Source organism: Mchenga conophoros, linkage group LG16 (genome assembly GCF_057382185.1).
Source record: "Mchenga conophoros isolate Kocher_MC1m ecotype Shallow Benthic linkage group LG16, M_conophoros_male_GT1.1, whole genome shotgun sequence".
Classification (NCBI taxonomy): Eukaryota; Metazoa; Chordata; class Actinopteri; order Cichliformes; family Cichlidae; genus Mchenga; species Mchenga conophoros.
Genome location: NC_140541.1, coordinates 9,718,721 through 9,822,704, shown reverse-complemented (window position 1 = coordinate 9,822,704; position 103,984 = coordinate 9,718,721). Strand labels below are relative to the sequence as shown.

At 42.0% G+C, this 103,984-nt stretch overlaps 6 protein-coding genes across 6 annotated transcripts; 1 reads left to right on the top strand and 5 right to left on the bottom strand.

Moving 5' to 3' along the window:
• Positions 1–7,107: 7,107 nt before the first annotated feature.
• On the top strand, positions 7,108–8,169 carry LOC146556277 (olfactory receptor 13C2-like). The gene has a single exon (XM_085249676.1). The coding sequence runs from the start codon at positions 7,219–7,221 to the stop codon at positions 8,167–8,169; it is 951 nt and encodes a 316-aa protein (XP_085105802.1). The 5' UTR covers positions 7,108–7,218.
• Positions 8,170–23,101: 14,932 nt separating this feature from the next.
• Positions 23,102–30,500, bottom strand: LOC146556276 (olfactory receptor 6N2-like). The gene is made up of 2 exons (XM_085249675.1): positions 29,577–30,500; positions 23,102–23,395 (listed from the first exon to the last, which is right to left on the bottom strand). The coding sequence occupies exons 1-2, from the start codon at positions 30,498–30,500 to the stop codon at positions 23,102–23,104; spliced, it is 1,218 nt and encodes a 405-aa protein (XP_085105801.1).
• Positions 30,501–41,448: 10,948 nt separating this feature from the next.
• LOC146556275 (olfactory receptor 6N2-like) lies at positions 41,449–42,372 on the bottom strand. The gene has a single exon (XM_085249098.1). It carries the CDS (start codon positions 42,367–42,369, stop codon positions 41,449–41,451), a length of 921 nt encoding a protein of 306 aa, XP_085105224.1. The 5' UTR covers positions 42,370–42,372.
• Positions 42,373–52,400: 10,028 nt separating this feature from the next.
• On the bottom strand, positions 52,401–53,413 carry LOC146556274 (olfactory receptor 6N2-like). Its single transcript, XM_085249589.1, has one exon. It carries the CDS (start codon positions 53,411–53,413, stop codon positions 52,454–52,456), a length of 960 nt encoding a protein of 319 aa, XP_085105715.1. The 3' UTR covers positions 52,401–52,453.
• Positions 53,414–63,264: 9,851 nt separating this feature from the next.
• LOC146556273 (olfactory receptor 6N2-like) lies at positions 63,265–64,454 on the bottom strand. Its single transcript, XM_085249508.1, has one exon. The coding sequence runs from the start codon at positions 64,452–64,454 to the stop codon at positions 63,495–63,497; it is 960 nt and encodes a 319-aa protein (XP_085105634.1). The 3' UTR covers positions 63,265–63,494.
• A 9,675-nt stretch (positions 64,455–74,129) lies between these two features.
• LOC146556272 (olfactory receptor 6N2-like) lies at positions 74,130–75,455 on the bottom strand. Its single transcript, XM_085249416.1, has one exon. It carries the CDS (start codon positions 75,453–75,455, stop codon positions 74,496–74,498), a length of 960 nt encoding a protein of 319 aa, XP_085105542.1. The 3' UTR covers positions 74,130–74,495.
• Between the last annotated feature and the right edge of the window lie 28,529 nt (positions 75,456–103,984).

Sequence of the window (103,984 nt, the reverse complement as noted above, 5' to 3'; positions counted from 1 at the left end):
AGGGCCCGACACGATCATCCTCTCCTACGTGGCCAAGGAGAACAAGAACGTGCTGCTCCTCACCACAGCTCCTCGTTACCACCATCGCTCCGGCCCCGAGCCCCGGCCTAGCCGCCGCATCAGCAACAGCAGCAACAGCAGCGGCAGCAACAGAAGCGGCGCGAAACCGCCCTTGGTGCTGCATTACAACCGCACCAAGGGAGGAGTGGACAACCTGGACAAGGTCGTGAGCACGTACAGCTGCAGGAGAAAGACCCGCAGGTGGCCCATGGCCCTTTTCCACAACATGGTCGACGTGGCGGCCTACAACGCGTTCGTGCTGTGGAGGGAAATTCACCCCGACTGGATGCCGGGCAAGCTCAACAGACGACGGCTCTTCCTCGAGCGACTGGGCAAAGCGCTCGCGCGCCCCATGCTCGAAGCCAGGGCGGCTTTAGCGCGAGGACCGGGAGGAGGAGGAGGAGGAGGAAGAGGAGGCAGAGTCGCGGCCCGAGGCGCTACCGCCGAGGCAGCCTCTAACAACGCTACGCCACGCGACTCCTCTCCGGTCAAGAGGCGAAGGTGCCGCGTGTGTCCCAGGAGCAAAGACGTCAAGACCAAGATCCTGTGCCGCGAGTGCCGAGCGCACGTGTGTACAAACTGCGCCGTCACGTACTGTCCCAACTGCGCCGCTTCTTCTTCTTCTTCTTCCCGCGACGCCGCTCCCCGGACGCCACCGACGCCGTGATAACACAAGCGCCCCAACGGTGGTCCCCTAGCGACCCCCCCCACCCCACCCCACCCTATCATCATCATCATCATCATCATCCTGATCATCATCATCATCATCATAACACAATATATGCCCCCCCCCGGGGGGGGGGGTCCTAGTGACCCCAAACCTATCATCATCATCATCATCATCATCACATATGCCCCCCCCCCCCGGGGGGGTCCTAGTGACCCCAAACCTATCATCATCATCACCATCACCATCATCATCACCATCATCATCATCATCATCACATATGCCCCGAGGGGGTCCTAGCGACCCCCACCCTAATCATCATAAAACACACATATCCCCCCCCCAGGGGGTTACCAAGACCCCCCATCGCCACCACCACCATCATCAGGATCATCATCATCATCATCATCACACACACACACACACACACACACACACACACACACCTCGGGGGGTCACTACGACCCACGCCCCGAGAACAGGCGGGCGCACAAGGGTTAATACATTCTTCATAAGGCAGATTATATGGTAGCAATAAAAGAATCTCTGAATCCCAACATTACAAAGGTTCAACAATCTCACCAGCAGCACATCTTAACATAAACACCATTCCTTTGCCACAAAAAAGTCTTGGGTTGCTTTTGCACTCTGCTGTAGGTGATGTGTGAAGTTTTAAGGTAACACTAAAGTACTTCTAGAAAGAAACTGTATTAATACCAAAATAAAGCCAATTTCAGGAAAAAACAATGGTGAAAACACACTGTATTACAAGCATGTTGTTAGCTAGAAATTCTACACCCATGTGCTACTCTTATGTTTTATTAATTTGTCACTCTACAGTCTGATAACATGGGAAAAGAATACTTACATATACAAGGGGAAGGTTTCATTTAACAGCAGGATCCAAATCTGCATTATTATCAACAGCTATGTTTCTTTTTTTCTTTCTCTTTTTTTTTCTTTTTTTTTTCCTGTCCCGTTTGGTTCTTTTGCCATCAGAATTATTGTCTAAAGGCAAAGAAAGATGCCCAACGGATTTACTTTACCAAATGGACCATCCCAGCCTTGCCGTAATGGTCCATTTGATTCACCTTTTATTGTTTATTTTATTTTATTTTACTTGTTAAGTATGGGACAGACTTGACCGGGGAAAAGAAAAGGGACAATGAAAGAGGGAAAGAAAAACAGCAGGGAAGAGGGACGGGGATAAAGGGCAAAAAACAATAAAATAAGCAGACAAAAAATACATAGATCAATCACCTGGATCACCTGTTGAGAAAGAAAAAAGAGAAAATAAGCAGAAGAAAAAAAAAGAGCAACATAATAAACAACATCACGATGATCTATGGGAATGTAACAGTAAATACTAAATATTAAACATTATTGTGCAGCACGTAAGATCGACAGCGCACAGTGTGCTTTGAAGTAGGAGCCAAAAAGGGTGTAGTTTGTATGTGTGATCACCCGTGTGTACACTTGTGAGCATGAGCGCGGTTGTTTTTAAAAGGTTCCTTCATGTAATGATCTGCTAGAGGGTGTGGGGAGCCACAGCCCCATCCTCCAGGGCATGAAGCAGGTATGGAGGAGATCAAGACTCCAGACATCCAGAGGCCCCCAGAACACAAGAGACCAAGGAAGACCAACAGAGGGGCAGCCGCGCCACTGTCCCAGAAAGAGCTGAGGAGAGTCCCGGATGAGGGTCACTCAGTATCCGCGGAGCAGAGGCCAGGGGGGATTGCAGTGACGTGCCCGTGAGCTCCGCCGGCAGCCAGCTGCATGTGCTACTCTTATATTTTTTATTATGTTTGACTAATTTGTCACTCTACAGTCTGATAACATGGCAAAAGAATACTTACATATACAAGGGGAAGGTTTCATTTAACAGCAGGACCCAAATCTGCATTATTATCAACAGCTATGTTTCTTTTCCTATCAGTGCCCACTTGAAGAGCTGCCTTCATTTTCTTTTTGTCTTTACTTTTTTCTATTGCAGATGATTTTGAAAAGTCTGTCAACATGTAGCTATAAATGTGACTGTTAGTGTAGAAGTCCTCACCAATTTATAAAAGAGGAGTTCATCACATCAATAAAATGTTGATTCTCACACAAAGTGAGAGATTGTTAAATAAATAAGTAAAAGTAAAATTGTTAAGTACAAAGAGATATAAATCAATATTTATAACTGAAGAATGCAATGGTTTTTAGATTTCATTGGACTGTCTTGAACAAAGTGGACATTGGCTGGGTGGCCAAGCCAGGAATGCATAGATAATCAAGCGTCTAAAACACTGTGCTGCCGAGCAGAATTTCAACAAGTTAGCATCTTGTCAGGACCATACTGTTTGTTAGTTAGAAGCATACCACTGCAACAGGCCAGACTTAGACAGTGAAGTATTAGCCGAACCTGAAGCAGCTAACTTCAGTTTGGTTTCACCTCTAGGTTCAATTGAGGAACCATCCTGCATTGTCTGAAATGTCCAACTCAGGATGCAGCTAGGATAGATGTTTTCACTGTGAAAGAGAGGACATTTTTACCCATTTGTGAACATTTTCATCATGCATTCTAGATTAATTTAGTTACTGGTCTATTAAAAAACAAATTATCATGGTCCAGGTGAGTGCTGGGTTTTTACACAATGCTGGGATCCCCCTTCGGCAGAGACTCCAATCAGCCTTCACACCTGACTGCAATCAAGTCACCGGTATTTAAGTCCAGCATTCACAACAGACCTCTGCCAGATCTATACCTAACTCATTTTAGTGCTAGGCCGTCAAGCTCTCGTTAAATCCTTTAATGTTTTGTGGTTTTGCTCATGCAGTTGGATAGTGTAGTGGTAAGATTACACACCTTCGGAAAGGGAATCGCATGTTCGATTTCCACCCAGTATAAGGGTCCTGGCTAGACCTCCCATGCTAAAACCAAGCCCTGGAATGGCACGGCTACGTCTGCAGCTCAGACACAAATATTTTACTACATGTTGTACTTTTTATGTGACAAATAAAATTTGAATTTGATTTTTGATTTCATAGTATTTTCTCTTTGCCGTAGTTACCCACTTGGTCATCATGCTTTACAGCTATACTCACAACAATACTGAACAATACTCACCTCTGTTTGGACGCTGGTTTTCTGCTATCAGGTCAGACTCCCTTCATTGTGGCGCTCCACCTGCCTGCCTCCCTGCCAGCCTGTTGGATCACGTACATTCTGGACTCTCTCTGGATCACTGCTCACCCAGACCCCTTGGACTCCCTCCTCCCATAACGTCTTCACCTGCAACTCGTAAGCCATTACAACATCGTTTAACCAACTGGCCGTGATTCACTGGATTTCCACCCAGGATCCGTTCATGGACTTTTTGAATCTAGCCAAAGTTCATAGTTTAGGTTTCACGTTTCATAGTTTTGTCTCATAGTTCATAGTTCTCAACCTCACAGTTCATAGTTCATAGCCTTCAGAATTTCTTGCAAAATTACTATTCATTGTTATCAAATTAGTCACTGTAAATAAATGTATCCACGTCAATCTTTCCTCCGTCTGTGTCTGCACTTGAGTTCACACACAAAGCCTGGCCTTTTCGTCGTAACACACTCCATGTTTTCAAGCTTACACTCTTGTGCTTTTTTTTTTTGAGGTAGTTCTGGCATAGCTTGGACTTGGACTGTTTCGGGTCATTATCTTGCTATAGGATGAATCCCTGACCAACTTGGTGCATACCAGAGGGGATTGCATTGTGCTGCAGAATGCTGTGGTAGCCGTTTTGGTTCAGGGTGCCTTTCACTCTCTATAAGTCACCAACCACGAATAAAACAGCTCCAAATCATCACACTTCCTCCTCTATGTTTGGCAGTTGATGGTACACACTCTGGAACCATCCTTTCACTGACCCAATGGCATACAAAGACTTTGCATAATGAACAGAAGATTTAAAATTTTGATTACTCAGTCCAAAATACATTCTTCCAGCCTTCAGTTGTCACCACAAGGATATACAGCAATGACATCGGAATTTTGTTCGGACTGGATAAGTGTAGTTGGATGATAATGAAGCGAGGGAACGTAGTCAGAACTGAGGGGATGGAACTACCAGAAGGCAACATTGCAAACACTGAAGACAGCTACAAGTACCTGGAGATCCCACAGGCAAATGGGAACCATGAAGAGGCTAGAAAAGCTGCAACCACCAAGTACATGCAGAGGGTCAGGCAAGTCCTGAGGAGTCAGTTGAATGGTAAGAACAAGATCTGGGCTATCAACACCTATGCCCTGCCCTTGATCAGGTACCCTGCTGGCATAATAAGTTGGCCAAAGGTGGAGATAGAAGCCAGTGACATCATGACAAGGAGACTCTGACCATGCATGGAGGGTTTCACCCCAAATCCAGCACCCTGAGGCTGTATGCTAAGCGAAAGGAAGGAGGTTGGGGACTGGTGTGTCAGCACAACAGTCCAGGATGAGGCAGCAAACATTGAAGAATACATCAGGAAGATGGCCCCAACCAACCACATGCTCAGTGAATACCTCGGGCAGCAGAAACCTGAGAAAGAGGAGGCACCATCATAGAGGGACAATAGGATAGAGGAAGTGGCTGACATCCAGAAATCCAACCAGTGGCTGGACAAAGCTGGACTAAAAGACAGCACAGAGGCACTAATCATAGCAGCACAGGAACAAGCTCTGAGCACAAGACTGATAGAGGCTGGGGTCTATCACACCGGGAAAGACCCCATGTGCAGGCTGTGTAAAGATGCCCCTAAGCAATCCAGCACATAACAGCAATGTGTACGATGCTAGCAGGCAGGGCATACGTGGAACACCATAACCAAGTGGTTGGCATGGTATACAGAAACATCTGTGCCGAATATGGCCTTGAAGTCCCAAGGTCAAAATGGGAGATGCCCCCTGGGGTGGTGGAGAACGACCGAGCTAAGTTCCTGTGGGACTTCAACATACAGACGGACAAAATGGTGGTGGCTAACCAGCCGGACATAGTGGTAGTTGTCAGGTTTATATTGTTGATTGTCATTTATGCTTAGAAATATTTAACCATATATGCTTAGAGGTGAGGGGATTGTGTAGTGATAGGATGTGTGATCCTTAGTAGTCTGCAAAGACTTTGTGTGCATTCCAGAGTGTTCTGGCATGCACACTCACATCTTAGGGTCATGGGAAGAGGTCGTCTCTTCTCTTGCTGATATATGGTATAGCAAACTCATTTATATCTGTTTTAGTATAAGTGTCTTTTGTTTAGCTGGACTGCTGGACTTATAGACCAGCAAGTTTAGGGAAGTCGTTTATGGGGTCACATTCTGCCCCCCCCCCCACGCACACACACATACATACCTACACACACACACACACACACACACACACACACACACAGACGGTACTCTTTGTTCACATGTGAACCTATGTTAATGAGCCTATGCATATTCACGTAACCTTAATAAAAGAGCAGTGTTACGAGGGAGCAGAAAAGAGCAACTGGGGTCAAGCGAAGGAACAGCGTTTGTCCAGTTGGTCTTCCTCGTATACGAGAAACATAAAGGACTTTGCCTGCTTGTGTCTTGCTTTACCGTGTAGTAGAATCATCTGAACATTCCAGCAAATAGGTTTATGCTACAAACCTATCACTGGTAGACAAGTAGAAGAAAACGGCCGTAGTGATCGATGTAGCAGTTCCAAATGACGGCAACATCATGAAGAAGGAACACAAGGAACTTGAGAATTACTAAGGGCTCAGAGTAGAGCTGGAGAAGATGTGGAGGGTGAAGGTAACAGTGTGTGTATATATATATATATATATATATATATATATATATATATGCTTTATTTATAGGCTATAAATAAAACAATGTATGAAAAGTTGGACATTTGTAATGCATTTGTAATGCATAAGCTTGTCCTTGTTTTTTTAAAGTTTTTTTAATTATTATTATTTTATGATGATTATTATTATTATTTAGTATGGTAGTTATCCAAGTTTTATTTTACACTGAAAATGTAAACAATGCATAAGACCACACCACCTAAAATGGAAACCAAATAAAAACTCCTGATGAAATAAGATATGAACCCGAGTGCAAAAAAGCCAGGATACATTTAACAATAAAATCTTGCTACCTTATTAAAATTCTATACTAGATTAATAGAAGTTGGCTGATCATTGTCATTGTTAGCTGCAACTTATGATCCATTAGCTGTAACTACTAAATCCTCAAGTAAAAGAGGCTGAACAATGATGTAACCGACTTTCACAGTTCAGCTCCCTCAAGGTTGAAGCAAACCAATAAAACTCTTCTTCAGTCCACATACATATGATTCACTATAAGCATTTGATTGATGAGTGTACTTGTATTTGAAGTTCTGATATCTTTAAAAGAATAATACCTAACACAGGTTGCATTTTAGTGCAATTTTGATTTTATGTCGTCATATAAACTGGTTATGCTGCTATATTTGTTTTGTAGTATTTTTATTTTTTTAATTCATGGATGAGGAGTTAAATACCACATATGTAACTCTAGATGGATACATTGAGGTTAACAAGTACAGATATGTTTATTTTTGTATTATCTTTACATTATACATTATAATAATATGCAGTAATTCTACCATCGTGTATGTGATCTGGATTCATAAAAACCTTCATGAGCCTATGTACATTTTCATTGCAGCTTTGCTACTTAACTGTCTCCTTTACAGCACAAATATTTACCCAAAACTTCTGATTGACTTTTTATCTGAAAAACAAGTCATAACATATTCAGCCTGTCTCTTTCAGTTTTTTATGTTTTACACTTTAGGCAGTTCAGAGTTCTTTCTCTTGGCAGCCATGGCTTATGACAGATATGTGGCTATTTGTAAACCTCTTGAATATCCAACTATCATGAACAAAACCACTGTGATCATTTTCCTGGTCGTATCTTGGCTTATACCTGCTGTTCATATTGCAATCCAAGCAATAGCGAGTGCTGAAGCAACATTGTGTAACTTTAATTTAAAGGGAATATTTTGTAACAATGCAGTTTACACTCTTCACTGTCAAAGATCAAGATTAATTACCGTCTTTGGTGTGGTTGCATTACTAGATCTTGTAATACTTCCTATGATCTTCATAGTTTTCACATACACAACAATATTTATTGTTTCTTATCAAAGTTGTAAAGAAATTAGGAAGAAAGCTGCAGAGACCTGTTTACCCCATCTGTTAGTTTTAATCAGTATTTCCTGTTTAAGTATCTATGATGTAGGCATAGCTCGAGTGGAATCAGATTTTCCAAAAGTTGCTCGATTACTAATGACATTACAATTATTGCTCTATCATCCATTGTTTAATCCATTCATTTATGGGCTCAAAATGAAGGAAATTTCTAAACAGTTAAAAAGATTATTTTGTCATGCCACAATCATTACGTGTATTAATGCTAATGTGCCTTAATTGTTATGTAATCAGTTTGCTGAAGTTACTCAAAACGTTTTTCATTCAACATAATCAAAAAGTAAAACATAAAAATGTCATTTTTACTCATTTAATTATTCATAAATTATTGCTATTCTTTTTCGCAGGTATAGTTCATATCGATAATAGGACAAACTTCCTCAACAAGTTTTTCTTTAGTTTCTTATAATTACAAGTCTAACAGAGTAATCAATCTTTTTAAAGAAAACATATTTAAGCAAAATAAATGACATTAGTTTTAATTCATTTCACACATTTATTTTTTTAAGTTGTATGTTGCAGTGCTCCGTACAATGCTCATCTAACCAGGATGTAATATCGACAGTTTCAGAGCTACAGAGTTTTGGTTACAACCTAGGTGCTTTGGAGAAGCCATTAATGAAAAATGTATGCAGTTGTTTTAACATAAACATATTCATTCTGCCATAGGTAAAATGATAGGTAATTAAATCAATTTTCAAATTAATGTCTTTAAACTTTTATATTTCTTCATTTTTACATTATTGCTAATTCTTATTTACGATATGCTAGTGGAACATGGGTGGGTTCAGAATCTTCCCCATAATATCAAATATGGTATCAAGAATTTCCCTGGTTAATATGTATCAAGTTTGAAATTGTAGTATTATAACAACCCAATTAGTCATCATAGCTGTTATTTTATCAGACCGATTACCTTACCGTAATTATCTTAGAGATTCATATGATATTTTAATGTGTAGAGAGAGATAATGAAAATTAATTTTTCCTTAGTGTATTGATCACCTGTTCTGACAATAACACATATATAACAGGCTTATTTGAACCATAGTGGGACAGACACTCATCACAGCAAGACCACCCTAGAACATAATAATCTGCAAAACATATCCCTCTTTGGGTATGACTGTTATTGCTTTACTGCTTTCAAGGAGTAGATGCTGTGTATGTTCTGTCACGGTTCTGGGTCAGTTTGACCCAGTATTTTGAGTTGTTATGTTTTTGGTGTGTTTTTGCATTTTGGATTCTTTTCTTATTATGATGATAATGATGATTATGACTCTATGTTTCGGTTATTCTTGTTTAGGGATTAGTTCGTAGGTTTTTGTGTTCTCATGTTTATTGCAGGTTTAGTTCAGTGTCTAGTCTGTCTCTCTGTGTCGTGTCTGCGTGTTTGTTTAGTGGTGTTTTGTTTCCTGTTTTACTCTGAAGGTTCATGTTCCCGTCTTATGTCAGTGTTTCTAGCTTTGTTCCTCCTGTCTCATTAGGTCTTATTCCTCCCAGCTGTGTTCCCCTTCTGTCTCTAATTCCTTGATGACTGCCTCAGTGTATTTAAGCCCAGTGTGTCTTTGTGTCAGTGTCAGATCGTCTGTTATCCTCACCTCGTATTTTCGTAGTTTCCCTTATTGTGACACTGTGTTTCATAGCCTGCTTAGTTACTCTGTGTTTATAGTTTTTTCCATAGTTCCTTCACAGAGTGTCTTAGCCTTTTTAGTTTACACAGTGTTCTCTGTCTTCTTAGTTTTCCCAGTTTCAGTGTTCCCTAGTGTTTTTGTTATGCCTTCAGCCACAATAAAGGCTTGCCTTATTTTGGAAACCTAGTTCTGTCTCCACCATGTCTGCTCTTGGGTCTACCTCATTCTTCACACCGGCGCGCCCCGCCGTGACATGTTCCAAGGAAGAACCGAGGTATAAACCATCAACACTTTATATGGAAATGATAAGTTGTGCTACAAGTTATGAGAGTTGTGTGTCTGTGTACCTGACTGTATAAGGGAAGCCCAGCTCTGCTTCCGCTTTAGAGACGCTGGCTTGACTTTGGCTGACTGGACTCTCTCTCTTGCTGCAAAGTGAATAAAACTCACTTCAAAGACACTCATCAAGTGTTTGTATTTTATTTTTAAAAAACTTCCACGACAAGATATAGGTGAATATTCATATCTGTGCATTCCCAGGTGCTGCCAGCTAAATCTAAGTTTTATCACTCCCACTTTTCCATTCAAGCAATCTCCACCACCAGCATCTTGGCTCCGAGGGGTCCTGCTGAAAAATATCTGAATATAATAACCTTTTTGTGTTGACTGTCAAGTTTACTTTATTTATATAGCACAATAATTAACAGAAGTTGACCAAAAGAAAAAAGAACACTTACATTTACATTCCAAGTCTTAAAGAAACCCAGTTCCTAAATATATGGCAAGCTGACTTGTCTGTTTTATTGTGTTAACTATTTCTTGTGGAAGTGATTTAGTTGTCATTAAAATGTGCTCAGAATTTTCAAATTGATGATGATTTATTTGATAAATCAAGACACACGGCTCTCTGCCATATAAGTTAAAAGTATCAAAATCAGTACTCATACTCAGTATCAGTAATGCTGAACCTGTATTTACTTTGCAGTGTTGCAGACCACTAGGAGCCAAGCTTCTCATTTGACTGTCATGAAACGTCTGTGTGCTGGCAGGAGAGGACCCAAACACAAACTCATGGAAAACGGGACTTAACTCAAAATACAGCTTTATTACTGAACGGGGAAAAGGCGATACAAGACAATGCTAAACTAAACTGGGAAATTCTAATGCTAATCTAATCTAATTACTCAGGGAAACACGGGGAGAGACACGCAGCCATGAGGGAGGACCAAACTGAGAGAGACGTTGACCTAAATACACAGAGGGATGACAGGGACGTGAGGACACGCACTGCCAATACGAATAACCATAACGAGACAGGGGAAGCTAGACTAAACGGAATGAACATGAAAACATGGGACCTTTACAATAAAAAAGGAAACATGATGTGTAAGTGGAGGAGAAGCAGGCTAGATGGAGCACGGGAAAACGAGGGAGAGCACAGACATGGCGGGCTCTGGAAACATGATGGATTAAAACACAAGGATGGGAAACAAGGCACAAGGACTCACACAACTAAATAAACACAGATGCACAAGGGGAGACAGAGGGCAAAGACACAAGGGGAAATCTAATAAACCTGTCATGATTTGGCTGTGTGGCAGGCAGGAATGGACCCAAACGCAAACTCAGGGGGACAGAACTTAAACTCAAAAGCACAGCTTTATTGCTGGGAAAACAGATCATACCAACAATACAAAACTAAACTAAACTGGGAAAAACTAATTATAATGTGCACCAGGAGATACAGGGAGAATCACACAGCTATGAGGGAGAACGCAACACAGAACTGAGGGAGACGCGGACATAAATACACAGAGGGTCAACGAGGAAAGTAGTAGCACATGGGGAACACAGCTGACACTGATAATCATAGCAAGACATGGCAGGAGTAACACAACACTGACTCATGCTGACGGGAGACTGTCAAAGTAAAACAGGAAGTACACAGGGGTGCAGACAGGGGGGCAGGAGAGAACACGGAGAGAGCACAGACATAACGGGCTGGGGAAAACATGGGATAAAACATAAGGAGGAGAAACAAGGCATCGGGACTCACAGATGCGTGGACACACATGGAGTAAGGTCACGAGGGGAAATCTCATAAACAAAACTGAACAACCTAGGAATCACAGAATAAATAAAGAACAGAATACAAAAACACAAAAAAACTAAGAACGCTGGGTCAAAAGGACACAGGACCATGACAAAACCATAGTGAACAGAATAACCTAGGAACCAAATAATACAGAATGATCAAAAATATATGAAAACTAAAAAAAACTGGATCAAAAGACCCAGGACCATGACATTAACCCTCTGGGGTCCAGGGTATAATTGGCCACTTTTCACTACTTTTGATTTCATCTCAATATTTCTATGGCATTATTTTAGTGCCTCTATTCTGAGCGCACCTAAAAAAAAATTGCAAGCGCAAATGTTGCATGTTGAGGAGAAAATTATTTTGCCAAACAAAATTCATTTCTGTGTACAAGAAATATATTTTAGTGTTTGCGATTGTCATTACACACAATAACAGCATTTTGTCCAAAACTCAAATGAGGCAGTGGCAGAGGAATGCAGAATGGCGGAGTTTAAAATATTAGTCTTTCTGGATCATGAAATAAACTGATGTTGCCGTATAAACTTCAAATATCTGCTCAGTTTATCAAGACATCACATATTTGCCAGAGTGCTCTAACTTTTTCGGAGATGCCTGCTACCCACCAGCTGACCCCAAAGCTGGACTGGAATCGGGCATACTGGGAATTTGCCCGTTGGGCCAATGGTAATTTTATGTTTTTATGTTTGTTTGTTTGTTTGTTTTTGTAATGGTATAAACAATGAAAGGTGGTGGATTTGCCAATTGGTCATGATGGACTCTGGGCTGGACCAATTACAATACATCCGTATTGAGATGAAAAGGAACGCAATTTGTCCTGTACTTCTGCTAGAATGAAAAACAGAAAAGCTGGAGTTATTCTGTGTCTTTACGCTGCACAGCTGCCTCTTCTTCTTTCATTCTCCCCCCTCCTACTCCTGTTGCTACTTCAATCATGAAACTAGTCAATGATCAGCTGATCAGCTTTTTTCTTTTGTTTGTTTATCGCCCACTTTGCACCAGAAAGAGGAAACCAGCGGATGTCGCGCTAAACAACAGCAGCACATTTAAGCAGCTGTTGTTAGAATTAATTTAATATTACTTTCTAGTATCAGCTGATGTTTACTGGAGCCACAGCTGTAAAAGCTGCTTGTCATGATATGGGTTTGGATATCTGGTGAGAGGGAAACACGAAGGTGAAATCAAGTGATGTCCTCAGTGGTCATCTGATGTAAACTGTTTAGAACTCATACATATATACCAACAAGACAGTGTACATCACTGTCACAAAAGCGTTTGTTTTCATCCAAAGGCTTTATGGTTTTTCCTATAATACCTTGTGGCCACTCTCTAGTCAAAATGCCCAGACCGATTTTTTGTCCCAGTCAAGCTGACCAGGTGGTCAAGGTGCGGACTCACAGTCTCTTGCTTCTACAGCCGAACATAGCAGGTGGGCTAAAACTTTGTTATCGGTAAGCTGAAGAAATTAATCTCTAACGAGTTAAAATACCATCAGACTTTATGCTGCTTCCTGCTTAATTTTTTGATGTCAATCAGTTGTTTTACAATACAGTGGAACCTGGACTTACGAATACCCCATTTAACGGAAAATTCAAGTTACGACGGCACTTAACAGCAAAATGCCCGTGTAACGAAAACCGCTGGCTCTGATTGGCTGATCCTAGAATGCCTACAATGCCCACAATGCCTTCCAAATCATGTGACAACCCCCTTGGCTTTCGTACTTGCGCTTCGCTGTTCCACTTGAACGACGTATTGTTGTTGCAGTTAGCAGTTAGCAGTTAGCAATTAGCCTATAGCCTATCGTTCACTCAAAAAGCGCGATGGGTGCTTCGACTAATTTCGTAAGTCGGGGTTCAACTGTACTCAGTATTGAATACTTGGAGGTAATTTTTAGTGTATTTCCTCTTGTACTAGTAGGCCTATGATACAAGCGGGATTAAGCACATCTATTCTAATACTCCAATTCGTGGACTGAGTCCTTGTGTTTACATGTTATTGAAATTATTTGCACTTTGTTCGGTTTCTGATAAGCGTTTGTGTATTGCTCCAACAATGACTTTATATCTGATGGATCTAATGAATGTTTACCATGAAAAGTGAATTATATGGTGACTATAATTCCTGAATGTTTGAAGCCTTGTAGATAATCTTTAACATTGCTGCAGGTTACAACTAAATTTTGAAGACTGATACTTTCAACTTTGAAACTTGATATCTTAATGTTGTTCAACATGACTGAACTGATAATGATTGAATTGATGATAGCTGATCGGAATAGTAGTTACTGCAGTGTGACACTACTTTAGTTTAATTTGTGAGAGTTATTCCTAAATTGTTCGTGACATATATTGGACCATTGTTTATAGGTCAGGTTTTTATATGGGACAAATCCAAAGACCAGGTCAGCGATTCCAGAACCCAGAGTGTTCCGGTGTTCACTGGACGGCGAGACAACCCAAGATCCTAGGAGATGATATACATACACACGCACAATCATTTGCACATTGATCGACTACAATCCTCTACTGTACAAGTAGTACGGTAGGACAAACAATCACACACACACACTCCTCATCGGATGGACTCTATTGCAATACACCCGTTTGTCATGGGCCCCACCGTTACCATTTGGACTTAAAAAAGACTAATTCTTTACTTGTGCACAATTTTATTTTATTCTATTTTTTTGCTACTTTGGGGGAATTTTTTATTTTTGAAGATCTGTTAAAACCTGTTGTAATTCTGTGTTGTTAAAAAAATAGTTGCTGGTCCGTTTGTGTATCCACCATGCTTCATCTGTGTGTTCTCCCTGCTGTCATCCGTCGTCATTCTCCACTGATCATCCTCCTTCATGATTGTAGAGTACACCCAGCACAGACACACGCACACACAGGCAGGTATAGCCAACTTCCACGTTTATTGATATATTTGTATTTTGACAGCTGACTCAGTCGCACCGTCTGACAGCTCGAGCCCAGCTGATCTCCCCTGGCCGCTCCTCCTCGTCTCACTATAAACACAGCGGAGGAGACCATCATCAGTCCATAAACAATATCAGCTGTTCTTACCGGCCTCGCGGCGCCGCCCCGTTGAGCCTTCCGCTCCACTCCTCCCCTGCAGCTGCGCCCGGGGCCACGCCTCCGCCACAATGATCATGTCCTGGTTTGTGTTCACTAGTTTAGTTGTTCTCAGTTTAGATAGCCTTCTGTTCCTTTTGCCGTTTGCCCATTTTTATTTTATGTTTAATAAACCACCTTCACACCTTTAGTGCCTGCGTTTGGATCCTCCTTTTCTTTCTTCCACACGGCTCACTCAACTCGCCGTGACAGTACGGACCAGCCAGATATGGATCCAGCGGCATTCAACCCACCCAGCGAGCTTCAGGAGGCCGTTATCGACTCCGCTTCAAGGTTAATCAATCTGTGGGTAGAGCATGAGGAAGGAGCGTTTCTCTATGCTGTGGAAGACAAGCTGCAACAACTTATTTCCGGTTACCCCTGGTTATTGGGCTCACTGCACCCGATCGTACAGAATTTTGTTCTTCACAAGCTTCACCTTCACCCTCCCGCCGCTACCGCTCGCCCACTCGCTTCGATGGAGGACGTGCCGTCCGACCCGCCGGACAAGGAGTTTCCCGGCCCGTCGGAGCCGTCTCCAAGGAGGAAGCGACGTTTGCGCCGCCGGCGCGGCACTCCACGGCCAGATGGTTTTGCTGGGTAATACAGACGTTTTGTCCAGGGATATTCAGCCATTGTCAAGCCGTTGCATGATCTCACTGCTGGTTATTCACCTTCCCAGAGGAAACTGAGACGAACTGTAAAGCCAGAGAATTACCTCAACCCCAAAGAGCCATTTGGAAGACAATGGACGCAAATGTGTCAACAAGCTTTTGAGTCCATTATTGACAAACTTACTTCTGCCCCAGTTCTGGCATTTGCTGATCCCAGAAAACCATACACACTCCACACTGATGCCAGTGCCACAGGTCTTGGTGCGGTGCTGTATCAAGAGCAGGATGGAAAAAACAGAGTTGTAGCATATGCCAGCAGAGGTCTTTCCCGGAGTGAGTCAAAGTATCCCGCCCACAAATTGGAGTTTCTTGCTTTGAAATGGGCGGTGACTGAAAAATTCCATGACTATCTTTATGGTGCTCAGTTTACAGTTGTGACAGACAGCAACCCATTAACATACCTCTTATCATCAGCAAAACTTGACGCTACCGGTTACAGGTGGCTTTCAGCTTTGTCCACTTTCACCTTCAAATTAATCTACAGAGCAGGAAAGCAGAACTTGGATGCTGATGGTTTGTCTCGCCGACCTCATGGTGAACTGTCTGATGATCCTCTGTCACAGAAAGAACGTGAGCGAATCTGGAGATTTGCATGGCAACATCTCAATGAACCAGATTATGTCTCTATTGACCACCATACCGTCAAAGCAGTTTGTGACCGTCATCTGGTGTACAGTTCAAGCACTGATCCTGATCTTGCTCTGGTGTTATCCATGTCTGTCAATGTCAACAGTCTGCCTGACAGTTTCACGGACGACATCCAGTTCACCTCCATGGTACTCCCCCGAATCTCAACAGCTGACCTTGCAGCCAAACAACGCCTCAACCCTGTCATTCGGCATGTCATAGCTCAGGTTGAGCGAGGAGAGTCACCACCGCCATTCCTGAGGGAAGAACTTCCCGATTTACCTCTATTACTGCGAGAAGTAAATAAACTGGAGCTCTATAACACCCTTCTCGTCAGGAATAGACAAGTGGGAAGTGACTTCACATACCAGCTAGTGCTACCCGAGGAATATCGACCAGTTGTACTACACCACCTACATGATCAAATGGGTCACATGGGAATTGACAGAACACTAGACTTGGTCCGTTCCCGGTTTTATTGGCCTAAGATGACGAGTGATGTGGTCCATAAAATAAGACACTGCAAAAGATGCGTGAGACGCAAATCTCCATCTGAACGAGCCGCACCTCTGGTCAATATCAGAACCTCTCAACCCATGGAACTGGTGTGTATGGATTTTCTCTCTGTGGAACCAGATCGTGGAGTCAAAGACATACTTGTCATAACTGAACATTTCACAAAATATGCCATTGCTGTGCCAACACCAAACCAGAAAGCCAGGACTGTTGCCAAATGTTTATGGGACAACTTTCTTGTGCATTATGGTATCCCAGAACGCTTGCACAGTGACCAAGGCCCTGACTTTGAATCCAGAATCATCCGAGAGCTTTGTGAAATGGCTGGGATCCACAAAATAAGAACCACTCCATACCATCCAAGAAGCAATCCTGTTGAACGGTTTAACCGAACATTACTGGATATGATAGGAACACTCACAGCTCAACAGAAATCTCTTTGGAAAGATTTCGTAAAACCCCTGGTGCATGCATGCAATTGCACAAGAAATGATGTTACAGGTTTCTCACCATATGAGCTTATGTTTGGCCGCCAACCTCGCTTACCGGTGGACTTGGCCTTTGGACTACCCCTTGCCAAAGAAGGATCAACATCCCACACACAATATGCGGAAAAACTAAAGTCCCACCTAGAAGAAAGTTACAAGCTGGCCATCGAAAACTCAGAAAAGGTGATGAAACGTAACAAAAACAGATTTGATAAAAATGTCACTGCGTCACAGCTGAATGTTGGAGACAGAGTTCTTGTGAGGAAAGTGCGGCTAAGAGGCAAACACAAGCTTGCAGATAAATGGGAGTCATCTGTGTACATTGTAGTGAAGAAAGCCGGCACTCTTCCTGTGTATACAGTTCGACCCGAAGGCCAAGACAAGCCCCTGAGAACTTTACATCGAGACCTCCTACTGCCCTGTGGGTATTTACCACCTTCTGAAAAGGAAATGGTTACTAAGCAGAAGAGAAAAATGCCTGTCTTACCCCTGTCTCCTGTACGTGCTGATGCTAATGGCAATGATGAAGAGGAACTCATCTCATACCTACCTGTTCCTTTCTCTGCTGAACCTGTCACCTTCACAACAACCATTGACTTACCCAATACTCTGCAACCTGTTCCACTTATCAACCAGCCCGATGTCCCTGTAGTATTGGCTACAGAGGTAGAGAACGCTATTCTCTCAGAGGAACCTGTACCTGTTGAAGAGGAACAAGTTATTGCTAACGGAACTTTGGAAGCTGGCTTTGAGCCAGTTGATCTTGCAGAAACTTCTCATGATGAAGAAAGTCTGTCTTCTGATTCAGAAGCATCCAGAAATAACTTGTCACAACACTCACCTACTGAATCAGAGCCTCTGATTCCTGAGGCAGAACCACCCTTGAGGCATTCAACCCGCCCCAGGAATCCTCCTGATCGGCTGCAGTACATCAAGCCTGGTAAGCCTCTGTTAAAGAGCGTTCAGACCTTTCTGCATGGGTTAAGTTCTGTCTTCTCCTCGCTCTTCAAGACGATGAAGAAGAGGAGACGATGCCTTCACACCTCAGCAACCAGTCATTCGCTGCCAGCCTAGTCCATGTACGAGGATGTCCATGAGATTAGGGGGGGGAGAGTGTAACCACGGTAACTTCTGACCCCACTTCTGCCAGTCCCTTTATTGTGGCGGGAATAAACCCTGTATAAGTTCCGGGTAAATCAGCTGCATGTTCCCTGCTCTTCTAGCTGCTGTTGTCCCTGTGGTTGGCGTACTTGTCAGATATCGACAAATTTTACACTACAGACCAGTTGACAGCGTGCAATAACCCGGCCGATTCATTCATCTTTACACTACCTCACAATCGACTCAACGGTGAGTTATTTGTTTGTTTTGTTTTGTCACAATTAATGAAAATGCAGAGCCGCGATCGCACATCCTAAAACGCCGGTAAGCTAATGCTAGGCTAGCGACAGTAAATCAAATCAAATCAAATCAAATCACTTTTATTGTCACATCACATGTGCAGGCACACTGGCACAGCACATGCGAGTGAAATTCTTGTGTGTGAGCCCCACAAGCAACAGAGATGTGCAAACACAACAACACAAACGAGCAAAATACAAGAATGGCCAACCTGAAACTAATAAATATATGTACAATATATAATAGTGTATGCATTTCTGGATGTGTATACTAAATATTTTCCTACGTGTGTGTGTGTGTGTGGTGTGTGTGTGTGTGTATGCACATTTTTACAAATTAAATAGTTAAAAAAAATTAAAAAAAAAAAAATAAATAATAATAATAATAATAATAATAATAATAATAATAATAATAATAATAATAAAATATATAAAATATACAGAGTTGAATATGTGCAAAACAAGTGGCATTTATATACAGTGTGGAGTGCATAATGTTAAAGTTCCAGTAGTGAAGCTGAGGTGTCTATGACGTGTTCAGCAGTCTGATGGCCTGATGGAAAAAGCTGTCTCTCAGTCTGCTGGTACGGGACCGGATGCTGCAGAACCTCCTTCCTGATGGAAGTAGTCTGAACAGTTTATGGCTGGGGTGACTGGAGTCCTTGATGATCCTCCCCGCTTTCCTCAGGCACCGCTTCCTGTAGATGTCTTGGAGGGAGGGAAGCTCACCTCCAATTATCCGTTCAGAGCACCGCACTACTCGCTGGAGAGCTTTGCGGTTGTAGGCGGTGCTGTTGCCATACCAGGTGGTGATGCATCCAGTGAGGATGCTCTCAATGGCACAGTGATAGAAGGTCCTGAGGATGCGGGGGCTCATGCCGAATCTTTTCAGTCTCCTGAGGAAGAAGAGGCGCTGCTGCGCCTTCTTCACTGTTTTGTTTGTGTGTACTGACCACGTAAGATCCTCAGCCAGATGTACTCCAAGGAACCGGAAGCTGCTCACTCTCTCCACAGCAGCGCCGTTGATGGTGATGGGGGTGTGTACTTCTCTGCACCTCCGGAAGTCCACTATCAACTCCTTTGTCTTTGCGACGTTGAGGGTGAGATGGTTGTCTTGACACCAGTGGGTCAGGGCGCTGACCTCCTCCCTGTAAGCTGTCTCATCACTGTTGGTGATAAGACCCACCACTGTAGTGTCGTCCGCAAACTTCACAATGATGTTGGAGCTGTTAGTGGCTGTGCAGTCGTAGGTGTAGAGTGAGTACAGGAGAGGGCTCAGTACACACCCCTGTGGAGCACCAGTGTTCAGTGTGATGGGGGATGAGGTGATGCTGCCCAGTCTGACCACTTGGCGTCTGTCAGACAGGAAGCTAAGGATCCAGCTGCAGAGGGAGCTGCTCAGTCCTAGATCCTGCAGTTTTCTGTCCAGCTTCGAGGGAACGATGGTATTGAATGCTGAGCTGTAATCTACAAACAGCATCCTCACATACGTGTCTCTCTTCTCCAGGTGTGACAGGGCAGTGTGTAGTGTCAGGGCTATGGCATCATCAGTGGACCTGTTGTGGCGGTATGCAAACTGTAGAGGGTCCAGTGAGTCGGGTAGTGCAGAGCAGATGAAGTCCCTGACCAGCTTCTCGAAGCATTTGCTTACGATGGGGGTCAGGGCTACAGGTCGCCAGTCGTTCAATGAGGAGATGGTGGAGGATTTGGGTACAGGGACGATGGTGGCCATTTTGAAGCAGGCTGGGACTACAGACAGAGAGAGGGAAAGGTTGAAGATGTGTGTGAACACTCCAGCCAGCTGAGCCGCGCATGACCTGAGGACGCGGCCGGGAATCCCGTCCGGACCAGTAGCTTTGCGTGCGTTCACCTTCCTGAAGCACTTCCACACATCCTCCTCAGACACAGTGTGCGCACTGACGTCATCCGCGGTGCGCACACTGTCCGGTCTCATGGTGTTCGCTGTGTCGAATCTAGCGTAGAATACGTTTAGATCCTCACATAGAGAGGCCGTGGTCTGCGGTGTGCTGGTTTTCCCTCTAAAGTCTGTGATCGTGTTTAGTCCCTGCCACATACTCCGAGGGCTGTCAAACTGTTGCTCCACCCTGTCCCTGTACTCACGTTTGGCTGCTTTGATCGTCTTCCGGAGTTGGTAATGTGCGTGTTTGTAGTCCGATGTGTTCGCGGAGGCAAAGGCGGTGTTCCGTGCCGCGCGAACATCTCCGTTAATCCAGGGTTTTTGATTTGGGAAGGATTTGACTGTTCTGGATGGGACGACATCTTCCACGCATTTCCTGATAAATCCACAGACTGAGTCTGTGTATTCATCAATGTCTCTGGCGGCCACGTGAAACATTTCCCAGTCCGCGTGATCAAAACAGTCCCGCAGCGCAGACTCCGATTGGTCCCTCCAACAGTGCACCGCCCTCCGGGTTGGAGCTTCCTGTTTCAGCTTCTGCCTGTAGGCGGGCAGGAGCAGGATGGAGCAGTGATCTGATTGGCCGAATGGGGCGCGGGGGAGGGCTTTGTACGCATCCCGGAAAGAGGTGTAACAGTGGTCGAGTAGCCGGTTTCCACGTGTGTTGAAAAGGATGTGCAATTACTAGTTTTATTTATTGAATATTGTTGCTTTTGTTTATTCCATTATGGCCGAATGTTGACTTAACGTATCTAGAGTTGAACGAGTGATTTGAATTTTGTAGTTTTGTCCGTTTTGGATGTTTTTTGTTACTTTTCTGATGAAATGCCAAAACGGCCTATGAGATTTTGCATTGAGTTAAATTCCACTGAGATTATTGAATCTGTTGCGCAACACCTGTGATTAAATGAGTTTTGTAAATATATTTGATTAACTTTGGATAATGTTTATTAGCTTTATTGCTGATATACTTTGATGGGACCCATGAGAATGTTTTTCTATAATAGTATTTTGAATGAAATTCATTATAAGAGATGATTGTTTATTGATTGTTGTATGAAACATGGCATTAATTACTTGTCTTTGTTATTTATGGATTTATGTATTTTGTCACGGCAGTAGAATGCTGTTTCATTTTCTTCTGTGATAATTTATGTTTTTGACCTTGTTTAGGTCAGGTTTTTTTTTTCTCCCGCGATCAGCCCTGATCAGCGCGGGATGGCGAGCCACCCGACCACCGCTACGTTGCAGTAGGAATCGTAAACCTATGGACTGAATTAAACTGTTGACACATGACCTATCACAGGTCCATGGAACTAAACTAAATCTCATACTGGATCACACCTCATCCCACCTCCTTTTGGAACCTAATAAGCTGTTTTGTATTGTCAACATTATTTTTGTTTTTGATATATATGCATATTTTTTTAGCTTTTTGTACATCTGTCTATACATTTCTCAAAAATATATATATTTTGAGCTCTACTTTGGTTTCCTGTGCTTTATTCACACACTCAGGCTCCATAGTCGAAACTAATTCTGATAGCTCATTGTCTATGAAGCTGCAGTCAGGTGCCCTGGTCCTTTAACCGCGTTACATGGGACATATAAGCAGCCGGCTGTGGTGAGTGAAAGGGACACTTTTTTTGCTGCGTCAGGTTCTGTGACTGTGTTTTCTGGAGCTATTTTTTGTGTGTCTTCTGAAGATAACAATGATTTTTCCGTCGCACCCATCGCCACTGTTCCAAAGACTGCCTTTGCTGAGCCCGCATTCAGGGTTAATGACTGTGTTCACGCTATTGTTTCTAAACCTGGAGTTACTGAGTTTAGCACTACGAGTTTAGGGAATGACTATGTTAGGGGAGCCTTTTCGTCTGCATCGGTTCCTTACGGTAAAGCAATAAACTTTCCTGAAACAGTTTTTCCTGACCATATCCCCCCATCCACACCTTCACCACAATTCAATGTGGGGTCTGTAACACAGTTAGCAGTACAGTTATTAGTTCAGTCAGCAGCCCAGCTGCCCTCAGTTCAGTATGCAGCCCAGCTGCCCTCAGTTCAGTCAGCAGTCAGTGTCTGTCTCCACTGGAGGGCCTGAGAAGCCCTTCCAGCCTCAAGTGTCGTCTGCTGGAGGGCCCGAGAAGCCCGTCCAGCTTCATGCCTTGTCTGCTGGGGGGCCAGAGGAGCCCGTCCAGCCTCAAGTGTCGTCTGCTGGAGGGCCCGAGGAGTCTGTCTAGCCTCATGCCACGTCTGCTGGAGGACCCGAGAAGCCCGTCCAGCCTCATGCCTTGTCTGCTGGGGGTCCTGGAGGACCCAGCAAGCACATCCTCGCGTCAGCTGGAGGGTCCGGGGAAGTTTGTTCAGCCGTCACCTGCTGAATCATCCCCTGCGACTTCTACACCGTCACCGGCAGCATCCACATCTCCGCCTGCAGCATCACCGTCAACTGCAACATTACCGTCAAGTGCAGCATCACCGTCTGCAGCATCACCATCGTCAGATTCCGCAGCCATCCCGCTGCCATCAGGTTCCGCAGCCGTCGTCCCGCTGCCGTCAGGTCCAGCCTCTGTGTCTTCATCCAGCCTCGCCTTTCCTGGTCCAGCTTCAGCCTCGCCTTCGCCTGGTCCAGCTTCAGCCTCACCTTTGCCTGGTCCAGCTACAGCCTCGCCTTTGCCTGATCCAGCTTCAGCGTCTGGTCCTGCCTCGTCTGGTCCTGCGGATGCCACACCGTCATCAGTTCCAGCTCGTCCTGTTCCGCTTCACCTCTGCCGGCCGCTTTCCTGGTCTCTAGCTGAGCGTCATGGCCGTCGAGGCCAGCCTCCTGAGACAGTTTGTTGCCGTCACTGGTATCGTGGCCAGCCTCCTGAGACAGTTCGTTGCCGCCGCTGGCATCGCAGCTGACCTCCGGACCTGCTCTGTTTCCACCACTGCCTTCCGCGTGGCCGGCTTCCTGATTTGTTTTGTCTGCGCCGCCCCCATTGCCGTGTGCACGGTTGGCCCCAAGAACTGTTTGCCCGTCGCCGACGTTGCTGTCCGCACGGCCGGCCCCCTGAACTGTTTTGGCTCTTGTGCTGTCCCTCCCTCTCTGTCTTTCACTCAATAGACACGCACACCACCACCATCAACTTTGCTAAATTGCTAATGAAAAACGTTGATCAGGCAGCTGTGATTGAGTAGCAATGTCCATCCAACTATATTCACAGTTGTTGTGGTCATGATGATATTGTGAGGCCACACTGAAAAGGCTCGGATGAGCTTGCCAAAGTTCTACAAGTTGTGCCTCCATCACTTGTGTCCAGCTCACACGCTGCACTGCTGTGCTGCCCCATCTTTTCACTTTCATTACTGTGTTTGCACGTGCGCAGTGTGAGAGGCTGCGTTGACACCCTCACAACGGCCAACAGGATTTCAAACAGGTTTGATTTTCTTACGACCAAACGACTGATGATCGGGAGCTGGTCGTGAGGTGTTAATCGCTTCTCGTTACCCCACGTATACTATACGATGCACAACACATGATGAAGGCGAAACTCGGGCCGATCACCAAAATGGTTGCACGACTGAAAAATCGTCTCAAAATGAGCCAAAAATCGCACAGTGTATGCCCAGCTTTAGGGAGATTAGCCTTGATGTAGCCAACAGCCCTCTGTCATTTCTGGTAAGCCAACAAGTCCGACGTTATTCCTGCGACCCCTGTGCTCCAGATCTGTGAGCTTTGTAGCGAGTTGGTCAAGTTGTTTCTTTAGATTGATAGTCAATCGTCTGTCCTCTCGTGCAGCTGCTTGCACTGAATCCACTCGGTCTTGAGTACACTTAGCCACTGTAGCCACTCTCTCGAGTTTGCCGCTAACATCATTTACCACTTCATTGGTCTTTTGAAGCTCTGTGCATAAGTCGTGTAAAGCAGGGACTGAGACAGAGTCCATAGCTTCTCTGACTGCCGAGGCAACTATTGCATTGAGGGACTTTTGTTGTTATTGAAGTGCTAGCTTTAAGCCATTAGCAATAACCTTGTTGAGGTCATCCTTAGTAACGGAGGATTCTTTAAACTTCTTTAAGGGAGAATGAACAATCTCCTTTTTCCATGAGTCTCTGGTTAATGAAGTGTCCATAGTAGGATAGGCCTCAAAATAACTAACTTGTATGACAGGATGCATGAAAAACTGTGACTATGTGAGCAGAGCTAGAAACTATGCTGGCGAAGGGTCACGTCACAAACTTAATTTCTTAATTGCTGAAAATGCATGACAATTTCTGTCCAGTCATACTTGTCCAATAATTTGAACATCACAATCAAAAAACAGGACATGCTCAGATGAAAATGGTTTTGCAGATTTGCAGTCATCAAGTGAAATTTTTTTAAGGTATGGGTAAAAAATTCCTAGCAGTAACATGCTTGTTGACAATAGATTTTAACCATAAGAAATTTTTTAAAAAGCACTTCGTCATGGTAAAAGTGCTGTATGAATATGTTATATATTCACAATATGTTATTTTGTGAATAAGACTTCTTGTGGAAAGTGCTTTGACTGCATAGAAGGGTGCTATAAAAGTACTAGTCCATTTATGCTTTGTTAAGGTTTTTAACTATATTACATTTATAAATAATGAGTTATGGAAAGTTCAAAAGAATTTTCATTTAAAAAAACCTATTTTTTTTAAGTATTGTAAACTTCATGTAGTTGATGGAGGTGATTTTACAATTGGTCATGCTAATTTTAATTACCTTATTTAGCTGCATAAATATATATAACTGAGAAAACAGTTATATGGCTGGTGTGGTTACACGAGGTCTGCGGTTGTGAGGCCGGTTGGATGTGCTGCCATATTCTCTGAAACGCCTGTGGAGACGGCTTATGGTTGAGAAATGAACATTCAATGCACGGGCGACAGATCTGGTTGACATTCCTGCTGTCAGCATGCCAATTGCACGCTCCCTCATTGCTTGTGGCATCTGTGGCATTTTGCTGTGAGACAAAACTGCACATTCCAGGGTGGCCTTTTGTTGTGGGCAGTCTGAGGTACACCTGTGCACTACTCATGATGTCAGATCAGCATCCTGATGTGGCACACCTGTGAGGTGGGATGGATTATCTCAATATAGCAGATGTGCCCACTACCACACATTTGGACTGATTTGTGACAACTGTTTGGGAGGGATGGTTATATTGTGTATCTGGAATGAATTTTAGGTCTCTACGTCCATCCCATGGGGAATGGGAGCAGTAACAAAGGTGTTGCGTTTATATTTTTGTTGAGTGTATATAATATATATATGGTCGCCCTTAAATATATATAACTGAGAAAACAGTAAAAAATATTTAAGGGCGACCGTGGCTCAGGGGGTTGGGAAGCGCAACTGTAAGGATAGGTTGCCGGTTCGATCCCTGGGCTCTCTGTCCTGGTCGTTGTGTCCTTGGGCAAGACACTTTACCCTACTGGTGTTGGCCAGAGGGGCCGGTGGCGCGATATGGCAGCCTCGCTTCTGTCAGTCTGCCCCAGGGCAGCTGTGGCTACAACTGTAGCTGCCTCCACCAGTGTGTGAATGTGAGAGTGAACTAGAAAAATTTGCATTTCCTGCGAAAATGCTGTGTGGATGCCTTAACGCTGAAGATGTCTGCAGAAAAAAGCTGAAAAAGTTGAAACAAAAAAACAAAAAAACAAAACATTGCCCTGAGCAAGATTCGAACCTGGCCCTTCTGGTCTAAGGGCGGTTATTTAGCTCACTGAGCCAAACATTTTCTCACAAAGAAGAGGTGGAGAGACTGACAATTGTGCTGAAATGAGCGGAAGCTGCTGAGAATTGTGCTGATAAGAGGTGGAAAGGCTGAAAATGTTGCAGAAAAGAGGTGAATCAGCAGAACTTGGGCAGAAAAGAGGTAAATCAGCAGAATTTCATCTCATACTCATCTCACTGCGCCAAACCGGTTCTCATATGATACCACTTCTTACAGGGTTCACGTTTACTAAGGCACTACCCAAAAGGCGCCACAAGAGGGCACTCCAACACAAGAGATGACCTATTTACACTGATGCACTTAGTAAACAGTCAGCCCCCTACTTAGCTACTACATAATACAGTGATATTACAGTATACAAATTCACACAAATACTATGATTTGGCAGAAATACTATGACTTAGTAGTAATACTATAACATAACAGATTTCCTAAAAAAACTATGAAATTGCAGTAATTCTATGACTTGGCAGAGATACTACGTTTTAGCACAAATACTATAACAACGCAGAAATACTATGACTTAGTAGTAATACTATAACATAACAGTTCAATGTTCTTGCACAAATACCACAATATGGCAGAAATACTATGTTTTAGCACAAATACTGTGATTTGGTATAAATACTATGATTTGGCACACATACTATATTCCGCAGATACACTATAACATAACAGATATTCTACGACTTAGTAGTAATACTATAATATAACAGAATTATTAATTGGGCACAAATACCACGATTTGGCAAAAATACCATGATTCGGCACAAATACGATGACATGGCACAAATACTATGATTGGGTACAAATACTATGATTTGGCAGAAATACTGTGATTTGGCAATAATACTGCGTTTTAACACAACTACTGAGATTTGATTGAGATACTATGATTTAGAAGAAAAACTATGACTCCATACAAATACGATGCTTTCGGACAAATACTGTTTTGGTTCCAATACTGATGTGCAACAAATACTATGATTTGGCACAAGTACTATGATTTAGTACAAATACTATGATTTGGCAGAAATACTATGCCTTAGTAGTAATACTATAACATAAGAGATATACTATGGTTTTGCAGACATACTATGTTTTTACATAAATACCATGATTTGGCACACATGCTATGATTTAGCAGAAATACTATGATTGGGTACAAATACTATGATTGGGCAGAAGTACTATGTTTCAGTACAAATACTATAATTTGGCATAAATACTATAATTTGGGATAAATACTATGATTTGGCACATATAATATATTCAGCACATATATTATAAAATAACAGAAATATTATGATTTAGCCCCAAAACCATGATTTTGCACAAATACCATGATTTTGCAAAAATACTATGATTTAGCAGAAATACTATGATTTAGCAGAAGTACTAAGATGTAGTAGAAGTACTTTGCTTTAGCAGAAATACTATGATTGAGGAGTAATACTTAAACATAGGAGAAATATTGATACACAGACACACATACACAGACAGTAAAGGGAACAGGAGCTGTTGAGAGTCTGGGCTTGGTATATGTAGGTCAGTTGAATTAGCTGCACCTGCTGTAGTCAGCCCTTACACACACAGAGACAGAGAGAGGTGTGAGTTTTCTTCAGTGTATTTCTGACATTCAGGATTCCCCTCGAACAAATGGCCATAATTTCCTAACCGTAGGGGCTAGAACGGTCATTCAGACATCGTTTTGTTCAGAAGAGATGGGGGAATCTTCAGGTCTTCATAATTCAGAGATAAAATATAAATTATTAAAGATATATGACTTGTAATACACTGTAACTGAGTAGAGGCGAAGCAAAAACTGCCTTGACTTGCTCTCAAACAACCTTTGGTAATTCTAAATCTATTTGGAGTATCAATATCATTCTTTCACCGTAAGAGACAGCAGGCTTTGGTGAACAATCATGGAAATTTTCAGGTCTCTGTGGAAATCCATTAAAAAGATATGATGAGAGAAAAAAGTGCCTCATTTCCAGAGTTTGAAATCTGAAGAAATCTGAGCGAAGGACGAATTTCCTACCCTCAAACAAGTCTAACTCATTTCAGAACGGTAATAGGTGAGAAAATAATTCTTGAATTGTGAGCGTCAGGAGTGTCTGAAGATATACTGGGACAAGCCTTATGTCTTAACTTTGCTTCATTAAGGAGATATGACGATTCGAATATGCCTCTCATTACAGAAATCAAGTGGTGATTTTGAACAAACTCTCCATTGACTTTCTATGGAGAGTTTTGCGACTTTGTGTTGGTCTGAGGAGATTTGCCAAAATTCTATAAATCCCACAACAATGATAGTGACATTTTCGGAAGGCCAGCAAAAATATCTACGTTTTGATGTATAATTTGTGGAAGTTGAGTGAAAATTGAGCAAGTAGCAAGAAGTTGTTCAGACATGAAGAGAAGACTGCAAAACCTTCAGTGGCACACTGGAAGCCAAGTGCATAGCAACCATAACAACGCATGTATTTTGTGAAAAATCACAATTTTGCAACTGAAAACTTTAAGAGGCATAAAAGTAAAACAGTAAATGATTTGAAAAAGCTGATTTATACCTGAATAGCCCAATAATTTGAGAACATTTTAAAGTTTGAATGGTTGTTCTACGTGAAAATATGAGGAAGTAGTTAAGTTTCAAAAACAAGAAAATTTTAGCAGAATTGCAGAAGTTTCCCATTCATTTCAATGTGACAAATTAAGCTTAATATTTTAAAAAGTATAATAGTGAAAAATACCAAAAGACATAGCACACATTAGCAGAAATAGCAGAATAGTTTAGAATTTGAACGGTGAAAATCGGCTGAAAATTGTGGAAGTAGTTAAGTGCCAAAAAGTGTACGGAAGTATCAAGAGGAACTCAATAGTGTGGATGCTTAAAGCATCCACACAATGAATAGTGGAATTGTAATACGCTTGGGGGGCCTTGAAAAGCGCTATATAAATCCAATCCATTATTATTATTATTAAAACAGAAGACACTGTGATGAATATTCATATGCTTGTCAGCATCAAAGAGAGACTTCTACTAATTGATTCATTCTACTAAATTATTTTTATGTGAATATACAATAGTAAATACTAATCTATGACAATAAAGAAGGGAAAATGTGAAATGCAGGCATATGAGATGTTTAGAATTTAAACATTACCAGAAACAGTTTAAGAAATTGTTCGTCTTGTTTTTTATGACCATTTTGTTGTCATTAATAGAAGAACAGAAATGAACATTTACATAAATGTCATGACATTTCTATAAATTTGATCTCTTTTCCTCTGTCTAGTATGTAAAATCAGAGAAAAGGTACTCCATTATCTAGTTTGCATTACAATTTAAAATTATATGCCATACATTTGATAATAGGGCAGTAATACCAGTGTTATTAAACTTGACAACAATATTTTGATATGTTTGAAAATTTCATTCATTTTGAGTCCATATATGATTGGATTTAAAAGAGGATGGAATAAAATTGACTGAAACGTCAATGTCAAACGAATAGTTTTTGATAGATCAGAATCCAGTCGAACTATAATTATATCAAGGAAAATAAAACAGGAAAAGTTGATTAACACCAGCAGGTGGGGTAAACATGTCTTTACAGCCTTTTTCCTCACTTCTCTACAACAATGATATGATATTCTAATAATCCTGATGTATGTAAAAAGTATGAAAAGCAAAGGTAGAAGGGCAATGTTTATCAACGTGACCATACCATATATAGATATTGCGACCGAGGGCACACACTGAAGCTTGTAAAGTGAATTGTTACAAAAAATTCCTGTCAGGGTAAAGCTACAGAGTTTGACATTCGAATACAACACACCCAGCACTGAGGTTTCAAAAGCAGGTATAAGCCAAGCTAAAATCAGACATACATAAATAGTTATTCTATTCATAATAACTGGATATTGCAGGGGTTTACATATAGACACATACCTGTCATATGCCATTGCTGCCAACAGTAAAAACTCTGACCCACCTGAGGTGTAATATAAAAATCCTTGGAAAAGACAGAGTGGATATGATATAGTCTGTTTTTCAGACAAAACATCAGATAAGAGCTTTGGATAGATAATCATGCTGTAAAGAACAGAGTTGATTAACAAAGCTGCAATAAAAATATACATTGGCTCATGAAGGTTTTTGTGAGTCCAAATAAGGAAAACTATAGTGGAATTAAAGCAGAGAATCAGAATATATAACGTGGATATAACTACAAAATAAAGATACCTGTATTTGTGCAATTCTGCAAACCCACCAAAAGTTACCAATGTTAGATTTAATTCAACATCCATTGACAAAAACAAAAACGTTACTGAGTATGGAACTATATTACATAAATGGTATTCAAGAATAACAAATGAAAATGCAACTGTTACTGTATTGGAATAATATATTTTCAGCACTACACTAAGAAGGTAAGTGACTGACTATATGGCTTTGTTTTATTAGAAATCTTCCATCCTCTATGGGACTCATTAGGTTCTCCACTAACATGTAAACAACTTCAGGAAATCTGACCTATAAACATCTGATCTGATGTTTATATCACTGTGCAATTCATTGAATTTGCCCATGCATTGTTTTTAAATCATTGAACTAGTATAGGCTTACTATATACGCAAAAAGTTCGAGTGTATGAAAAAAGGCTAAAGAAACCTCTTGAAAAGGAAACATTTTCTTTTTCTGTTTTCCATATGTGAATGGACATATCTCTCTGGGTTTCCGGACAGAGATCTCGGATGTTGTATTGGTATCAGATCATTTCCCCGAGTGCCCCGATTAACATAGAAACCACTGTTGCCGTGACCCTCTACATTTTATCAAGTTATATGACTATATAACACTTTAGTTAATATAAAGCATAGAATTTAGGCACTTCAGGTAACTTCATTCTAACACTTGGGTTTCTGCTGCCTGAGGTATTCACTAAGCACACAGTCTGTCGGGGCATTTCCCTGATGTATTCGTGAATGTATGTTGTCTCATCCTGGACTATGATAATGCATGGTCAGGAGCCTTCTTGTCTTGATGTCACTGGCTTTTGCCAGCCTTTTATGCCAGCAGGATACCTGATCACAGGCAGGGTGTAGGTGTTTATAGCCCAGATCTTGTTCTTATCATTCATATGACTTCTCAGGATGTGCCTGAACCTCTGCAGGTACTTAGTGGTTGCAGCTTTCCGAGTGACCTCTTTGTGGTTCCCATTTGTCTGCGTGATCCCCAGGTACTTGTGGCTGTCCTTGATGCTTGCAATGTTGGCTTTTGGTAGTTCGATCCCCTCAGTTCTGACTACCTTCCCTCCTGTTGTTATAATCCGACTACACTTATCCAATCTGAGTACTGACATGGACTAGAAATAGAGTGCATATTTCTCTTACGGTGTGTTCACACCGAACGCAATAGACGCGACCAGAGCATCAGGTTTACATGTAAAGTCAATGGAGGAACGCCATGAAGCGTGACTGGGGGTCCCGCGAAAATTCAGAATCAGATTTGCATCGTGAAAATGCATGAGTCGCGCGAGTAGCGTGACTGACACGTTTGAAGCACGAATAAAAATACATGCGGCAGTTTGTGTGCTGCATTTTGTGCATTTGCGCGTATCCAGCTTCAAGCCGTGCCACGACAACCAATTAGGAGCCTGGTGACATGATGCTCTGACCGTAGTTCAAAGGGGCAGGTCCAGCCAAAGCCACTTATTCTTCATTCAATATGGAGGAAAGGCTCATCAACGCCGTAGCAAACCACCCGGAGCTGTACGACACCAGCTGTTTTCTCTACCGAGACAGGAATAAAAAAGGCCTAGCTTGGAGGAAGATGTGTGAAGAGATCGGGCAACCTGGTAAGTTCATTCATTTCTCTTTTGAAATTTTTAACTGACCCGTGGAAGCTGCACAAAAGCTAGCAAGCCGCCTACTGTCCTGCTATTTTCCTACTGATGTACAAATACCTTTCTGCTAACGAGATTATGTACTTATTCAGAGGACATCTGCAGGAGAAAGTGGAAGAGCCTCAGGGACACATACTCCAAGTAGAAGAGGATGGAGAAGAAGAAGAGGAGCGGGTCTGCAGCAGGATCGGGATGAGATGGAAGTTCTTTGTGGTCATGGGGTTTCTGGCAGCAGGGGAGTCCCAGTCAGAAGGTATGTTTACAATGAATTAATGTTGGCAGTTAATTTATGCATGTTGTCATATAGGAATATATGTTATTGTTAACATATATGGGCATCAGTTTCCTCATGTGCAAATGGTTACTGGACTTCCTGACCAACCACCCCCAACATGTCCAGCTGGATAACCACTGCTCATCTACAATCACAATGAACACCGGTGTACCACAAGGCTGTGTGATGAGCCTTTTCCTCTACTCCCTCTTCACCCATGACTGGAGACCTGCCGATGGTTCTAACACCATCATTAAGTTTGCAGATGACACCACGGTGATTGGCCTCATCAGTGACAACGATGAGGCCGCCTACAGGGAGGAGGTGGATCATCTGGCTGAATGATGCGACACAAGCAACCTGCTGCTTAACACTGAGAAGACCAAGGAGCTCATCGTGGACTACAGGAGGAATGCTGACCCACATCCACCCATCTACATTAAGGGGATGGCTGTGGAGCGTGTGAGCAGCTTCAAGTTCCTGGGAGTCCACATCACCGAGGATCTCATCTGGATGACTAACTGCTCCAAGCTGGTCAAGAAGGCTCACCAGCGCCTCTTCTTCTTGAGGACTCTGAGGAAGAACCACCTGTCCTCAGACATCCTGGAGAACTTCTATCGCTGCACCATCGAAAGCATCCTGACCAACTGTATAACAGTCTGGTACGGGAACTGCTCTGCCTCGGACCGGAAGGCGTTGCAGAGGGTAGTGAAAACTGCCCAGCGCATCGCCAGAGCACCACTTCCTGCCATAAAGGACATCTACAGGAAGTGGTGTCTGAAAAGGGCTGGGAAAATCATCAGAGACCCCAGTCACCCATCACAAGGACTCTTCACCCTCCTGCCCTCTGGGAGGCGCTACAGGAGCCTCCGGACTAAGACCACCAGGTACCGAAACAGCTTCTTCCCCACAGCTGTCAGACTCCTGAACTCTGCCTCCTGACATCAGGCCCACATTAAACACATGGACTGGACATACACACACCCACAACCACCTACACACACAATGGACAACTGTACCCTCATACACACAATAATAACATGGACTGAACCACCACTCTCAACCACTAGCACTTTATATAGCCTTTGTAGAAATTATCCACATATCTCACTCATCTTAACTGCACTACTGTATAATTCTGTATAAATAATCATTCTGTATAATACGATAATTTTTAATTCTACAACTGCTTATAACTTGCACAGTTCACATTTCTGTATAGCTGTATATCTCATATTTCTGTATAGTTTTTTTTTAAATTTCATATTTGTGTATAGTTTTTTCATATTTATATCCTGTTCATAGCCTGTACTTAGCTTGTACTTAGGGCTAGGCCATATTATACCGTTCACGGTAATACCGATACAATGTTAGGCAACAATAAGAAAATGAAATATCGCGATAGGATATGGGTAAAACTTTCACGGACTGCCGGGGTAGACCATGTGGAGTGAGTAGAGGACCCAAGAGGAGACAGAGGCGAGGACACAAAACTGGACTTAACAAAAAGCGAGCCTTTATTTAGGGCCGAAAACTCATGGAAAAAACAACAACAACAAAGTAACTGAGGGAAAACCTGAACATAAACTGGGAAACTATGACTCTACTGAGATTTAGACTATGACTAAACAACATAAAAACTATGACTTACTATCATTGGGAAACTGTGACAAGGGGTAGGGGAGATAACACAGACGACGCGACACTGAACACAGCAAGACTGAGGACTAAATGAGGTGATCAGAGGAAGTGGAGACATATGAGGACACAGCTGACACACATAACCTAATGACAGGACAGGGGAAGTGAAAACTAAATGCAATGAACAAAGAACAGAGGACTCTTTCAAAATAAAACAGGAAACATGATGAGACAGACCAGACAACATGGGCTTGACAACACGAGACGTGGAACACAAAGGGCAAATGAGACTAAGATCCAGGGGAAGGGGAAATGAGGAGATCCACTAAACAGAACTAAGGCTGAACAACTTGGGGGTTTAAGAGAGGTGGATGAGCTTAACCCAAATAATAAATGACAATACACAATATATAATGAACTCAAAATGCTGGGTCACAGACCCAGCCATGACAAAAACGCGCATGCGCAGTCCCTTAGTTTTCATATGCACATGGCCGAAAAAGCCAAAAGAGGCAACGGAGAATGAGAAGGGGGAAAGTGGATTTTTGAGTGAAACAGATGAACCAGAACTATTTTTTAAAAATGGTGCAACTTCACTTGTGTGGTGTTTGTCCGTCAGATACACAGAAAAGTAAATTTTTTTGTAGAACATGCATCGTTATTGCCGTATTTGTCGGACTAAGGTGCTCGTTAATCTGGGTGTAATCGGGGTTCTAAACCCCGTCCTTTCAGGTCCCAAAGTTAAACGATCACTGCAGCATCACTGACAGTTAAAAACTGTCTAAATTCTTTCGATCAGCATTGCTGCTTTACCAGGTGTAACTATGAAGTTTAACATACAGGCATCCATGAAAACAGAATTTATTACATTTAACGGAGTTAGAAGCTAGCAGGAAATTAGCGGAAGGTAGCTCGTTAGTTTTGCCAGTTACCTAAGCATGATATACCATGTTCTGACTGAGAGAATTCTGAAAAAATTCAAACATTAGCTTTCCTATCACTTCCAACATAAATGAAGACAGGAAAATAAACAGCAGCAGACGTTTGTATGGTTACTGAAGTTGGGCTAACTGGTATATAATGATGTGCTACGTATCGCTAGCGACACAGCTATGTTAGCATAATATAAACAGCGAAGCTGGAGGATGAACGCTAACATTTTTCCACTCGATAAAAGTTAACATGAAGCTTCCTGACGGTTAGAGACACATGCAATTGCATGGCAGGATGCTGTAAACGGACCAACTTCAGTCAGGAGAACAACTGAGATAATCCATCCACAGTACGAGGTTAGTCATTAATATACTGCAACAACATGGGAATGGAGCAGCTGTGATAGAATACAACATAAATGAATCAATGGTACAGAAGTGGAGGAAGCAAGAAGAATGAGTTGAATAAAGTTTGATTTATCTGACTGCTTTGTTTCGCCTAATGTGCCTTATAATCCCGTGTACCTTATGGTCCGAAAAATATGTATTTGACTTTTTTATTTGGCACACTGCAGTTTAAGGTTGCAAAGCGCCTCTTTTGAACTTCAGTGGATATTACATACATGGTTATGCTCAGGATATGTCAGCCCATTTCTACTGGAAATGCCTTTTGGTTAAACTTTCAGCAAGAAATTTGCACTGTTAAATGTTTATATGGTTTTAATGCACATAAAAAACAGCTGCTTATTTAACTGAAAATAAATGGATGGGTTTTTTTTTTGTGCTAGTAAAGTTGTGGAGTTGTATTTTGTCTCGCAGAAATTATATTGTCAGTTATATCAATATCGCAAATTTTCAAATATATATCGTGATATATTTTTTTGGCCATATGAATGAATTAATGAATGAATGAATGTCTTTCATATCACCCTGCTCTACTTGTACTCACTACAGCCTGTACATACTTATAGTTATAGCATATTCATAACATACCTTCATACCGTGTACATTATAACATACCATAATAGACCCATTTCTGTAATATACTTACATATCTATATTTTTGCTAATATATATTTGTAATATATCTATATCATGGCTAAAGCACTTCTGGATGGATGCAAACTGCATTTCGTTGCCTTGTACCTGTAACATGTGCAATGACAATAAAGTTGAATTCTATTCTATTCTAATATTATTTCAAATAATTCTTTTTTAATAACTATTGTATCAGTTCTACTACACAGCAAAATATTAACACACAACTTGACACATGTAGAATTTTTTTCATAGTATACTAATGAAAAAATATACAACTATATAGGAACATAGTGAAGACCAATTATTTAAGACAATAAAGAGAGGTTAGTTTATTTTGGAGGCAAGCTCCATTTATTAAGTAAATTTTAAAAAGGCAGGAATGCACTTTAGAGGTTTGTGGGTTGCTCTTAAAAGAGCCGTTCTGGGGAAGTCACTGGGACGTCAAATAGGATATTCTTTTGGCTGCCAAGACACTGCTCCCTATGCCGAGAAGTGGGCCATGAACTTCTCCCTCACCATCAGGACCTTTCGAGTATCACTAGAAATATTATAAACAGTCATCTCCATACCACAGTTTGCTAACAGTAAACACCGACGACATTCACAGATAGCACACCATATCCATGTTATCAGTGTATAAACTGATAGTTTAACATATATTAGCATAGGTATCAATAAAGGACTACTGTATTAAACACTTTTACCAGGCATATGGACAGGCACTCTGCAGGTGGGATTGAGCACCTGTAGTTGGTGTCCAGGCGGGTGATGCTTGGACTGACGCGGGACAGCAGCTCCTCAAATTGGGCAAGGGTAAGACAGTGGTACCGCTGAAAGCGGCCATCATCCAGACAGAGCTCCTGAAGCAAATGGTGAAACTCACCAAACTGCTCACGCTTCTGGAGGACCTGATGGTCCCAGGTACGGCGAGGACGTCCTTTACGCCGCTGCTCTGCTCTCTACAGTTAATAGAGAAGGGAGACTCTCTCTTCAAACACTAGATCAACAGCTGCCATCTTGCAAATATACCATCTGGCACTACTTCCTCCCACATTTAGAATAGAATAGAATAGAATAGCCTTTATTGTCATTGTACAGAGTACAACGAAATTGGAGTGCCACTCCCTTGGTGCAAGTTTCAATAATAAATATAAATGTAAAATATAAAAAGTACAAAAAAAACAATCGTAAGTACTCAAACAATAGTATGTACAATATATACAGGATAGCAGCATTAATATAATGACAGTATGAATAGCAGCATAATATAATGACAGTGACGGTATGGAATAGGTTCAATTGTTTTTGTGCTTATTTACTACGGTGATAGCTCTGGGAAAGAAGCTATCCCTGAATCTGTTTGTCCTGGTTTTATGTGACCTGTACCGTCGGCCTGACGGTAATAGTTCAAACAGTTGGTTGCTGGGGTGAGAGTGGTCCTTGATGATATTGCCAGCTCTGCTGAGGTACCGAGAGTTTGCAGTGACCTCCAGGCTGGGCAGAGAGCAGCCAGTGATCTTCTGGGCTGTGTTGATGACCCTCTGCAGTACTTTCCTGTCTGCAGCTGAGCACCCTGCATACCATGTTGTTATGCCGTACGTTAGGATGCTCTCTATGGTGGCTCTGTAAAATGTCACCAGCAGCCTCTCCTCCAGGTTGTTCCTCCTGAGCACTCTCAGAAAGTGGAGACGCTGCTGGGCCTTTTTAACCACCGCTGTAGTATTTGCAGTCCAGGAGAGGTCATCAGATATCTGCACGCCCAGAAACCTCATGGAGTGTACCCTCTCCACACAGCTCCCGTGAATGTAAAGTGGGGCCGGGTCTGCTCTGCCCTTCCTGAAGTCCAAGATAAGTTCTTTAGTTTTCGTGGTGTTCAGTTGGAGGTTGTTAACTGAACACCACTCAGTCAGTCTGTTGACCTCATCTCTGTAGTCCGACTCATCCCCCCTTGAGATGAGTCCAACCACTGTGGTGTCATCCGCGAACTTTATGATGGTGTTTGAGAGATGGGTAGGGGAGCAGTCGGATGTGTAGAGCGTAAACAGGAGGGGACTCAAAACACATCCTTGTGGAGACCCGGTGCTGAGTGTGATGGTGCTGGACCGGTGGGGGCCGAGTCTGACAGACTGTGGTCTATTTGTCAGGAAGTCCTTGATCCAGAGGCAGATGGGGGTGGAGAGTCCCAGGTGAGACAGTTTCTGGACCAGGATCTCCGGGATGATATGATTGAATGCTGAGCTGAAGTCCAGAAAGAGCATTCTCACATAGCTTCCTCGGTGCTCCAGGTGACTCAGCGCAGTGTGGAGCGCTATGGTGATTGCGTCCTCGGTGGAACGATTTGTCCTGTAGGCAAATTGGTGGGGGTCCAGAGTGGGAGGCAGACCGGCCCTGATGTGCTGACAGACCAGTCTCTCAAAGCACTTCATCACTACAGGCGTAAGTGCAACAGGCCTGTAGTCATTTGGGCTGGCCACAGCTGTCTTCTTGGCGATGGGGATGATGGTGGAGGTTTTGAGGCAGGGCGGGACGGTGTTTGATGACAAGGAAAGGTTGAAGATTTTAGTGAAGACTCCAGTCAGTTCGTCAGCACATGCTCTGAGAACCTTTCCATGTATTCCATCAGGACCTGCCGCCTTCCTGGGATTCACTGACCTTAGAACACACCTCACTTGGTGCTCCCTAAGTGTTAGTGTGCCAGTGCTGGGGGCGGGTGGAAGTGGTGTGGCAGCTGAGGGCTTGGTCGTCTCAAAGCGGGCGAAGAAACGGTTTAGATCCTCAGCCAGTGAGGCATCAGTCCTAGATGTTGCCTGGTTATTGCTTCTGTAGTTGGTAATGTGATTGATCCCCTGCCACATTTTTCTGGGGTCGTTGTCAGCAAAGTGATCTTCAATCCTCCTCCTATAGGCAGCCTTAGCTTTCCTGATGCCTCTACTCAGGTCTGCCCTGGCCGCCCTATACGCAGCCCTGTCCCCTGACTTGAAGGCAGTGTTGCGGCTTTTTAGGAGGGATTGCACTTCGCTATTCATCCAGGGTTTTTGATTTGGAAACACCCTGACCCTTTTGTTGACGGTGACATTGTCAACACAGTTCCTGATGTACGAGAGTACAGTGTCCGTGTACTCCTGGAGGTTGTGGCTGGAGAATAAATCCCATACAGTTGTTGAGAAGCAGTCCTGCAGTTGAGAAAGGGCTCCTTCAGGCCAGGTTTTTATTGTCTTTGTCTGGGGCTTTGTTTTTCTCAGCAGGGGGGTGTAGGTGGGGGTGAGGGACATGCAGAGGTGGTCAGATCCAGCCAGGTGGGGGAGGGGTGTCGCTCTGAAAGCATGCCTGATGTTTGAATAGACATGGTCCAAAGTGTGTTCTCCTCTCGTAGCAAAGTCCACGAACTGGACAAATTTAGGAAGCACAGTCTTTAGGCACGCTTTGTTAAAGTCGCCGGCGACAATAAAAACCCAATCGGGGTGGGCAAGCTGTTGTTTGTTTATGGTGTTGAGCAAGAGGCTGAGAGCTGTGCTAACGTTAGCATCCGGCGGTATATATACAGCTATCACAATAACTACTGTAAACTCCCTCGGGATGTAAAAAGGTCTGCACGAGACTGCCAGAACCTCCAAATCAGGAGAACAGTGTGTGTGAATGATCCTGCTGTTACAACACCACTCGTTATGCACGTAAACACATAGCCCCCCTCCTCTGCTTTTACCTGAGTTGCTGTTTCTGTCATGCCGGTGTAGCGTGCGGCCTGCTAACTCGACTGCAGCGTCGGGAATCAGCGGGTGAAGCCACGTCTCCGTAATAAGAATAATTTCCGCTTCACGCGTGTGAAAATTGCATATTTTTAAGTGCGACCAGTTTGCGTTGGACGCGCTTCGAGGTGCGAATGTGAACGTGACCAGCTTGGGGCTTCTGGCGCTTTTTAGTCGTGTCTATCGCGTTCGGTGTGAACGCACCCTTATACTGCCTTCCCTTCACTGGCTTCCCGTTAATTCCAGAATTGAATTCAAAATCCTACTCCTCATATACAAGGTCTTGAATAATCAGTTCCCATCATGTTTTAATGACTTTATAGTACCATATCACCCCATTAGAGCACTTTGCTCTTGCACTGCAGGCTTCTTTTTCCCAGAGTATTATAAAGTAGAATGGGAGGCAGAGCCTTCTGTTTTCAGGCTCCTCTTCTATGGAACCAGCTTCCAGTTTGGATTTTGGGGACAGACATTATCCCAACTTTTAAGATTAGTCTTAAAACTTTTCTTTTTGCTAAAGCATATAGTTGGGGATGGATCAGGTGACCCTGAATTGTCCCTTGGTTATGCTGGAATAGGTGTAGGCAGCTGGAGGATGATGCATTGAGTATTTCTTGTTCAGTCATTTTTTTCACTCACTGTGTGTAGATAGATAGATCTCTCTGCATTGAATCATTACGTCTTATTAATCTCTGGCTCTCTTCAGCATGGCTTTTGACCTATCTTCCTCATCTCACCCCCACTGGTTGCAACAGGTGGCCGCACCTCTCTGAGCCTAGTTTTGCTGGAGGTTTCTTCATGTTAAAAGGGAGTTTTTCCTTCCCACTGTTGCCAAAGTGCTCGCTTATAGCGGCTCATATGATTGTTGGGTTTCTGTCTTCACACTCAGGCAACGGTCGTTGGGATTTGTATAAAAAACATTGAATTGAAACCAATATGAACTGTTAAAATGTATCCCAGTTTCTGTTCATTCACCCTAGTTATCCAGTTCTTGCTCACCATATGTTTTACACACATATAAATGAACAAAAGATTACTATACATTGTACAATAACTTGTCATTTTATCCAATTTCGACTTTTTTCTATCACTCACATTTACATTAAATCAGAGAATGAACCTGTTGTATATCAAGAAAGTCATTTCCTTTATACACTCACACCCAACAGTCCGGTTTGCTGTCCTCGTGGAGACATCTCATTGACATATTGCTTTCTTTCGCAACTTACCCTAACCCAGTGATTCGCAAACTGTGGTAAGTGTACCAGTGGTGGTACTTGGGCTCCCTCTAGTGGTACCCGGGAAGTCCAGATTTTGTGTGTGTGTGGGTGTGTGTGTGTGTGTGTGTGTCTGTATGTATACATATATATGTATAGATGTAATTGGCATGTGATAGATATATTGATTTGCTGTAGTAAATTACAGATTTTGGTCCCCACAAAGTAAAAACCAGTACACACACACAAACACACACAAAAGGCCAGCAGAATTTGACTCTTTTTACTAAATCATTTTCATAACAGCGATTAATAATCTGTGATAAAGGGAAATGAAGGAAAAACCTGAAATCCAAGCATGTTTAGACTTTAAATATTACCAGCATCAGTCTAAAAAGTTAAATATCTTTGCTTTATGACCATTACATATGTCAGCACTAAGAGAATAGACTTCAACACTTACATAAATGCCATAAATAATAGTGCAGTGATTTCAGTGTTATTTAACTAGACACAATAATATCTTGAGATGTTTAGAAATTTCATTCATTTTGAGTCCATATATAATTGGATTTAAAAGAGGATGAAATAAAATCAACTCAAAGGTCAATATCAAACGGAGAGTTTTTGATAAGTCTGTTTCCAGTCGAACTATAATTATATCAAAGGAAATAAAACAAGAAAAGTGAATTAAAACCAGCAAGTGGGGTAAACATGTCTTTACAGCTTTTTTTCTCACTTCTCTACACCTTTGGTAAGATATTTTAAGAATCTTGATGTATGAAAAAAGTATGAAAAGCAAAGGTAGAAGGGCAATGTTTATCAACATGACCACACCATATATAGATATTGCTACTGACGGCACACACTGAAGCTTGTGAACTGAATTATTACAAAAAATTCCTGTCAGAGTAAAGCTACAGAGTTTGACATTAGAATACAACACACCTAACATCAAGGCTTCAAAAGCAGGTATAAGCCAAGCTAAAATCAGACATACATATATAGTTATTCTATTCATAATAACTGGATATTGCAGGGGTTTACATATAGACACATACCTGTCATATGCCATTGCTGCCAACAGTAAAAATTCTGAACCAACCGAGGTGTAATATGATAAACCTTGGAAAAGACAGAGTGGATATGATATCATCTGTTTTTCAGACAAAACATCAGATAAGAGCTTTGGATAGATAATCATGCTGTAAAGAACAGAGTTGATTAACAAAGCTGCAATAAAAATGTACATTGGCTCGTGAAGGTTTTTGTGAGTCCAAATAAGGAAAACTATAGTGGAATTAAAGCAGAGTATCAGAATATAAAGTGTAAATATGATCACAAAATAAAGATATCTGTATTTGTGCAATTCTGCAAACCCACCTAGAGTTAGCAATGTTACATTTAATTCAATATCCATTTAATGAACAAAAATGTTATTTACTATACAACTAGATGACATAAATGGTATTCATTAAAAATCAAATGAAAAGACAAGTCTTAATGTATTGTAGTAATGCTTTTCCAGCACCGAACTAAGAAGTAATTGGCTCTGTGGCTTTGTTTTATCAGACAATTTCCCATTCTCAATGGGACTCATTAAGTTCTTCAAGAACATGTAAACAACTTCACCAAACTTTATCAGTTGATATTTTTGTCTGTGTGATCTATCATCGTACAGCATACCTCATAGAGAGGTGAGTAGACTTAGTAGTGTAGATAAAATAATAATAAAATATCATTATTATTATTATTATTTGTGTATAACTTTCTATAACCAAAGTGCTTGCTGGTACAGGAGAAGCACTTCTAGTATATATTCTGAGCCCAGGCCATGAAGGACAGGTAATTAGTAAAATCTTAAAATCAATTCTAATGCAATATGTAAATTTTTCTTAGTCTTTAGAAGATGTCTAGCTGCTGTATTTTGCACGATTTACAGTCAATTTAATGCTTTCTGAATGATACCTGTTAGAAGACCATTACATTACTGTATTTTTTGGATTATAAAGGTGCACTTTAAACCCTTGATTATGTTGAATGATGAATTGAAGGCAAAAAAATACTGAATGCAATTCTAACAAGCTTGAAAGTCAATATGTGTTCAACACAGCTTAAACTCTTTTGAGCAAATTTTACTGAATGTCTTTAAATAGTCTTCAGGAATAGTTCTCCAGGCTTCTTGAAGGGTATCCTAAACCATTAATGTTGAGGTCCTGGTGCTGTAGACATCAGTCCATAACTGACAGTGTTCTGCAGTGTTGTTGTTTTTTTCGTTGTTGTTGTTTTTTAATTCCAGGTTATTGAAAGCCATTGCTAATTAGATATTTTCTAAATTATATCACATGGTGGATCAAACTCTGACATAACTTATGAAAGTGACCAACATTATTAGAGACAAGGAAACAGAAGCAGGGCTACAGAGTAGGGCTGAACGATTATGGAAAATAATCTAATTGCGATTTTTTGCCCCAATATTGCGATTGCGATGCGATATGCGATTATTTTTTAAGGTCTTTGTCTTCTGTATTTTAAACAAAGACAAGCAATACATCATATAGTATGGCCAATACTATATTACATTAATTTTAAACTGTTCTTTCCTGGAAGACAGACCTCTGTTATGATGACATGAGGTGATGCATGAATTGATGACTGACATTTTTATTTAACTTCTTCAATCACAACAGTATATTTGAACATACACAATAGTTTATTTTTAGCTTACAAACATCTGAGCATAAAGTGCTGACAAGGAACCCTGGTGTAAACATTAAAATGAAAGTCAGTACAATGTGCAGATTGCAGAAATATACATAAAAAAAATCAGTGGCTTTACCACACTCAGTTTTTCGACATCTGTGAACTACTAGACAGTCATTCAATTAAAAAATAATATTAAATAAATAAAACTATCCTTCCATCCATCCATTTTCATCCGCTTTGTCCGGGGCCGGGTCGCGGGGGCAGCAGCCTAAGCAAAGAGGCCCAGACCTCCCTCTCCCCAGCCACCTCCTCCAGCTTATCCGGGGGAATACCAAGGCGTTCCCAGGCCAGCCGAGAGATATAATCTCTCCAGCGTGTCCTGGGTCTGCCCCGGGGCCTCCTCCCGGTGGGACATGCCTGGAACACCTCACCCAGGAGGCGCCCAGGGGGCATCCTTGTCAGATGCCCGAACCACCTCAGCTGGCTCCTTTCGATGTGGAGCAGCAGCTGCTCTACTCTGAGCCCCTCCCGGATGGCCGAACTTCTCACCCTATCTCTAAGGGAGAGGCCAGCCACCCTTCGGAGGAAGCTCATTTCTGCCGCTTGTATCCGCGATCTCGTTCTTTCGGTCACTACCCACAGCTCGTGGCCATAGGTGAGGGTAGGGACGTAGATCGACCGGTAAATTGACCGGTAAATAAAACTAATAAATAAAAAATACACACATCTTACTGATCTCTGCAGTCAGTAACATTACACATAAAGTGCAAACATAATAGCAATTGTATAAACACACACACAAACACGCCTTTAAAATTTAAAGGCGTGAAATTGGACGGTCTAGCCTTCTGATTAGCGTCACCGCTGTCTCCGTGGAGTTTAATAAACTCGGCCGTCTGCTTCTTGCTATCTAAAATATAACCAGACACTGGTGTAAATTCTCGACTGTCTCATACTTCTGTTTAATAAGTTTTCTGTTTGACGTTTAGTCAGCTGTGTGAAAACCAAGGAGGAACCCACCCGGGGGATTAATAAAGTTTTATTTTATCTAATCTAATAACTTTAATCTCAGCCAAACCGATTTACTCACGAACAAACAAAACACTGAAAAAAGCCCAACAATAACATTTTTAGGTTGTCTAAGTGACTTATATATTACGTTTAACCCGAGCAGCGAAACTCCGCGGTGATCTGAAAATGATGTGCCGGGAGTTGTGCCGTTCTCGGCCGCATCAGTAACCCTCGAGCTCCCGGCTAGCTGTCGAGCTGGTGGGTAGCAGACGCCTCTGAAAACGTCGAAGCACTTTTGCAAATATGGGATATCTTGATAAACCGAGCAGATATTTGATGTTTACAACTACTTTCTCGCCTGAAAATATGTTAAAAGTTTATTTTGTGACCCAGAAAGATTAGTATGAGTAATTTTAAAACTTGGTAGCGGCCGCCATTGCTGGAAACTGGAGTTTGGCTGGGCCGCGCTATGAATTCTGGGATATGGTAGTAATTTGGACAGCCTTCGGCGCGTCGCTGTGACGTAATCGGTCTACAAATGCGGCCTCAGGAGGATGCAGCCCATGAATTTGGACATGTCCAGAGTATAATCGCAGCCTTTGCGGTTAGAAAATTGCACTTGATCATGTCGCGATATTATCGCAAATGCGATATATCGTTCAGCCCTACTACAGAGTCAGAATACAAACAGACTAAAGAAGTCTCTCCAGAAAAAAAAGAACCACTGCCCAGTATTTACATCATACCCTGAAGTATACCTTGAAGAACCTGGAGAGGTTAATTCTCAAACATCTCACAACTCTGGTGAGTAAACTGCTGGATCCCCTGCTGGTCACTTACTATCCTAGTATTGGGGTGAATGATGCAGTCATGTACCTCCTGCACAGATCACTGTCACACCTGGAGAGTACTGGAAGCACTGTGAGATTCATGTTTTTTTTTCTCCCTTCCTAACGGCCACCTCCAGAAATTCTCTGATGATACAGTCATTGATGGATGTCTGAGGGGAACGATCTAGAGTATAGGAAGATCATCACCGACTTCATCATCTGGTGTGAATTCAACCAACCACCATCCATCGCACCAGTGAACATCCATAGTTTGGATATTGATGTGGTCGACACATACAAATTCCTGGGTGATCCAACATATCACCCTAATTTAATTTAGCCTTCTGTTTATTTTACTTTATACCTCGTGTATTTATATTTATTCAGTCGGATCTGTTTCCAGCCCTTTTTAAACTACTTTAAACCACTTTGATCTCTAATTTTCACTTGGTGAGGGATTATTATGTTCTTCCTAGTCTGAACTGCTCTCTTCACCTGAGCTGCTATCCTGTTCTGAGTCACTGTCTTCTTTGTTTCTTACAGTCACGTGCAAAATGTCCCTTTTTTCCACACTCCCAGCATGCAGCGCTAAAATTACTGTTTGGTGTGTATCTAAGTCTGCCTTTACCTCTTGCTCTTCCAATATGCATTCCTCTCCCTTTCTTTTGGATTATTCCTGCTCCAGCTTATTGTTTTTCTAAACATTTCTCATCAGGTGTTAATTTTACTTGTTTATTTCCCATTTTCAAAGATTTTGCTGGGCCGTCACTGGCACGCTTGACTTCAGAGTGGTTGCTGATACTCCCTTCTACTTCACTTCTAAAAAATGAAGCGGTATCAGTTTTATGAGATAAAACTCAACCGTTGTCCTTTGTCACCAGTACGTGAGCCTCAAGCAAAGAAAACAAAAAATGGAAGTAGTTCAGCAGCATATTGTGCTGTAAAATCAACTTACTTCCAGACAAATACACATAGACATTTGCGCCCTTCTACAATTTGTTACGAAGTAATTACGACTACCTCTAAAACCTAAGTCTAATTTGGTTCGTTACGGCGTAATTGCGGCTACTTCTAACCTATTTTACGCGTTTCATTAAACCTTTGCGGTGGTTTTATATACCAAAATAATGTTTCTCACCCTCAGATGTCTCACTGGTGGTTCGGATCGTCAGACTGAATCCCACCGCCGTGGACCAGACTATAAACACCTGCCCGGACCCGAATTCACATCCCGGGGCTTTCTTCCTCGTCTAAGAGGAAAACCTTTTGGTGGCAGTGGTTATTATTATATTCACATGCTTCCATCTTCCATCAGTGGTCAGTGACAACTCGTACTTTTCGACTCTCCTTCTTCTCCCTCCTCGCGCTCACAGAAACATAACAGGTATTGCAGTCCATTCTCCCTGCAGCACAGACTACACTGCCCATGAGGCTACTTTCTTCTGCAACACTCTGCCTATTGCCTTCATAATAAATTATTTTGAATAATAATTTTTAAAAATATTTCTTCAAGTCATTAGGCGGCCGCAAGTACAGGTGACATGGGGCGCGAGATTCAGACACAGGCATTAGAGCCTCTTAATGCGTGCTTTCTTTGGGTTTCCACTGGCGTGGAATTACCAAAAATAGAGAGGGCATAGCCTAATATATGAAACAGGGAAAGACCGCCGTGTAATCCATTTATTTCAATAAGGTAACTGTATTCTGAATACCACCTTTTAAAATGGTAACTGTAATGGAATACAGTTACTCATATTTTGTATCTTAAATATGTAACGCCCGTACAATTATTCCATTACGCCCCATCACTGCCGGCAGGGTGCAGGTGTTGAGTGGCCAGATGTTGTTCTTCCCATTCAACTGACTATTCAAAACTTGCTCTAGCTTGAAGTTGGCCTTTAGTGTTGTTCTGTCATGGTTGGCTGTGTGGCAGGCAGGCAGGAGTGGTGAACCCAAAATGCAGGACTCTTAGGAAACGAGGTTTAAACTGAAAATGCAGCTTTATTGCTGGAACAAAACTTCAACATAAAATAAAACTCACAAAAGCAAACAAAACTCTAACTGAGGTGCAGGAGGCCTGGAAGTCATGAACACACAGCAAGTTGAGGGTACGACAAGACAGGGAGCACAGGAAAACACAGGGCTTAAATACACAGGGGAGTAATTAGGAAATGGACAACAGGAGGGAGACACAGCTGGGAGAAATTAGGCTAACGAGACAGGAGAGAGGTAAAACTAAACACATTGACATGAGACATGAACTTTCAGAATAAAAACAGGAAACTAACAGACACAGAGAACCAGACAGGACACTGAACTTGGCAGGCAGACTCACGAGCAGACACAGTGACACCATGGACAGACAGAGGGAACACAGGCAGGCATGAAACAAACACACTAACACATAGCAAACCTAAACAAAAGACAAGGCAGAATAAACAAGAATATAGAAGAATATAAAGAAACACAAAACACCGAGTCCTCAGACTCAGGACCATGACATGTTCGCCACATCCCCACTGAATTGAAGGCTCTTAGCATTCTATGCATTCCATTGAGTCAACGGCTTTCATTTTCATTTTTCTCCTTGTGTGATTAAGTCTTACCTGTAGGCCATTCTGTGGATACAGTGATGTTAAGGATCTCTGCCTGTAAAATCTCCTCAAACACATCCATAGCAAAGTAGAATATTACCAAGCTCTCAGAGCTTCGCGATTAATAATCAATACTCTTTTGATGTATTTGTTTCGCAACTACTTTCTTCTCCTTTCCCCGTTTGCCACTGATGAACTGATAACACTATCGGAGTTATTACTGTACATCTGTGACATTTAGGAAATCAAAATATTCATATTTTCATTCATTCTTGTGTGTGTGTGTGTGTGTGTGTGTGTGTGTGTGTGTGTGTGTGTGTGTGTACATGCGCACTCGCATATGCCTTAGAAGAATGAAAAAAGGTACTTCAAACTGTATGATGCAATTTACTTCATAATATCAACATGGCCCCTTAAGGCGAATTCATGACTTTAACATTTGGCTACACAAAGCTGCCCCCTGGTGAGTAAGGAGCCGGCTCGCGTTGTTCACTTCAAAGAGTTGGCTCTAAGAGCCATTTTTGTGCCATTTCGTTCGCGACCGACACGTCACTAATTTGTATTCAGCCAATCTTGATATCTGATCACTCAGATCACTGCAGCGTTGACCTGCCCCACACTAAGACTAGGGCCTCAACATAGTCAAAATGAACATACTGTCATGTCTTAATTTCCTTTTATTCATGTTGCCACTTCTCCCTCCTCTGTCTTGCTTTAAGAATATACACTCTGTGGTGTCTAAATTTATTTGGAATGGGAAAAGGCCATCAACATTGCTACAGTTTTACTACTGGTCATTCAAAATCAGGGTGCTTAGGGGGTTGTTACTACCAGAGATGGGCAGTAACGCGTTACTGTAATCCGATAACTTTTTTCAAGTAACGAGTAAAGTAAGGGATTACTATTGCAAAAACGGTAATTAGATTACCGTTACTTTCCCGTAGGAATGCTGCGTTACTGCGTTACTAAAACCGTGATTTTTTTGCGAGAATGTCTCATGACAGTGACGTAAGCGAGTGGACGTTCGTGACAACAGCTGTGTGCAGATCAATGGATAATATATCGAGTGTGGGAGAGAGTATGAGCATGCAGCGTTTAAAGCGTGGAAGTACTGACCTTACTTTAAGTTTGATTCCATAAAAAGTGACAAAAACATTAGTGTCCGTTGTGCGTGGGAAGAAAACTTCTTTTTACAGCGAAAAAAACCTCTAAACTTCCAAGCAAGCACCAAGTGCGCTACGACGTAATGGGAAACTCACAGAGAAACTCGCGGATTCTTCCACTGACCGCTGCGGCACACCTGCACCAGGGTAAACCTCCGCCTACCCTACTCCTGCTTTACAGGTGAAAATAGAGCAACAGGACCGCTGAGTCTCTGACTTTATTTTCTGCTGTGTTTTACTTGCATCTATTTGAAAGAGTGAGTGTAAACACACAAAAATATTTTATGTGCTGGAATGTGCAGAAAATAGGTTTAAATATTAAACAAATTTCTTCCAGTCAGAGAATGTTGCATATAATTAAATTTTTGCTTGATGCATAAAGTTAAAAGATTAAAACTAATAAAACAAGTTTTAAAAAGAGACTTTTCCATTTGATTACATTTTGTATGATGGATTATGTAGAAAAAGTAGAATTGGACTGAAAGATCTATCGCTTTATCACCTATTCAGGTTGTAAATCGTGTTTTTAAAAAGTAACTAAGTAATTAATTACTTTTGAAAATAAGTAATCAGTAAAGTAATGGGATTACTGTTTTGGGGAAGTAATCAGTAATTAGTTACTGATTACTTTTTTCAAGTAACATGACCAACACTGGTGAGGAGTAATCCGAAGCGAACACAGCAGCCGCCCTGCACAGCGCTACCCTTCCAGCGCGTCACACAGACCCGCCGTGTTCCCCCGCAGGAAACAAGCATCGAAGGCGTTTGGAAAGGGAGGGGGATAAGTGTGTGTGTGTGCGTGTCCATAGTTCGCCCTGCCAGGCTAAGTAAACAGTCTACCAGCCAACCCAGGTGGCCTTGTATGGAGTGGGAAGGAACAGACTAAACACAGTCGTTATCAGGGTGTTTTTGTTCGGCTCCTGCCTTGCAGCTGGCGCCAAAGGGGCTATCCGCATGAAGTGATGGTGCTTTTTACTTTAGTGCGAACAGCTCATATGAATTTCAAAGCAGTTCTACAGTCCAACACTGGTCTCTCAATCTCCTGTTGGAGAGCCGCGAGCTTCGCCATACTTGCGTTCTTTGATGTTGTCATTTCTTGTGCTCATGATGTTGGTTTTGATATCTGTTGAGAGGGAAACATGAAGATGAAACCAGAAGATGTCCTTAAGTTGTCATGTGATGTAAACTGTTTAGAACTCATACATATATACCAACAAGACAGTGTACATCACTGTCACAACAGCATTTGTTGTCATCCAAAGGTTTTATGGTTTTTCCTATAATACCTTGTGGCCACTCTCTAGTCAAAATGCCCTGACCGATTTTTTGTCCCAGTCCAGCTGACCAGGTGGTCAAGGTGCGGCCTCATGGTCTCTTGCTTCTACAGCCGAACAGAGCAGGCGGGCTAAAACTTTGTTATCGGTAAGCTGAAGAAATTAATCTCTAACGAGTTAAAATGCCATCCAAACTGATAATGTTCACAAAGTATAATTTTGTACTTGTCGTAGAGGACAGAGTGAAACCAGAAGGTTTACTGAGCTGTGGCTTCATGTAAATGCTGAGCATCCACTCGACGGCGGTAAGCTAAATGTGGCTAATCAGACACGTGATGTGCGGAGTGTGGGTACAGTTGTTGGGTGTCTCTGAAACGCACTGTTGATATGCTAGTTAGATCGTTAACCAAGTCATTAACATGTGAAAAGCTGTAAATGGTTAAAACAGCTGAAAATAAGTTTATGAGAGATAATTGTAAGCAGACTTTATGCTGCTTCCTGCTTAATTTTTTGATGTCAATCATTTGTTTTACAATACAGTGGAACCCCGACTTAGGAATACCCCATTTAACGAAAAATTCAAGTTACGACGGCACTTAACGGCAATATTTCTGCCCGTGTTATGGCAAAATGCCCGTGTAACAAAATCCACTGTCTCTGATTGGCTGAGCCCAGAATGCCTACAATGCCCACAATGCCTTCCAAATCATGTGACAACCCCCTTGGCTTTCGTACTTGAGCTTCGCTGTTCCACTTGAACGACGTATTGTTGTTGCAGTTAGCAATTAGCCTATAGCCTACCATTCACTCAAAAGGCGCGATGGGTGCTTCGACTTACGAAAATTTTCGACTTCTGAAAGACCCTCGGGAACGAATTAATTTCGTAAGTCGGGGTTCAACTGTACTCAGTATTGAATACTTGGAGGTAATTTTTAGTGTATTTCCACTTGTACTAGTAGGCCTATGATACAAGCGGGATTAAGCACATCTATTCTAATACTCCTATTCGTGGACTGAGTCCTTGTGTTTACATGTTATTGAAATTATTTGCACTTTGTTCGGTTTCTGATAAGCGTTTGTGTATTGCTCCAACAATGACTTTATATCTGATGGATCTAATGAATGTTTACCATGAAAAGTGAATTATATGGTGACTATAATTCCTGAATGTTTGAAGCCCTGTAGATCATCTTTAACATTGCTGCAGGTTACAACTTCAGGTCTCAAAGTCAAATGAACACTGCAGCATCACTGAGAGTTAAAAACTGTATAAATTATTTCACCTTTAATAAAATGGGTGTTCTGTTTTACAAAGTGTAACAATTACATTTAACATCCAGGTATTCATGAAAAGAGAATTTAGTAAATTTAACAGAGTTAGAAATTAGCATTGAATTTACACATTACACTATATTATGTTTATAAATAATGAGTTATGGAAAGTTCAAAAGAATTTTTCATTAAAAAAAACTAATATTAATATATATATATATATATATATATATATATATATATATATATATATATATATATATATATATATATATATAACTGAGAAAACAGAAGACACTGTGATGAATATTCACATGCTTGTCAGCATCAAAGAGAGACTTCTACTAATTGATTCATTCTACTAAATTATTTTTATGTGAATATACAATAGTAAATAATAATCTATGACAATATAGAAGGGGAAATGTGAAATGCAGGCATATGAGATGTTTAGAATTTAAACATTACCAGAAACAGTTTAAGAAATTGTTTGTCTTTGTTTTATGACCATTATGTTGTCATCAATAGAAGAACAGAAATGAACATTTACATAAATGTCATGACATTTCTATAAATTTGATCTCTTTTCCTCTGTCTAGTATGTAAAATCGGAGAAAAGGTACTCCATTGTCTAGTTTGCATTACAATTTAAAATTATATGCCATACATTTGATAATAGGGCAGTAATACCAGTGTTATTAAACTTGACAACAATATTTTGATATGTTTGAAAATTTCATTCATTTTGAGTCCATATATGATTGGATTTAAAAGAGGATGGAATACAATTGACTGAAACGTCAATGTCAAACGAAGAGTTTTGGATAGATCAGAATCCAGTCGAACTATAATTATATCAAAGAAAATAAAACAGGAAAAGTTGGTTAACACCAGCAGGTGGGGTAAACATGTCTTTACAGCTTTTTTCCTCACTTCTCTACAACAATGGTAAGATATTCTAATAATCCTGATGTATGTAAAAAGTATGAAAAGCAAAGGTAGAAGGGCAATGCTTATCAACATGACCACACCATATATAGATATTGCGACCGAGGGCACACACTGAAGCTTGTAAAGTGAATTATTACAAAAAATTCCTGTCAGAGAAAAGCTACAGAGTTTGACATTCGAATACAACACACCCATCACTGAGGTTTCAAAAGCAGGTATAAGCCAAGCTAAAATCAGACATACATAAATAGTTATTCTATTCATAATAACTGGATATTGCAGGGGTTTACATATAGACACATACCTGTCATATGCCATTGCTGCCAACAGTAAAAAGTCTGAACCAACCGAGGTGTAATATGATAAACCTTGGAAAAGACAGAGTGGATATGATATCATCTGTTTTTCAGACAAAACATCAGATAAGAGCTTTGGATAGATAATCATGCTGTAAAGAACAGAGTTGATTAACAAAGCTGCAATAAAAATGTACATTGGCTCGTGAAGGTTTTTGTGAGTCCAGATAAGGAAAACTATAGTGGAATTAAAGCAGAGTATCAGAATATAAAGTGTAAATATGATCACAAAATAAAGATATCTGTATTTGTGCAATTCTGCAAACCCACCTAGAGTTAGCAATGTTACATTTAATTCAATATCCATTTAATGAACAAAAATGTTATTTACTATACAACTAGATGACATAAATGGTATTCATTAAAAATCAAATGAAAAGACAAGTCTTAATGTATTGTAGTAATGCTTTTCCAGCACCGAACTAAGAAGTAATTGGCTCTGTGGCTTTGTTTTATCAGACAATTTCCCATTCTCAATGGGACTCATTAAGTTATTCAAGAACATGTAAACAATTTCACCAAACTTTATCAGTTGATATTTTTGTCTGTGTGATCTATCATCGTACAGCATACCTCATAGAGAGGTGAGTAGACTTAGTAGTGTAGATAAAATAATAATAAAATATCATTATTATTATTATTATTTGTGTATAACTTTCTATAACCAAAGTGCTTGCTGGTACAGGAGAAGCACTTCTAGTATATATTCTGAGCCCAGGCCATGAAGGACAGGTAATTAGTAAAATCTTAAAATCAATTCTAATGCAATATGTAAATTTTTCTTAGTCTTTAGAAGATGTCTAGCTGCTGTATTTTGCACGATTTACAGTCAATTTAATGCTTTCTGAATGATACCTGTTAGAAGACCATTACATTACTGTATTTTTTGGATTATAAAGGTGCACTTTAAACCCTTGATTATGTTGAATGATGAATTGAAGGCAAAAAAATACTGAATGCAATTCTAACAAGCTTGAAAGTCAATATGTGTTCAACACAGCTTAAACTCTTTTGAGCAAATTTTACTGAATGTCTTTAAATAGTCTTCAGGAATAGTTCTCCAGGCTTCTTGAAGGGTATCCTAAACCATTAATGTTGAGGTCCTGGTGCTGTAGACATCAGTCCATAACTGACAGTGTTCTGCAGTGTTGTTGTTTTTTTCGTTGTTGTTGTTTTTTAATTCCAGGTTATTGAAAGCCATTGCTAATTGATATTTTCTAAATTATATCACATGGTGGATCAAACTCTGACATAACTTATGAAAGTGACCAACATTATTAGAGACAAGGAAACAGAAGCAGGGCTACAGAGTAGGGCTGAACGATTATGGAAAATAATCTAATTGCGATTTTTTGCCCCAATATTGCGATTGCGATGCGATATGCGATTATTTTTTAAGGTCTTTGTCTTCTGTATTTTAAACAAAGACAAGCAATACATCATATAGTATGGCCAATACTATATTACATTAATTTTAAACTGTTCTTTCCTGGAAGACAGACCTCTGTTATGATGACATGAGGTGATGCATGAATTGATGACTGACATTTTTATTTAACTTCTTCAATCACAACAGTATATTTGAACATACACAATAGTTTATTTTTAGCTTACAAACATCTGAGCATAAAGTGCTGACAAGGAACCCTGGTGTAAACATTAAAATGAAAGTCAGTACAATGTGCAGATTGCAGAAATATACATAAAAAAAATCAGTGGCTTTACCACACTCAGTTTTTCGACATCTGTGAACTACTAGACAGTCATTCAATTAAAAAATAATATTAAATAAATAAAACTATCCATCCATCCATCCATTTTCATCCGCTTTGTCCAGGGCCGGGTCGCGGGGGCAGCAGCCTAAGCAAAGAGGCCCAGACCTCCCTCTCCCCAGCCACCTCCTCCAGCTTATCCGGGGGAATACCAAGGCGTTCCCAGGCCAGCCGAGAGATATAATCTCTCCAGCGTGTCCTGGGTCTGCCCGGGGGCCTCCTCCCGGTGGGACATGCCTGGAACACCTCACCCAGGAGGCGCCCAGGGGGCATCCTTGTCAGATGCCCGAACCACCTCAGCTGGCTCCTTTCGATGTGGAGCAGCAGCTGCTCTACTCTGAGCCCCTCCCGGATGGCCGAACTTCTCACCCTATCTCTAAGGGAGAGGCCAGCCACCCTTCGGAGGAAGCTCATTTCTGCCGCTTGTATCCGCGATCTCGTTCTTTCGGTCACTACCCACAGCTCGTGGCCATAGGTGAGGGTAGGGACGTAGATCGACCGGTAAATTGACCGGTAAATAAAACTAATAAATAAAAAATACACACATCTTACTGATCTCTGCAGTCAGTAACATTACACATAAAGTGCAAACATAATAGCAATTGTATAAACACACACACAAACACGCCTTTAAAATTTAAAGGCGTGAAATTGGACGGTCTAGCCTTCTGATTAGCGTCACCGCTGTCTCCGTGGAGTTTAATAAACTCGGCCGTCTGCTTCTTGCTATCTAAAATATAACCAGACACTGGTGTAAATTCTCGACTGTCTCATACTTCTGTTTAATAAGTTTTCTGTTTGACGTTTAGTCAGCTGTGTGAAAACCAAGGAGGAACCCACCCGGGGGATTAATAAAGTTTTATTTTATCTAATCTAATAACTTTAATCTCAGCCAAACCGATTTACTCACGAACAAACAAAACACTGAAAAAAGCCCAACAATAACATTTTTAGGTTGTCTAAGTGACTTATATATTACGTTTAACCCGAGCAGCGAAACTCCGCGGTGATCTGAAAATGATGTGCCGGGAGTTGTGCCGTTCTCGGCCGCATCAGTAACCCTCGAGCTCCCGGCTAGCTGTCGAGCTGGTGGGTAGCAGACGCCTCTGAAAACGTCGAAGCACTTTTGCAAATATGGGATATCTTGATAAACCGAGCAGATATTTGATGTTTACACAACTACTTTCTCGCCTGAAAATATGTTAAAAGTTTATTTTGTGACCCAGAAAGATTAGTATGAGTAATTTTAAAACTTAGTAGCGGCCGCCATTGCTGGAAACTGGAGTTTGGCTGGGCCGCGCTATGAATTCTGGGATATGGTAGTAATTTGGACAGCCTTCGGCGCGTCGCTGTGACGTAATCGGTCTACAAATGCGGCCTCAGGAGGATGCAGCCCATGAATTTGGACATGTCCAGAGTATAATCGCAGCCTTTGCGGTTAGAAAATTGCACTTGATCATGTCGCGATATTATCGCAAATGCGATATATCGTTCAGCCCTACTACAGAGTCAGAATACAAACAGACTAAAGAAGTCTCTCCAGAAAAAAAAGAACCACTGCCCAGTATTTACATCATACCCTGAAGTATACCTTGAAGAACCTGGAGAGGTTAATTCTCAAACATCTCACAACTCTGGTGAGTAAACTGCTGGATCCCCTGCTGGTCACTTACTATCCTAGTATTGGGGTGAATGATGCAGTCATGTACCTCCTGCACAGATCACTGTCACACCTGGAGAGTACTGGAAGCACTGTGAGATTCATGTTTTTTTTTTCTCCCTTCCTAACGGCCACCTCCAGAAATTCTCTGATGATACAGTCATTGATGGATGTCTGAGGGGAACGATCTAGAGTATAGGAAAATCATCACCGACTTCATCATCTGGTGTGAATTCAACCAACCACCATCCATCGCACCAGTGAACATCCATAGTTTGGATATTGATGTGGTCGACACATACAAATTCCTGGGTGATCCAACATATCACCCTAATTTAATTTAGCCTTCTGTTTATTTTACTTTATACCTCGTGTATTTATATTTATTCAGTCGGATCTGTTTCCAGCCCTTTTTAAACTACTTTAAACCACTTTGATCTCTAATTTTCACTTGGTGAGGGATTATTATGTTCTTCCTAGTCTGAACTGCTCTCTTCACCTGAGCTGCTATCCTGTTCTGAGTCACTGTCTTCTTTGTTTCTTACAGTCACGTGCAAAATGTCCCTTTTTTCCACACTCCCAGCATGCAGCGCTAAAATTACTGTTTGGTGTGTATCTAAGTCTGCCTTTACCTCTTGCTCTTCCAATATGCATTCCTCTCCCTTTCTTTTGGATTATTCCTGCTCCAGCTTATTGTTTTTCTAAACATTTCTCATCAGGTGTTAATTTTACTTGTTTATTTCCCATTTTCAAAGATTTTGCTGGGCCGTCACTGGCACGCTTGACTTCAGAGTGGTTGCTGATACTCCCTTCTACTTCACTTCTAAAAAATGAAGCGGTATCAGTTTTATGAGATAAAACTCAACCGTTGTCCTTTGTCACCAGTACGTGAGCCTCAAGCAAAGAAAACAAAAAATGGAAGTAGTTCAGCAGCATATTGTGCTGTAAAATCAACTTACTTCCAGACAAATACACATAGACATTTGCGCCCTTCTACAATTTGTTACGAAGTAATTACGACTACCTCTAAAACCTAAGTCTAATTTGGTTCGTTACGGCGTAATTGCGGCTACTTCTAACCTATTTTACGCGTTTCATTAAACCTTTGCGGTGGTTTTATATACCAAAATAATGTTTCTCACCCTCAGATGTCTCACTGGTGGTTCGGATCGTCAGACTGAATCCCACCGCCGTGGACCAGACTATAAACACCTGCCCGGACCCGAATTCACGTCCCGGGGCTTTCTTCCTCGTCTAAGAGGAAAACCTTTTGGTGGCAGTGGTTATTATTATATTCACATGCTTCCATCTTCCATCAGTGGTCAGTGACAACTCGTACTTTTCGACTCTCCTTCTTCTCCCTCCTCGCGCTCACAGAAACATAACAGGTATTGCAGTCCATTCTCCCTGCAGCACAGACTACACTGCCCATGAGGCTACTTTCTTCTGCAACACTCTGCCTATTGCCTTCATAATAAATTATTTTGAATAATAATTTTTAAAAATATTTCTTCAAGTCATTAGGCGGCCGCAAGTACAGGTGACATGGGGCGCGAGATTCAGACACAGGCATTAGAGCCTCTTAATGCGTGCTTTCTTTGGGTTTCCACTGGCGTGGAATTACCAAAAATAGAGAGGGCATAGCCTAATATATGAAACAGGGAAAGACCGCCGTGTAATCCATTTATTTCAATAAGGTAACTGTATTCTGAATACCACCTTTTAAAACGGTAACTGTAATGGAATACAGTTACTCATATTTTGTATCTTAAATATGTAACGCCCGTACAATTATTCCATTACGCCCCATCACTGCCGGCAGGGTGCAGGTGTTGAGTGGCCAGATGTTGTTCTTCCCATTCAACTGACTATTCAAAACTTGCTCTAGCTTGAAGTTGGCCTTTAGTGTTGTTCTGTCATGGTTGGCTGTGTGGCAGGCAGGCAGGAGTGGTGAACCCAAAATGCAGGACTCTTAGGAAACGAGGTTTAAACTGAAAATGCAGCTTTATTGCTGGAACAAAACTTCAACATAAAATAAAACTCACAAAAGCAAACAAAACTCTAACTGAGGTGCAGGAGGCCTGGAAGTCATGAACACACAGCAAGTTGAGGGTACGACAAGACAGGGAGCACAGGAAAACACAGGGCTTAAATACACAGGGGAGTAATTAGGAAATGGACAACAGGAGGGAGACACAGCTGGGAGAAATTAGGCTAACGAGACAGGAGAGAGGTAAAACTAAACACATTGACATGAGACATGAACTTTCAGAATAAAAACAGGAAACTAACAGACACAGAGAACCAGACAGGACACTGAACTTGGCAGGCAGACTCACGAGCAGACACAGTGACACCATGGACAGACAGAGGGAACACAGGCAGGCATGAAACAAACACACTAACACATAGCAAACCTAAACAAAAGACAAGGCAGAATAAACAAGAATATAGAAGAATATAAAGAAACACAAAACACCGAGTCCTCAGACTCAGGACCATGACATGTTCGCCACATCCCCACTGAATTGAAGGCTCTTAGCATTCTATGCATTCCATTGAGTCAACGGCTTTCATTTTCATTTTTCTCCTTGTGTGATTAAGTCTTACCTGTAGGCCATTCTGTGGATACAGTGATGTTAAGGATCTCTGCCTGTAAAATCTCCTCAAACACATCCATAGCAAAGTAGAATATTACCAAGCTCTCAGAGCTTCGCGATTAATAATCAATACTCTTTTGATGTATTTGTTTCGCAACTACTTTCTTCTCCTTTCCCCGTTTGCCACTGATGAACTGATAACACTATCGGAGTTATTACTGTACAACTGTGACATTTAGGAAATCAAAATATTCATATTTTCATTCATTCTTGTGTGTGTGTGTGTGTGTGTGTGTGTGTGTGTGTGTGTGTACATGCGCACTCGCATATGCCTTAGATGAATGAAAAAGGTACTTCAAACTGTATGATGCAATTTACTTCATAATATCAACATGGCCCCTTAAGGCGAATTCATGACTTTAACATTTGGCTACACAAAGCTGCCCCCTGGTGAGTAAGGAGCCGGCTCGCGTTGTTCACTTCAAAGAGTTGGCTCTAAGAGCCATTTTTGTGCCATTTCGTTCGCGACCGACACGTCACTAATTTGTATTCAGCCAATCTTGATATCTGATCACTCAGATCACTGCAGCGTTGACCTGCCCCACACTAAGACTAGGGCCTCAACATAGTCAAAATGAACATACTGTCATGTCTTAATTTCCTTTTATTCATGTTGCCACTTCTCCCTCCTCTGTCTTGCTTTAAGAATATACACTCTGTGGTGTCTAAATTTATTTGGAATGGGAAAAGGCCATCAACATTGCTACAGTTTTACTACTGGTCATTCAAAATCAGGGTGCTTAGGGGGTTGTTACTACCAGAGATGGGCAGTAACGCGTTACTGTAATCCGATAACTTTTTTTCAAGTAACGAGTAAAGTAAGGGATTACTATTGCAAAAACGGTAATTAGATTACCGTTACTTTCCCGTAGGAATGCTGCGTTACTGCGTTACTAAAACCGTGATTTTTTTGCGAGAATGTCTCATGACAGTGACGTAAGCGAGTGGACGTTCGTGACAACAGCTGTGTGCAGATCAATGGATAATATATCGAGTGTGGGAGAGAGTATGAGCATGCAGCGTTTAAAGCGTGGAAGTACTGACCTTACTTTAAGTTTGATTCCATAAAAAGTGACAAAAACATTAGTGTCCGTTGTGCGTGGGAAGAAAACTTCTTTTTACAGCGAAAAAAACCTCTAAACTTCCAAGCAAGCACCAAGTGCGCTACGACGTAATGGGAAACTCACAGAGAAACTCGCGGATTCTTCCACTGACCGCTGCAGCACACCTGCACCAGGGTAAACCTCCGCCTACCCTACTCCTGCTTTACAGGTGAAAATAGAGCAACAGGACCGCTGAGTCTCTGACTTTATTTATTTTCTGCTGTGTTTTACTTGCATCTATTTGAAAGAGTGAGTGTAAACACACAAAAATATTTTATGTGCTGGAATGTGCAGAAAATAGGTTTAAATATTAAACAAATTTCTTCCAGTCAGAGAATGTTGCATATAATTAAATTTTTGCTTGATGCATAAAGTTAAAAGATTAAAACTAATAAAACAAGTTTTAAAAAGAGACTTTTCCATTTGATTACATTTTGTATGATGGATTATGTAGAAAAAGTAGAATTGGACTGAAAGATCTATCGCTTTATCACCTATTCAGGTTGTAAATCGTGTTTTTAAAAAGTAACTAAGTAATTAATTACTTTTGAAAATAAGTAATCAGTAAAGTAATGGGATTACTGTTTTGGGGAAGTAATCAGTAATTAGTTACTGATTACTTTTTTCAAGTAACATGACCAACACTGGTGAGGAGTAATCCGAAGCGAACACAGCAGCCGCCCTGCACAGCGCTACCCTTCCAGCGCGTCACACAGACCCGCCGTGTTCCCCCGCAGGAAACAAGCATCGAAGGCGTTTGGAAAGGGAGGGGGATAAGTGTGTGTGTGTGCGTGTCCATAGTTCGCCCTGCCAGGCTAAGTAAACAGTCTACCAGCCAACCCAGGTGGCCTTGTATGGAGTGGGAAGGAACAGACTAAACACAGTCGTTATCAGGGTGTTTTTGTTCGGCTCCAGCCTTGCAGCTGGCGCCAAAGGGGCTATCCGCATGAAGTGATGGTGCTTTTTACTTTAGTGCGAACAGCTCATATGAATTTCAAAGCAGTTCTGCAGTCCAACACTGGTCTCTCAATCTCCTGTTGGAGAGCCGCGAGCTTCGCCATACTTGCGTTCTTTGATGTTGTCATTTCTTGTGCTCATGATGTTGGTTTTGATATCTGTTGAGAGGGAAACATGAAGATGAAACCAGAAGATGTCCTTAAGTTGTCATGTGATGTAAACTGTTTAGAACTCATACATATATACCAACAAGACAGTGTACATCACTGTCACAACAGCATTTGTTGTCATCCAAAGGTTTTATGGTTTTTCCTATAATACCTTGTGGCCACTCTCTAGGCAAAATGCCCTGACCGATTTTTTGTCCCAGTCCAGCTGACCAGGTGGTCAAGGTGCGGCCTCATGGTCTCTTGCTTCTACAGCCGAACAGAGCAGGCGGGCTAAAACTTTGTTATCGGTAAGCTGAAGAAATTAATCTCTAACGAGTTAAAATGCCATCCAAACTGATAATGTTCACAAAGTATAATTTTGTACTTGTCGTAGAGGACAGAGTGAAACCAGAAGGTTTACTGAGCTGTGGCTTCATGTAAATGCTGAGCATCCACTCGACGGCGGTAAGCTAAATGTGGCTAATCAGACACGTGATGTGCGGAGTGTGGGTACAGTTGTTGGGTGTCTCTGAAACGCACTGTTGATATGCTAGTTAGATCGTTAACCAAGTCATTAACATGTGAAAAGCTGTAAATGGTTAAAACAGCTGAAAATAAGTTTATGAGAGATAATTGTAAGCAGACTTTATGCTGCTTCCTGCTTAATTTTTTGATGTCAATCATTTGTTTTACAATACAGTGGAACCCCGACTTAGGAATACCCCATTTAACGAAAAATTCAAGTTACGACGGCACTTAACGGCAATATTTCTGCCCGTGTTATGGCAAAATGCCCGTGTAACAAAATCCACTGTCTCTGATTGGCTGAGCCCAGAATGCCTACAATGCCCACAATGCCTTCCAAATCATGTGACAACCCCCTTGGCTTTCGTACTTGAGCTTCGCTGTTCCACTTGAACGACGTATTGTTGTTGCAGTTAGCAATTAGCCTATAGCCTACCATTCACTCAAAAGGCGCGATGGGTGCTTCGACTTACGAAAATTTTCGACTTCTGAAAGACCCTCGGGAACGAATTAATTTCGTAAGTCGGGGTTCAACTGTACTCAGTATTGAATACTTGGAGGTAATTTTTAGTGTATTTCCACTTGTACTAGTAGGCCTATGATACAAGCGGGATTAAGCACATCTATTCTAATACTCCTATTCGTGGACTGAGTCCTTGTGTTTACATGTTATTGAAATTATTTGCACTTTGTTCAGTTTCTGATAAGCGTTTGTGTATTGCTCCAACAATGACTTTATATCTGATGGATCTAATGAATGTTTACCATGAAAAGTGAATTATATGGTGACTATAATTCCTGAATGTTTGAAGCCCTGTAGATCATCTTTAACATTGCTGCAGGTTACAACTTCAGGTCTCAAAGTCAAATGAACACTGCAGCATCACTGAGAGTTAAAAACTGTATAAATTATTTCACCTTTAATAAAATGGGTGTTCTGTTTTACAAAGTGTAACAATTACATTTAACATCCAGGTATTCATGAAAACAGAATTTAGTAAATTTAACAGAGTTAGAAATTAGCATTGAATTTACACATTACACTATACAATACACTATATTATGTTTATAAATAATGAGTTATGGAAAGTTCAAAAGAATTTTTCATTAAAAAAAACTATATATATATATATATATATATATATATATATATATATATATATATATATATATATATATATATATAACTGAGAAAACAGAAGACACTGTGATGAATATTCACATGCTTGTCAGCATCAAAGAGAGACTTCTACTAATTGATTCATTCTACTAAATTATTTTTATGTGAATATACAATAGTAAGTAATAATCTATGACAATATAGAAGGGAAAATGTGAAATGCAGGCATATGAGATGTTTAGAATTTAAACATTACCAGAAACAGTTTAAGAAATTGTTTGTCTTTGTTTTATGACCATTATGTTGTCATCAATAGAAGAACAGAAATCAACATTTACATAAATGTCATGACATTTCTATAAATTTGATCTCTTTTCCTCTGTCTAGTATGTAAAATCGGAGAAAAGGTACTCCATTGTCTAGTTTGCATTACAATTTAAAATTATATGCCATACATTTGATAATAGGGCAGTAATACCAGTGTTATTAAACTTGACAACAATATTTTGATATGTTTGAAAATTTCATTCATTTTGAGTCCATATATGATTGGATTTAAAAGAGGATGGAATACAATTGACTGAAACGTCAATGTCAAACGAAGAGTTTTGGATAGATCAGAATCCAGTCGAACTATAATTATATCAAAGAAAATAAAACAGGAAAAGTTGGTTAACACCAGCAGGTGGGGTAAACATGTCTTTACAGCTTTTTTCCTCACTTCTCTACAACAATGGTAAGATATTCTAAGAATCCTGATGTATGTAAAAAGTATGAAAAGCAAAGGTAGAAGGGCAATGCTTATCAACATGACCACACCATATATAGATATTGCGACCGAGGGCACACACTGAAGCTTGTAAAGTGAATTATTACAAAAAATTCCTGTCAGAGAAAAGCTACAGAGTTTGACATTCGAATACAACACACCCATCACTGAGGTTTCAAAAGCAGGTATAAGCCAAGCTAAAATCAGACATACATAAATAGTTATTCTATTCATAATAACTGGATATTGCAGGGGTTTACATATAGACACATACCTGTCATATGCCATTGCTGCCAACAGTAAAAAGTCTGAACCAACCGAGGTGTAATATGATAAACCTTGGAAAAGACAGAGTGGATATGATATCATCTGTTTTTCAGACAAAACATCAGATAAGAGCTTTGGATAGATAATCATGCTGTAAAGAACAGAGTTGATTAACAAAGCTGCAATAAAAATGTACATTGGCTCGTGAAGGTTTTTGTGAGTCCAGATAAGGAAAACTATAGTGGAATTAAAGCAGAGTATCAGAATATAAAGTGTAAATATGATCACAAAATAAAGATACCTGTATTTGTGCAATTCTGCAAACCCACCTAGAGTTAGCAATGTTACATTTAATTCAATATCCATTTAATGAACAAAAATGTTATTTACTATACAACTAGATGACATAAATGGTATTCATTAAAAATCAAATGAAAAGACAAGTCTTAATGTATTGTAGTAATGCTTTTCCAGCACCGAACTAAGAAGTAATTGGCTCTGTGGCTTTGTTTTATCAGACAATTTCCCATTCTCAATGGGACTCATTAAGTTATTCAAGAACATGTAAACAATTTCACCAAACTTTATCAGTTGATATTTTTGTCTGTGTGATCTATCATCGTACAGCATACCTCATAGAGAGGTGAGTAGACTTAGTAGTGTAGATAAAATAATAATAAAATATCATTATTATTATTATTATTTGTGTATAACTTTCTATAACCAAAGTGCTTGCTGGTACAGGAGAAGCACTTCTAGTATATATTCTGAGCCCAGGCCATGAAGGACAGGTAATTAGTAAAATCTTAAAATCAATTCTAATGCAATATGTAAATTTTTCTTAGTCTTTAGAAGATGTCTAGCTGCTGTATTTTGCACGATTTACAGTCAATTTAATGCTTTCTGAATGATACCTGTTAGAAGACCATTACATTACTGTATTTTTTGGATTATAAAGGTGCACTTTAAACCCTTGATTATGTTGAATGATGAATTGAAGGCAAAAAAATACTGAATGCAATTCTAACAAGCTTGAAAGTCAATATGTGTTCAACACAGCTTAAACTCTTTTGAGCAAATTTTACTGAATGTCTTTAAATAGTCTTCAGGAATAGTTCTCCAGGCTTCTTGAAGGGTATCCTAAACCATTAATGTTGAGGTCCTGGTGCTGTAGACATCAGTCCATAACTGACAGTGTTCTGCAGTGTTGTTGTTTTTTTCGTTGTTGTTGTTTTTTAATTCCAGGTTATTGAAAGCCATTGCTAATTAGATATTTTCTAAATTATATCACATGGTGGATCAAACTCTGACATAACTTATGAAAGTGACCAACATTATTAGAGACAAGGAAACAGAAGCAGGGCTACAGAGTAGGGCTGAACGATTATGGAAAATAATCTAATTGCGATTTTTTGCCCCAATATTGCGATTGCGATGCGATATGCGATTATTTTTTAAGGTCTTTGTCTTCTGTATTTTAAACAAAGACAAGCAATACATCATATAGTATGGCCAATACTATATTACATTAATTTTAAACTGTTCTTTCCTGGAAGACAGACCTCTGTTATGATGACATGAGGTGATGCATGAATTGATGACTGACATTTTTATTTAACTTCTTCAATCACAACAGTATATTTGAACATACACAATAGTTTATTTTTAGCTTACAAACATCTGAGCATAAAGTGCTGACAAGGAACCCTGGTGTAAACATTAAAATGAAAGTCAGTACAATGTGCAGATTGCAGAAATATACATAAAAAAAATCAGTGGCTTTACCACACTCAGTTTTTCGACATCTGTGAACTACTAGACAGTCATTCAATTAAAAAATAATATTAAATAAATAAAACTATCCATCCATCCATCCATTTTCATCCGCTTTGTCCGGGGCCGGGTCGCGGGGGCAGCAGCCTAAGCAAAGAGGCCCAGACCTCCCTCTCCCCAGCCACCTCCTCCAGCTTATCCGGGGGAATACCAAGGCGTTCCCAGGCCAGCCGAGAGATATAATCTCTCCAGCGTGTCCTGGGTCTGCCCGGGGGCCTCCTCCCGGTGGGACATGCCTGGAACACCTCACCCAGGAGGCGCCCAGGGGGCATCCTTGTCAGATGCCCGAACCACCTCAGCTGGCTCCTTTCGATGTGGAGCAGCAGCTGCTCTACTCTGAGCCCCTCCCGGATGGCCGAACTTCTCACCCTATCTCTAAGGGAGAGGCCAGCCACCCTTCGGAGGAAGCTCATTTCTGCCGCTTGTATCCGCGATCTCGTTCTTTCGGTCACTACCCACAGCTCGTGGCCATAGGTGAGGGTAGGGACGTAGATCGACCGGTAAATTGACCGGTAAATAAAACTAATAAATAAAAAATACACACATCTTACTGATCTCTGCAGTCAGTAACATTACACATAAAGTGCAAACATAATAGCAATTGTATAAACACACACACAAACACGCCTTTAAAGTTTAAAGGCGTGAAATTGGACGGTCTAGTTCTGATTAGCATCACCGCTGTCTCCGTGGAGTTTAATAAACTCGGCCGTCTGCTTCTTGCTATCTAAAATATAACCAGACACTGGTGTAAATTCTCGACTGTCTCATACTTCTGTTTAATAAGTTTTCTGTTTGACGTTTAGTCAGCTGTGTGAAAACCAAGGAGGAACCCACCCGGGGGATTAATAAAGTTTTATTTTATCTAATCTAATAACTTTAATCTCAGCCAAACCGATTTACTCACGAACAAACAAAACACTGAAAAAAGCCCAACAATAACATTTTTAGGTTGTCTAAGTGACTTATATATTACGTTTAACCCGAGCAGCGAAACTCCGCGGTGATCTGAAAATGATGTGCCGGGAGTTGTGCCGTTCTCGGCCGCATCAGTAACCCTCGAGCTCCCGGCTAGCTGTCGAGCTGGTGGGTAGCAGACGCCTCTGAAAACGTCGAAGCACTTTTGCAAATATGGGATATCTTGATAAACCGAGCAGATATTTGATGTTTACACAACTACTTTCTCGCCTGAAAATATGTTAAAAGTTTATTTTGTGACCCAGAAAGATTAGTATGAGTAATTTTAAAACTTAGTAGCGGCCGCCATTGCTGGAAACTGGAGTTTGGCTGGGCCGCGCTATGAATTCTGGGATATGGTAGTAATTTGGACAGCCTTCGGCGCGTCGCTGTGACGTAATCGGTCTACAAATGCGGCCTCAGGAGGATGCAGCCCATGAATTTGGACATGTCCAGAGTATAACCGCAGCCTTTGCGGTTAGAAAATTGCACTTGATCATGTCGCGATATTATCGCAAATGCGATATATCGTTCAGCCCTACTACAGAGTCAGAATACAAACAGACTAAAGAAGTCTCTCCAGAAAAAAAAGAACCACTGCCCAGTATTTACATCATACCCTGAAGTATACCTTGAAGAACCTGGAGAGGTTAATTCTCAAACATCTCACAACTCTGGTGAGTAAACTGCTGGATCCCCTGCTGGTCACTTACTATCCTAGTATTGGGGTGAATGATGCAGTCATGTACCTCCTGCACAGATCACTGTCACACCTGGAGAGTACTGGAAGCACTGTGAGAGTCATGTTTTTTTTTTCTCCCTTCCTAACGGCCACCTCCAGAAATTCTCTGATGATACAGTCATTGATGGATGTCTGAGGGGAACGATCTAGAGTATAGGAAGATCATCACCGACTTCATCATCTGGTGTGAATTCAACCAACCACCATCCATCGCACCAGTGAACATCCATAGTTTGGATATTGATGTGGTCGACACATACAAATTCCTGGGTGATCCAACATATCACCCTAATTTAATTTAGCCTTCTGTTTATTTTACTTTATACCTCGTGTATTTATATTTATTCAGTCGGATCTGTTTCCAGCCCTTTTTAAACTACTTTAAACCACTTTGATCTCTAATTTTCACTTGGTGAGGGATTATTATGTTCTTCCTAGTCTGAACTGCTCTCTTCACCTGAGCTGCTATCCTGTTCTGAGTCACTGTCTTCTTTGTTTCTTACAGTCACGTGCAAAATGTCCCTTTTTTCCACACTCCCAGCATGCAGCGCTAAAATTACTGTTTGGTGTGTATCTAAGTCTGCCTTTACCTCTTGCTCTTCCAATATGCATTCCTCTCCCTTTCTTTTGGATTATTCCTGCTCCAGCTTATTGTTTTTCTAAACATTTCTCATCAGGTGTTAATTTTACTTGTTTATTTCCCATTTTCAAAGATTTTGCTGGGCCGTCACTGGCACGCTTGACTTCAGAGTGGTTGCTGATACTCCCTTCTACTTCACTTCTAAAAAATGAAGCGGTATCAGTTTTATGAGATAAAACTCAACCGTTGTCCTTTGTCACCAGTACGTGAGCCTCAAGCAAAGAAAACAAAAAATGGAAGTAGTTCAGCAGCATATTGTGCTGTAAAATCAACTTACTTCCAGACAAATACACATAGACATTTGCGCCCTTCTACAATTTGTTACGAAGTAATTACGACTACCTCTAAAACCTAAGTCTAATTTGGTTCGTTACGGCGTAATTGCGGCTACTTCTAACCTATTTTACGCGTTTCATTAAACCTTTGCGGTGGTTTTATATACCAAAATAATGTTTCTCACCCTCAGATGTCTCACTGGTGGTTCGGATCGTCAGACTGAATCCCACCGCCGTGGACCAGACTATAAACACCTGCCCGCACCCGAATTCACGTCCCGGGGCTTTCTTCCTCGTCTAAGAGGAAAACCTTTTGGTGGCAGTGGTTATTATTATATTCACATGCTTCCATCTTCCATCAGTGGTCAGTGACAACTCGTACTTTTCGACTCTCCTTCTTCTCCCTCCTCGCGCTCACAGAAACATAACAGGTATTGCAGTCCATTCTCCCTGCAGCACGGACTACACTGCCCATGAGGCTACTTTCTTCTGCAACACTCTGCCTATTGCCTTCATAATAAATTATTTTGAATAATAATTTTTAAAAATATTTCTTCAAGTCATTAGGCGGCCGCAAGTACAGGTGACATGGGGCGCGAGATTCAGACACAGGCATTAGAGCCTCTTAATGCGTGCTTTCTTTGGGTTTCCACTGGCGTGGAATTACCAAAAATAGAGAGGGCATAGCCTAATATATGAAACAGGGAAAGACCGCCGTGTAATCCATTTATTTCAATAAGGTAACTGTATTCTGAATACCACCTTTTAAAACGGTAACTGTAATGGAATACAGTTACTCATATTTTGTATCTTAAATATGTAACGCCCGTACAATTATTCCATTACGCCCCATCACTGCCGGCAGGGTGCAGGTGTTGAGTGGCCAGATGTTGTTCTTCCCATTCAACTGACTATTCAAAACTTGCTCTAGCTTGAAGTTGGCCTTTAGTGTTGTTCTGTCATGGTTGGCTGTGTGGCAGGCAGGCAGGAGTGGTGAACCCAAAATGCAGGACTCTTAGGAAACGAGGTTTAAACTGAAAATGCAGCTTTATTGCTGGAACAAAACTTCAACATAAAATAAAACTCACAAAAGCAAACAAAACTCTAACTGAGGTGCAGGAGGCCTGGAAGTCATGAACACACAGCAAGTTGAGGGTACGACAAGACAGGGAGCACAGGAAAACACAGGGCTTAAATACACAGGGGAGTAATTAGGAAATGGACAACAGGAGGGAGACACAGCTGGGAGAAATTAGGCTAACGAGACAGGAGAGAGGTAAAACTAAACACATTGACATGAGACATGAACTTTCAGAATAAAAACAGGAAACTAACAGACACAGAGAACCAGACAGGACACTGAACTTGGCAGGCAGACTCACGAGCAGACACAGTGACACCATGGACAGACAGAGGGAACACAGGCAGGCATGAAACAAACACACTAACACATAGCAAACCTAAACAAAAGACAAGGCAGAATAAACAAGAATATAGAAGAATATAAAGAAACACAAAACACCGAGTCCTCAGACTCAGGACCATGACATGTTCGCCACATCCCCACTGAATTGAAGGCTCTTAGCATTCTATGCATTCCATTGAGTCAACGGCTTTCATTTTCATTTTTCTCCTTGTGTGATTAAGTCTTACCTGTAGGCCATTCTGTGGATACAGTGATGTTAAGGATCTCTGCCTGTAAAATCTCCTCAAACACATCCATAGCAAAGTAGAATATTACCAAGCTCTCAGAGCTTCGCGATTAATAATCAATACTCTTTTGATGTATTTGTTTCGCAACTACTTTCTTCTCCTTTCCCCGTTTGCCACTGATGAACTGATAACACTATCGGAGTTATTACTGTACAACTGTGACATTTAGGAAATCAAAATATTCATATTTTCATTCATTCTTGTGTGTGTGTGTGTGTGTGTGTGTGTGTGTGTGTGTGTGTGTGTGTGTGTGTGTGTACATGCGCACTCGCATATGCCTTAGAAGAATGAAAAAAGGTACTTCAAACTGTATGATGCAATTTACTTCATAATATCAACATGGCCCCTTAAGGCGAATTCATGACTTTAACATTTGGCTACACAAAGCTGCCCCCTGGTGAGTAAGGAGCCGGCTCGCGTTGTTCACTTCAAAGAGTTGGCTCTAAGAGCCATTTTTGTGCCATTTCGTTCGCGACCGACACGTCACTAATTTGTATTCAGCCAATCTTGATATCTGATCACTCAGATCACTGCAGCGTTGACCTGCCCCACACTAAGACTAGGGCCTCAACATAGTCAAAATGAACATACTGTCATGTCTTAATTTCCTTTTATTCATGTTGCCACTTCTCCCTCCTCTGTCTTGCTTTAAGAATATACACTCTGTGGTGTCTAAATTTATTTGGAATGGGAAAAGGCCATCAACATTGCTACAGTTTTACTACTGGTCATTCAAAATCAGGGTGCTTAGGGGGTTGTTACTACCAGAGATGGGCAGTAACGCGTTACTGTAATCCGATAACTTTTTTTCAAGTAACGAGTAAAGTAAGGGATTACTATTGCAAAAACGGTAATTAGATTACCGTTACTTTCCCGTAGGAATGCTGCGTTACTGCGTTACTAAAACCGTGATTTTTTTGCGAGAATGTCTCATGACAGTGACGTAAGCGAGTGGACGTTCGTGACAACAGCTGTGTGCAGATCAATGGATAATATATCGAGTGTGGGAGAGAGTATGAGCATGCAGCGTTTAAAGCGTGGAAGTACTGACCTTACTTTAAGTTTGATTCCATAAAAAGTGACAAAAACATTAGTGTCCGTTGTGCGTGGGAAGAAAACTTCTTTTTACAGCGAAAAAAACCTCTAAACTTCCAAGCAAGCACCAAGTGCGCTACGACGTAATGGGAAACTCACAGAGAAACTCGCGGATTCTTCCACTGACCGCTGCAGCACACCTGCACCAGGGTAAACCTCCGCCTACCCTACTCCTGCTTTACAGGTGAAAATAGAGCAACAGGACCGCTGAGTCTCTGACTTTATTTATTTTCTGCTGTGTTTTACTTGCATCTATTTGAAAGAGTGAGTGTAAACACACAAAAATATTTTATGTGCTGGAATGTGCAGAAAATAGGTTTAAATATTAAACAAATTTCTTCCAGTCAGAGAATGTTGCATATAATTAAATTTTTGCTTGATGCATAAAGTTAAAAGATTAAAACTAATAAAACAAGTTTTAAAAAGAGACTTTTCCATTTGATTACATTTTGTATGATGGATTATGTAGAAAAAGTAGAATTGGACTGAAAGATCTATCGCTTTATCACCTATTCAGGTTGTAAATCGTGTTTTTAAAAAGTAACTAAGTAATTAATTACTTTTGAAAATAAGTAATCAGTAAAGTAATGGGATTACTGTTTTGGGGAAGTAATCAGTAATTAGTTACTGATTACTTTTTTCAAGTAACATGACCAACACTGGTGAGGAGTAATCCGAAGCGAACACAGCAGCCGCCCTGCACAGCGCTACCCTTCCAGCGCGTCACACAGACCCGCCGTGTTCCCCCGCAGGAAACAAGCATCGAAGGCGTTTGGAAAGGGAGGGGGATAAGTGTGTGTGTGTGCGTGTCCATAGTTCGCCCTGCCAGGCTAAGTAAACAGTCTACCAGCCAACCCAGGTGGCCTTGTATGGAGTGGGAAGGAACAGACTAAACACAGTCGTTATCAGGGTGTTTTTGTTCGGCTCCAGCCTTGCAGCTGGCGCCAAAGGGGCTATCCGCATGAAGTGATGGTGCTTTTTACTTTAGTGCGAACAGCTCATATGAATTTCAAAGCAGTTCTGCAGTCCAACACTGGTCTCTCAATCTCCTGTTGGAGAGCCGCGAGCTTCGCCATACTTGCGTTCTTTGATGTTGTCATTTCTTGTGCTCATGATGTTGGTTTTGATATCTGTTGAGAGGGAAACATGAAGATGAAACCAGAAGATGTCCTTAAGTTGTCATGTGATGTAAACTGTTTAGAACTCATACATATATACCAACAAGACAGTGTACATCACTGTCACAACAGCATTTGTTGTCATCCAAAGGTTTTATGGTTTTTCCTATAATACCTTGTGGCCACTCTCTAGGCAAAATGCCCTGACCGATTTTTTGTCCCAGTCCAGCTGACCAGGTGGTCAAGGTGCGGCCTCATGGTCTCTTGCTTCTACAGCCGAACAGAGCAGGCGGGCTAAAACTTTGTTATCGGTAAGCTGAAGAAATTAATCTCTAACGAGTTAAAATGCCATCCAAACTGATAATGTTCACAAAGTATAATTTTGTACTTGTCGTAGAGGACAGAGTGAAACCAGAAGGTTTACTGAGCTGTGGCTTCATGTAAATGCTGAGCATCCACTCGACGGCGGTAAGCTAAATGTGGCTAATCAGACACGTGATGTGCGGAGTGTGGGTACAGTTGTTGGGTGTCTCTGAAACGCACTGTTGATATGCTAGTTAGATCGTTAACCAAGTCATTAACATGTGAAAAGCTGTAAATGGTTAAAACAGCTGAAAATAAGTTTATGAGAGATAATTGTAAGCAGACTTTATGCTGCTTCCTGCTTAATTTTTTGATGTCAATCATTTGTTTTACAATACAGTGGAACCCCGACTTAGGAATACCCCATTTAACGAAAAATTCAAGTTACGACGGCACTTAACGGCAATATTTCTGCCCGTGTTATGGCAAAATGCCCGTGTAACAAAATCCACTGTCTCTGATTGGCTGAGCCCAGAATGCCTACAATGCCCACAATGCCTTCCAAATCATGTGACAACCCCCTTGGCTTTCGTACTTGAGCTTCGCTGTTCCACTTGAACGACGTATTGTTGTTGCAGTTAGCAATTAGCCTATAGCCTACCATTCACTCAAAAGGCGCGATGGGTGCTTCGACTTACGAAAATTTTCGACTTCTGAAAGACCCTCGGGAACGAATTAATTTCGTAAGTCGGGGTTCAACTGTACTCAGTATTGAATACTTGGAGGTAATTTTTAGTGTATTTCCACTTGTACTAGTAGGCCTATGATACAAGCGGGATTAAGCACATCTATTCTAATACTCCTATTCGTGGACTGAGTCCTTGTGTTTACATGTTATTGAAATTATTTGCACTTTGTTCAGTTTCTGATAAGCGTTTGTGTATTGCTCCAACAATGACTTTATATCTGATGGATCTAATGAATGTTTACCATGAAAAGTGAATTATATGGTGACTATAATTCCTGAATGTTTGAAGCCCTGTAGATCATCTTTAACATTGCTGCAGGTTACAACTTCAGGTCTCAAAGTCAAATGAACACTGCAGCATCACTGACAGTTAAAAACTGTATAAATTATTTCACCTTTAATAAAATGGGTGTTCTGTTTTACAAAGTGTAACAATTACATTTAACATCCAGGTATTCATGAAAACAGAATTTAGTAAATTTAACAGAGTTAGAAATTAGCATTGAATTTACACATTACACTATATTATGTTTATAAATAATGAGTTATGGAAAGTTCAAAAGAATTTTTCATTAAAAAAAACTATATATATATATATATATATATAACTGAGAAAACAGAAGACACTGTGATGAATATTCACATGCTTGTCAGCATCAAAGAGAGACTTCTACTAATTGATTCATTCTACTAAATTATTTTTATGTGAATATACAATAGTAAATAATAATCTATGACAATATAGAAGGGAAAATGTGAAATGCAGGCATATGAGATGTTTAGAATTTAAACATTACCAGAAACAGTTTAAGAAATTGTTTGTCTTTGTTTTATGACCATTATGTTGTCATCAATAGAAGAACAGAAATCAACATTTACATAAATGTCATGACATTTCTATAAATTTGATCTCTTTTCCTCTGTCTAGTATGTAAAATCGGAGAAAAGGTACTCCATTGTCTAGTTTGCATTACAATTTCAAATTATATGCCATACATTTGATAATAGGGCAGTAATACCAGTGTTATTAAACTTGACAACAATATTTTGATATGTTTGAAAATTTCATTCATTTTGAGTCCATATATGATTGGATTTAAAAGAGGATGGAATACAATTGACTGAAACGTCAATGTCAAACGAAGAGTTTTGGATAGATCAGAATCCAGTCGAACTATAATTATATCAAAGAAAATAAAACAGGAAAAGTTGGTTAACACCAGCAGGTGGGGTAAACATGTCTTTACAGCTTTTTTCCTCACTTCTCTACAACAATGGTAAGATATTCTAAGAATCCTGATGTATGTAAAAAGTATGAAAAGCAAAGGTAGAAGGGCAATTCTTATGAACATGACCACACCATATATAGATATTGCGACCGAGGGCACACACTGAAGCTTGTAAAGTGAATTATTACAAAAAATTCCTGTCAGAGAAAAGCTACAGAGTTTGACATTCGAATACAACACACCCATCACTGAGGTTTCAAAAGCAGGTATAAGCCAAGCTAAAATCAGACATACATAAATAGTTATTCTATTCATAATAACTGGATATTGCAGGGGTTTACATATAGACACATACCTGTCATATGCCATTGCTGCCAACAGTAAAAATTCTGAACCAACCAAGGTGTAATATGATAAACCTTGGAAAAGACAGAGTGGATATGATATCATCTGTTTTTCAGACAAAACATCAGATAAGAGCTTTGGATAGATAATCATGCTGTAAAGAACAGAGTTGATTAACAAAGCTGCAATAAAAATGTACATTGGCTCGTGAAGGTTTTTGTGAGTCCAGATAAGGAAAACTATAGTGGAATTAAAGCAGAGTATCAGAATATAAAGTGTAAATATGATCACAAAATAAAGATACCTGTATTTGTGCAATTCTGCAAACCCACCTAGAGTTAACAATGTTAGATTTAATTCAACATCCATTCAATTAACAAAAATGTTATTTACTATACAACTAGATGACATAAATGGTATTCATTAAAAAACAAATGAAAAGACAAGTCTTAATGTATTTGTTACAACCCACTCTGTTAGGCGTCAGGGGAGGAGTAACATAAACAAGCCCCCCACACAAACTGAGTAAAGTAAAAAGTTTTAATTTCAAACTTTAAACAGAAAACTGACAGGGCTGTTCAACAGACCACTGGGCATATAATTATTACATAAAGAACAAACGAAACAGTCACGCGTAAAAGCTAAGGGTTAACTAAAGCAGGCTGGCAGCACACAAAATAAAAGCTAAGGCTAACTAAGGCAAGCCAGCATCACAAAACTCTAATGAAACTAAGTTCAGCTGTATATCAGGTTTAAACAAAGAGCAACACAGCAAAGAGGTTTAACAAACAAGATTCACATGCAGAGCAGACGAGAAGGACACTGCATATTCACTTCAGAGCAGCAGTTCCCCCTAGTGTGAAGGATCTTCAGCCTTTTATACTCCCAGGTGCAGACAATCAGCCAGTCAATTGGTCATGGAGGGGTCATGGGATCGCCAGGCAGCAAATCGTCCGCGAGGTCTGGCACACTGTGATCTGCATAAAAGAAGGCTGGCACAGGACTCCCAGCAGCCAGTCATCCACGAGTCCTGGCACACTTAGATTTGCATAAGCACAAAAGGGTAGTCTCACTCTCTCCAAGGCCCAGGGCCGTAACACCACTCCCCTTAAAATACAAGACTACGTTTTGTATATACAGATTTCAATATTCATGACAGACAACAAAACAAGTCATACTCACAACCGGGAGAGGCCATCAGCTAGTACATTTTCTGATCCTTTTATATGCCAAATCTCCAAATTGTACTCTTGCAGCAGCAAGCATCGCCAAATAAACAGGGGTACTCATGGACCAAATTAGCTATGTCTTCTTGTTGCTCGGAATGATTTTAACACTTCAGAGTAAGGCAAGCGGGGCTTAGAACCACTGGAGTCATTCAGTTTTAAACCATCAGCCTCGTCTGTGCTTTCTACCTCTGAGTGACTGAAGACGGCCACAGGAGCACAGCTCCCAGTGGGTTTTGGTTAGGGTCGGGAGTGGTATAACTTTAACATGATTATATGGCAAACACAGGTTTTGCGTCTTCGATTCGGCGTGCTGATTATGTAATCAGTTTCTCCTACTTGTTCGTGTACCTCATAAGGCCCCTCATACTCAGCAGAAAGAGATGATCCGGGGACAGGGAAGAGGACAAGTACTTCATCTCCTGTCTGGAATTGTCGTTTGACAGCAGCCTTATCATAAGCGTGTTTCATTTTTCCTCGTGAAACAGTGAGGTGCTGCTTAGCCAGAGAATTAGCCTGACTCAAACGCTCACAGAAATCCTGCACATATTTGGTCACTCCCACTCTAGGGCTCCCTTCCTGGATCAAATTTCTCTTTCATTGATTTAAGCGGGCCACGAGGCGTGTGGCCAAACACTAGTTCAGAGGGACTGAACCCGAGTGACTCTTGGACAGCTTCGCGAGCAGCAAACAACACAAAGGGAATCCCTTCATCCCAATCCACTTTGGCCTCTAAGCAATACTTGCGGAGCATGGCTTTTAAGGTTTGATGCCACCGCTCTAAAGCTCCTTGGGATTCTGGGTGATAGGCAGAAGACACAACCTGTTTGATTTGTAGGTTTTTAGCTACTTGCTTGAATAATTTAGATTGAAAGTTAGAACCTTGATCTTTTATGACAACTTTAGGCAGTCCGAATGTAGAAAAAACTTAGTAAGGGCTCTCACAACAGACCTTGCCGTAATTTGTGCAGTGGAATAGCCTCAGGGAAACGTGTAGCAGCACACATAATGGTGAGTAAATATTGGTTTCCTGACGTTGTTCTTGGTAGTGGACCTACTTAGTCTACTATGACGTGATCAAATGGTTGATCGACTACTTGGATGGGACATAATGGTGCAGGGGGTATAACCTGATTTGGTTTACCCTCAAGTTGACACATATGGCAACTACGGCAGAAAGCAGCCACATCACGTTTCATGCCAGGCCAGAAGAAGTGTTTTAATAGTAACTGATACGTTTTTTTGATGCCTAAATGTCCTGACCACTGGCTTTCACGAGCAAGCGCCAGGATCTTTGACCGATACAGCGTGGGTATGACAATCTGCTTAACCTTACTCCAGTCCACACTCCTAGCACCCAATGGAAACCATTGACGTATTAGCACAGCTTGTTCTATGAAAAAGGCTTGTTGCTCATTCTTAGCTTGCTCAGCACTTACCACATGCTTAAAACATCGCTGCAACGATTCATCAGCCAACTGGGCCGCCGACAGATTTTCTCTGGTTAAAGGCAGTGGTATTTCTTTTACAGATGGACTAGGCTCCTCAGGGTTTACCAAGTCTGGGGAAGACAAAACATTGTTGTCGTCAGGTAACGTGGCACCCTCCTCAGAAAATGAGGACATCAACACAGAATCAGCGAGGGTAACGTCACCATCTTTACGGGCTTGGGCACGAGTAACCACATAGGCTGGGTACAGCTTTGGGGTCACAGAAATATCTGGGGCATTAGAACTGAAGGGCTTATCCAGCACCTCCAGACTAGGACGCACTAATTCGCCCGTAATATCATTTCCTAGCAACATGGCCACCCCCTCTATTGGTAAGGACGGACATACTGCGACAGGGAAAAATCCCGTAACGAGTTCTGATTTGATATAGACCTGGTGAACGGGTCTGGGAGCATAACCCATCTCTATTCCACGCAGCACAACATTAAAGCCGCATGCACTGTCTGCTGAGAAAGGTAAAGCACTAGAAAGGATTAAGGTCTGAGACCCTTCGGTGTCTCTCAGTATGCGCTTCGAGTAATGAACCGTTTTTCAATACAAGCCTCAGTGCTTCAGAAAGCTTCATTTGGCCATCACTACCGACAGGGCTGTTCAACAGACCACTGGGCATATAATTATTACATAAAGAACAAACGAAACAGTCACGCGTAAAAGCTAAGGGTTAACTAAAGCAGGCTGGCAGTACACACAATAAAAGCTAAGGGTAACTAAGGCAAGCCAGCATCACAAAACTCTAATGAAACTAAGTTCAGCTGTATATCAGGTTTAAACAAAGAGCAACACAGCAAAGAGGTTTAACAAACAAGATTCACATGCAGAGCAGACGAGAAGGACACTGCATGTTCACTTCAAAGCAGCAGTTCCCCCTAGTGTGAAGGATCTTCAGCCTTTTATACTCCCAGGTGCAGACAATCAGCCAGTCAATTGGTCATGGAGGGGTCATGGGATCGCCAGGCAGCAAATCGTCCGCGAGGTCTGGCACACTGTGATCTGCATAATCAGAATCAGAATCAGCTTTATTTGTCACAAGCAGGTTGCCCTGCAGTGAAATGGGACCCCCCGACCTTACACACATAACACAGACATCACATGGGGTTACAAGTCGGAGATTGGTAGCGTTACAGAAAAGAACACTGAAATGTACACAACAACGGGAGGGTACAAGAGGAAAACAAGAGACCTCCACTCATGCTGTGCTTCCATGGTAGGACAGCACGAGAACAGGAAACAAAAAAAACTCTGCAGAAAAAAAAGCACATGAATGGCCACAGCACAACATTATGAAAGACATGACAAGCCACAGGGTTGGGTAGGGGATATCATAACACAATAAACACAGTGTGCACATCTGATCTGGGACTGCTGCAATCTTTCGACTGCGCCGCCAGCTGACCCGATGTCCAAATCATGGGGGAGGTAAGCATCGAAGGCGCTGGAAGGGGAGGGGGGATGGGTGAGTGCTTATCAGTGTAAGTGTATGTGTGTGCGTGTCCATAGTTCAGCAGAGACAGTGTCCTTCGCCCTATCAGGCTAAGTAAACAGTCCTCCAGCCAATCCAGGTGTCCTTGCATGGGATGGGAAGAATAGTCATCACACAGTCGTTATCAGGGAGTGATTGTTCGGCTCCAGCCTTGGGCCTGCAGCTGGCGCCGTGGTGGTGTCCGCATTTTGATGTTGATTTTGTTGATTTTTTCATGCGAGCAGCCCAGGAGAATGTCAAGTTGCTCTTTAACACTCTGACGCTGGTCTCTCAATCTCCCGTTGGAGAGTCGCGAGCCTCCCCATGATGGTATCAAACTTCTGTTCCATGGTGTTATCATTCTTTTGATTCTGAGACCCCACAACTGCAGTGATCCGTTCCGCGATGTGTTCCAACTTTCGCTCAAGGGTCTCATTTTGAGCAGGCCTCTCTCTGATGTATCCCCCCATACGCTCAATGGTGTTGTTTTGAGCCTTCACAGCAGCTGTAAGCGTCTCCAAGGTGTTAACCATGCTGCGTTCATTGTGAGAGGTCGCGCCTCGTCCCATCGTTTCAATTCCAGCGGGCAGCCTTGGGGGGGTTTGAACAGCCGGTTCTGCTCTCTTATTTCTCCGATAAACCAGGGCCAAGCCAGCTCCGATCAGCAAGAACCCTGTTATCATGGTTCCGAATAGGTAGATATCTTCAGCGTCCTTGATCGACAGGCACATGACCCTCCAGTTCTGCCACCCGTCCATCGTGTATCCGGCAGGGAAAGTCCCTCCAGGGTACTCAGGCTCTCCCGAGCCCAGACTTCTCGTTGAGAAAAGGGTGTCAATAGCATTCAGAGACCAGTTGATCAAATCCATAATTCTCTTTTAGGTTTAGAGAACGACAGTGAGCGACTGTTCCAGGGAAAGTAATGCACACGAGACAAGACAAGGACACAGAGGCTAAGCAGGGAAGATAGGGGTAAGAAGGCTGGCACAGGACTCCCAGCAGCCAGTCATCCACGAGTCCTGGCACACTTAGATTTGCACAAGCACAAAAGGGTAGTCTCACTCTCTCCGAGACCCAGGGCCGTAACAGTATTGTAGTAATACTTTTCCAGCACCGAACTAAGAAGTAATTGGCTCTGTGGCTTTGTTTTATCAGACAACTTCCCATTCTCAATGGGACTCATTAAGTTCTTCAAGAACATGTAAACAACTTCACCAAACTTTATCAGTTGATATTTTTGTCTGTATGATCTGTCATCATACATCATACCTCATACAGAGGTGGGTAGACTTAGTAGTGTAGATAAAATAATAATAAAATATCATTATTATTATTATTATTATTTGTATATAACTTTCCATAACCAAAGTGCTTGCTGGTACAGGAGAAGCACTTCTAGTATATATTCTGAGCCCAGGCCATGAAGGACAGGTAATTAGTAAAATCTTAAAATCAATTCTAATGCAATATGCTAATTTTTCTTAGTCTTTAGAAGATGTCTAGCTGCTGTATTTTGCACGATCTACAGTCAATTTAATGCTTTCTGAATGATACCTGTTAGAAGACCATTACATTACTGTATTTTTTGGATTATAAAGGTGCACTTTAAATCCTCTAATTTTCACAAAAATCAACAGTGCACCTTATGTATGAATTCTGGCTATGCATACTGACCTTGAACCAATTTTATGTGGTACACAGTGCTCAAAAATCTGTGAAAAAATGTCTTAGCACGGGTCCAAAACTCTGTCCGCTTCAGGTCTCAAAGTCAAATGAACACTGCAGCATCACTGAGAGTCAAAAACTGTCTAAATTATTTCACCTTTAATAAAATGGGTGTTCTGAGCCCCGGCTTGGACAGTCTCAGTCGTTGTGTCCTTGGGCAAGACACTTCACCCGTTGCCTACTGGTGGTGGTCAGGTGGCGCCAGTGTTTGGCAGCCTCGCCTCTGTCAGTGCGCCCCAGGGTGGCTGTGGCTACAATGTAGCTTGCCGTCACCAGTGTGTGAATGTGTGTGTGAATGGGTGGATGACTGGATATGTAAAGCGCTTTTGGGGTCCTTAGGGACTAGTAAAGCGCTTTAAGATGGCGGCGCGCACAGACGCAGCGGCCCGGAGCTCCTACACTTTTGCACTTTTGGTGGTACTGTGTATTATTTCACACAGTCTGGGGTTACTTCAATACAACAGAGATGATCTACTACAACTAAGCCGTGGATGTCACGGCGACGGATGGCCGGTACTGAATAGGACTCAGGTGCAGAAACCCAGAGCGGAGACAGTAGATGATTTAATAGTTTATTACGGTTAAGTGCAAGGGGAACAAAAAAAGGGAAACGTGGCAAAGACAGAAAATGACGAGACGTGGAGCCTTGGTGTGGCGTGCCCAGGGGAACGTGGCTAGGGCGAGGGAACGAGGCCTGAGAAGTGGAACGGAGCTGAGTGGGGAACAGTCACACTGAGGGGAGAGGATATAGAAGTTAGGCGGGTAGTGAAGGCAGCTCAGAAGTGGCCAGTATAAGAGCAGCAATTCTTACTTGCAGTTAGGGACCTGGAGTGTTTGAGAGGGGGATGATGAGATCCAGGGGAGGCTGAGTGGCGTGGAAAGGCTGACCTGAGATCCGGGGCTCCAGATGGAGTGTGATGGCAGGAGGGCAGGCAGGTGAGGCACAGAGGGATTTCCAAAATGATCACTAGGTATTCCAAGTCCGGAGGTGGAGTGAGCCAGGGTGGGTACAGCAACTGTAGCACAAAAGAGTCTTTGTTAGTAAGATGAATCACAGCGAGAATTTGAAACACAAGACCTGTTACCAACATGGGTTGATGACGAACTGGCAGTGAGTGAACATCGATGTGTAGTTTAAATCCCTCTGGTTTGATAGCCTGCAATAGGCTCCAGGTGTGCAGGAGCTGGAGTTGGCCCTGCCCAGGGGCGGATCCCAGGTCAGTTCAGGAGCCTAATGGAAACTCCAGCCACCCACCGTAGACCATGACAGTACCCCCCCCTCAAGGGACGCCACCCGGCGGCCGACCGGTCCCCAGCCCGCGACGTGACCTGAAAAAATCAGAGACAAGAGCAGGATCAAGGATAAACGAGCGAGGAACCCAGGCACGTTCCTCAGGCCCATACCCCTCCCAGTCCACCAAAAACTGGCGACCCCGACCACGGCGACGGACGTCAACGATCCGCTGAACCGTATAGGCCGGATGACCATCGATGAGCCGGGCGGGCGGAGGGGGGTCGGAAGGCGGGCACAGCACACTGGACAGCACAGGCCTGACTTGGGAAACATGAAAAACCGGGTGAATCCGCAGACTGGGAGGAAGCTCGAGCTTCACAGCAGAGGGCGAGATGACCGAGTGGATGACATACGGCCCAATAAACCGAGGAGCCAGCTTGCGGGAGGAAACTTTAAGGGGAACATCCTTAGCCGACAGCCACACCTTCTGCCCTGGAGCGTACCGAGGAGCTGGCGACCGTAGACGATCTGCATAGCGGCAGTGGCGGGCAGCAGCTTTCTTCAGTGCCTCCTGGGTCCGAGTCCAGACGCGGCGGCAGCGCTGGAGATGGTGCTGGACGGAAGGCACAGCCAAATCAGCCTCTTCCTCAGGGAAGAGGGGAGGCTGATAGCCCAGGGACGCTTCAAATGGAGAGAGACCAGTGGATGCGGAAACATGAGAATTGTGCGCATACTCCACCCATGGGAGATGTGCTGACCAGGTAGCCGGGTTATGGGAAACCATGCAGCGGAGCATGGACTCCAGCTCTTGGTTGAGCCTCTCAGTCTGCCCGTTGGTTTGAGGGTGGTAACCAGAACTGAGGTTGGCTCGAGCACCCAGGGCAGAGCAGAAAGATTCCCAAACCTGGGATGTAAACTGAGGTCCCCTGTCAGAAGTGACCTCGGCAGGAATCCCGTGGAGTTTGAAGACGTGGTCAACCATCAGTCTTGCAGTTTCCGTGGCAGTGGGTAGTTTCTCCAGGGCAACGAAGTGAGCTGCTTTTGAAAACCTGTCGATCACAGAGAGTATCACTGTTTTACCTGCTGACCTAGGCAGTCCAGTGACAAAGTCCAGGGAAATGTGGGACCAAGGACGAGAAGGTACGGCTAGAGGTTGTAGAAGACCGGATGGTCGCTGATTTCGGGTCTTGTTCCTGGCGCACACGTCACAGGCAGAGACGTAGTCCCGCACATCATGTTCCAGAGTTGCCCACCAGAAGTGACGACGTAGTAGTGCGATGGTGCGGCCGATTCCAGGATGGCAGGAAAACCGGGAGGTATGAGCCCACTTAATTACAGCCGAACGGGTTGCTGTGGGAATGAAGCGGCGGCCCGGAGGACCTGTGCCAGGGTCTGGTTCATCCAGTAAAGCACGCTGGATGGATTCCTCTATGTCCCAGGATAAAAACGCTACGCGGCAGGAGGCAGGAAGCACAGGAGCTGGTTCGGTGGGTTCAGCGTCTGGGTCGTAAAGACGAGACAGGGCATCAGCCTTGGCGTTCTTGGAACCTGGACGGAAAGAGATGGCAAACTTGAAGCGATCAAAGAACAGAGACCAACGGGCCTGGCGGGCGTTTAGACGCTTAGCTGTTTTGAGGTAAGTAAGGTTTTTATGATCTGTGAAGATGGTGAATGGGTGTTCAGCTCCTTCCAATAGGTGACGCCACTCTTCCAGGGCTAACTTAATAGCCAGCAACTCTCTGTCTCCTACATCATAGTTGCGTTCAGCTGACGAGAGTCGACGTGAAAAAAAGGCACATGGGTGTAACTTGGCCTTGGAACCTGAATGCTGTGAAAGGACCGCTCCGACGCCGACGTCGGACGCGTCTACCTCTAGAACAAATGGCTTGGAGTGATCTGGGTGACACAATACTGGAGCTGAAGTAAATAGGCGCTTGAGCCTACTGAATGCTACCTCAGCTTCAGGTGTCCAGATGAACTGTCTTTTGGTGGATGTGAGTGTAGTGAGAGGAGTGGCTACCTGGCTGTAGTTGCGAATAAACCTCCGGTAGAAATTGGCAAAGCCGAGGAAACGTTGTAGGTGCTTGCGTGACGTGGGCGTGGGCCACTCCAGGATCGTGCGGATCTTGGCTGGATCAGTCTTCACCTGCCCTCCTGCGAGTATATAGCCAAGAAAAGTGACAGATTGTGCATGAAACTCACATTTCTCGGCTTTGACGTAAAGTCGGTTTTCCAGGAGGCGTTGGAGGACTGCTCGGACGTGGACATGGTGTTCCTGGGGGGTCTTGGAGAAAATGAGTATGTCATCAAGATAAACAAAGACAAACTGGTTCAGGAAATCACGGAGCACGTCGTTGACCAGGTTCTGAAAGACAGCGGGGGCATTGGTTAACCCAAACGGCATGACGAAATACTCAAAATGACCTAGGGGCGTATTAAAAGCCGTTTTCCATTCGTCCCCCTCCCTGATGCGGACAAGGTGGTAGGCATTGCGGAGATCCAGTTTGGTGAATACGGTGACTTCATGGAGGGGTTCGAAGGCTGAGCTGATAAGGGGTAAAGGATATTTGTTTTTAATGGTGATGTCGTTTAACCCTCTGTAGTCTATGCATGGACGGAGTGATTTATCCTTCTTTTCCACAAAAAAGAAGCCGGCGGCCACTGGAGAGGAGGATGGGCGGATGATACCTGCAGCTAATGACTCGTGGATGTACTTTTCCATGGACTCTCTTTCTGGTCTGGAGATGTTGAATAGCCGGCTAGAGGGAAGCGGAGCACCAGGTAGAAGGTCGATAGCGCAGTCATAAGGCCTGTGGGGTGGTAAGGACGACGCTTTGTCTTTACTGAAAACTTCCTGGAGGTCATGGTACTCAGGTGGGACGAGTGTGAGGTCAACCGGATCAACGCCCGAGGTGTTAGTGTCAGGGGCACCCGGCGATAGGGCAGACTTGAGGCAGTGGGCTAGACAAAAAGGGCTCCAACTAGCGATTTTACTTCCAGACCAGTCTATATGAGGGTTGTGTTTCTGTAGCCAGGGGTAGCCTAGGATGAGTGGTGAATCAGGAGAAGAGAAGGTGAATAAGGTAATGGCTTCATGGTGGTTTCCAGAGGTGACGAGGGTTACGGGGCCAGCCTGATGGGTTATCTGAGACAATATTTGATCGTTTAATGCGGTAACAGGGATGGGAGGATCGAGAGTCTTGAGTGGCAAATGAAGGCGTCTAGCGAGAGCTAAATCTATTAAATTTTGCTCTGCTCCGGAATCAACGAGAGCATGGAGGGGGTGAGAAACCTTATTTAGACACAGGGTGACTGGTAGAATTAACCGGGGTTTGGAACTGAAAGAGGATCCGCCCACCAGTATCCCCGAAATTACCGGCGGGCGGAGCCTTTTGGCCGAACCGAACACTGCGCTAACCTATGCTCCACTGAGCCACAGTAAAAACACGCGCCCGACCGAAGCCGTCGTTCTCGCTCCTCTGGTGTGAGACGAGAGCGGCCGATTAGCATAGGCTCCGGAGCGGCGTCCGTTTCCACGGAAACGGGAGCGGATGTTGACACCGGACGTGACGGTGGAGGAAGTGAAAACGTACGAGGCGCAGGTTTACGATGTTTCTGGTTCTTTTCTGCCTCCCTTTCCCTCAGGCGATTATCTATCCGAAGGGAAAGGGAGACCAAGTCTTCAAAGGATTTGGGCTCATCGCGGGAAGCGAGCTGGTCTTTGAGCTCGTCGTTTAAGGCGCGACGGAACACTCCCCGAAGGGCATGATCGGGCCAATTGGCCTCGGCGGCTGCGGTACGGAAGTCGATAATGAACTCAGCGACACTCCGGCTCCCCTGTTGCAATCCGAGCAACCTTTCATCAGAACTACCCTCCGATACTGGGTGAGTAAAGGTCTTTTTAAACTCGCACAGAAAATCATCAAACGAGCAGGTTGGGAGCGGGTGAGCCGACAGGTACGCCTCGGCCCATAACAGCGCCTTGCCCTGTAGCTTAGCCACCAGATATGCTACCCGAGCTGATTCGCTAGTAAATGAACGGGGTGAATGCGTGAACGCGAGAGAACATTTCAGTAGAAAGGCCGTACAGCGGCCCCGCTCCCCAGAGTACGGCTCGGGTTCTGGGAATGCAGCATCGCGAAACACGGAGCCCGAAGGGGTCGGAGCTGGGGAAGACTGGGGAGGTTCTGCCACGGGCGCAGGGGACGCGGAGGATGGGCCTGGAGGAGGGGAAAGAGCCGACTGAATCTCCTGCAGGGAAGCTAATATCCTAGCCTGGGTCTCGCCTATGGCTTGACACCGGGTGTCGAGAACCTGCAACGCTTGCTCATGAGCCCCTAAAATGGCTCCCTGCTTGGAGACTGCTGCACGTACTGGGTCTGCTGAGTCCATTTGTTGGCCAGTTCGTACTGTCACGGCGACGGATGGCCGGTACTGAATAGGACTCAGGTGCAGAAACCCAGAGCGGAGACAGTAGATGATTTAATAGTTTATTACGGTTAAGTGCAAGGGGAACAAAAAAAGGGAAACGTGGCAAAGACAGAAAATGACGAGACGTGGAGCCTTGGTGTGGCGTGCCCAGGGGAACGTGGCTAGGGCGAGGGAACGAGGCCTGAGAAGTGGAACGGAGCTGAGTGGGGAACAGTCACACTGAGGGGAGAGGATATAGAAGTTAGGCGGGTAGTGAAGGCAGCTCAGAAGTGGCCAGTATAAGAGCAGCAATTCTTACTTGCAGTTAGGGACCTGGAGTGTTTGAGAGGGGGATGATGAAGATCCAGGGGAGGCTGAGTGGCGTGGAAAGGCTGACCTGAGATCCGGGGCTCCAGATGGAGTGTGATGGCAGGAGGGCAGGCAGGTGAGGCACAGAGGGATTTCCAAAATGATCACTAGGTATTCCAAGTCCGGAGGTGGAGTGAGCCAGGGTGGGTACAGCAACTGTAGCACAAAAGAGTCTTTGTTAGTAAGATGAATCACAGCGAGAATTTGAAACACAAGACCTGTTACCAACATGGGTTGATGACGAACTGGCAGTGAGTGAACATCGATGTGTGGTTTAAATCCCTCTGGTTTGATAGCCTGCAATAGGCTCCAGGTGTGCAGGAGCTGGAGTTGGCCCTGCCCAGGGGCGGATCCCAGGTCAGTTCAGGAGCCTAATGGAAACTCCAGCCACCCACCGTAGACCATGACAGTGGAGATCTTCAACTAACATCCGAGTATCTCATCCCCCCGGAGATCGTTAAGCAACCCCCGGGGCTACCCGCAACAGCAAGCCGCAGGAGGAGACGTTGCGAGCGGAGGCAGAAGAGAGGCAAGCGGGGAGGCCTGTGGGCACGGCTAAAGACTAGTCCGTTTAAACCACTACTCCCGATCATATTCCTCTCCAACGCCCGTTCAATCCGTTACAAACTGGATGAAATACGACTGCAGATCGCCACTCGACGGACTTTTAATAACTGTTCGTGCATGATTTTCATTGAAACCTGGCTGGACAGCGCCATTCCCGATGCGGCTATCGATCTAGCAGGCCGCACCGCCTATCGAGCCGACAGGTCTGCGGACTCGGGTAAGAAGACTGGCGGGGGGCTGTGCATCTATATTAACAACCTTTGGTGCACGAACGTCACGGTAACGGAAAAACTGTGCAGTACAGAGGTAGAACTGTTGGTGTTAAAGTGCCGTCCATTCTATCTCCCTCGGGAATTTTCTGCCGTTTACATCTGCGCTGTTTACATTCCACCAGATGCTAATGCTAAGCTAGCGTTAGCACAATTGAGCAGCAGCATCAATAACAGCCTGGTAGCACACCCGGACAGTGTCTTTATTGCGGCTGGGGATTTTAACCACGCGGACCTGAAATCTGTACTTCACAATTTCCACCGTAATGTGAAGTGTGCTACCAGAGGAGATAGAACGTTGGACCAGGTGTACACCAACATGGCGAATGCGTACAGAGCCCAGGCTTATCCCCACCTGGGTCTGTCAGACCATCTCTCCCTTCTGCTACACCCAATATACACACAAAAGATCAAGAGCACTGGGATTACAACCAAAACCGTGAGAACATGGCCGCAGGACGCTATTCCGATGCTTCAGGACTGTTTCCACTGCACAGACTGGGATGTATTCAAGGTGCAGGACACTGACAATCGTGTCGCATTGGACAGTTACACCTCCACTGTCTTGGACTACATCTGTTTCTGTGTGGACAATGTAACAACTTGGAAACGATTCCGTGTGTTCCCTAATAATCCACCCTGGATGACACACGGAGTTCAACAACTTATTCGAACGAGGAACAACGCTTTCAAATCCGGGGACCAGGAGGCATACAGTGCTGCCAGGGCCAACCTGAGAAGAGGCATCAAGACTGCCAAGCAGCAGCACAGGAGGCGTATCGAGGCCAGGTTTGAGAACAACACAAACCCAAGGCAGGTCTGGGAGGGCATCAGGGCTATCACGGACTACAAAAGAAGAACACCATCACCCTCAGCCGACAGTTCTACTCTGGCTGAGGATCTAAATCTCTTTTATGCCCGTTTTGACAGGGAGAACACCGACCCTGTCCTGTCCCCTCTCCCCTCAACCGACCCTGCTCCGGTCCTGAGCACTCATGAGCTGAGGCGTGTGTTCCGGAGCATTAACACCAGGAAGGCGGCCGGGCCGGATGGAGTGCTGGGCCGGGTGCTAAAAGACTGTGCTGCGGACCTGGCGGACGTCTTCACCTCTATATATAACACCTCGTTGTCCTGTTCACTGGTACCATCCTGTTTCAAAGCAGCAACCATCGTTCCCATCCCAAAACAGTCAAATGTCACATGTCTGAACGATTTCAGACCTGTGGCACTCACCCCCATTCCCGCCAAATGCCTGGAGAGACTGGTCATTAAACACATCAGAGCTGCTTTTCCACCATCCCTGGACTCGCACCAGTTTGCATACAGGGAGAACCGGTCAACCGAGGATGCGATCGCCACAGTGCTGCACACATTACTGAAGCACTTGGAACACAGGAACACCTATGCACGGCTCCTCTTTGTAGACTACAGCTCGGCTTTTAATACCATCCGGCCATACAAACTCCGTCCCAAACTCCACCAACTGGGACTTAACTCCTCTCTGTGCAACTGGATTGTGGACTTCCTCACTAACCGTAGACAGAGTGTCAGAGTGGGTAAGAACACCTCTTCCACCCTTGTGGTCAACACCGGTGCCCCTCAGGGGTGTGTTCTGAGCCCTCTGCTATACACTCTCTTCACCCATGACTGTATTTCCTCCTGCGCGTCCAATCTCATTGTTAAGTTTGCAGATGACACTACAGTGCTCGGACTTATATCCAACAATGATGAGACAAACTATAGGACAGAGGTGCAACAACTAGAGTCATGGTGCCACGACAATAACTTGGTCTTAAACACCAAAAAGACCAAGGAGATCATTGTAGATTTCCGGAAGAGGGGCCATAACAACCATCTGCCTCTCTTCATTGGCAGTGAGGCGGTGGAGAGGGTGAGCAGTTTTAAATTCTTGGGGGTAACTGTGACCGAGGACCTGTCCTGGGGCAACCATATCACCTCAGTTGTACGGAAGGCCCAACAGCGCCTCTACTACCTGAGGAGACTGCGGAGCGCACACATTCCCAGATCTCTGATGTTGAACTTCTACAACTGTGCCATCAGCAGCGTTCTGACGTATGGATTTCTAGTGTGGTTCCCCAGCTGCACCAAGGCCGATCAGCAAGCACTCCAGCGGGTGGTGAAAGAAGCTGGCAGAATTATTGGAACAAGTCTGCCAGAGATCAGTAATATCTTCCCCACTCGCTGTCTGAGGAGGGTGCACAGTATCCTGCGGGACCAACATCACCCTGCGCGCCACCTTTTCCATCTGCTGCCCTCAGGGAGAAGGTACAGGTCTATACAGGCCAGAACATCCAGACTGGCCAACAGCCTGTATCCACAGGCTGTGAGGCTCCTGAACTCTCTGCCCCCCTCTCACGGACAATAACCATATCCAACTTCTTAATAGCAATGAACTGGTCTGCATTGGTGCATCATATCTTTATTCTCTTCCCCCTCCTGCCCCCCCCCCCCCTCTTTCTTAAATAGATAACTATCATATCTGATATCATATCTCACAGTACAATAATATTGAATGGGTTGCATTGTTGTATTTTGTCATGTTTCTCAGGTCTTTGTCTGAATTTCTACGAACATTATTGCTAAGGATTGTCTTATTGCATTGGAGTCACACTGGGTTAAATATGTACACTTGGGTTTTAAGGGGTATTTATTATTTTCTTCTTTTTTTGGGTTGTATGGAAGCCCCAAACGCAATTTCATTGTTCTTGACAATGACAATAAATAAATAAATACTAAAATACTAAATACTATATAAATACAGGCCATTTACCATTTTACCATTTCTGTTTTACAAAGTGTCACAATTACATTTAGCATCCAGGTCTTCATGAAAACAGAATTTAGTAAATTTAACAGAGTTAGAAATTAGCATTGAATTTACACATTACACTATACAATACACTATATTATGTTTATAAATAATGAGTTATGGAAAGTTCAAAAGAATTTGACTGCCTGCTCAACCATTTGGTTTAGCATATTTTGAGAGACTATATATAATGAACTGGAGTACTTAGCTTAACTCAACCTTATTGAGCCATCTCTACCACTTGGTTGAGTTATGTTATCCTAAAAAAAAACACTAGATGGCACTGTGTCAGGATATGGCAGGCCTCATCTGCCACCCTCCAACCAGGAAATCAGAAAGCAAAAAATCACTCTGGACACATGGACTGTTTTGGCTAAAAATTTTAAAGGTAAGTACATTTTTCTTCAGTATAAACATCTCAGAGTCTTTACTGAACATGATTATGTCATTTGATACCAGAAAATAGCTGTAATAAATCCATAATATTTTTTTAAAAACATGCTCAACCAAACGGTTGATTTGTCAATTGATGGTAAGAGTAGCAAAACTTAGCTAATGTTTAGAACTGTTGTTTTAACATATGAAATTGACTATTTACTATTGAATATAAATAATTTAATGATCTATACATGTAAATATGACATGTTTAAATTTGGATTTGCATTGGCACTATTCGACCAAATCGCACAGGTGGAGCCACTTTGATGACAGACAAAGAGCTGATGAAGAGAGGGCGTGGAGCTTTTGACTACAGGTCTGCTGAAGGTGTGATCGCAGTTAAATGGTTTGACAACAAATGTGTGAACCTGCTAAGTAATGCTTCTGGGATCATGCCACTTTCAACTGTCAAACGCTGGAGCAAAGAGTCCAAGGCGAAAGTTATGATCCCATGCCCATCACTCATCCCTGCATACAATGAGCATATGGGAGTGATAGATCTCTCTGACATGCTGGTACACCTGTACAAGACCCCAGCCAAGTCTACAAGATGGTACCTGCCACTCTTTGGTTACATGCTTGATCTGTCCATTGCAAATTCCTGGCTGGTCTACAAGAGGGAATGTGGACAACTAAACCAGAAACCAATCACACTCAAAAGATTCTGCCTGGCAGTTGCGCATAGCTTGAAACAAGTCAACAAGCCAGCATCCAAAGTTGGCCGACCATCATCCAGCTCTTCACCACCACCAAAGAAACCACAGCCAGATGTGCGATATGACTGCTTTGGGCATTGGCCACTTCACTGTGACAAGCGAGGCCGATGCAATTACTGTCCAAAGGGCGTCTCAAGATGGAAATGCCAAAAATCCAATGTTTTCTTGTGCTTGAATGCCAGTCAGGAATGCTTTGCAGTGTACCACCAGAAGATCTAATCATCAAGGGGTATTGGTGAAGTTGCATGAACGGCAAAAGAAAAGAGCCAGAACTGTTTCAGTGTGTTCTCAAATTTTTCAGTGCAAAATGGCAATGGTATATAATATACCACCAGAATTTTCTGGAAGATAAAATAAAAAATGTTAGTGCTGTTCCAACACTACAGTGAAAAGTTTATGTTAACAACAGGTCAAAAGTGAATTTGTATGTTTATGAATTTTCGGTAATTGCAGATCAAGTTTTTGATCAAATTTACAATATTTTTGTGTTTTATACATTTTGTGGTTTGTTATTATAACGCCCACTGTTGAAATGGAATCCAACAATGTTTGATGTTTTACTACCACAATAAAGTGGGTCAAACACAAAATTGGGTAGTTATTGTTTTGCAAAATGAGTATAACCTTTACTTTTTTCTACTAGTTATGTCTGTAGAACTTTATGTAGTTGTACCATAGAGAGACATCTCAACCGTTTGGTAGAGGGTAATATTTAAAAAACTATAAGGTGTGTATAATTTTTTTTTTTAATTGTGATCATTATTGACCTAAAGGAATAGAAAATATGAACAAATAATTTTTTCATTGTATTTTTCTTGGTGAGGCAGTCAAAGGGTTAAAAAAAATTATTGTAAACTATTGTAAACTTCATGTAGCTGATGGAGGTGACTTTGCAATTGGTCATGTGGTCAGCCGTCGACCATCACAAGCCACAACGTGAGCGTGTGTCAGTGACTGTCTATCCTTTCTCTACAAATACCTACCACATTACATGAAGAGATACACCAAATGGATAGATGGACAAATTAAAGGCTTCAAAATGTTCTGATGATAGGATCAACAGAAAAATCAAATTTTTTACCCAGAGAAGTGTAAATTTTAATTAGCTTATTTAGCTGCATAAATATATATAACTGAGAAAATAGAAGACACTGTGATGAATATTCACATGTTTGTCAGCATCAAAGAGAGACTACTAATTGATTCATTCTGCTAAATTATTTTTATGTGAATATACAATAGTAAATAATAATCTATGACAATATAGAAGGGAAAATGTGAAATGCAGGCATATAAGCTGTTTAGAATTTAAACATTACCAGAAACAGTTTAAGAAATTGTTTGTCTTTGTTTTATGACCATTATGTTGTCATCAATAGAAGAACAGAAATCAAAATTAACATAAATGTCATGACATTTCTATAAATTTGATCTCTTTTCCTCTGTCTAGTATGTAAAATCGGAGAAAAGGTACTCCATTATCTAGTTTGCATTACAATTTCAAATTATATGCCATACATTTGATAATAGGGCAGTAATACCAGTGTTATTAAACTTGACAACAATATTTTGATATGTTTGAAAATTTCATTCATTTTGAGTCCATATATGATTGGATTTAAAAGAGGATGGAATACAATTGACTGAAACGTCAATGTCAAACGAAGAGTTTTGGATAGATCAGAATCCAGTCGAACTATAATTATATCAAAGAAAATAAAACAGGAAAAGTTGGTTAACACCAGCAGGTGGGGTAAACATGTCTTTACAGCTTTTTTCCTCACTTCTCTACAACAATGGTAAGATATTCTAAGAATCCTGATGTATGTAAAAAGTATGAAAAGCAAAGGTAGAAGGGCAATGCTTATCAACATGACCACACCATATATAGATATTGCGACCGAGGGCACACACTGAAGCTTGTAAAGTGAATTATTACAAAAAATTCCTGTCAGAGAAAAGCTACAGAGTTTGACATTCGAATACAACACACCCATCACTGAGGTTTCAAAAGCAGGTATAAGCCAAGCTAAAATCAGACATACATAAATAGTTATTCTATTCATAATAACTGGATATTGCAGGGGTTTACATATAGACACATACCTGTCATATGCCATTGCTGCCAACAGTAAAAAGTCTGAACCAACCGAGGTGTAATATGATAAACCTTGGAAAAGACAGAGTGGATATGATATCATCTGTTTTTCAGACAAAACATCAGATAAGAGCTTTGGATAGATAATCATGCTGTAAAGAACAGAGTTGATTAACAAAGCTGCAATAAAAATGTACATTGGCTCGTGAAGGTTTTTGTGAGTCCAGATAAGGAAAACTATAGTGGAATTAAAGCAGAGTATCAGAATATAAAGTGTAAATATGATCACAAAATAAAGATATCTGTATTTGTGCAATTCTGCAAACCCACCTAGAGTTAGCAATGTTACATTTAATTCAATATCCATTTAATGAACAAAAATGTTATTTACTATACAACTAGATGACATAAATGGTATTCATTAAAAATCAAATGAAAAGACAAGTCTTAATGTATTGTAGTAATGCTTTTCCAGCACCGAACTAAGAAGTAATTGGCTCTGTGGCTTTGTTTTATCAGACAATTTCCCATTCTCAATGGGACTCATTAAGTTCTTCAAGAACATGTAAACAATTTCACCAAACTTTATCAGTTGATATTTTTGTCTGTGTGATCTATCATCGTACAGCATACCTCATAGAGAGGTGAGTAGACTTAGTAGTGTAGATAAAATAATAATAAAATATCATTATTATTATTATTATTTGTGTATAACTTTCTATAACCAAAGTGCTTGCTAGTACAGGAGAAGCACTTCTAGTATATATTCTGAGCCCAGGCCATGAAGGACAGGTAATTAGTAAAATCTTAAAATCAATTCTAATGCAATATGTAAATTTTTCTTAGTCTTTAGAAGATGTCTAGCTGCTGTATTTTGCACGATCTACAGTCAATTTAATGCTTTCTGAATGATACCTGTTAGAAGACCATTACATTACTGTATTTTTTGGATTATAAAGGTGCACTTTAAACCCTTGATTATGTTGAATGATGAATTGAAGGCAAAAAAATACTGAATGCAATTCTAACAAGCTTGAAAGTCAATATGTGTTCAACACAGCTTAAACTCTTTTGAGCAAATTTTACTGAATGTCTTTAAATAGTCTTCAGGAATAGTTCTCCAGGCTTCTTGAAGGGTATCCTAAACCATTAATGTTGAGGTCCTGGTGCTGTAGACATCAGTCCATAACTGACAGTGTTCTGCAGTGTTGTTGTTTTTTTCGTTGTTGTTGTTTTTTAATTCCAGGTTATTGAAAGCCATTGCTAATTAGATATTTTCTAAATTATATCACATGGTGGATCAAACTCTGACATAACTTATGAAAGTGACCAACATTATTAGAGACAAGGAAACAGAAGCAGGGCTACAGAGTAGGGCTGAACGATTATGGAAAATAATCTAATTGCGATTTTTTGCCCCAATATTGCGATTGCGATGCGATATGCGATTATTTTTTAAGGTCTTTGTCTTCTGTATTTTAAACAAAGACAAGCAATACATCATATAGTATGGCCAATACTATATTACATTAATTTTAAACTGTTCTTTCCTGGAAGACAGACCTCTGTTATGATGACATGAGGTGATGCATGAATTGATGACTGACATTTTTATTTAACTTCTTCAATCACAACAGTATATTTGAACATACACAATAGTTTATTTTTAGCTTACAAACATCTGAGCATAAAGTGCTGACAAGGAACCCTGGTGTAAACATTAAAATGAAAGTCAGTACAATGTGCAGATTGCAGAAATATACATAAAAAAAATCAGTGGCTTTACCACACTCAGTTTTTCGACATCTGTGAACTACTAGACAGTCATTCAATTAAAAAATAATATTAAATAAATAAAACTATCCATCCATCCATCCATTTTCATCCGCTTTGTCCGGGGCCGGGTCGCGGGGGCAGCAGCCTAAGCAAAGAGGCCCAGACCTCCCTCTCCCCAGCCACCTCCTCCAGCTTATCCGGGGGAATACCAAGGCGTTCCCAGGCCAGCCGAGAGATATAATCTCTCCAGCGTGTCCTGGGTCTGCCCGGGGGCCTCCTCCCGGTGGGACATGCCTGGAACACCTCACCCAGGAGGCGCCCAGGGGGCATCCTTGTCAGATGCCCGAACCACCTCAGCTGGCTCCTTTCGATGTGGAGCAGCAGCTGCTCTACTCTGAGCCCCTCCCGGATGGCCGAACTTCTCACCCTATCTCTAAGGGAGAGGCCAGCCACCCTTCGGAGGAAGCTCATTTCTGCCGCTTGTATCCGCGATCTCGTTCTTTCGGTCACTACCCACAGCTCGTGGCCATAGGTGAGGGTAGGGACGTAGATCGACCGGTAAATTGACCGGTAAATAAAACTAATAAATAAAAAATACACACATCTTACTGATCTCTGCAGTCAGTAACATTACACATAAAGTGCAAACATAATAGCAATTGTATAAACACACACACAAACACGCCTTTAAAGTTTAAAGGCGTGAAATTGGACGGTCTAGTTCTGATTAGCGTCACCGCTGTCTCCGTGGAGTTTAATAAACTCGGCCGTCTGCTTCTTGCTATCTAAAATATAACCAGACACTGGTGTAAATTCTCGACTGTCTCATACTTCTGTTTAATAAGTTTTCTGTTTGACGTTTAGTCAGCTGTGTGAAAACCAAGGAGGAACCCACCCGGGGGATTAATAAAGTTTTATTTTATCTAATCTAATAACTTTAATCTCAGCCAAACCGATTTACTCACGAACAAACAAAACACTGAAAAAAGCCCAACAATAACATTTTTAGGTTGTCTAAGTGACTTATATATTACGTTTAACCCGAGCAGCGAAACTCCGCGGTGATCTGAAAATGATGTGCCGGGAGTTGTGCCGTTCTCGGCCGCATCAGTAACCCTCGAGCTCCCGGCTAGCTGTCGAGCTGGTGGGTAGCAGACGCCTCTGAAAACGTCGAAGCACTTTTGCAAATATGGGATATCTTGATAAACCGAGCAGATATTTGATGTTTACACAACTACTTTCTCGCCTGAAAATATGTTAAAAGTTTATTTTGTGACCCAGAAAGATTAGTATGAGTAATTTTAAAACTTAGTAGCGGCCGCCATTGCTGGAAACTGGAGTTTGGCTGGGCCGCGCTATGAATTCTGGGATATGGTAGTAATTTGGACAGCCTTCGGCGCGTCGCTGTGACGTAATCGGTCTACAAATGCGGCCTCAGGAGGATGCAGCCCATGAATTTGGACATGTCCAGAGTATAATCGCAGCCTTTGCGGTTAGAAAATTGCACTTGATCATGTCGCGATATTATCGCAAATGCGATATATCGTTCAGCCCTACTACAGAGTCAGAATACAAACAGACTAAAGAAGTCTCTCCAGAAAAAAAAGAACCACTGCCCAGTATTTACATCATACCCTGAAGTATACCTTGAAGAACCTGGAGAGGTTAATTCTCAAACATCTCACAACTCTGGTGAGTAAACTGCTGGATCCCCTGCTGGTCACTTACTATCCTAGTATTGGGGTGAATGATGCAGTCATGTACCTCCTGCACAGATCACTGTCACACCTGGAGAGTACTGGAAGCACTGTGAGATTCATGTTTTTTTTTTCTCCCTTCCTAACGGCCACCTCCAGAAATTCTCTGATGATACAGTCATTGATGGATGTCTGAGGGGAACGATCTAGAGTATAGGAAAATCATCACCGACTTCATCATCTGGTGTGAATTCAACCAACCACCATCCATCGCACCAGTGAACATCCATAGTTTGGATATTGATGTGGTCGACACATACAAATTCCTGGGTGATCCAACATATCACCCTAATTTAATTTAGCCTTCTGTTTATTTTACTTTATACCTCGTGTATTTATATTTATTCAGTCGGATCTGTTTCCAGCCCTTTTTAAACTACTTTAAACCACTTTGATCTCTAATTTTCACTTGGTGAGGGATTATTATGTTCTTCCTAGTCTGAACTGCTCTCTTCACCTGAGCTGCTATCCTGTTCTGAGTCACTGTCTTCTTTGTTTCTTACAGTCACGTGCAAAATGTCCCTTTTTTCCACACTCCCAGCATGCAGCGCTAAAATTACTGTTTGGTGTGTATCTAAGTCTGCCTTTACCTCTTGCTCTTCCAATATGCATTCCTCTCCCTTTCTTTTGGATTATTCCTGCTCCAGCTTATTGTTTTTCTAAACATTTCTCATCAGGTGTTAATTTTACTTGTTTATTTCCCATTTTCAAAGATTTTGCTGGGCCGTCACTGGCACGCTTGACTTCAGAGTGGTTGCTGATACTCCCTTCTACTTCACTTCTAAAAAATGAAGCGGTATCAGTTTTATGAGATAAAACTCAACCGTTGTCCTTTGTCACCAGTACGTGAGCCTCAAGCAAAGAAAACAAAAAATGGAAGTAGTTCAGCAGCATATTGTGCTGTAAAATCAACTTACTTCCAGACAAATACACATAGACATTTGCGCCCTTCTACAATTTGTTACGAAGTAATTACGACTACCTCTAAAACCTAAATCTAATTTGGTTCGTTACGGCGTAATTGCGGCTACTTCTAACCTATTTTACGCGTTTCATTAAACCTTTGCGGTGGTTTTATATACCAAAATAATGTTTCTCACCCTCAGATGTCTCACTGGTGGTTCGGATCGTCAGACTGAATCCCACCGCCGTGGACCAGACTATAAACACCTGCCCGCACCCGAATTCACGTCCCGGGGCTTTCTTCCTCGTCTAAGAGGAAAACCTTTTGGTGGCAGTGGTTATTATTATATTCACATGCTTCCATCTTCCATCAGTGGTCAGTGACAACTCGTACTTTTCGACTCTCCTTCTTCTCCCTCCTCGCGCTCACAGAAACATAACAGGTATTGCAGTCCATTCTCCCTGCAGCACAGACTACACTGCCCATGAGGCTACTTTCTTCTGCAACACTCTGCCTATTGCCTTCATAATAAATTATTTTGAATAATAATTTTTAAAAATATTTCTTCAAGTTATTAGGCGGCCGCAAGTACAGGTGACATGGGGCGCGAGATTCAGACACAGGCATTAGAGCCTCTTAATGCGTGCTTTCTTTGGGTTTCCACTGGCGTGGAATTACCAAAAATAGAGAGGGCATAGCCTAATATATGAAACAGGGAAAGACCGCCGTGTAATCCATTTATTTCAATAAGGTAACTGTATTCTGAATACCACCTTTTAAAACGGTAACTGTAATGGAATACAGTTACTCATATTTTGTATCTTAAATATGTAACGCCCGTACAATTATTCCATTACGCCCCATCACTGCCGGCAGGGTGCAGGTGTTGAGTGGCCAGATGTTGTTCTTCCCATTCAACTGACTATTCAAAACTTGCTCTAGCTTGAAGTTGGCCTTTAGTGTTGTTCTGTCATGGTTGGCTGTGTGGCAGGCAGGCAGGAGTGGTGAACCCAAAATGCAGGACTCTTAGGAAACGAGGTTTAAACTGAAAATGCAGCTTTATTGCTGGAACAAAACTTCAACATAAAATAAAACTCACAAAAGCAAACAAAACTCTAACTGAGGTGCAGGAGGCCTGGAAGTCATGAACACACAGCAAGTTGAGGGTACGACAAGACAGGGAGCACAGGAAAACACAGGGCTTAAATACACAGGGGAGTAATTAGGAAATGGACAACAGGAGGGAGACACAGCTGGGAGAAATTAGGCTAACGAGACAGGAGAGAGGTAAAACTAAACACATTGACATGAGACATGAACTTTCAGAATAAAACAGGAAACTAACAGACACAGAGAACCAGACAGGACACTGAACTTGGCAGGCAGACTCACGAGCAGACACAGTGACACCATGGACAGACAGAGGGAACACAGGCAGGCATGAAACAAACACACTAACACATAGCAAACCTAAACAAAAGACAAGGCAGAATAAACAAGAATATAGAAGAATATAAAGAAACACAAAACACCGAGTCCTCAGACTCAGGACCATGACATGTTCGCCACATCCCCACTGAATTGAAGGCTCTTAGCATTCTATGCATTCCATTGAGTCAACGGCTTTCATTTTCATTTTTCTCCTTGTGTGATTAAGTCTTACCTGTAGGCCATTCTGTGGATACAGTGACGTTAAGGATCTCTGCCTGTAAAATCTCCTCAAACACATGCATAGCAAAGTAGAATATTACCAAGCTCTCAGAGCTTCGCGATTAATAATCAATACTCTTTTGATGTATTTGTTTCGCAACTACTTTCTTCTCCTTTCCCCGTTTGCCACTGATGAACTGATAACACTATCGGAGTTATTACTGTACAACTGTGACATTTAAGAAATCAAAATATTCATATTTTCATTCATTCTTGTGTGTGTGTGTGTGTGTGTGTGTGTGTGTGTGTGTGTGTGTGTGTGTGTGTGTACATGCGCACTCGCATATGCCTTAGAAGAATGAAAAAAGGTACTTCAAACTGTATGATGCAATTTACTTCATAATATCAACATGGCCCCTTAAGGCGAATTCATGACTTTAACATTTGGCTACACAAAGCTGCCCCCTGGTGAGTAAGGAGCCGGCTCGCGTTGTTCACTTCAAAGAGTTGGCTCTAAGAGCCATTTTTGTGCCATTTCGTTTGTGACCGACACGTCACTAATTTGTATTCAGCCAATCTTGATATCTGATCACTCAGATCACTGCAGCGTTGACCTGCCCCACACTAAGACTAGGGCCTCAACATAGTCAAAATGAACATACTGTCATGTCTTAATTTCCTTTTATTCATGTTGCCACTTCTCCCTCCTCTGTCTTGCTTTAAGAATATACACTCTGTGGTGTCTAAATTTATTTGGAATGGGAAAAGGCCATCAACATTGCTACAGTTTTACTACTGGTCATTCAAAATCAGGGTGCTTAGGGGGTTGTTACTACCAGAGATGGGCAGTAACGCGTTACTGTAATCCGATAACTTTTTTCAAGTAACGAGTAAAGTAAGGGATTACTATTGCAAAAACGGTAATTAGATTACCGTTACTTTCCCGTAGGAATGCTGCGTTACTGCGTTACTAAAACCGTGATTTTTTTGCGAGAATGTCTCATGACAGTGACGTAAGCGAGTGGACGTTCGTGACAACAGCTGTGTGCAGATCAATGGATAATATATCGAGTGTGGGAGAGAGTATGAGCATGCAGCGTTTAAAGCGTGGAAGTACTGACCTTACTTTAAGTTTGATTCCATAAAAAGTGACAAAAACATTAGTGTCCGTTGTGCGTGGGAAGAAAACTTCTTTTTACAGCGAAAAAAACCTCTAAACTTCCAAGCAAGCACCAAGTGCGCTACGACGTAATGGGAAACTCACAGAGAAACTCGCGGATTCTTCCACTGACCGCTGCAGCACACCTGCACCAGGGTAAACCTCCGCCTACCCTACTCCTGCTTTACAGGTGAAAATAGAGCAACAGGACCGCTGAGTCTCTGACTTTATTTATTTTCTGCTGTGTTTTACTTGCATCTATTTGAAAGAGTGAGTGTAAACACACAAAAATATTTTATGTGCTGGAATGTGCAGAAAATAGGTTTAAATATTAAACAAATTTCTTCCAGTCAGAGAATGTTGCATATAATAAAATTTTTGCTTGATGCATAAAGTTAAAAGATTAAAACTAATAAAACAAGTTTTAAAAAGAGACTTTTCCATTTGATTACATTTTGTATGATGGATTATGTAGAAAAAGTAGAATTGGACTGAAAGATCTATCGCTTTATCACCTATTCAGGTTGTAAATCGTGTTTTTAAAAAGTAACTAAGTAATTAATTACTTTTGAAAATAAGTAATCAGTAAAGTAATGGGATTACTGTTTTGGGGAAGTAATCAGTAATTAGTTACTGATTACTTTTTTCAAGTAACATGACCAACACTGGTGAGGAGTAATCCGAAGCGAACACAGCAGCCGCCCTGCACAGCGCTACCCTTCCAGCGCGTCACACAGACCCGCCGTGTTCCCCCGCAGGAAACAAGCATCGAAGGCGTTTGGAAAGGGAGGGGGATAAGTGTGTGTGTGTGCGTGTCCATAGTTCGCCCTGCCAGGCTAAGTAAACAGTCTACCAGCCAACCCAGGTGGCCTTGTATGGAGTGGGAAGGAACAGACTAAACACAGTCGTTATCAGGGTGTTTTTGTTCGGCTCCAGCCTTGCAGCTGGCGCCAAAGGGGCTATCCGCATGAAGTGATGGTGCTTTTTACTTTAGTGCGAACAGCTCATATGAATTTCAAAGCAGTTCTACAGTCCAACACTGGTCTCTCAATCTCCTGTTGGAGAGCCGCGAGCTTCGCCATACTTGCGTTCTTTGATGTTGTCATTTCTTGTGCTCATGATGTTGGTTTTGATATCTGTTGAGAGGGAAACATGAAGATGAAACCAGAAGATGTCCTTAAGTTGTCATGTGATGTAAACTGTTTAGAACTCATACATATATACCAACAAGACAGTGTACATCACTGTCACAACAGCATTTGTTGTCATCCAAAGGTTTTATGGTTTTTCCTATAATACCTTGTGGCCACTCTCTAGGCAAAATGCCCTGACCGATTTTTTGTCCCAGTCCAGCTGACCAGGTGGTCAAGGTGCGGCCTCATGGTCTCTTGCTTCTACAGCCGAACAGAGCAGGCGGGCTAAAACTTTGTTATCGGTAAGCTGAAGAAATTAATCTCTAACGAGTTAAAATGCCATCCAAACTGATAATGTTCACAAAGTATAATTTTGTACTTGTCGTAGAGGACAGAGTGAAACCAGAAGGTTTACTGAGCTGTGGCTTCATGTAAATGCTGAGCATCCACTCGACGGCGGTAAGCTAAATGTGGCTAATCAGACACGTGATGTGCGGAGTGTGGGTACAGTTGTTGGGTGTCTCTGAAACGCACTGTTGATATGCTAGTTAGATCGTTAACCAAGTCATTAACATGTGAAAAGCTGTAAATGGTTAAAACAGCTGAAAATAAGTTTATGAGAGATAATTGTAAGCAGACTTTATGCTGCTTCCTGCTTAATTTTTTGATGTCAATCATTTGTTTTACAATACAGTGGAACCCCGACTTAGGAATACCCCATTTAACGAAAAATTCAAGTTACGACGGCACTTAACGGCAATATTTCTGCCCGTGTTATGGCAAAATGCCCGTGTAACAAAATCCACTGTCTCTGATTGGCTGAGCCCAGAATGCCTACAATGCCCACAATGCCTTCCAAATCATGTGACAACCCCCTTGGCTTTCGTACTTGAGCTTCGCTGTTCCACTTGAACGACGTATTGTTGTTGCAGTTAGCAATTAGCCTATAGCCTACCATTCACTCAAAAGGCGCGATGGGTGCTTCGACTTACGAAAATTTTCGACTTCTGAAAGACCCTCGGGAACGAATTAATTTCGTAAGTCGGGGTTCAACTGTACTCAGTATTGAATACTTGGAGGTAATTTTTAGTGTATTTCCACTTGTACTAGTAGGCCTATGATACAAGCGGGATTAAGCACATCTATTCTAATACTCCTATTCGTGGACTGAGTCCTTGTGTTTACATGTTATTGAAATTATTTGCACTTTGTTCGGTTTCTGATAAGCGTTTGTGTATTGCTCCAACAATGACTTTATATCTGATGGATCTAATGAATGTTTACCATGAAAAGTGAATTATATGGTGACTATAATTCCTGAATGTTTGAAGCCCTGTAGATCATCTTTAACATTGCTGCAGGTTACAACTTCAGGTCTCAAAGTCAAATGAACACTGCAGCATCACTGAGAGTTAAAAACTGTATAAATTATTTCACCTTTAATAAAATGGGTGTTCTGTTTTACAAAGTGTAACAATTACATTTAACATCCAGGTATTCATGAAAACAGAATTTAGTAAATTTAACAGAGTTAGAAATTAGCATTGAATTTACACATTACACTATATTATGTTTATAAATAATGAGTTATGGAAAGTTCAAAAGAATTTTTCATTAAAAAAAACTAATATATATATATATATATATATATATATATATATAACTGA

Excerpts from the sequence above, each read along its gene's own strand:
- LOC146556273 (XM_085249508.1), bottom strand. The coding sequence starts at position 64,454 with ATGGATATTGAATTAAATGTAACATTGCTAACTCTAGGTGGGTTTGCA.
- LOC146556272 (XM_085249416.1), bottom strand. The coding sequence starts at position 75,455 with ATGGATGTTGAATTAAATCTAACATTGTTAACTCTAGGTGGGTTTGCA.
- LOC146556276 (XM_085249675.1), bottom strand. The coding sequence starts at position 30,500 with ATGGATGTTGAATTAAATCTAACATTGGTAACTTTTGGTGGGTTTGCA. Across the intron at positions 23,396-29,576 it reads TGTCAAGTTTAATAACACTG|GAAGCCGGCCACGCGGAAGG; the intron begins GTATTACTGCCC and ends AAAACAAATCAG.
- LOC146556277 (XM_085249676.1), top strand. The coding sequence starts at position 7,219 with ATGGATGAGGAGTTAAATACCACATATGTAACTCTAGATGGATACATT.
- LOC146556274 (XM_085249589.1), bottom strand. The coding sequence starts at position 53,413 with ATGGATATTGAATTAAATGTAACATTGCTAACTCTAGGTGGGTTTGCA.
- LOC146556275 (XM_085249098.1), bottom strand. The coding sequence starts at position 42,369 with ATGGATATTGAATTAAATGTAACATTGCTAACTCTAGGTGGGTTTGCA.